This window comes from Erpetoichthys calabaricus, chromosome 17 (genome assembly GCF_900747795.2).
Source record: "Erpetoichthys calabaricus chromosome 17, fErpCal1.3, whole genome shotgun sequence".
Lineage (NCBI taxonomy): Eukaryota > Metazoa > Chordata > Cladistia > Polypteriformes > Polypteridae > Erpetoichthys > Erpetoichthys calabaricus.
This window is the reverse complement of record NC_041410.2, coordinates 78,323,105-78,437,020: the sequence shown is the minus strand read 5'-3', so window position 1 is coordinate 78,437,020 and position 113,916 is coordinate 78,323,105. Positions and strand designations below refer to the sequence as shown.

Genomic DNA, 113,916 nt, shown 5'->3' with positions numbered 1-113,916 from the left:
CAGAGGTCCACATGACCATCATTGTCTAATTCTTTCACGTGAAGCCTAAAAACCATGAAGATCATTTATGTTAGGTAAAATGCCCAGTAGGGGCCCGGTGGTCTCGGAACTCCTACAGATTTTGTTTCTTGTTTTTCTCCAGCCTTCTGGAGTTTTTGTTTTGTTTTTTTCTCTCCTCCTGGCCATCAGACCTTACTTTATTCTTTGTTACTTAGTATTGCCTTTTCTTTTTTCTTTCTTCATCTTGTAAAGCTACATTATTTATATGAAAACCTGCTATATAAATAAATGTTGCTATTGTTGTTTTCATCTCCTTTTCTCCTTTTGATGGGATGTGACACATTATTTACTTTGAATGCACATTTTGTACTTCATGTTTTTACAAACATAGCTGTCAATTCCTTCAACCTTAACATTTACTCCGACAGTATCGTAACTGAACAACAGAGAGCACACACAGCACCTGCACGTTTACCACTAGTCCATTGATGTCTTTGAAGGCCAATGTGTAATCTGATTTCACAGAAAGGTTTTTTGCTTGCAACAGGTTCTGTTTATTTTTAAAATACAATGTGCTTTCCACATAAGTGACACACATTTATATGTTTAATAGCAATTTCTTGAGGAGATTTTTCAGGTATAGACAGTTAACCATCATCCAAAACTTTCTGTCTGTTAGATCTAGTATCTATCTTACAAACAGACCTCAGTATGTGCGTCTTGGGAACTGCAGGTCTGACATTGTGGTCAGTAACACAGGAGCGCCGCAGGGGACTGTACTTTCTCCGGTCCTATTCAGCCTATATACATCAGACTTCCAATACAACTCGGAGTCCTGCCACGTGCAACAGTTCGCTGACGACACTGCTATCGTGGGCTGCATCAGGAGTGGGCAGGAGGAGGAGTATAGGAACCTCATCAAGGACTTTGTTAAATGGTGCGACTCAAACCACCCTAACCTGAACACCAGCAAAACCAAGGAGCTGGTGGTGGATTTTAGGAGGCCCAGACCCCTCATGGACCCCGTGATCATCAGAGGTGACTGTGTGCAGAGGGTGCAGACCTATAAATACCTGGGAGTGCAGCTGGATGATAAACTGGACTGAACTGCCAATACTGATGCTCTGTGCAAGAAAGGACAGAGCCGACTATACTTCCTTAGAAGGCTGGTGTCCTTCAACATCTGCAATAAGATGCTGCAGATGTTCTATCAGACGATTGTGGTGAGTGCCCTCTTCTACACAGTGGTGTGTTGGGGAGGCAGCATAAAGAAGAAAGACGCCTCACGCCTGGACAAACTGGTGAGGAAGACAGGCTCTATTGTAGGCATGGAGCTGGACAGTTTGACATCTGTGGCAGAGTGACGGGCGCTGAGCAGGCTCCTGTCAATTATGGAGAATCCACTGCATCCAATGAACAGTATCATCTCCAGACAGAGGAGCAGCTTCAGCAACAGACTGTTGTCACTGTCCTGCTCCACTGACAGACTGAGGAGATCGTTCCTCCCCCACACTATTAATTAATTTAATATTGTTCTTTATCATTATGCTGCTGCTGGAGTATGTGAATTTCCCATTAATAAAGGGATTAATAAAGTATCTATCTATCTATCTATCTATCTATCTATCTATCTATCTATCTATCTATCTATCTATCTATCTATCTATCTATCTATCTATCTATCTATCTATCTATCTATCTATCTATCTATCTAGTTAATGAGAGCACATTTGCTCATTGCAGTTCAAAGTCTCCACCTCTACTTTGAGTGCCACCTCATAATGCGTTGGTTTGGTTCACAAATGAGACACTCAGTGAGCCGTCTATTTGTTACCACCCAGTTGTAAGGAAAATTCACTCATCGTTGTCTCCAGGGATATGTAGTATACATCTGGCTTAACAAGACTAGGGGACAGTGCACAGAGAGTCAGAAGTGACAAAACCACAATGTAAACCAAAGCACGAAAGAGAGTTGGCAGTATCAAAATCACGGGTAAACAGTGAAATGTTCTGACATTATTTAAACCATCACAGTAGTGACTTCAGTTTTCGCAAACATACACGACCATGCCCTCTGGTAACTCAAAATGGCTATGGAGTCCACTAAATGATGGTACCCATGAAAAAAACAATGGCAACATGAACAAAAATTAAATTTTCTCTACAAAAATAGGAAACTTGCCTAGAATTGTTTTAGCAGCCACCAAACCAATGTTTTCATGTCAAAACAATTAAACAGGACTAGGATAATTAAATTATAAAGTTGATAAATAAATTCTAAAGGTAGAAATTCATAACAGAGACAGCAGTTAGACAAAGCAGCTGATAGACACCTACCGTTAAGAGACAAGCAGACGAGTGCCTGGAGAATGAGAGAATTGTTGGGCCGAATGGCACTGCTGGTTCAGCGTGACTTCAACAGCCTTAGTACGGTATATCTATATGTTACATATTAAATGTCAGGGGTTGTGTCCATCTGTCACACGATTACTTGTGAACCACCGGGGCTACAACCTTCATCTTGGTCTTAGTTACAAGCTAAGGTGTGATAGGCGCTGATGAAGCCAAAAATTTGGGTAGCGCCAACCTCTGCAAAGTTATTGGGGTTTATATCTTTCTTAAGGCAAACTGCTAAAAAGGGTGACAGGCCCGAAAGGTGTCATAATCTGGTTTATGCATTTTCCCCCAACGTTTCCTTGGAAAAATAAATCTAGTGGTTGTATTCATCTTTTTCTTTAGTGTGTTTTGAATGTTGTTAAAAGCTTTCTTCTGCAGTGTTGTCTTGTTTTCCCTATTGATGCCATCATGATAGAGAGTGGTGGGTAGGACACGAGGCTGCCGTGCTGAGAGATGGTTATTAAAGGTCACACAGCCGTCACTAACACAACTTTTAAAAAGCCAGTGCTACATGTACCTATTCATCCAAGGTTGGATTCCTGAAAGAACAAACTTTGCGCCATTTTGAATTGTTAGTCTTTGATTTTACTGGTTACGACATTATTTTCTGCCCTTTGACTACGGCTTACATCTCATGTTTTGTGGCTCTGGTTACTTGTACCCTTTTTGGCATACTGTATAAATTACCACACTGTTTTTTGACTATGGCTCTGGTTGCGCATACTGAGCTTTGTTATTTAATAGTAGTATTTCTGGTTACAACTCCTGTGCTCATTCTACCTTTTTCATGCTATCTCCCAATTCTGCTTTCTCGCTAAAAAGGAGAAGAAGAGCAGCACCATCTTCTGATTGTCAACAATAACACAAAAGATACTGAAGCACATAGCAAAGCAAGAGGTAAGCCTGAATGCAGTATAGAGCCATTAAGCAGTTGGCAGACATACCCCACACCACAGAATGCAAGAATAATGACAGAGAAATGTATGCTGTGTGATGGATGGCTGGGGATTGTGCCCAAATCGGGTGACCTGGAGGAGCAGAGAACTGGGAGGAGGGCAATTTATACCCCAGGACATGAGAGAGCAGCCCCACTGGGCTCTGAAGCTCAAACCTGTTGTGGTCTGTGGCCACCACCAGGGGGTGCCTGGACAGCTCCGGAAGCAAGATCTGCAGCCCTTCCGGGTGCACTATAAAAGGGGCCGCCTCACTCCATTAGTCGAGCCGGAGTCGGGAGGGAGAAGACAGAGCTTGTGAGAGGAGGAGTGAGGGCAACAGAAGAGTAGAAGAAGGGAGAAAGAAGGATCTGAGTGTTTGTCTAATTCGGACATTTTGAGGTGCTGTACAAAGCAAAAGAAATATTAAACGTGTGTGTTTTGGACATGGGGTGTCTGTCTGTCTATGTAAGGGGCTGGAGTCTCCACAGCTAACAAATGACATTAAATACGCACAGCTTCTGCTCATATGCAAACGTCTACAAAGTGACATGGCAGAAAGAGAACTGGTGCCATTCAGTAAGTGTCTTAATGGTGCGCAGAAAAATTTAACTCGATTCCCTGTAAATAATTCCTCAGGACACTCTACATACATCTTCCAAATTCATAATCAGGTGTAAGCACCACGTTAATTAATCTTCAACCATGACAAAGAACTCCATAATTAGAAAAAGGAAAAAATGTCTGGCGCATCACAGAATACACTTACATTTTGTTATGTTACAGCCTTATTCCAAAATGGATTAAATTCATTTTTTTCCTCAGAATTCTACACACAACACCCCGTAATGACAACGTGAAAAAAAGTTTACTTGAGATTTTTGCAAATTTATTAAAAATAAAAAAATCGAGAAAGCACATGTACATAAGTATTCACAGCCTTTGCCATGAAGCTCAAAATTGAGCTCGGGTGCATCCTGTTTCCCCTGATCATCCTGGAGATGTTTCTGCAGCTTCATTGGAGTCCACCTGTGGTAAATTCAGTTGACTGGACATGATTTGGAAAGGCACACACCTGTCTATAGAAGGTCCCACAGTTTACAGTTCATGTCAGAGCACAAACCAAGCATGAAGTCAAAGGAATTGTCTGTAGACCTCCGAGACAGGATTGTCTCGAGGCACAAATCTGGGGAAGGTTACAAAAAAATTTCTGCTGCTTTGAAGGTCCCAATGAGCACAGTGGCCTCCATCATCCGTAAGTGGAAGAAGTTCGAAACCACCAGGACTCTTCCTAGAGCTGGCCGGCCATCTAAACTGAGCGATTGGGGAAGAAGGGCCTTAGTCAGGGAGGTGACCAAGAACCCCGATGGTCACTCTGTCAGAGCTCCAAAGGTCCTCTGTGGAGAGAGAGAGAACCTTCCAGAAGGACAACCATCTCTGCAGCAATCCACCAATCAGGCCTGTTATGGTAGAGTGGCCAGACGGAAGCCACTCCTTAGTAAAAGGCACATGGCAGCCCACCTGGAGTTTGCCAAAAGGCATCTGAAAGACTCTCAGACCATGAGAAAGAAAATTCTCTGCTCTGATGAGACAAAGATTGAACTCTTTGAGTGTGAATGCCAGGCATCACTTTGGAGGAAAACCCAGGCACTGCTCATCACCAGGCCAATACCATCCTACAGTGAAGCATGGGTGGTGGCAGCATCATGCTGTGGGGATGTTTTTCAGAGGCAGGGACTGGGAGACTAGTCAGGATAAAGGGAAAGATGACTGCAGCAATGTACAGAGACATCCTGGATGAAAACCTGCTGCAGAGCGCTCTTGACCTCAGACTGGAGCGACGATTCATCTTTCAGCAGGACAACGACCCTAAGCACACAGCCAAGATATCAAAGGAGTGGCTTCAGGACAACTCTGTGAATGTCCTTGAGTGGCCCAGCCAGAGCCCAGACTTGAATCCGATTGAACATCTCTGTAGAGATCTTAAAATGGCTGTGCACCGACGCTTCCCATCCAACCTGATGGAGCTTGAGAGGTGCTGCAAAGAGGAATGGGCGAAACTGGCCAAGGATAGGTGTGCCAAGCTTGTGGCATCATATTCAAAAAGGCTGTAATTGCTGCCAAAGGTGCAGTGACAAAGTATTGAGCAAAGGCTGTGAATACTTATGTAGGCCTACATGTGATTTCTCAGTTTTTTTATTTTTAATAAATTTGCAAAAACCTCAAGTAAATTTTTTTCACATTGTCATTCTGGGGTGTTGTGTGCAGAATTCTGAGGAAAAAAAAATGAATTTAATCCATTTTGGAATAAGGCTGTAACATAACAAAATGTGGAAAAAGTGATGCGCTGTGAATACTTTCTGGATGCACTGTATAATACAGGATACAGAAATCACAAACGAGAACAAGAAAGAAATGTGTGCCAAAAAATGAGCACTACTTGAGAAGGATACATGAAGAATCTCATCACTGGGAAACTTTGAGTGCTGAAAATAAAACACTGTCTTGCCAAAATGTCAAAGTTCAGATTGCTCTATATGAGCCACTTTTATGTGAAGACCAAAGGTCCGAGTGTTTCCTAGTCTTAATCTAAATGGCCTTAGTATAGTGTAGTGAAGCCTCAGATTGGACAGAAAACTCTAATAAAAAGTACACCCAGATACCCAAGTGTTGGGACTGCTTTGAACCGTCCACCCCAACCTGAATCGTAGTAATGTCCTGGCTTAAGAGCAAAGAGAGAGCTAAGTTATTACCCATAACTAGTTAGAATAATGAGTGTAAAGCCAATTGGATGAGATTAAAAACAATTTGTAAACAGTCGTTTTCTTGGTACAACTTTTCATCCTCCTTCATGGATGGAGCTGTTAGTCAAGCTCTAGGTTGCTCATACTAGCATACTGAAACTCAACCAGGACGGTCTGAAGATCAGGAGCACACAGTTACATCATGTCTGACACAAGATCATTTTCTTCCGCTGAGCTGGCACAATATCATGTTAGAAGCCTTAGCAAGAATATTTTTAAAAGTAGAGTAGAGAAAAGGCACAGTCATAAATAAAAAAAGAGTCTAAAGCTGGCAGATCTACTGCAATGTTACCAAAGCCAAATCAAAAATCAAGATCAAAATGTCAAGCACGTGTTGAAACCAGGAAAAGGCCATTAGAAAAAAAAAATTAGAAACTGAGAAACGATCTGCAAAAGTTGTGTTTTGAAGAAGCAAATTCAGATGAAGAAATTGCTGAAACGGCAACAGTCTAACCCGTCGCATCGTTACCAGTGGCTCATGACCTCTGAGGGCACCTGACAATGTGGAGCTGTCCTAATGAAGAGATGGCAACACTGACCTCAACGTTAAAATGGCTCAGCTAATTAACAACACCAAAAATCATCCTCTGGTTTAAAAACTGATGTCAGATTCAGAATCAGGAGCTGGAGAAAATGAGTGCTCAGAATCATGAAAAGATGAAGAGAAACACAGAAAAAAATTAAACAGATACCCTTTTCATAACACACAGGATGACTTTGGATTGCTAGGATTATTGCTGCATTGTCATGAGCTTCCTTCAGTTGTTGATACTTGGAAGTGAAAGCCTTTCTCAGGAAAGTAACCTGCTCAGTATCCCTTTTTGTCATAACTTTTCTTAATTTCTATTAGTGTTGGGTACGGATTGCTCATTAAAAATGGTAATTCCTCTATAAAATAGCAAGAAACACCTCAGAATAAGAGACAGGAAGGGACATCCTTGAATGAGGGAGAGGTGGAGAACATGCAACTAAAACAAGAGACATTCTTCATCAAGAGACTGGAGTTTAAGCTGATAGGAAGGCAGGCATACATTTTTAGGTGGAAGTAATTCTGATCGTTGAGTGACAACAAGAAAGAGGGTGTGGTGAGCGGCTGAGGGTGGTACCCAGCCGGGACGCCCGGAAGGACCGGAGGAGGGATTACGCCTCCTCCAGACCACGAGGGGGGCGACTGCCCTGGTGGCTATGGGGACCACGGGGAAGGAGCATAGAAGCTCAACCCTATAGGGGCCTGTGGTCACCTCCATGGGGCGCCCCAATACCAGAGGAGCCCTGGCCCTCAGCACTTCCGCCACACCTGGAAGTGCTGGGGGAAAGAAGACCAGGGACACCCGGAGTGCTTCCGGGTGCACAGCCGGCACCTCCGCCACACCAGGGAGTGCCGGCAGGCACTCATTGGGAGGCATCTGGAGCACGTTCGGGTGGGTTTAAAAGGGGCCGCCTCCCTCTATTCGATGGCTGGAGTCGGGAGGAAGAAGGCAAGAGCTCGGGAGGAGAGGAGTGGAGGCAGACCTGAGGAAAGGCATTGTGATTGAGAGGCCTGGACTTGGGTTGTGTGCTGTGTGTCACATATATAAATGTATAATGAACGTGTGTTGGGTGTTCAACCTACGGTGTCCACCTGTCTGTGTCTGGGCTGTTCTCCACAGAGGGATAATACTATTTCGCATACTGACTGTAGACAGTAAGATATAACTATTTACAGACAAGAAAAACGCAAACATTTAGATGGAAAGATGGCCTTACCATATAGACAGTGCTGGATGCCTCTTCTTTTGCTGTCATTTTTCTATAGAGACAATTTCAAATTATTGCAAGTTGTTTTCAAATTGTTTCAGTTAACACACTCTGGATAGCAATTAAATGGCACAAGTTGTTGAGTGCCAAACTAAATTTTAACTTCAAATGATCTGTAAGTTTGTGTTTTACATATCAGTAGTCTTGTCAAAAATATTGAATCAGTGTTGGAGACTCAATTGCTGCAGTTTAAACACCGACCCCATTTTTTGAAGGTGATGTGTCTGATATGAAAGTCGTGGTTGTCATGAACTTGGGGTTCCTCAGCACAATAAGTCCAAAAATGTCCGGGGAACCATCAAACCCTGGCTTGTCACAAAAAAAAGGCAATCTTTAGAAATAAAAAGGTTTATTATTAGAAAAATTGGTCTGTGGCACAAAATAACATCTGAGGACCACAAAGGAACATAAGGAACAATGCCTGCAAAATAGGCAATCGCAAAAGCAAACTCAGTGTCAATATGAAATCCCAAGAATGGTCAAAAGACAAGGCACAGAGGCCAAAAAAATCTAGTAAATCACAAGTTACTGAAACTCAGCATATTCAATGAACCCGCAAGGGACTGAGGGCAACTCCTTGTCAACAATAGACAAGTGGCCCCGCCTCTTAAGGAACCACCCACAACATAGACACATAGAAAGTAAATGATCAACAATATTTGCATAAATAAAAGAATCAAAAAATCAACAAACTGACATAAAAGAGACATTTGAACTCCAGCCAAATGTCGTGAAAGTGCATGAATTCCAAAAGCACAGCTGCCAAGGATGCTTACGGGGGGGGGGGGGGGGGAGGAGAGGGACACCGTCAAAATACCCCGACTAGAACCAAAAAGGCTTGAGACGAATCTTGATAAAATAAAAAGGTTTTGTTTTCACAAAGGCTGTGCAAGCCCCAAAGCTCCGAAGACCACAAGGAAAAGCCTGAAAAGGTAAGGCGGAACACCAGTAACCAAAGTCCCAATACAGAATCCAAAATTCGAGGTCAAAAGCAGAGCAGAGGTTTAAAAAAATATCAATCCACACAGTCCCAATATAAAATCCAAAAAACGAAATAAAAACAGAGCAGGGGGTTCAAAATACAGTACCAGAAAATTGAAAAGCAATAATAAAGCACAGCAAAATGACCATAACACCTTCACTCCTGGCGTATTCAATGAACTGCAAGGAGGTCCTCCCTTAAATAGGGTGGAGGGCCGTTCCTGGCGGTGAAGGGCAGGTGACCACCCCACAAAGCACAAGGGACATAACTAAAGCCTTCTCCTTTTCCTTCATACAATTAGAAAGATGTGCATAATAAATGAAATAAACATTAACACAAATACATTGTATAAAATAATGAAAAACCAACAAGAAATGACACTTTGAGCCCCAGACAGGGGATACATTCTGGCTGAAACGTGACACCAGAGGGGGAAACCCAGGCTCAAACAAAAGGCATCCCTGGATTGGATAGCAGTCTACTGCAGGCCAGCATCCACATGAGTCAGCCCACAATGAACATCTCTGTGAAAGAGCAACAAACTCCAAATAGACATTGGGAGAACGTGCAACTCTGATAGTCCACTGAAGCACTGCTGAGTCAAAGGAGTCAATTTGCTTACTGTATTATCATTGAATAAGTGGAACTCACCAGGTTTATTATTGCGTTGGTCTACTCTTACACCCTAAAGTTCATATGCAGACCCTCTCCATACAAGTTCTGATTATGAGTGATGCTTGCACATGACCTCATATTAGACTCAAAGCATCTCACAAACTATCAAAAAAACGGACAAATCCAAGAACATTTGGTGGCAATGAAAAAAATAAACATCAAATCCATTAAAGTCCATAGTCTTTTGCCATTCAAATCCAGCAGACCTCAGGTGAATGTTCACCCAGTCACATGGTGGACAGCTCAATACAATGTAGGGCTAGGCAGCTACACAGTATGAAGTAGTAACGAATGCACTGGACTTCAAATTTCAAGGTCTCCACTTCAAGTCCTGCCTGCAACTCAGTGAGGGTCACTTAACCTGCCTGTGTTCCTAAAGCTGTAATGTATCGTGATGTTGTAAACCACCTTGGATAACAGTATCAGCCAAATATATAATAACATGTAACTAAATTGTTCAGGCAAGTAACACAAATTAGCCCCCTCAAAGCACTTTGGTTAATGAGAAGAATTTACCTGCATTACATCCTCTATGGTTTCATAAATGCTGTCACCATTAGGACTACTGGTGACAGATCTACCACGTCTGAATCCTGTAAGATCGAAAAGAGAGATCAGTGATGTAACCCCAAAGAAAGACCCAGCACATGAAACTGTAACTTACTCTGAGATGAAAAGCAAACTCCATATCTCCAGGTGATCCAGATAGACACACATCCCAGGAGTAGCAGGCCTCCCAGGGCTCCCCAGGGAGATGGGAACAGTGCTGAGCATTTCTGGAAATTAATTTTGTTTTTATTAATTACATAATAGTTGACTGTAATAGGAGCTCAAACAACACTACAAGAGAGATGTTGCAGCACTCAAAGCAACTGTTGTGAAACTCAGGAGTCCCACAAGTCCGAAAGCACTTTCAAAAATTGCTCACTAGAGAAGGTGAAACACGGTTAAAAACCCTGACTAGAAATCCAAAGGGCCAAGAAAACTCTTATAAAATGACAGGTTTATTTCCACAAAAACATTCTGCAGTAACACCAAGTTGCAAAGAGTACGAAGGAATTGCCTGAACTGACAAAGCAATCCACAGCCAACAAAGTCCCAATACAGAATCCAATGTTTGTAGTCAAAAACAGGGTACAAGTTCAAAAAATCTGGAAAACACAAAGGCAATCGCAAAGGGACAGTAATACAAGAAATTCCCCAATCCTTTGTGTGTTTGAAATCAACCACCAGAAACTATGGAAGGCCCTCCCATAAACAGGGTGGAGGGCTGTTCCTGGCGGTGATTGGCAAGTGCACCCCCCCCCCCCCCCCCCCCCCCCCCTTGAGAACCACCCACAAATCACATGGGACATAACCTAGATCATTTCCCTTCGCCAACCCGCACATAGAAAAATAAACATAATAAACAATTAATACAAATGAATACAAATAAACGGCATAAAATTAAACAAAACAAACAAGAAACACAACTTTGAACACCAGTCTGGGGAAAATGCTGAAACATGACGGCAACCAAGTGCAGCCCAGGACTTAAGCACATGTAACACTCTGACAAAATCAAAGCATTAAAGCTGTTTAGTCTCATGCAGAGGAGACTGCATGGGACCTAATGCAGGTTCTCAAAATTCCCAGAGATACTGATGAATTAAGTCCAGCAGAATTCTTTCAACTACACAGCAAATCATGAACTGGAGGACAACAGTGGGAATTAAGTGAAAGTGCATTTAGTCCTGAAGCCAGGAAGTTCTCCTTTACTCAAAAAGTTGTGAGAATCTGGAAGAAATTACCAAGACATGGAGTTGAAGCAGAAACTTTGATAACCTTTAAGAAGTGTCTGGATGAGCTATTGGGACAGTTTAGTTATGCCTGATGGACTGAATGATCTTCTCTCATTTGTCAAATTTCTTATGTTTAATAAAGCCTTCTGTAAAAGTATGAGCTTTACCTGCAGTTACTGGCTGGAGGGTGTAGTTGGCAGAATATTTCTTCCCATTCTTTAGCAAAACTACACAACTGTAAGTTCCCTGCCACTTGCTAGGAGGACGTTCACCGACTAGGATCTCCGTAGAGAGGGAGCCGGGCCCAGCGGACATGACATCTAAACTGTAGTTCTGAAACATCCAGTCCACAGATTTGACCAGCAAGCGCTCCTTATACAGGCAGTCCAGCTTCCAGCCACTCTGGGACTCTCGAGCAAACACTTTAAAAAAGGCAAAAAATAAGGTCACCATTGTCATCTGCAGATGGCACTGTGCACTTTCTGAGGCTGATCAAGTGGTTACATTAGCTAAGGTGGAGACATTTGGGTTAACTGTAATTATCTCTGAACGATTTTGTGGAGCAGTTACACATTCCTGTTTCGAGGTTAGTGACAGTGCTGTAATGCCTTCCTGCCACAGTGCCCATTGGCAGCCCAGCTTCATCTGTACCTCTAAATTTTGTTTCATATTTGAATTGCCGGTGTAGCGTAGTGGAAGTAAGAATAGCTGTCTGGCCTTGTTTGCATCACATAAAGCTTGGTTACATAAGAGACGCAGGAGGCAAACGCAGTTCAACAGAGTGCAGGACCAAAGAGGTGATTTGAGGATACTCTTGTTTACCTGATGGACTGAATAAAGATGGAGTTGACCAGAACATCTGTGAGATTCTCAGAACACAAGCTACAGATATGGAAAAGGAACAATGTCAAAACACCAAGCAGAGAAGAATATAATGGATTGACCATTGGGGCTATTGATGTTAGATCTGCATTTTGACCAATAATAATTAACGGAAATAAGTATGATATGGAAATTGGAAGCTATTTGTTAGGTGTGTGCATGGGCCTCCTATGCAGAGAGATTCAGAGAGCATCATTATGGTTTACCTACAGCCTCCAAGACTGTGAGGTACCCAATGAAGATCCAGGATGGTGAGAGAGGGGGGGAATGGGCTATGCCACTGGGTCATCCTGAGTGCCTGCTCCTCCCTTGGTTGCTGTATATCCTTATGGAAAGTGCCCTCAGACACTAAAATTCTTTGTAATAATGCCTTTGGTTTGATGAAACTCTGTTGGTGAAGTCAGATGATTTGTATCAAAGTCAAAGTAAGGCTACTGTTAGACGGATTCTGAAGTAAATGTTTTGTCAATACTAATTGTACTAATAATAATCAAATGCAGTGCGTAAATGCTATACAAGCCCATCTAGTACATCATAATATAGTGCTTAAGTGTTAAAGAGATACCTGACTCAAGGCTCTTCTCTTTTTATTTCTTTATTTTTCATTCTTCGCATTCTCCTTTGTACTTTGGGCTTTTGAAAGTGTTTATATACTTCTTCTTTTTGTAGTCGATTATTCTTTAAGACTAGCGGGCTTTGCCATCCTGCTCACTTTGCTCACCAACCCCTGTCCGGGCGCTACACGCTAGCCACTTTGCGGTTCTGCCGCTCACATATGGGGATGCGGATGTACAATTTAAACAGATTTTTATTTTCATAGGAATTGTTACATATGCATAATAGAACTATTTTACATTACAGCGAGTAACTAACCATATTAAAAAATAGTAAAACGTAGTAATTTGAAAGTAAATTATGTTTCATGATGCGTTAGAGTTATTCATTGAGTAATACGATTTCATTTTGAAATTAACACGCAAATACTTTTTAAACTTACACTTTTACTGTAAAACTTCAGTTAAAACAAATTTTTTAATTACATTTTCGTCAGTATCACATTGAATTTTAATTCTGTGTTTGGGCTTTCATTGTGACAGTGCAATGTATAAATTTCGTTTCTTTCCCCTCTATTAAATCAAACAACTTTCGAATGTTTGGCTCTGAGATTTGTTAATTGTCTTTGCAATAGTTATTGTAACGGGAAACTGTTAACGTTTTAATACGAATGGCATATCAAGATCTCCTTTGCTGTCTAATGTTATCCGTGGAAGATTTACTACATTACCTTTCTTTGATACATCCTTCTTTCTACAGTAATTCATACGGTGGACGACCGGATGGTGTTAACGTTTGTAGATATTCTTGAGGATATTGTAAGTTGATGTTTTCATCTTCCGGACGATCACCACCAACTGTTTCAACATAGTCTATTGATACGCATTTAACCAATCTGCCGTGCAACCGATCAACATTTTTGGCGTCAATTCATTTGACTTCATCATTTCTCGGTGCTAGGATTGCCCGTGTACTGTACTCATATTTACTGTTGATAACCCTTTGTGATGAAATTTTTCAATATGATTTGATTGAATACGATATGACAAAAGCATTCACAAGAATGAGAGGTGAAAGAACCGTATGCGTGGTTGAATATGGTTGAGAGGAGGGCGTAACTTGAAAAAATCTCATGGCCAAAGTCTCGTCTCGTGGGACTTGAAAAAATCTCTTGAAAAAAGTCTTGTCTCATTGCAGGATTTTTTATACAACAGAGAGAATTATTTTGTGTATTTATGTTATGTGCTTATTATTATAGTGAATGTAAAAAAAGGCATACATTTAAAAAAACTTTAGAGCATCAGGGGGAAAGAATGGAGACAAAGATAAAGCAAAGTTCAAGACCAGAAAAGAAAACGAGAGAGACAAACCAAAAATTAAAGTCAAAGCGCAGAGCTTGTTTCTAGAATTAGTAACCAAATATCAAAAGAAGTGCAAGTTTTGTTCAATCTTGGATACAAAATGGCTATCAAGAAGAACTTTTAACTCTTCATCAATTGACCCTAGATGTCATAACCCTAAAGGCCACATCCCTGGCAACCAGAACCGGCATCATGATGACCAAATCCACAGAATAATGGCACCCATCATCAAAACAAAATGACATGTGAAGAGATGTTAAATAAAAGTAAACTTCTAAACAAAGTTATTTTGTTATTATCAAGATTACCAAGAAAATGAGCACAGAACTGAATTCCTTAAGTATTATGGTGGCCAGCCAGGGTGCCGTCTGAATGGAAGGATGGGAAAGAATGCATACTCAGGGCATTATCTCCCCCAGATGGCTAAATGGCCACCCACCTGGGATGTTGCGTAACCACAAATTCCTACAGGGCACGCTGGAAGTTGTTTGGTGGCTCAGCCCTGTTGGGTTCTGGGGTGTGCTGCAGGTACTGCTTATCCCTACTTTGGACCAGGCTTACCGGACACCAGAAGTATACCCGGGTGCAGTATAAAAGAAGTTGGCTGCCGCCACTTCAGGAGCCAGAGTCAGGAGGTGGAGGACAACGCTTGCTCTGGGGAGTGGAGGAGGCAGAGAGAGAGAGAGAGAAAGAAGATGAAGTATTGGTATGTGCTGTGCTTATTGTGTTTATCCTTGTGGCTGGGTGAGAAATGCTTACTGAAGAATTTCCCACAATTAAACTCTCTAGTGCTTTTATACTGGTGTCTTAGGCTGTGTCGGGTTTGGGGAGCTGGAGTACCCCCTTCAGGCTACAGTATAAAAACCTCAGAAATGGCACCTTGATGATTTTTATAGCTCAAGAAAAGCGTGGAAAAAAAGTAAAATAAACACAATTCAAAGCAATTCTTTTAATATTTGTTCTTTGAGTTATGCTTCTTATACTACGTATGTTCAACCATGTGTGAGTGGGACCCTGTAATGTGGCAGTAGAAGAGTACCTCATCATACGTCATCAAAAGGTCACCATTTTGGTCTCATCTTTATTTGAGATTGCATTTACAGTAACTACACTTCTCTAGCTGTTTTATTATTTTATAATACTGTTTTTCCTTGACTTCTTGTTGACACATTTTTGGTACAGCCTTCTGACTTGTATTTTTGATTCTTACTGAAACATTTTCAGACTTACTGTATATTATAGTCTGCTGGTTACAATCCTTTCTTACGTCTCGACTATGTCTTATCTCCTGATTCTTAACTTCTTATTTGTGCTATTTTTTCCACCTTTTCCAAACTTTGATGTTTTGTGACAGTTGTTATTCTGAGTCTTTTGAGTGGTTAGATCCACCTCGGTATAACATAAATCCATCCAACCCGCTGAATCTGAACACAGGGTCACGGGGGTCTGCTGGAGCCCATCCCAGCCAACACAGGGCAGGAACCAATCCCGGGCAGGGTGCCAACCCACCGTAGGACACACACAAACACACCCACACACCAAGCACACACTAGGGCCAATTTAGAATCGCAAATCCACCTAACCTGCATGTCTTTGGACTGTGGGAGGAAACCGGAGTGCCCGGAGGAAACCCATGCAGACACGGGGAGAACCTGGGAAGCGAACCCGGGTCTTCTAACTGCAAGGCAGCAGCACTACCCACTGCACCACCGTGCCGCCGTATAACATAAATGCCTTTTACAATTTTGCATTTGTGATTTGTGTATTTACAGGCAAGTGGACTGTCACAGAATTAACTGAAAGTCTCTAATATGAAGGTAATTCAAACTGAGCCTACTGTACTTTGCATGTAGGGTACATGTAGATATTTTGACCTCCCATTCCACTAAGTAGGAGTGATCCCAGTGACGATCCTCACCTCTGTTCCAGGATTCATTTTATAGCAGACGACAGATCGAGTCAAGAGATCTGGGGGTGCTCAGCATGGCTTTTTATAACGTTTTCTACCTCATAGACATTGAAAAGATTTACCTTGGACTACAGTTAGTCGGTAATTGATGATGGAAACTTCATTTCCTGTGAACACTTCGCAGTTGTAGATGCCGCTGTCCTCAAGTGCTGGAGTCAACAGGAAGGAGTAATTACCTGACTGGGTTGGGTCAGCATAAGCCATTCGTAGATTAGAACCTTTCCTGTTGTTTAGTGTCTCCCTCCAGAGGTCCACCTCGAAGATGAGTTCTATAGCCGTTGAATCAGGTGTTTCCCAATACAGAAAGATATAGTCCATATCTCCTGAAGTGTGACATGGAATGATCACGTCTGAACCGGCAGTGACAGCATGATGTTGTGGATTTCCTAAGGAATAAGAAGGGGAAGTCATGAACCTTTAGACTGCCTGAATGTGACAGCTAGAGGAGGAGAATAAAATTTGAAGCAGGCTGATGCTAGCATGCAGAATCTGATCTTTCCAAAACTGTCAAAAAGTAGAGCATTTTAGATGACTGTTGTATCAGAAATAACGGTTCACACACCAACAACCAATACTTCCGTTTTTCCTTCTAGAACCCCCCACATCAGCTTCTGCACAGACATCACAATGACTTTCTGTTTTTAGTGTAAGGTCAGATCCTTTAAATAAGTACAATTCATATGTTTTATTATTATTATGTTCGTTTTACATTCCATTATTTTATTTATTTGTGCACAGTACATGTATGCATGCATTCGTAGCTAAGCATCAGAGTACACATTTAATTTTTTATATACTGTACACTCACTGAACATATTATTAGGAACACCTGTACACCTGCTTATGCATGCAGTTATCTAATCAGCCAATCATGTGGCAGCAGTGCAGTGTATAAAATCATGCAGATACAGATCAAGAGCTCCACTTAATGTTCACATTAAATGCCTGAGTGGGAAAAATGTGGTCCTGGTGATTTTGACAGTGGCATGATTGGTGGTGCAAGATGGAATGGTTTGAGTGTTTCTGTAATCGTTGATCTCCTGGGATGTCTACACACAGTACTCTGTAGAGTGCACTCAGAACAAAAAGCATCTAGTGAAAGACAGCTCTGTGGACAGAAGCGCCAGTTCAGAGGAGAATGGCTACACTGGCTGGAGCTGACAGAAAGGCTCAAGCAACTCAGATGACAACTCTGTACAACTATGGTGAGCAGAAAAGCCTCTGAGAATGCACAGCATGTTGAACCTTGAATCAGGTGGGCTACAACAGCCAAGAGCAGAAAGATGAGACTGCAGTGGACACAGGCTCTCCAAAACTGGACAGCTGAAGACACAAAAAACATTGCCTAGTCTGATGAATCTTGATTTCTGCTGAGGCACACAGATGGCAGGGTCAGAATTTGGCTCCAATAGCATGAATCCATGCAGCCAGCCTCCCTTGTGTTAGCCATGGCACATTGTTTAACAATGGTGCAATCTGCAGCGGATCCTCCATTTTCATTTGACCATGGCTTCAGCTAGACTAACAACATTATATGTGTGTGTTCACACTACCCATAAACCATTGTGAACGTGTTGTATCATGTCAGCTTCTATCCATTGCAGTTACCTTGTAATGTACTAATTGCCTTTACTTTTTGATTTACCCTCATATTTTGAAGGATATTTAAAACATTTTGAACTTTATAAAGCCAGGGATCCATTTTAGTGTAGTTTGGGTGCTGACTACCTGGGGTGAGGCCATATCAGAGCTGGCCAAGGAAGGCACCGGCATGGTTTATGGGTCTTTTTTGAGGCCTATTACCCTTTTTCTCATATTTCCATCATCATTTCACAACAATGTGCTTTTCCCTGACCCCACTGGTTTTCTTTTCCTGCTCTAAAACATGTGTGTGCATGTCCATAAATGGGACCAATGATAAATATAGAGTTGGTTACTGCCTTAAACCAAGTGGTGATGGTATAGTCCTCGGCCCCCTCCAGTGCTAAAAATAGATTAAGCAGGTGAGAAATTGTCATGTGTTATGTAATAATCTGTAGCTGGGGTGGGGTGAATGCCCTCTTACCCCGTTAACAGAGCACCACACAACCCACAAGACGACTTCACTCTCATCTGAAGCACAATGGCCTTTTGATTCATCCAGATCTGCCACTAGAGGGGATTCAAGATAGTATTGGGGGCTGTAGCTATGGAACACATAGTGGAGTCTAACCAAAGTATGAATACACCCACCTTTCCAAAAGTATACTAAGAGGAAGCCCCCATTGAATGCAATAAACCACAGGAGTTCATTTAAACAGTATACCAATTTTACTGCTTAAGTATAAAGAATGATTGTCTCAGTGGTGAATATAGAACAACTTTCAAGATGGCAGTTTGCAGACTGGGTGATGTGGAGTTCCAGATGCTCCCTTACACCCAGTTCCACAACTTGCACATGTTTGATCCCACGTCCACTCCAACAGTGAAATCTTACAATGACAGAAGGCCTTGTATGTAGCTTTTGATGGGAAGGAGTTACACAGTTGATTGTTCTTCCCTCCAGTTTTCTTCAGCTTTTGTGATTGGCATATAGAAGGACAGACATTTCTTAGGTTTTAAAGGAAGTGGCACACACACATCAGTTCGTAAGCTATTTTCCGAAGGTATGGAAAAGCATGTGGCGTTAGGTCATTGTCTCTTCTCAAGAATTCACTCAGGACGATGCCTACAGTAGTAGGCATCTGTAGGACTCGGCCTTTGGAATACACAACAGCTCTCTCAGCCAGTGAAGCTATAGGAGAACTTCTTTATTAACAGTGGCCAATCGGACATCTAACTGCAAGGGCACCTCTTCCACAGCAGCAGGCTCACCACTCGCCCTTTGAGTGAACGAATCCTGGTCATGTTACCATTTTTCTCTATAAATTACAGAAGATAAACTATGTCCATTGTGATCTGCAGGACAAAGAAGTTAAATATTACAATGTTCATTGTGGACCGACAGGGAAGCCACCATGAGACGTTCCTTCAGTATTGCTCACAAGTCTCATCTGCAGAGGAGCATTATTGTTTTGAAGCGTCACTGCACTGCACAGCATTTATCGCTGCAGATAAAATGACACTCCCACAATGAAATGAAAATTGCTGGGTAAGAAACCAGTATTATCATACACTATGGGAGCAGAAACGACACAACCACAATTAAGTTTAAAGCAGTGAGGGGGATGGCTGCTTCTAAACTGGATACCAATGGAGTGCTATGATAAGAAATTTGTTGAAAAATGCAAGTCTGTTTAAAGTGCTCACATCCAGCAGTACTTCACTTTGATCAAATGGCTATGCAATGACTGAAAGGCAGTTTCAAAATTTCTGAATCAAAGCAAACTGCAAAACAAAATCAGCATTTAACAGTTAAGCGTTAAAATGTGTTCTTTAAACCAAACAAGGGCATTTTCTACCTGCAAATGATTCTGTATAACAGTTGACAAATGATGTTAATAGCTAATGCATAGAATACTTCACTGATAAGGTTCATTTCAAGAAATAAATCCACCCTAATAAAAGGAAAGGGGTCTGGTTGCTATGTCTCTGCTATCCAACAGATGGCACATCACAATCACTAACAATGCTTTTAAGAATCCTGCAACCAAATAGATAGATAGATAGATAGATAGATAGATAGATAGATAGATAGATAGATAGATAGATAGATAGATAGATAGATAGATAGATAGATAGATAGACCTGAAGAACACTATATAATAGATAGATAGATAGATAGATAGATAGATAGATAGATAGATAGATAGATAGATAGATAGATAGATAGATAGATAGATAGATAGATAGATAGACCTGAAGAACACTATATAATAGATAGATAGATAGATAGATAGATAGATAGATAGATAGATAGATAGATAGATAGATAGATAGATAGATAGACCTGAAGAACACTATATAATAGATAGATAGATAGATAGATAGATAGATAGATAGATAGATAGATAGATAGATAGATAGATAGATAGATAGATAGATAGATAGATAGATAGATAGATAGATACTTTATTAATCCCAAGGGGAAAATCACATACTCCAGCAGCACCTTACTGATACAAAAAAAAAAAAAACAATATTAAAGAGTAATAAAAATGCAGGTAAAAAACAGACAATAACTTTGAATAATGTTAACGTTTACCCCCCCCCAGGTGGAATTGAAGAGTCGCATAGTGTGGTGGAGGAACGATCTCCTCAGTCTGTCAGTGGAGCAGGAGAGTGACAGCAGTCTGTCGCTGAAGCTGCTCGTCTGTCTGGAGATGATACTGTTCAGTGGATGCAGTGGATTCTCCATAATTGATAGGAGCCTGCTCAGTGCCCGTCGCTCTGCCACAGATGTCAAACTGTCCAGCTCCATGCCAACAATAGAGCCTGCCTTCCTTACCAGTTTGTCCAGGCGTGAGGCGTCCCTCTTCTTTATGCTGCCTCCCCAGCACACCACTGTGTAGAAGAGGGCACTCGCCACAACCATCTGATAGAACATCTGCAGCATCTTATTGCAGATGTCGAAGGACGCCAGCCTTCTAGTGAAGTATAGTCGGCTCTGTCCTCTCTTGCACAGAGCATCAGTATTGGCAGTCCAGTCCAATTTATCATCCAGCTGCACTCCCAGGTATTTATAGGTCTGTACCCTCTACACACAGTCACCTCTGATGATCACGGGGTCCATGAGGGGCCTGGGCCTCCTAAAATCCACCACCAGCTCCTTGGTTTTGCTGGTGTTCAGTTGTAGGTGGCACCATTTAACAAAGTCCTTGATGAGATTGCTATACTCCTCCTCCTGCCCACTCCTGATGCAGCCCACGATGCAGTGTTGTCAGCGAACTTTTGCACGTGGCAGAACTCCGAGTTGTATTGGAAGTCTGATGTATATAGGCATGTAGCAGAGATGCAGTAACTGGATGGACACACTGAACGTTAATGCAGAGGTCTGAGCTGATTACTTACATTTCAGCTCTTTTTAGACAGGTAGCACAACTAGAAAATAAATAAATAAAACAAAACTGAAAACTGTTCATTTTTGTTCCTTGTTGACATGTGATTATCTGTAAGTAGGTACCTCAAGGTTCAGTGTGTCTCTTATTTGCAATGTATAGAGAAAGGGTAATTCTAAAGTAAATTTTGGAAAGCCCCCTCAGAGATGCTCATAAGAGGTACATTTCAGAATGGTAAATCCCTGGAGAGAAGTCCCTGACTTGCCTTTACTACGATTACCTTTAATTCTAATTGAAACACCAGCTTCAGCATCACCTTTGAGATGGACACCTCAGGTTTGGACTCCGGGAGGTAGACCACTGAAGTGAGTTTGAACTTTGGGCCCACCTGCTAAATTTAACATTTGAGGAAGCTCCAAATTAAGAACAGCACAGTATGGATGAGACAATTCAGACAAACACTTAACAACAAAAAGACATGCAAATGATAATCTGAGTTCAAAAGAAAATTTGGCAATAACAAGAGAATTGGACATGAGGAGAGGCCTACCATAGGTGATCGTCATGGAGCTGAGTTCTCTGGTACCTTGAGACAGGAGAAAAAAATAAAATAAAATGTCAGTAAATGCAGTATTCATCGTTTCATTTTCCCTAATCATTTTTTTCCTTTTATTCGTCACAATAGTTTCAGATACATGACAGTAAGCAACCCAAGATGGAGCACCAGTCTGTCATAGGGCACACCTACACTCAAACAGTCTTAATTACCCATTTTGAAACCCCACAGAAAAGCACAGAAACTGGACCTGGAATTGAAACAGATTCCCTCAAGCTGTGAGGCAATGGTGCTGACTACTGCATTATTGCGCCATGCACCATTGTGCCATTGTCCTGGGTATGACGTTAATCTGCATCCATCCCTGCAAGCAGGTCCTCCAACTTACAGGGAAAACTTGGGGCTCGGTGGCAGGATTGGCACTCCAGCCACCTTAAAAAAAAAAAAACCTCTCACTGTTCCAGGGTGGTGCTGAGGTGTCACCCGCTTCACTCGGGTCCCAATCCAGGTGGTTCGTCGTGTGGTGGGTGTGGCAACGCGCTGTCAGAGCATACTCCCAACCTCTCTCTCACCAAGTGCAGAGTGGAAAATCTCACTTTAACCATAATAAACAAAGCCCAGATCTGAGTCTTCACCAAAACTTACCTCTGTTACTGATGTCACATTACTACCACCAAGCTTCACTGTGGAAATTCTGTTCTCTGGGAGATGGCAAGTGTTGGGTTTGTGCTACACATGGCGTTACCCACAATGGCCAAGAAGTTCAATTTTAGTTTAGTCTTTTTTTGATCAGAGAACCTTCTTCTGTTTAGGGAGTCCGCCACATGTTGTTAGGCAAACTCCAAATGTATTTTCTTATTGAATTTCTTCTGGCCAGTCTTCAATAAAGCCATGTTCTGTGGAGTGCTTAGCTTAAAGAGGTCATATGGACAAATTTTCCCATCTCACATATGGATCTTAGCAGCTGATTCAGTTATCCTTATTGCATCACTTAGTAATACCCATCCTGCCTGCTGTGTGAGTTTTGGTGGGTGGCCTACTCTTGTCAGGTTTGTAGTGGTGCCATATTCTTTCCATTTTGTTATAATGGATTTAATGGTGCTCCATGGGGTATTCAAAGCATACCCTGATCTATACTTGTCCACAACTTTGCCTCTGACCTATTTGGAGTGCTCCTTGGTCTTCATGTTGCTGGCTTAGTGGTGTTTCAGAGTCAAGGGCCTATTGGAACAGGTCAGCTTATGCAGACACTTTGACTGAACACAGATAGACCTTAATCAACCAATTATGAGACTTCTGAAGTTAATTGGCTGGACTAGATATTATTTAAGAGTTCCATAGCAAAGGGGATGAATACATATGCACTCAGAACTTTTCAGTTTTTACTTGTTTATATACTGTATATATGCTACCGGCAATGTATGAAAGGCAGGCATCATATGGAATGCCTGGCGTTTTTGGGCAAAGTATGAAATATCTGAATTATTTTAATATTATATACTGTACATATCTAAATTTGGAATTAATAGAAAATTAATAAAAAAACTCCACAGTGGGTTAATAAACAGTTAAAAAAGAAGCTGTAAAGAAACAATCAGCTGTATAAGGCGTATAAGACTAATAACTCCAATGTGAATCGTAGGGCGTAGGAGAACACGAGGGCAACAATTAAGGAGGATATTAGGGGGACTAAAGTGCAGTTAGAGAAAAATATAGCAGATGAGGTGAAAGACAACCCAATGAGATTCATGCAGTATTTTAGTAGTAAAGGAACAGTCAAGGAGGAGGTGAAGTGCATCAGAAAGAGTAAAGGGGAATTAAAAGATACACACAGTGAAATAGCAGATGCTCTAAACTTGCATTTTTCTGAGGTCTTCACAAGTGAGGAGGTGGATAACCTCCCAGCGGTAAACGGGACTACTAAGGAGGTACTGAAGGATTTGGAAATTGTAGAGGCACAGATCCACTGTGGAGTTTTTTTATTAATTTTCTATTAATTCCAAATTTAGATATGTACAGTATATAATATTAAAATAATTCGGATGTGGGCGGCACGGTGGCGCAGTGGGTAGCGCTGCTGCCTCGCAGTTGGAAGACCTGGGGACCTGGGTTCGCTTCCCAGGTCCTCCCTGTGTGGAGTTTGCATGTTCTCCCCGTGTCTGCGTGGGTTTCCTCCGGGTGCTCCGGTTTCCTCCCACAGTCCAAAGACATGCAGGTTAGGTGAATTGGCGATTCTAAATTGGCCCTAGTTTGTGCTTGGTGTGTTTGTGTGTGTCCTGCGGTGGGTTGGCACCCTGCCCAGGATTGTTTCCTGCCTTGTGCCCTGTGTTGGCTGGGATTGGCTCCAGCAGACACCCGTGACCCTGTGTTCGGATTCAGCGGGTTGGAAAATGGATGGATGGATGGATGGATATTTCATACTTTGCCCAAAAACGCCAGACAGTTGTGGCGAGCGCCCTCTTCTACGCGGTAGTGTGCTGGGGAGGCAGCATTAAGAGGAAAGATGCCTCACGCCTGGACAAACTGGTGAAGAAGGCAGGCTCTATTGTTGGCATGGAGCTGGACAGTTTGACATCTGTGGCAGAGCGAAGGGCGCTCAGCAGGCTCCTATCAATTATGGAGAATCCACTGCATCCACTAAATGGTATCATCTCCAGACAGAAGAGCAGCTTCAGCGACAGACTGCTGTCACTGTCCTGCTCCACTGACAGACTGAGGAGATTGTTCCTCCCCCAAACTATGCGACTCTTCAATTCCACCCGGGGGGGGGGGGGGGGGGGGGGGGTAAACGTTAACATTTAACATTGTACAAAGTTATTGTCTTTTTTTTCACCTGCATTATTATCATTGTTTAATTTAATATTATTTATTGTATCAGTATGCTGCTGCTGGAAAATGTGAATTTCCCATTGGGATTAATAAAGTATCTATCTATCTATCTATCTATCTATCTATCTATCTATCTATCTATCTATCTATCTATCTATCTATCTATCTATCTATCTATCTATCTGTCTGTCTGTCTGTCTGTCTGTCTGTCTGTCTGTCTGTCTGTCTGTCTGTCTATCTATGTATCATATTGTGCCTTTCATATCTATCTATCTATCTATCTATCTATCTATCTATCTATCTATCTATCTATCTATCTATCTATCTATCTATCTATCTATCTATCTATCTATCTATCTATCTATCATATTGTGCCTTTCATATCTATCTATCTATCTATCTATCTATCTATCTATCTATCTATCTATCTATCTATCTATCTATCTATCTATCTATCTATCTATCTATCTATCTATCAAACAGGCTGAAATCAAACAAATCATCAGGACCAGATAATATTTACCCTCGAGTTCTTAAGGAGGTTAGCGAGTACATATATAAACCCTTGTGGCATATTTTCAGGTAGTCACTGCAAACTGGGGAGATTCTGAAGGACTGGAAAATGGCAAATATTATCTTGTTATATAAAAAGGGTGACGGGCAGATCCAAGCAACTAATGGCCAGTAAGCTTAACATGCAGCACAAGAAAATGAATGGAAAGAATGATTAAGGATAAGATTGAGCAGCACATGGCAAGTACAGGAGTTTCACTGAACAGTCAGCATGGGCTCAGAAAGGAGTTTTACTAACATGCTGGAATTCTATGAGGAAGCAACAAAAGGATAGGATAAAAGTGGAGCATATGATATTATCTGGACTTTCAGAACACATTTGATAAGGTGCCACATGAGAGGTTGGGCATCAAACTAAAAGAAGTGAGAGTTCATGGTGATGTTTTTAGATGGGCGCAGAATTGGCTCAGACACAGGAAGCAGAGGGTGATGGTGCGAGAAACCTCATCGGAACTGACGATGTTAAGAGTGGTGTTCCACAGGGGTCAGTGCTAGGGCTGCTGCTATTTTTAATTTATATAAATCATTCAGATAGGAATATAAATAACAAGCTGGTTAAGTTTGCAGATGATAACAAAATAGGTGGACTGTCAGATAATCTGGAATCTGTTGAATCATCACAAAGAGACTTGGACAGCATACAGGTTTGGGCAGATTTGTGGCAGATGAAATTTAATGTCACTAAATGTAAAATATTACACATAGGAATTTAAAATGTTAGGTTTGAATACTCAATGGGAGGTCTGAAAATCGATAGCACACCTTATGAGAAGGATTTAGGAGTCATAGTGGACTCGACATTATCAACTGCCAGACAGTGTTGAGAAGCCATTAAGAAGGCCAACAGAGTGACAGGTTATATAGCGCCTTGATCTGTGGAGTACAAGTCACAGGAGGTTCTGCTCAACCTTTATAACACACTGGTGAGGCCTCATCTGGAGTACTGTGTGCAGTTTTGGTCTCCAGGCTACAAAAGGACATAGCAGCGCTAGAAAAGGTCCAGAGAAGAGCGACTAGGCTGAATCCAGGGCTACAGGGGATGAATTATAAAGAAAGATTCAAAGAGCTGAGCATTTTCAGGACATGTGTTTAAAATTAGGAAAGAAATTAGTCCAGTGGATCGAGAATGTTACGTTTAAATGAGTTCATCAACAACAAGTGGACACAGCTGACACTTCCATCCATCCATTTTCCAACTCATTGAATCCGAACACAGGGTCACAGGGGTCTGCTGGAGCCAATCCCAGCCAACAAGGCAGGAACCAATCCCGGGCAGGGTGCCAACCCACTGCAGGACACACACAAAGCACACACTAGGGTCAATTTAGAATCGCCAATCCACCTAACCAGTATGCCTTTGGACTGTGGGAGGAAACCGGAGCACCCAGAGGAAACCCACGCAGACACGGGGAGAACATGCAAACTCCACACAGGGAGGACCCAGGAAGCGAACCCATGTCTCCAGGGCTCACAACTGCGAGGCAGCAGCGCTACCACTGCGCCACCATGCCACCCCAGCTGACACTTGTTAGGGGTAAATTTCACACAATCATTAGGAAGTTTTTCTTTACACAGAGAACCATACAGTAGACACATGGAATAAGTGACCAAGTTGTGTCGTAGACATTAGGACTTTATGGAATTTCAAAACTAGACTTGATGTTATTTTAGAACATTTAAGTGGATAAGGTTGGTGAGCTTTGTTGGTCTGAAAGGTCCGTTCTTTTCTAGATTGTTCTGATGTTCTAATATTCTAAAAAAAGTGCCGTCATTGTGTGGACCTCGGGTGGGGAAAAGTCCTGGGTCATGTGCTGCCTGAGATATATAAACGCAACACATTCAACATTACTCGTGACCCTGTGTTAGGATATAGCGGGTTGGAGGATGACTGACTGACTGCATTCAGCATTATTAAAGTATGAGGAAGGTGGAGGCCCGTTTGTTGTGCACCAATTGAGTTATCAAGATGACAGCACCTAGTTGTCCATAGTGTGGCAGTGGGGATGTTTCCACCCCATAACTTTCAGAAACTGAGCACCTTGGATGACGGCGCCCTAGGTGTCCCCTAATGTACTGACCAGCTCTGCCTTTTCACCCCAAAGCCATTCAGTTCTAAACCCGAGCTGTTGCTGTTTCAATGTATGCACTTCCTTGCCAAATGTTTCTCCTGAGCAGTTGGTGGTTATGAGGAGGAGGAAGAGAAGGAGGAGGAGGTTGGGAGTATGTGCTGATGAAGTGCGTTGACGCACCTTATTGCTGTCATTTTTCAGATGATGACAATGTCAGAGGGCTTCACGATGATCTGAGGATAATTGAAACAAACCAAGCAGCAACATCCAATTGTGTCATGCAAATGGTGCATGAATGTGCACGTCTCGCTAGTCACAGGAAAATAATAACACATATTAATAGTTAGGTAAGTTAATGTTAAGGTTAAGGAATTCACCACCACATAAAAGAAAATTCTAACATGGTCCTTCCAAATTTATTTATGCCAAAGATACCACTGTACCAACTAATGTCAGTCAGGCTTTGGATGCAGCCTTCTAATGTAATCGTTATTGAGATGGTCCAAAAATGAAAGGACAAAATGATAAAACAGACAACTTCTGAAATCAGTCCAAAGAGAAATAGACAAGACCTGTTGTTATGAGATGCTCACTTTGAGAATTCATTTAATTGCTCTAAACAATCTATTATTCCCATTACCGATACACTGCTCCTAGTTTCCAAGTAATGTGGCTTTGGACAACACAGCGTCTTACAGAGTTTCAATCAGTGCGACCCTGCAGATACTGACATGATGATTCATTCATATTCATGATTTGGATACAAAGCTTAAACGAACATTATGCAAATCTCTCTTTTGTTTCCGGTTTTCTCTCTGACTTTGATTCTGGATTAGTGATTAGGCTTTGGTGCAAAAGATTTCATCTTCACTGTTTTGACTTATTTCTAGTTTTGACCACGCTTCATCTCCTGCTCCTCTTCGTGTAGAATGCACATAAGCAGGATGTTTTGTTGGTAACAAGAAATTTGAATGTGAAGTCACTAGAAGAAGGTATTTGGACCACAAGACCTCTGCCGGAAGAATGAGACTGGAGAGTGGCTTATTGATTTCTGTGAGCAAATAATGTCTTTATAGCAAATGCGTACTTTAAATAACTAAATGAGGGCTATACACGTGGAGCTCACCATTCAGCCTTTACAGGCGCCAGATCAATTACAGCATTGGTCATGTTAGGTCAGAATATGTTTTGCTTTTTTTTTCCTTAAGAAGACATTGCCAGGAGCAAACTGCATTTCTTCTAGAATTGATTCCCACATGGACTTTTATAATTTATCCACTCTTGAAGAATTGGTCTTATAACACTGGACTCAATGGTATTCTTAATTTTCTCGCTCTGTTAAAAACCAGATCGGTTTCTTTTTCTTTTTCTGCCCCCTGGTTTATGCCTGAACTTTGGCTTCTGAAAGCCAAGAGCAGGCAACTTGAATGATTATATAAACTGTTTGTCCACAAAGGTCAGGAGCAGGTGCTGATATAATATGAGGGCTGATATGAGGGTAACTGTTGACTGTAATCTAAATTTTAAATCGCATAGTAATCAGATCACTAGGACAGCATTTTTTCACTTAAGAAACATAGCAAAAGTTAGACCTCTTATATCATTGAAAGATGCTGAGAAATTAGTTCATGCGTATGTTTTCAGTCGTCTCTAGATTACTGTAACGCACTCCTCTCAGGACTACCCAAAAAAGAAATAAATCATTTGCAACTAGTGCAGAATGCAGCTGCTAGAATCCTAACTAGGAAAAGAAAATCCGAGCACATCTGTCCAGTTTTGATGTCACTACACTGGTTACCTGTGTCATTCAAGATTGACTTTAAAATTTTGCTTATGGTTTATAAAGCCTTAAATAATCTCGCCCCATCCTATATATCGGAATGTCTGACACCTTATATTCCAAATCGCAACCTCAGATCCTCAACTGAGTGTCTCCTTAGAATTCCAAGAGCAAAACTTAAAAGAAGTGGTGAGGCGGCCTTCTGCTGTTATGCACCTAAGATCTGGAATAGCCTGCCAGTAGGAATTCGCCAGGCTAATACAGTGGAGCACTTTAAAAAACTACTGAAAACACATTATTTTAACATGGCTTTCTCATAACTTCACTGTAATTTAATCCTGATACTCTGTATATCTAATTCATTATAATAACTATTCATGGTGGCTCTGAAATCTGTACTAACCCCTACTCTCTCTTCTATTTCCTTTTCCGGTGTCCTTTTGGTGGTGGCGCTACTCTAAGTACCATCCATCCATTTTCCAACCCGCTGAATCCGAACACAGGGTCACGGGGGTCTGCTGGAGCCAATCTCAGCCAACACAGGGCACAAGGCAGGGAACCAATCCTGGGCAGGGTGCCAACCCACCGCAGGACACACACAAACACACCAAGCACACACTAGGGCCAATTTAAAATCCATCTAACCTGCATGTCTTTGGACTGTGGGAGGAAACCCACGCAGACACCGGGAGAACATGCAAACTCCACACAGGGAGGACCCGGGAAGCGAACCCGGGTCTCCTAACTGCGAGGCACCAGAGCTACCCACTGCACCACCGTTCCGCCTCTAAGTACCACGATGTTCCAAAAATGATGGATGCATTAAAAGCCAGAAGTCTGTATGACAATCAGCATCAAGTGACTCCATGAGAACCCTAACTACAAAGAGGACTATTTCATTTATGTTAGGTAGAATGCCCAGAGGGGACTGGGCGGTCTCGTGACCTGGAACCCCTGCAGATTTTATTTTTTTTCTCCAGCTTTCTGGAGTTTATTTTTTTGTTTTTTCTGTCCACCCTGGCCATCAGACCTTACTCCTTTTCTATGTTAATTAATGTTGCCTTTTTTTATTTTCTTATTTTGTCTTTTATTTTTCTTTTCTTCATTATGTAAAGCACTTTGAGCTACCTTTTGTAGGAAAATGTACTATATAAATAAATGTTGTTGTTGTTGATATAGCACACTGCCGCACCCACCACATGACAAACCAACTCAGGATCCCAGATTAGGACCCGAGTGCAGCCATGCAACGGGTGACACCTCAGCACCACACTAGTTCAGATGGAGTGGAACCAGTGGGAGGTTTGTTTATGGTGGCTGGAGAGCCAATTCTGGCACCAACCCCTAAGTTTTTCACTGCAGGTTGGAGGGCCTGCTTGCAGGGCTGGTTGCAGATTAAAATCCTACCCAGGACGGAGCAATTGCAGGTTAAGGGCCCAACGAAGCAGAGTCACTTTTGGCATTTACGGGATTCGAACCAGCAACCTTCTGAATTCTTTTAAAAAACAACTTAAAACTCATCTTATAGCTCTACCTGACTTTATTACCCTTCTCTCAGTTTACCTCTATGTCAAGATGCTCATGTAACCTGTTTGTGCGTGTGCTAGGCCATCAATTATGTTGTCTGTTAGGCTTTTTCTCTGAATTTACTGTCTTATTCTTCTTTATTTATTTATTTAGTTTAGTACAATGCTATGTTCTGTATACCCTGCCATTCTTTCTTAAACTCTGTGAAGTGCCTTGAGCATGGGAAAGGTGCTATAGAAATAAAATGTATTATTATTATTATTATTATTATTATTATTATTATGACAAATCACCATCTTCTTAGATGCACAAAAAGTGAAAGAAAAACTAATATGCCCCAAATTTTGATCTGGAAGATATCATTACTATTTTTAAAGATTGTGTGAAGAACTGTTTTGAGGCACTGAAACTCATCTATAGGGTACTGGATAAAATGAGTCAGGAAGCTAAAAAGGTCATCAAAGATGAGTGTGGAAAGTCACAGAGAAGAAAGCTAAAGTGGCCATCAGCTGACACAGAGGAAATAGCAATCAGGAGAAGGGAGGCAAAATGCCAGTAGAACAGAAAGCACATGAGAGAATTAAATAGAGGATTTCAAATGGGTGTTAGAAACAATAAGGAGAAAAGCAAGATCCGCTTTTGAAAAAAAATGAGAGAGTTAAAGAGACAATTTCAACCTTGAATCAGAAGCATGAACGATGTGGCTGGACAGACGGTAAACTAGGCTACCAAACATATACATACAGAAGAGTTACATAAAAAAGAGACGGCAATGTACAAGACACTCTGAATGATGCTGGTTATGTGCATGAGCCAGTGGGCTTGGAATCTGCAGTTAGATTAGCGTTGAATGGTCTTGATTGGCAAAATTCGCAGCAAACTTCCTGGGTTCACCGGTGACCTAATTCATCATTTTTTTTGTTCTACAAATTTACAATGCAGCTGGCTTTTGAAACTTTATTTTCCCACCACCCCATGAAGCTTTGTGAGACCAGCATAACAACAGAGAGCTATAACAGCCAATGTTGGATGGGAATGTCACTACCTGATCTGCACTAGCTGCCTGATTTGTGTCACACATGCATCCACCTTGCACTTTACAGGTTCTGTCCAATCTGCTTTACGCATGCATGAGTAATTTACAGCAGCGGCTCCCATATTGTGCTACTGGCCTACAGGGGCGCCACGAAATATTCCAATAATAGACATCTTTTGCAACTTTAACAAATACAAAAATAATTCAAAATATATAGAAATAATAATAATACCACCATTATAATAACAATATCCAACCCTTTTTCTAAGTTAAGTGTTTCTCCGGTGCCATGATCAGTTTATTCATATCTAGCCGTGCCCCGTGGCCCTGCCCGCATATTAGTGAAACAGGACAGTGAGGAGGGTCCTGCCCGGCTCCCCTCTCCTGACGTCAAGCTCCTCTCTCCCCTCAGCCCACAGCCTCTGTCTCAGATTAGCGCGAATACATCGCTCCAGCAAGCGAACTATGATACTAAGCTCGATTGTAGAAGTCGCAAAATCAACCGGAATGTTCAAGCAAATTATAGAAAAAAACCCGATGTAAATCCTTTAAGTAGTTTTCTTGTTCGCTAGCTAAGAGGAGGTAATGTACACTCCCCAAGCCTGGTGCGTGAGTGAGGAGGGACCCGATCTAAATCCATTAAGTAGTTCTGTCATTAAAAGTGGACAGACATACAGACGTTGGATTTTATACATAGAGAGATAAATGACGCGCCACTGACGAGACTGAACAGTATTGTTTTGAGAACCGAATGAACTCATCCAGACGTTAGGGAACAAGCGTAGATGTGTATGAATCATGTGAATATAATAGGCTTGTTCCATTGGTGATGCACAAACTAGTCAGGGCCAATACAACATACGTAAAAGAAGTCACAAGGCCGAAATTTGTGTTTTCTGGTTGGTGTTTGTCATCACAGTCAACTAATTTGGAAAACTGGCCTTTTTATCAACCATATGGTGCACTACAGAGAAGAACTAATTAAATTCTTTTCTAAATATTTGTGATAATTCATGTTTAATTTTTTTATAACTAATTGCATCAAGCCACCAACTGCACACTGCAACTGTATTATACTGTATTATAGAACTATAGACTATACTATGGTTTAATTTGGGGTGCCATGGGAAAATCTTCCAACATTAAGTGTGCCATGAACAGAAAAAGGTTGGGAACAACTGAGTTACAGGGTACAGTATACAATCATGAGTGATGTCACTACATGATTAGAGCTGCGTTTTATGAAAACAATAAATCTTTGTGATTAACTAGCAATTTTACAGAGTGCCTATGTAACATACAGCTACTTTTTCCCAAAAACCCTCTTAAGCGTTCAGTTTACAAGTGTACATAAAGTACTACTTTGTTAACATCACCTACAAAAAAAGCTTCACAAGTCCATTGAAAAGCAATCGATTGACAATAAAATGTTTTTATTATTGGTACCTCAGTAAAATCAAACAAGCTTATGAAAAGCAAAATGAAGCAAACATCCACCTTAATAAAAGGACAAGGGTCTGTGTGTCTGTATATCTGTGTGTCAATCTGATTGTTTTGTCTTTGTCATTCCAACAGATGGCACATCACAAACATTAAAATTTCTTTTATGAATCCCATACCAAATGTCTAATTTTCTCTTCATTCTGTACATCTCGGATTATAAACATAATAGCAGGTCATGTCACTTGCAGAAATTCTCTGATAATTCTGCACTTAAGGGATGCATCAATAAGGGGGTTGCAGAAAGAATTGCCTGCAACACCAACAAAACAAAGGAACTGGTTATTCACTTTCGCCATAGCAAAGATCCTCTATATCCGATCACTATTCAAGGATTGGATGTAGAGGTGGTCCACTTCTACAAGTACTTAAGGGTCCACACCAATGACTGGTTGGACTGCTCTCAGAACACAGAGGAACTATATAAGAATAAGCAGAGCAGGCTGTTCTTCCTTAGAAAACTGCTTTCCTTAATTGTGGGAAGTGACGTCCTTCACATCTACAACTCTGTGATGGCCAGTGTGATTTTCTACATTTTGGTGTGCTGGGTTGGTAACATCACTTCAAGAGAAGCCCAACTGAGTCAACAAGCTAATTAAAAGGGGCAAGCTCAAGCTCTAAATGGCATATAACAGAGACATATGCGTTGGGGACAACTGAAGTTCTCTCTCTCTCTCTCTCTCTCTCTCTCTCTCTCTCTCTCTCTCTCTCTCTCTCTCTATCTATCTATCTATCTATCTATCTATCTATCTATCTATCTATCTGTCTCTCTGTCTGTCTATTTAAATGGCATATAATAAATAGCACATCACAAACATTTGTAGTAATAAAACACATTGCATTTGTGATTCCAACACATGGCACATCACAAAGATTAACGCTGCTTTTACGAAACTCATACCAAAAGGAATATAACAGAGACATATGCATTGCATTTGCCTTCCAACGGATGGCACATCAAAAACATTTGTAGTAATAAAATACTTTGCATTTGTCATTCCAACAGATAGTGCATCACAAACATTAGCACTGTTTTTAGAATCCCATACCAAATAGCATAAAACAGAGTCATATGCATTGCATTTGTCATTCCAACAGATAGCACATCACAAACATTTGTAGTAATAGATAGATAGATAGATAGATAGATAGATAGATAGATAGATAGATAGATAGATAGATAGATAGATAGATAGATAGATAGATAGATAGATAGATAGATAGATAGATAGATAGATAGATAGATAGATACTTTATTAATCCATCCATCCATTATCCAACCCGCTGAATCCGAACACAGGGTCATGGGGGTCTGCTGGAGCCAATCCCAGCCAACACAGGGCACAAGGCAGAAACCAATCCCAGGCAGGGTGCCAACCCACCGCAGGACACACACAAACACACCCACACATCAAGCAAACACTAGGGCCAATTTAGAATCGCCAATCCACCTAACCTGCATGTCTTTGGACTGTGGGAGGAAACTGGAGCGCCCGGAGGAAACCCACGCAGACACGGGGAGAACATGCAAACTCCACGCAGGGAGGACCTGGAAAGTGAACCCAGGTCCCCAGGTCTCCCAACTGCGAGGCAGCAGTGCTACCCACTGCGCCACCGTGCCACCCTACTTTATTAATCCCAAGGGGAAATTCACAAATGCATTAATTACTAATAATGCACTAATGCATTTTATTACTACAAATGTATGTGAAGCACCATCTGTTGGAAAGCCAAATACAATGCATTTTATTACTACATGCATTATAAAATACACTCCAATAGATGGTGCACTGCAAATGTTAACAATGAGGTCCACGTTGAGTACTTAGATTTCAACCTGTCTTAGACTGGCAGCAGAGCTAATGATGTTCCATTTTTATATCGAAATAGAACAAAGCATATCAATGAGCACAAAATTGGACACACTTCTATGACAAATGTAAAAGAAATGATGGGCACATGCCATAAAGAACATCACAGTTTTCTAAAGAGCAGCCTGTTCTTCTTGCAGATGCCGCCAGCAGAGTGTTGTTGTTTACTGAGACACGCAGCGGCCTTTCCAACAGCGAGAAAAACAAAAGTGGGATGAGACAATGAAGACAATAAGCCTGAACATCACAGCCTATACTCTTTTTCAGACACACAATCACCACCTGGACAGCCTGGTGGCAATTTGTGAATTCATTATTTACACTCCATGTTTAATTTATATAATTTGAAAGTAAGTTTAATTATGCATTAAAATTCCCACACTCCATCAGAAGGTGTGCAGTGTATCTATTTCTCAAATATACAGAAAATAATTCAGGTATAATGTAATGCAAAAAAAAACAGCTACCTGTGAAGATGGCAGAAGCACATTTTCCACACACATTAGCTGTGCCTATGCCTGGCATTTCAAGATGTTGCAGGTTTGTTGATGCGTTGCATCTCATTGTTCTTCGGCACTCGTCTTAATCAATCACTCTGTGCTAATATGTGGCATTATAAAATCAGTCTGATTCTTTATTTAATTAATTGACATTTCAAGGTGGATTTGGACTTTTTCAGCATGTACCTTCCTTAAGCAATTCACTGTATTCAGTAACAGAGGCAGCAGCAGGCCATGGGAGGGGGGTGGGGTGCACCCCAATGAGGGGGTCCAAAAATGTGGCATAAAAAAAAAATTGAGTCTACAAATGTCTTTCTCTCTGTCCACCAGCATAGACAGCTTTTATGGATCATACACTAAAACCTTGGAATTTGTGTGCGTTGTGCGGTGGGGCGGGTGCTTGAGGAAGGGGCCTGCTAGCGAGCTTCCACCCTCCCAGTTCAAATCTCTTGCTTCTGCCACTGGAATAACCTGAGGTGTAGTGGAGGAAGCACCTGATGCACAGACACAAGCAATAGTTAATGACTCTTGGCGGGGTTATCTTTCTGACAGTCACCCTAACTAACTCCCAGGAGACACCCTGTGAAGTGCTTAAACCCCCTCAGGGTATTTGCTGTCTTCATGAGCTCTCCTCGCCGTGCTGTCAGTCTCGTCTTTCTTTTCCAGTATGACTTCCGCTTTTGTTTGGGTTTTGTTTTGGCTCTGATACTTTCATTGTTAGACTTTCTGATTGCACATTTTACCCGTTTTTCACTGTGCTTCATCTTTTGGTCCCGTACTAAAAATCACTGCTGCTCCTTCCATCATCTAAGACTGATCAGACCCCAGCGTTTGTGCAGCTGACTGACTAGCTACTTACTCCCATTGCTTTACTCTACTAATCCACAGCCACCTTGGGCCTCTCTCCTCCACACTGGTGGTGTTGCGAGTGGCTCTCTTATTCCTTTCTCCATCTATAAACAAATCGATGAGGGCTTTAGCCACTGACCGAGCTTCAGACTGCCCACTTTCACTGGGAGACACCTTGCTCTCCATCCAGCTTGCTGACAGGTTCTGATTAGCATCTCATACTTGGCAGGCTTCCTTTCAAAGACCTCTTCCAAGCATTCTTCCCAAAGGACTGTTAGCGCCAATGGTCCAGCCTGTTGCCAGGATGTGGACCAAAGAACAATATCTGGACTCAAGGACATGGATACTATTTGCTTGGGGAACTTCAGTTGTCACTTAAGATCCACCAACAGCTGCCATTTCTTTGTGGAGGTGAGGTTGTCTGCTGAAGGCTTCCTGCCAATCTTCAGGCTTGACGAAGTGGATTGCCTGAGATTGGTCTGGCTGCAGACCTCCATAGCTCCGCGATTCAGTTATTCTGCTGGACAGCCAGATGGATTGCAGGTTTTTGTCACTTGGATGACTTGACTTGAGTCATATAACCCTTCCCTCACTCTTATCTCAACCAGGTTTATGGCTGATGTATAATAAAAAGCAACAACCTCCTCAATGATGTGGAGCTCTGGAGGTCTGCAGATGGAGCCATTCCACTTCTTCACTGATGGCTGCAGCAATTGCCTTTAGACCCACGTCATGCCCCTATCTGTGTCGTCCCACATCCAGAGTCTTCGGGAAGCAGCTCAGAATGTGCTTCAGAGTTCTTTGCTTTAAGCACATAAGGCAACCCGGTGTCTCTGGCTTGTCCTGCCTTTGTAGGTTAGATGGACTGTGTAGCAGATTGTGCACCACCTGGATGAGAAACTTAATGCAGCTCTGTCCATCTTAGCCCAGGTCACCTTCCTCCTTATCGCATTCTCCCATCTTGACCCAGCACCCTGCTGCCTCATTCCCTTCGCCCTTTATGGTCTCTCCTCTTCAACTGCTGTTCTCACCTCCTCTTGGACCAGGCAACATTTTCCCTTCCCTTTATCAGCATTAAGGTGAGCAGTGGAGAAGGACCCTAGTGCAGCTCGGCCTTGTCTCACTATCCCCGCCAACCTTATGTGACACAGCTGTGCCTCAGCTTCCTTTGCTTGTATTTTTTTACCTCTGATTTTGGTTTGGTTGCTGGTTCAGCTTAATCTCCCACTTCCTACCCCTCTTTCTGTATGTTTGACTATACCTTTTCTCCAGGTCTCACTCTCTTCATTTCTAGCTTGCTAGAATAACAAAAGCTTAAAAAAATGAAATAGAGCAGCTGATCATAACACAGACCTGTACGCCTACATTGATCTGAACACAAAGGGTGGGCTTCACCTGCCTGACCCCCAAAACTGAGCAGCTGGCTTTGACATCTGCACAAGTCACAAGGGATCAAGCCATAATTATTAACTGAAGAGAGAGGGGAAACACATACAACCCTGGCCCCAAATAACAAAACAATGTTCCTTAATATACTTAACGGTTTAATAAAAATGCAAACAGAAAAGCAATAACAACAGGACTCCAAACGCATTGACTAAAAGACAAGTGAAAGGTTAATAAAATCCAGTGTGTAATCCAATAAGTAGAATGCAAAATCAATAGCAGAGTTCATCTTCCAGAAAACCTTAAAGAGCCTTACAAACAGACACAAGAGGAAGAAACAGAAGTGAGAACGACTAGGCACTGAAGCGTCTCTGTCCATGAGAAAGGCTGAGTGCAGTCCCTTAGCTGCCATATTATACACATTTATATTGCAAGGAGCATAAACAGAAGAACAAATAAATGCAAACTCAACATAATACAATAATAACAAGTAACAAATGAACAATCCACCTTGATAAAATGGTAAGTATCTGTGCGTCCATCTGGTTGCTATGTCTCTGTCATTCCAATAGATAGTGCATCAAAAACAAGTGTAGCAATAAAATGCATTGCATTTTAATTATACACCACAAACATTACCACTGCTTTGATGAATCCCATAGCAACATGAACTTAACAGAGACATATGCATTGCTTTTTTTCATTCCAGCAGATGGAAGATCACAAACATTTGTAGCAATAAAATGCTTTGCATTTGTCATTCCAACAGAGGGCACATCACAAGCATTTGTAGTAATAAAATGCAATGCATTTGGCATTCCAACAGTTGGCGCATCACAAACATTAACACTGATTTTATGAATAACATACTAAATGGCATATAACAGAGACATATGCATTGCATTTGTCATTCCAACAAATGGCGCATCACAAGCATTTGCAGTAATAAAATGCATTGCATTTGTCATTCCAACAGATGGCACATCAGAAAGATTAACACTGCTTTTATGAATTCTTAACTAAACAGAATATAACAGAGACATATGCATTACATTTGTCATTCCAACAGATGGCGCATCACAAACATTAACATTGCTTTTATTAATCCCATACCAAATGGCATATAACACAGACATATGCTTTGCATTTGTCTTTCTGACAGATGCCACATCACATCAAATTTCACTACTGCATACATTACAAAATACATTCCAATAGATGATGCACTGCAAACAATAATGCTAAGGTCTACGTTGATTATTTATATTTCAACCAGTCTAAGACAAGTAACTAACACGGTTTGTACAATATAAACAGAGAAGTAAGCAATAAAAAAAAAGAAATTGCAAACCTATAAAAATTCAGTTGTTACAATATAATATTCCAATGAAAACGTAAAAGAATAAACAGAAAGAAAATTGAAACACACAACAGAGTTGGTATGAATCCAGCTCAGTTTATTTTTGTATAGCACTCTTCACTAAGGGCAACCTCAGTGCATGGTAACAAGTTCTCTGGTAAAATGTAAGTATAATTTTTACAAATTCCTTATTCAATAATGAGTACAAATAAAGACACAGATTTGTTTAAACACCCAGGAAAACAAAGTAGTTTAAAAATGATGAACATAAATGGAAATCAATAATATCTATTACTGGTAATTAATGGTGGAACTGGACAGATTGAATTGAATTGAATTGGACAGATCAGTGCTGATAATGTGCTGCATTAACATGGCACAAGTTCAGCAAGTGAAAATATTTAAAACTTCCCTACTAAAACTGATGGGCCGGCTGTCACAAATGAGAGTATTTTGGTGTTATTTTGTTGTAATTGTTTTAATTCAGTCCTAATCATTTTTTTTATGGTCATTTGAATCATGAGGTCCCTGCGTGGAGTTTGTATGTTCTCCCTGTGTCTGTGTGGATTTCCTCCGGGTGCTCCGGTCTCTTCCCACAGTCCAAGACATGCAGGTTAGGTGCATTGGCAATTCTAAATTGTCCCTAGTGCATGTGTGTGTGTCCTGTGGTGGGCTGGCACCCTGCCCGGGATTTGTTCCAGCCTTGTGCCCTGTGTTGGCTGGGATTGGCTCCAGCAGACCCCCGTGACCCTGTGTTAGGATATAGCGGGTTGGATAATGGATGGATGGATAGATGAATCATGAGGATTTTTGTCTTGTGCTCATTTTGTGCAATTATTTTGTCATTGAAGTGGTTTTTGTAGCTTGTCATTTTCTTTGAATATTCCTGTGATGTGTTTTTGAATCACCGTTGCTATGATACAAAGTGTCGTTGTTAGGGGGTGTGTCCTGAACGTCCCACTGTTTGCCCTCATCATCATAATGGCGTTTAAAGTGGCCTCACACTTCAGATTCTGGAAAAAGAAAAACAGCTAAAACCTAACATTTCCGTTTAGTTATATAAGTAAAACATTTTAAGGTAGGTAGTCAAGAACTTTTTATAAGGCTTTATAGACTTTGTGCTTTGTTTAGCAGTTTGTGATTTAACTATTGGTTCTCTGTTTTCGTGGTTTTGACCCAGTCAGTATTTTTTGACTGTTTTTGCCCTTCTGATTTTTTATTCCTATATTCTTTCCTCCGGGGTGAGCACAGTCCACTGGAGAGGATGTCGCTGCTTTTACTGGGTCCTTCCTGTGTGTCGCTAATTTATAATTCCAGCTATAGGCTCTTTAGTTGTACTTTGTATTTTGTTAATGCTTTGTTTTCTGGAATTTTGTCTTTTTTTCTTGAATTCTTGTTTTAGCACTTATTTAAATTCATTTGTTTCTTGAGCTGTTTATTTGCTTTAATTCATAAATTAAGTAACAAATAGTTTTTAATAATGCTATAGTAATAATAATGCTGCAGCTGGAGTATGTGAATTTCCCCTTGGGAATAATACAGTATCTATCTATCTATCTATCTATCTATCTATCTATCTATCTATCTATCTATCTATCTATCTATCTATCTATCTATCTATCTATCTATCTATCTATCTATCTATCTATCTATCTATCTATCTATCTATCTATCTATCATATTGTGCCTTTCATATCTATCTATCTATCTATCTATCTATCTATCTATCTATCTATCTATCTATCTATCTATCTATCCATCCATTATCCAAACCGCTGAATCCGAACACAGGGTCACGGGGGTCTGCTGGAGCCAATCCCAACCAACACAGGGCACAAGGCAGGAACCAATCCCGGGCAGGGTGCCAACCCACCACACTATCTATCTATCTATCTATCTATCTATCTATCTATCTATCTATCTATCTATCTATCTATCTATCTATCTATCTATCTATCTATCTATCTATCTATCTATCTATCTATCTATCTATCTATCTATCTTTTATTTGTATGGCCAGGTTTTTTCGTCAGTTTCCCTTCTCCATGTGTGCCTATTCACAGCCCTGAAGCTGTAGGAGTTGATGAAATTGCAATAGAAGTCCAACAGATAGCAGAGGAAGAATCATTTAAGGGGCTAACGAGAATTTGACAGTGAATTTAGAGAACTATTTAGTGGATAACAGCTTGGAAGCTACCAGTTTATGTACTGATACCCAAGGATGGGAAACTGACAAATTGTTCCAATTACAGTGCAATTTCTTTTCTCTCAAATGTTAGTAAGGTCATGTTGAAGACCATTCAAAGTAGATTGCCGACTTAAAAAGATAGAGTTTACAGACGTACAAGCGGATTTAAGAGAGAGAAACTAGAGATATTGTTAGTGATTTAAGAATATCAGAAGGAAGTTGCTGTGTACTGCTCAGCCACATTATTAAAACCAGCTGCCTAACATTGTGTAGGTCACCCTTGTGGCACCAAAACAGCTCTGGCCCGTCAAAGTATGGACTCCAATAGGCTTCTGAAGATGTCCTGTGGTATCTGGCACCAACATGGTAGCAGCAGATCCTGTAAGTCCTGTAGGCTACGGGTTGGGGCCTCTATGATCAGACTTGTTTTTTCAGCACATCACAGAGATGCGCAATTGGATTGAGATTTGGGGAATTTAGAGGCAAAGCCAACCCCTTGAACTCTTTGTTATGTTCCTCAAACCATTCCTGAACAATTTTTGCAATGTGGCAGGCCACATTATCCTGCTGGAAGAGGCCACTGCCATCAAGGCATACCATTGCCTCGAACTGGTGTACGTGGCATGCCACAATTTTTAGGTGGGTGGTACATGTTAAAGTAGTACCCACATGAATGCCAGAACCCAAGGTTCCACAGCAGAACAGTGCCCAGAACATCACACTTCCTCCACCAGCTTGCCTCCTTCCCATAGTGGATCCTGCTGCCATCTCTTCCCCCGGTAAATGACACACATGCACCTCACTGTCCACATGATCTAGAAGAAAACGTGATTCATCAGACCATGCAACCTTCCTCCATTGCTCCATGGTCCAGTTCTGACACTCACATGCCCACTGTAGGCACTTTTAGTGGTAGATAGGGGTCAACATGGGCACTTTGACTGGTCTGCAGCTCTGCACCTCCATGCAAGCTGCAATGCACTGTGTATTCTGACACCTTTCTCTCATGGCCAGCCTAAAGTTTTGCAGCAATTTGTGCTCCAGTAGCTCTTCTGTGGGGTTGGACCAGACAGGACCAGACAGGCTAACCTTCGCTCCCCACAAACATCAATGAGCCATGTCGTCATCAAAAATCAATTAAATCACATATTAATCAGACTACTAGGACATCATTTTTTCACTTAAGAAATATAGCAAAAGTTAGATCCCTTATAACTTTGCAAGATGCTGAAAAATTAGTTCACACTTTTGTTTTCAGTCAGCTAGATTACTGCAACGCACTCCTCTCAGGACTACCTAAAAAAGACATCAATCAATTGAAACGAGTGCAGAATGCAGCTGCCAGAATCTTAACTAGGAAAAGAAAATCCAAGCACATCACCCCAGTCTTGATGTCACTACACTGGTTACCCCTGTCATTTAGAATTGACTTTAAAATACTGCTTATGGTTTACAAAGCCTTAAATAATCTGCTCCATCCTATATCTCAGAATGCCTTTCACCGTACACTCCAAATCGTGACCTTAGATCTTCAAATGAGTGTCTGCTTAGAATTCCAAGAGCTAAACTTAAAAGAAGTGGTGAGGTGGCCTTCTGCTGTTATTCACTTAAAATCTGGAATAGCTTACCGATAGAAATTCACGAGGCTAATACAGTGGCGCACTTTACAAAACTGCTAAAAACACATTATTTTAACATGGATTTCTCACAGCTTCATTTTAGTGTAACTCTGATATTCTGTATAAGCATTTAATTATCATTATCATTCCTGGTGGCTCCATAATCGGTACTAACCCCTACTTTCCCTGCTGCTCTTTTTCCAGTTTTCTGTGGTGGCGATTTGTGCCCCCCTGACCACCCTGATCAAAGCACCGTGCAGTCCTTACATTGATGGATTGAAGGCTGGAGGTCCACATGACCATCATCATCTAATTCTTCCATGTGAAGCCTGAAAACTATGAGGACTGATTAAGATGTTAGGTAGAATGCCCAGTGGGGACTGGGTGGTCTCGTGGCCTGGAACCCCTGCAGATTTTGTTTTTTTTTTCTCCAGCCTTCTGGAGTTTTTTTTTTTTGTTTTTTTGTCTATCCTCCCTCTGCAGTGGGCTGGCGCCCTGCCTGGGGTTTGTCTCCTGCCTTGCACCCTGTGTTGGATGGGATTGGCTCTAGCAGACCCCCATGACCCTGTAGTTAGGATATAGCGGGTTGGATAATGGATGGATGGATGGCTGGTCTATCCTCACTGGCCATCTGACCTTACTTTATTTTTTTGTTAATTAGTCAGTCAGTCAGTCATTTTCCAACCTGCTATATCCTAACTACAGGGTCACGGGAGTCTGCTGGAGCCAATCCCAGCCAACACAGGGCACAAGGTAGGAACAAACCCCGGGCAGGGCGCCAGCCCACTGCAGGGTGCACACACACACCAAGCACACACTAGGGACAATTTAGAATCACCAATGCACCTAACCTGCATGTCTTTGGACTGTGGGAGGAAACCGGAGCAGACCCGGGAAGTGAACCCAAGTCTCCATACTGTGAGGCAACAGAGCTACCACTGCACCACCATGTTGCCGTTTTGTTAATTAGTATTGCCTAATTTTATTTTTATATTTTTTCTTTTTTCTTTCTTAATTTTGCAAAGCACTTTGTATGAAAATGTGCTATATAAATAAATGTTGTTCTTGTTGTTGTTGTCATTTTACCGGTTGTCCTTCCATGGACCTCTTTTGGTAGGCCCTAACCACTGCATACCTGGAACACCCCACAAGACCTGCCGTTTTGGACATGCTCTGACCCAGTCGTCCAGCCATCACAATTTGGTTCCTGTCAAAGTCCCTGAGATCCTTACACTTGCTCATTTCACATGTGCTTCCAACACGTCACCTGCAAGAACTGACTGCTCACTTGCCGCCTACCCTTTGACAGGTGCCATTGGAACGCGATAATCAATGTCATTTACGTCACCCGTCAGTGCTTTTAATGATGTGGCTGATTTCTTGCGTTGATCATGTTAAACTGTGCAAACACCTGAATGTGCTGATGTGGAATTTGTATTCTGGCCAAGAAGCAGCAGTTAGAGCAGTGCATGGAGAAACAGACTCATTCCCAAGGGAGTTACGACAAAGAGTTTAATTTATATGCTGAATACTCAATAAGAAAAACTGACCTAGAGGAAGATAAGTGTGGCTTTAAGGTAGGTGCAAGGAATATTAACAATCCTAGATACGCAGATGAAACCACGGTTAGCAGAAAAGAAAGAAAATTTAAGAGCTTTATTAGTCGAGTGGAAATAGAGAGTGACAAGTTGGGTTCAGTTTAACTATTAAGACCATCAGGTGAACCTGACCAAGCAGATTATGAAGATTTTTGACTTACAAAAGTGGATGTTGTTACAAAAGCAATTTCATTGTGTTATGCAATGACAGTAAAGTGCTTGCTTGCTTGATTGAATGACTTTTGTTAATCACTCTTTGATCAGTTAGCAATAATAATGGCTACAACACTCAGGGAATAAGTGGAATGTTGGCATTTAGAAGAGCAGCAATGAAAGATGTAAGTGTTGTGAAAGGTCAGGTCAGGATGGTTAAGTGTTGTATTGTGCAAATGTGAAAGATGGACAATGAAGAAGTAAGACAGGAAAAGTTAAAAGTCTTTTGAACTTTGGGGTTGGAGCAAAGTTCTCAGTGTAACCTGGAGAGCTAAAAAAAACCATTATGATGATTTCAAACCAAATTAAATCTCAATATCCGTGAGAAGCCCATATAAGGAAGCTTAAATTGTCATTCTTTGGGTATATAGTGAGAAGACTGGACTTTTTACAAAAAAGGAAAAAGGGGCAACCAGGTATGACATAAACAGACTCAATTACAACGATTATGGAAACCTTCATGGTAGAACGCAAAAGACTGTTGAAGACCAGAAAATCTGAAATGATCTATCTTCTATGTCCTGACCTGTATGGGATGGAATTGTGATGCCCTGTGCTTATGAACCCCTGCATGGATTAAACCCCGGGCATCTTGTAGTTCATCACCGACTAGAAACTATCCATCACTTTTTGCAGCAAGTGCCGGTAAAACAATTATCAGAAACCAGTAAGTCTTGTAATGTATCAAACATAGTCAATTAGCACTAACACACGAAAAGGAAAATGCAAAAAAGAAAATTAAAGACTGAATACACCAATTGTTAAAAAAAAAAATAATGGAAAGGAATCCAATAAGCACAGAGCTCCCTGCCTCCATCCCCAGAGATCCCCCCCATTCCTCCTGTTAACTCGGAGGCCTAATCTGAAGCTCCCATTACACTTTTCCTCACTGCTACTTGATTGATCAGCAAAACACAACAATCAAATGGTGACCCCTGGCATCATCTCATTCATTTTATTCTACCTCCAGGTTTTCTCTCTTAATTTCCAGGGATGTTCTTGGGAGTCTTCCAGTTATCACACATGTTGTGACGCTGGCTATGCGGTATGCCGTGTTCTGGTAGGAAATCACTAGAACTATTCAAACCTTCTCACGTGTGTGTGCTTGCCAACATGTGTGTGAGATTTCTCTTTCGTTTATGCCTCACTGCTCCTTAGTGGCAGACCACCATTGCCATGATGGGCTCGTTTTTACCTGAAGGCATGCGCGTGTGTGTAGGCCTCTGTGCTACACAGACACTCCAGGCCAGTCACCTCCAAAGCTCGCCTGTATGCCATTATTGGAGTTGCTATTACCAGAGTGTGACTCGTTTCTAAAGGTAAGTGCACCTTCAACTATTTACAAAAGTGGCACTTATGCTATAAATTGTTAAACTTAATAAAATCATTATCACTGTGATGCAAGCCACCACAGGAATCAATGACCTTTGTATTTCTGTTCATGAAGTCTTCTTCTGGAGACAGTCATCTCACAAACACATCGGACTCCTGAAGACTGTCTCTAATCTAATCTGTTGAACAGGAGCTGGAGCTTTTTCTTTACCATAGTGATGATCTGTATGCTCTCAGCAGTGGAGGTCTTCCTTGGCCTACCAGTCCCTTTGTGATTACTGAGCTCATCAGTATATTCTTTCTTCTTAATGATATTCCAGACAGTTGGTTTCGGTAATTCTAAGGTTTTACAGATGTCTCTAATAGTTTTATTCTTGTTTTTCAGCCTCATAATGGTTTCTTTGACTTTCATTGACACAGCTCTTGTCCTCATGTTGAAGAATGGCAACAACAGACCCCAAAGGGAAGACGCAAGCAGAGGTATCTTATGAAGCAATGAAACACACCTGAGGAATCACAAACACCTGCGACACTGATTGTCCCAAACATTATGGGGCCCTGATATGGGGGGACCGTGTAGAGAAAGTTTTGTCATTTCAACATGGTATGACCGAATTGTATGATAATACCCTTAAATGAAAGTCTGCAATGTGCACTTTAATCACATCTCAATTGTTTGATTTGTAATTTTAAACTGTGGAACAGAGGGGGAAATCAAGGAAAAACGAGTCTTTATCCCAAACATTACAGAGGACACTGTACATAAAACTACAGGGCGCTATATGGTAGACAGACAGACAGACAGACAGACAGACAGACAGACAGACAGACAGACAGACAGACAGACAGACAGACAGACAGACAGATAGATAGATAGATAGATAGATAGATAGATAGATAGATAGATAGATAGATAGATAGATAGATAGATAGATAGATAGATAGATAGAAAAATTAAAACAGATTAGAAAAAAGAATAAAAATTAGGATACTAATAAGTATAAGAAATGTCTTCTTACCGCTAACTGAGATATGGTGGCTAAAAGCCAGGGGGGTGGCAGTGGTCTTGAGAAGAATCTGGCATACATAGTACCCAGCCTCTTGCTGGCTTATGCGGGTCAGCCGAGTGTAGGAGGTGATGCCGAGTTCATTCTTCACATGGAGAGCATTTCCAGAAGGAGAAATCCACCGTGTGTGTGCCACCACATTGGGCTGTGACACGGTGGCATTCAGCTGCAGCGTACTGTCTATCGGGACGGGGTTTGGTGGACTGCTGGTGACTGCAAGGGAAAGCAAAAAGCCCAATAACCTTAACTTTATATGGAACCATTCTGGGACCCTTTACAAGTGCAGACATAATATAAAATTATTTACATTAATTTTTACATTTAGAGCACCAACAGGTTTAGTGACTTGTTCAAAGTCACCCAGTAAGTCATAGGTGGGGACTGAACTAGCAGCCTTTGGAATTCTGGCTTAATTCTTTAGTCATCAGAGATAACTAGGACAAGTTTAAATTTTTATGTGTAAAATTCGGCCATTCTAAAAGGTTCCATGGTAATCTGGCAGTCTACTTGCTGTGCACCCAGCCTGAGCTCATGATCAGTGAGTCACCTATAAGATGCTTTGTCTGAGCCTGTGTCTGTAACTGTGACTATGATGAACAAGGACAAAGGTGGACATCACTGGAATCTATGCAATGTGGCGCGTGGCATCTAGAAGCCAAGTGACGAGAGAGCTCTTGTACAGGATACTTCCCGAGAATGCAAGACTCCCAATATCCTTTCTGCTAAGGGTCATTACTAGCTTGGTTGTTGTGAAGTTTTTGTCACCCACAGAGGCAGTGAAAAGCCTGTCAGAAGCCCCCATGGCTATCATTCTCTTAATGGCAATTGGGCCATTCTTGTTATTTTTATTATGGAATAGGTTGGCATTTTGTGGCTCCTAGGAAGGGTTCAAATGACACTGCAGCCACTCCTTGTGTCTTTTCTGCAGGTACTCCTGTTTCCTCCCACATTCCCAATGGCGACCTGTCTGGATCAATTGTTTTAGCCTGGAGTTAGAGCAGGTGTAAGAGAATGTGCCATTGTGGACTGATACCCAATGAGGATTAGCTACAGTTCCCAACTCTCCATAGCTTCCATCCATCCATCCATTTTCCAACCCGCTGAATCCGAACACAGGGTCACGGGGGACTCTCCATAGCTTTATATAGGAAAAAGAAAAAATAAACGAATGACTGCCTGGCTGTCTTGTGTAATTACTGGCTGGTCAGCAGGCTGTCAATGCTAATATAAAGTTACATCTTTGCTAAGGTCATACTGTGAACTCACAAGGCTGCTGTCACATTTTCATTCTAGACCCCTGAAAAGTAGCGACCTGTCTCATGTCTACTATGTGATCACTGATGGCACTGAGCTGCTCAAACAGTGACTCAATTTATAATCTCATTAATCACTCTCACTAACAGAATTTAAATTGTTCTGCATTTGTATTATACAATCATCATGGAAAAGACTTTGAGTAACATGTGACATGTATAACAATCTGAAAGAAGAGGTCTTAAAGGTGTTAATATTTAAGTGTTCTAAGTGGAGAAACTCATATTCCTCCTTGTCATGTTTCATCCAGGTGTTCACAGTGTGTTTTTTGTTTGTTTACTGTCTAATTTTATGCCATTTATTTGTATTTATGTTTCTTTTATTTATTATGTACATTTTACTTTGTGTTCAGTTATAAATAGTAATGACCTAGGTTATGTTCCTTGTGTTTTGTGGGTGGTTCCCCAATGGGCGGGGCCACCTGCCAATCACCACCACCCAGTATTTATGGGAGGGATTTCCATACTTCCTGGCGGTTAATTTTGAATGCGCTAAGGAGTGGAGAGTCCCCTGTATTACTGTGCCTTTGTGATTGCCTTTGTGCTTTCTGGATTTTTTGAACCTGTATTCTATTTTCGACTACAATTTCAGATTCTGCACTGGGACTTTGTTTACTGTGGCTTGCCTTGCCTACTGTGAATTTCCCCTTGGGATTAATAAAGTATCTATCTATCTATCTATCTATCTATCTATCTATCTATCTATCTATCTATCTATCTATCTATCTATCTATCTATCTATCTATCTATCTATCTATCTATCTATCTATCTATCTATCTATCTATCTATCTATCTATCTATCTATCTATCTATCTATCTATCTATCTATCTATTCAGGCAATTCCTTTGTGCTCTTCAGAACGTTGTGTATTGCAAAGCCTTTTGTGGAAATAAACCTTTTATTTTATAAAGATTTTTCTCGCCCTTTGGGTTTCTAATTAGGGTTTTAGACTGTGTTTTTGTAGTGGGTGATTTTTGAAAGTGTTTTAGAACTACCCATTCATGACACTCCTTGTGGTGGTTGTGTCTTTGGGGTTGTGACATCCATTCACTGAATCTGCAAGGGGAATCTGCTCATCCTAAATGGACACGTTTATCAGTTTACTTGCCATTGTCAAGTGGTCTGCGTTCCTGCCTCACAAATCCAGAGTCCTCAGCTCGTGTCCCGGCCCAGACGTGGCCTATGTGGAGTTTGCATATTCTCCCTGGCTCTGAGTGGGTTTTTCCTCTGCGCTGTATGTGCATGTTAGGCTCATTCACAACACTAAATTGGATTATAATGGTGGCCCTTTCACATCCAGCAAGGAGGTTTGGGTAACCACTGCTGTCTTCTTTTAATGGGTTTGTTCTACAACAGATCACCACAGATTTTTTTTTAAAAATGTAACCACTCCAGGTAGGGGCTTTAAAAATCCCTTCTCATACAGCAGACACCCAGCATTTTTAAGCGATGTGGACTAAAGTCGCTTCTGGTGGCCCCTCCAGGATTAGGGGTCCTGAAGCTTCAGTTTCACTGGTTTCATAATCGATCCGCTCCTGCTGGTATGGTATGGCCTTGTGCAGGGATGTGCCTAGTTAGCTGGTTCCTGGATGGTTCTAGAACTCATCCACTGGGTAATAACGTTTATAAGGTGGGTGGATGGATTTATTGCCATCATCACAATAATCTCAAACTCTGCAAACATGCAGGCTGTGAGGTGAAGGGGTGCCAGCTGATAAACACAAAGAAATAGTAGAGTCCTGTGTTTCCTGGTTACATTGTGGAATTAGAACACTTTGCCAAATACTCTTCTGTTCCTTTTCCATACAGCTGCCATCGACCACAAAGCTTTCTGTCGAGATGGGTGGTATAAGCACTGGTATTGAGTTACAGTAGCTGGCATCTTTTGCTATTTAAGATTTGCTGTTCTTATTTTTCATCATGAAAGGTGTTCAAAAGTGGTTCAAATTCCTTTTTATGACCTTTATTCGCCCGCACGGTGGCGCAGTGGTAGCGCTGGTGCCTCGTAGTTAGGAGTCCTGGGTTCGCTTCCGAGGTCATCCCTGCATGGAGTTTGTATGTTCTCCCCGTGTCTGTGTGGGTTTCCTCCCAAAGACATGCAGGTTAGGTGCATTGCCAGTCCTAAATTGTCCACAGTGTGTGTGCCCTGCCTGGGGTTTGTTTCCTTCCTTGTGCGCTGGGATTGGCTCCAGCAGACCTTCGTGACCCTGTGTTACAATATAGTGGGTTGGATGATGGATGTCCTTTATTCTTCACTTTTGATTCTTTTGTTTAGGTTAATTTTGTTGTTCATGTTTAATAATTATATAATTATGTATTCTTTGTCATTTAGTTTCTGTGTGTCTAGGTATCTTCTACTACATTAAATGTGTTTTGTGAGTAGTTCCCCAAGAGATGGGACCACCTGCCCATTACTGTTGAGGGAACTGAGGAAACCCATAGTGCCTTGTATTGCATGCGCTGGTGTTGGTGAGTTTTTGTGATTACTGTTATTCTTGTGCATGTCAATTTTTTAGAATATTAGAATAATGTAGACAGGAACAAGCCATTCAGCCCAACAAAGCTCGCCAGTCCTATCCACTTAATTCTTCTAAAAAAACCATCAAGTCGAGTTTTAAAAGTCCCTAAAGCTCTACTGTCTACCAGACTTCTTGTTCACTTATTCCATGCATCTGTGGTTCTCTGTGTAAAGAAAAACTTCCTAATGTTTGTGTGAAATTTCCCCTTAACAAGTTTCCAGCTGTCTCCTCGTGTTCTTGATGAACTCATTTTAAAATAACAGTCTTGATCCACTGGACTAATTCCTTTCATAATTTTAAACACTTCAGTTATTTCACCTCTTAATCTCACTTTGGTTAAACTGTATAGGCTCAGCTCTTTTAATCTTTCTTTATAATTCATCCCCTGTAGCCCTGGACTCAGCCTAATCGCTCTTCTCTGGACCTTTTCTAGTGTTGCTATGTCCTTTTTGTAGCCTGGAGACCAAAACTGCACACAGTACTCCAGATGAGGCCTCACCAGTGTGTTATAAAGCTTGAGCAGAACCTCCTGTGACTTGTAAAACCACACATCAAGGCGCTATATAACCTGCCACTCTGTTAGCCTTCTTAATGGCTTCTGAACATTGTCTGACAGTTGACAGCGTAGAGTCCACTATGACTCCTAACTCCTTCTCATAAGGTGTACTATTTTCTGATCTCCCATTCTGTATTGTAGATGCCACTTGGGCTGGACGGGCATCCCAGCCAGAAGAGGGGATGGTTCTTTACCCAGACAGGAGACTCCTAACAGGCATATAGGCATCCCGACTGGGGAGGAAGAAGGGATCAAACCTGGAAGGAAGCATGGAAAAGCGTGGATGGACAGCCCAATAAAAAGAAATGTCACTTGGGGATTTTTATTCCACCAAGCATGCTAGATGACAGCAGCCCTGGATATTGATGCCCAGTGGGAAACCAGCAGGGCATGCCAGGAGATATAGTCAAGTAGAGCAGCCCTGCTAGGTTACTGGGTGCCGTAATAGGGCGTTGTAGGGAGACAAGCTCCCTGTTATAATGGACTTCCGTGTGACCCAGAAGTACTTCCATCAGGATTTGCCCTGCCACTGTAATAAAACGGACCGCACTCCCTTATTTAGGTGAGTCGGATCTGGGAGGAAGAAGGGCAACACTTGACTGGAGGAGAGCAGTGCAGTGGTGAAAAGAATTGTGGCAAAAGAGAAGAATTTTGGAAAGAGAAACCTGTGTTTGTGCTTGTTGTGACATATTTGAGGCGATTTGGTTAATAAACCAACCTTTATCTAAACCCGGGACTGTGCTTGTGTGTTCATGTTGCGGTTTGGGTCGTTGATGCCCTGGTTTCCATCACAGTATTCAAACCTAACATTTTTACATCCTATGTGTAATACTTTACATTTACTGACATTAAATTTCATCTGCCACAAATCTGACCAAGCCTGTATATATAGGGCGGAGTGGTGGCTCTGAGGCTAAGGATCTGCGCTGGCATCCTGAAGGTTGCTGGTTCGAGTCACTGCCAAAAGAGATCCTACTCTGCTGGGCCCTTGAGCAGAGCCCTTAACTTTCAATTGCTCCAGGGGCGCTGTACAATGGCTGAACCTGCACTCTGACCACAAGGGGTATGTGAAAACTAACAAATTCCTAATACAAGAAATTGTATAAGGCGAAATAAAGAACAAAAAAAAAAAAAGTCCCTCTGTGATGATTCAATGGATTCTCAATTATCTGCCAGTCCACCTGGGTATCATCTGCAGATTTAACCAGCTTATTATTTACATTCCTATCCAAATCATTCATATATTTTAAATAAAGCAGCGACCCTAACACTGACCTCCGAGGGACATCACTCTTAACATTGGCCAGTTCTGATGAGGTTCCTCACACCATCACCCCTCCGCTTCCTGCGTCTGAGCCAATTCTGCACCCATCTAAAAACATCACCCTGAACTTCCACTTGTTTTAGTTTGATGCCCTAGATGTTCGTGTGGCACCTTATCAGATGCTTTCTGAACACTTTAGTGGATTTTTTGTCCTTTTGGTTTGTTTTTCGACCTTCTCAGATTCATGTTTTGCGACTGGTTTGTCACTGCATGGCTGTTTGTCTTGAAGCCAATTCCTCCTGTGCTTTTTGTGCTCATCCAAGCTTCATTGTGCTACAGAGCATTTCTGGATAATAAATATTTTTATTTATAATGATTCTTCAGCTACCCTTTATGTTTTTATGCTTTCACAGTTGAAGGTTGGCGGATCTTTTCACTTGTTTAGTCGTTTTGCTGCCGCTTTTGAGACTTTATCATAAAGTACTCCCAAGATTATAACAATTGGTTCTACATAAATATTATCTAACATGTTTGAAGTTCTGTAAGATTTACTGTTTAAAGTTAATACAGTTATCTTTATTTTTCTTTCAGTTCAGTGATAAAGATTCCTAATGTGCTATGTTGTGTTGTATTATGTTGTACAGTTTGGGACAATGCTCAGTGTGAAAGGTGCTATATTAAAGGTATCTGAGAAATGCACATAAGCACATAAGTCCCAGTAAGTGCAAAAGAGATCCCAAAAACATACCACTAAATCGGGATAGCTCTGCAGAGCACAAGAAGCAAAGCAATCGCTCAAAAACATTAAGGCACTCCAATGCAAAAACTCCAATTACAGTAATCCAGAAAAACAGTAAAACACGCATCATGAAGATCAAAATTCCAAAGGCAAAAGCACAACACAAAGCACAAGTAAACTCATCACTCTGAGGCACGCTCGAAATGAACCACCAACACCTGTGGAAGACCCTCCGGATTTATAATTTGTGGTGGTGATTGGCAGGTGGTCCATCCTCTTGGGTGAACACACACAAACACACAGAACATAGTGTAGCAGTTAAGGCGTGGAGCCACCTCTCGAACCCTCAGGTACCACTCTGATGACCAGGTGAACGTATAAATATTCTTTATTTTAATATTACACGGTGCACAAAGCACTCTCCACACCACTCGCATATAAATCACAATAAACTCAATAAACAATACTCTCTCCTCCTTGCCCAGACACTTGCTACCCTACCTCCCAGCTCAGCTCAGTGTTCTGGGCTTTCCATAGTCCTTTTATAGCTCCTGACCCGGAAGTGGTTCCAAGCACAACCCACAAGTCCATTTCCTTCCGGGTCAGGGCAAACAGTCCTTTTCATCCCGGGAGCACGTCGCTTCCTCCAGTCACGTGACTGTGACGCACTCCCGGGTTATAGGGCATGCAAGAGCCCACTAGCCCCCCTACAGCGACTCCCAGTGGCCCCCAAGGTATCCAGCAGGGCTGTGTGTACAAACTACAGAGTCCATGAGGCCCTGCTGGAAGTCGGGGCACCATCATGCTGTCCGGAGGGCTCCTCCTAGCGGCCTGGGGGTGGCGACCGGAGTCCATAGCCGGTCGTCCATCACAATAGCAAAAGGCGACTGATAGACACTACTGGTCAAATGTCTTAGAACACCTCTGTTTTGTTTCAGTTTTTATGGAAATGTCCTCAGTTTAATGTCTTATTGTTTCATGAAATCAAAGCATACAACAAACAAACAATAGCAAATTAAAAAATAAGTCATGGAATCATCAAGTGTGTAAAATTTTATTCAAATTTTTCATTCATCAAAGTAGCCTCCTTTTGCCGATCTAACAGGCAAACTGTGGTAACCCTTTTGATTCAGAATGCCAGTCACCAACTCTGCCTCCAGCAAAACAACCCCAGGCCATCACACTTCCTCCTCCATGTTGGACTGTTGGTGTCACACACCGAGGATCCATCCTTTCACCAACTGGATGGCATACAAACACCTGTGTGATGAACCAAAGATTTCAAATTTTGATTCATCAGTCCATAAATAAGGCCCTATTTTGTCCTTTGGCTTTCTTACTGCCACTTGCCCTGTCTAACCGGTTGCACAAAGTCTCCCCTTTACAGAGGAAACTGACATTTGCATCTTTCGACCTGCATAGTTGAGCTGTGCTTCAAGCTGATGTGCTGTGAGGTGCCCATCAATCAACCTGGTGACCCTCAGAAACTTGTCTTCTAATTGGGTTGTGACTTTGGGTCTTCCAGATCCCTTCTTATCAGCGTTTTGTGGTATAGTGGGTCCACAGCTCCCATCAAAGGCCAGTTTTAAATAAATTATCACCGCGCTCGCAGCTTGGTGAGGGGGCGTGGAGGTTGTGTGGCTGAAGCGGTTCTCAGGGCGATTCGCGATGTGGGCATTTCTCACCTAAGTGCACAGGTGAGAAACCGTCCGCATCCGTGATTGTTCCTGGGGCTGCTGATTTGCCACAGCTGCCATGCCCTCTTGATATATAGAAGCGCGAGTCGCCTATAAGGAAAAAGAAGGATGAAAAGAAAGAGACTGAAAGAAACGGAGGTTGCAGGAGAAGGCAGGAAGCCATGGAGAGAGAGAGAGACAAAGCCGGTGCGGGAGAGCGAGCGAGCGAGTGCAGGCTCACATGCAGCTGAACTGTGAGCCTGGGTGTTGGGCCGACACCTGGGGAGTAGTAGTAGTGGTCGCTCCCACTGAGCGATCAAGGAGCAGGAGTGACCAGTGATGAAGGGCGGATGACTCTATACGTAATGCCGCGGAAGGCAGTGGGAGTCGGGACTTGGGACGTGGATTTCTCCAGTGTGAGAGCCCTGGTCGTTGGGGAATCCCAAGTCACTGTTTGGTGGGGCCTACCGGAACCAGGGTTCGGTAAGGCGAACCAAACAGTAGGACAGTGGAGAGAAGGCCAGCTGCAGGTAGGGTGACTCCCCTATTGAGAAGCCCAAACGGGAAGCAGGGAAGCCGCCAGGTAAAAAGTCAGTTGTTTTTAAAAGACTGCTTACTGCATGGTTTTAATCTCGTTGTTTTTAGAAGACTTTTTTCTATATTTTTAACCTCCACAATTTTTATGGATTATTTATTTGAAGACTTTGAAGCACTGCACTTTATTTAATTTGAACACTGTTTTGTTCTGTTTTAATAAAAGCACTTGACACTTTTTGTACACCATCCTCTTGTTCTATTGTCTATTATCTTTTTCCGTAACAAAATTAAAGATCTAAATAATTCAACTAACATAAATATATCATCTGTTTATATCTCTCCCTGTTTTCCCACTCCATCCAGCTCCTTCTCTAAGTTCTCACTAGTCACATCTGCGTTTGTTAATAACCTGCTTTGTAAGATGAGGCCGACTACTTGTGTACTGGACCCCATCCCCACCACACTACTTAAATCCTGCCTTCATGCCATAATCCCGACTGTTACAACAATAATAAACTCATCCCTTGACACTGGCTCTGTGCCGCTCACTTTTAAAACCGCTTCTGTAACCCCAATGTTAAAAAAGTCTGGCCTTGATGCTGACAATCTTAACAATTTCCGGCCTATTTCCCACTTACCTTTCCTGTCAAAAGTTCTTGAGCGTGTTGTAGCTTCCCAACTCACCAATTACCTAACCTCTAATAATTTGATGGAACCCTTTCAGTCTGGTTTCAGGGCGCGGCACAGCTGTGAAACTGCTCTGCTATGGGTAACCAATGATTTGCTTATGGCAGCAGACTCTGGACATACCAGCATATTAATTCTGTTAGACCTCAGTGTAGCATTTGACACTAAGGTCAGACATGACATCCTACTGTCCAGAATGGAGAACATGCTGGGTATCTCTGGCACTGCCCTCCAGTGGTTCAAGTCCTATCTGACTGATAGGCAAGAGTTTGTTAGTCTTGGCAACAGCAGATCCAACTCCGTGCCAGTCACACAAGGAGTCCCTCAGGGCTCTGTCCTCAGTCCTCTGCTTTTCTGTATTTATATGCTTCCCCTTGGCCATATTATCCGTAGTTATGGATTGGGTTATCATTTTTATGCAGATGATACCCAGCTCTACTTCAATGTTAAAAGTGGAACTTCTTCAGAGCTTTCTCAGCTCACAACCTGCCTTAGTGAAATTAAAACCTGGATGGAGCAGAACTCTTTAAAATTAAATTGCAATAAAACTGAACTCCTGCAAATTGGGACTAAAATGCAACTTAATAAAATGAGCTCCTTCCCAGTCTATCTTGGCGGTGATCTCATCAGACCTGCCTCTACTGCAAAAAATCTTGGTGTCATTTTTGATTCCTCCCTCTCTTATTCCGCCCACATAAATCACATTAAGAAACTTTCTTACTTTCACCTCCGTAACATATCCCGTGTTCGCTCCTTCCTCTCCTTCTCTAATGCTGAGAAACTTGTCCACGCTTTTATCACATCCCGCATCGATTATTGTAATTCCCTACTGGCAGGTGCCCCTTCTAATCTTATATCACAGCTCCAGCTTATTCAAAACTCAGCTGCAAGAGTCATTACTCGAACCAGCAGCAGCGAGCACATCACACCCATCCTGCTCCGTCTTCACTGGCTCCCTGTGTCTTACAGAATCGATTATAAAATCCTACTAATAACCTACAAAGCTTTAAATAACCTCGCACCAAACTACATCAGTGACCTTCTCCATCACTATGTGCCTGCCCGCCCACTAAGGTCCTCTGATTCTGGTAATCTTGTTGTGCCCCTCACTAATCTACACTCCATGGGTGACAGGGCCTTCAGCTGTATAGCGCCCAGACTCTGGAATGACCTACCGAAATTAATCAGGTCAGCTGACTCCATGAATTCTTTTAAAAAACAACTCAAAACTCATCTGTTCAGGAAGGCTTTTAGCTCTACTTGACTTTATTACCCTTCTCTCAGTTTACTTCTCTGTTAAGATGCTCATGTAACCTGTATGTGTGTGCGAGACCATCAGTTATGTTGTCTGTTTTTTTTTTCAGAATTTACTGTCTTAATCTTCTTTATTTATTTATCTGGTTTGTACAATGCTATATACTGTATATTCTGCCATTCTTTATTATATTCTGTAAGTGCCTTGAGCATGGGAAAGGCGCTATATAAATAAAATGTATTATTATTTATTATTATTGTTGTGCCTCACTGCGAGCTCATCGGTGACATTACCGACGGTGTTGGGTTCAAGGGCTCCCGGACAGAAGATGGGAGCATGTACAAACCTGTATCGTCACAGATTTTTTCCAGCTTCAAATTGCCTGTGGATTGTGTAGGACACCACTGTACTTGCTGACACTTTAATTTTTTTGTCAATTTCTCTAAATGAAAGGCCTTAACTTCTAAGAGTAATAATGTTCTGTCTCCTTTCATTTGTTAATTACAGTTTTCTTGCCATTATCACTGGAATTGCCAACTTTCTACAGTGTAATATTGTCCAAGTAGTACTTCAGAGGATGTAGTAACACAGTCTGTTTCAACTAGAGGGTTTTTAAGTAATCAACAGTAGTTGGGACACTTGTGCAAATTGTTTGCTTCTACTTGCAAGGCTCAATTTACTTGAATTACTGCAGAACATCTGTAGGTTGTAACCTATTAGTTGATCACTTCAGACAGAAGGGCCATTTGTAAAATTCTGAAATGTCCTTTCTTTTCAGTTAAATTGAAACCTCTGGCAGTATACTGCTTACCTTTTTGCCATTTTAGGTCATTCATTGTGTTTCATCTGATTAAATTTGAACAAAAACTGGAAAAACTGAGGTGTTCTGAAACTTTTGACCAAGTGAGTATGTATATGCAAAAACAAAAATAAAGAATGATGTACATAATCAACATAAATAAAAGAAGCAAAAATAAACAGAAGAGTAACAGAACATGAATTCGAACCCCAGCCAGCGGAAGAACCCTGGTCAAGACAAGACATACTGCTTCTGTTTTAGGTTTTACCTTGTAAACCATAACGGTTTTAAAGTTGCTCGGTGTGCACATAACAAGGGACCTCACATGGACTACCAGTACCATTTCCTTAACTAAAAAGGCCCAACAGAGGCTGCACTTTCTGAGGTGGCTGAAGTGGACGCATTTCCCATTCTCTCTGTTTGACAGAAGCACCATCAAGAGAGTCCTGACCAGCAGCATTACAGTCTAGTATGGCAATTGCAGCATGTCAACTATTAGAGACTACAAAGAATAGTGAGGTTAGTGGAGAGTATGATCGGGGTTCGTCTCTTTTCTCTGGGAGACACGTTCTCCAAGATCTGCTGCATTGTGCAGGAACATTCTTATGCCATCAGGAAAGTTTGATCTATTCTTTGTTGTGTGATAGCCTTTTCCCTCAGGCTGTCATACTACTCAAGAGCTTCCATCTTACCCTAACATCCTAGCACTCAATCTCTCCCTCTAGCTTATGCACAGGTCACTTTATCTATAATGTCAAGCAGTCAGTAACTGCATTGATCTGTGGACCTTGCATTTAATGGGACTCGGAGGAATTGTGGCAGTTAATTTTATTGGCATACTGCCTGTTTAAACTGTATAATGCATGTCTTGTCTTATTTGCACTATGTGTACACTGTGAGCCCTGATCTTTGACATATCGTCTTTCTTTATACTTGTATATGGTTCAGATGACAATAAAGTTTACTTTTAATTTGACTTTGGATTTCTTTAATCTGTTTTAATTTTTTCAATATAGTAAAACATCAGGAAGGACCCTACATGACCCTAAGAAATAGATTTATGCATATGAACCTAAGAGGCAGATTTTAACCTGACTTTGGTTAACATGTTCTCTAAAGTGCTTTAGGGTTGTGTGCTGACCGTGAAGGACACTGAGACACTATAAAAGGCACTATATACATATTGATATGATATTTATAGAATTTTGTATTCTTCACTAGTTCACTGAAGTGCCCTAATATGTATGGTGCGCACCCTGAATAGCAGTGTATAAACTGAAGCCGAGGTTTTTGAATTCTGATTAGCAGTATGGATGATTTAGAGTGCTTTTGGAATGCTGTTCACTATGGAATATTCTAGAAAAACTGAAGTGAGATCTTGAAATATACTTTTAAGTGATGGGTGGCAGGGTAGTGCTATAGTGAGCTGCCTCACAGTGCCAGAGTCCTGGGTCAATTGCTGTCTCTCCGTGTGCCTATGTGGGATTTCCACTGGGCATCTCTAAAGTAGCCTGGCATGAGAATGCAGTAATAATAATAATAATAATAATAACTAGGGGGCTTTGCCCCCTGCTTGCTTTGCTCGCCCACCCCCTAACCGAGGCGTGCTACGCACCAGCCACTTCACATATCTGCTGCTCGTGTTGTGAAGAGGGGGAGTTGAATGCACGCTAAGGGGATGCGGTCGGATCAGCTGCTGACTTGCTGTTGCTGCTGCCGTGCTCCGTGATCTGCATGTAGCGCAGCGTTTCGAACATTTAAAAGCCTGTACAGCAGCTCTGCTTTTGTCTTACTGCCTTGTCTCGCAGGACGTTAAAGTGTCTCCTAGAAAATCATGACTCGTCTCCTTCCAAGCCTTCCAAGACTTTTTTTTATGATAGAGATAATAATAAATGATATTGACATAGTGCTTTTATAACTACTCAACATGCTTTACGTAGACAGTGGGGAGCCAACCTAACCACCACCAATGTGTAGTATCCACCTGGGTCATCATTCTTGTGCCAATAGGCTCAGCACACATTAGGTGGTGAAGGGATGAGAGAGATATTTAGCCAGTTAGAGACTGGAGATGATTAGGGGCCAAAATGACAAGGCCATGATGGACAAATAAGCCAGTACATTTGGGGACACCCGACTGTTTAGGAAAAATGCCCAGGGATATTCTACGACTACAGATAGTCAGGACCTTGGTTTTACGCCTCATCTGGAAGATGGTGACCATTTCTATAGCACAGTGTCCCCATGTCTGCACTGGGGCATTAGGATCCACACACAGTGTCGTCAGGTAACCATAAGCTTCCCCCAGTGGTCTCACCAACACCACTTTAAGCCACAACCCAAGCTTTACTTAGCTGCCCTCCCATTCAAAAACCTCCAGGTCCAAACATGCTTAGCTTTAAGTGGATTACCTGTCCTGAAGTGCAGGTGGTCCGATTGTCACCAATGTGTGAAATACCCCATGGTGTTTGGGGTTCCTGTTGGGTGAACACTGAAATCTTACTCTGGTACTATGCAATATGCAATAAATCAGATACAGATGATGTTATCATTTTGGAAATGCATATCTTAATTAGATAAATTGTATTATGCATGGACTAGCAGTGTGCCCCCCTGGCTGCCTATGGTGGCCCATCCCCCCACTGATATCTTGCTTCACTTGCTATCAGTGCATGGTGGAATTTTTTGCTAAATTAAAAAGAAAAATAACACTTTTTACAATATTTTACACAGGGAAGACCCATACTCACAATCTCCTTACTGCGACCTGCATGGCTTGTCAACTGGTAACACACAACTCAACCACTACTGTCTTTAGCGGAGCAGATGTATGTAATTTATTTTTCTTTTGATGTATTTACATTAAATTGGTTGTATTGACATGAGAGTATTGTATGTTTTATTCTCCTAATGAAGACGAGAAAATGATATATAGATGTATGCTATATGACGTACGGTTTTGAAGAAAAATGAGCGTTGCATGAAAACATTGCATGATTTAGTTAATCTTTATATATACTGTATATAGAATAGATACACAGTCTGTAAACAAAAACCACACCAGCAACATATGGATATGACATTCTTCATGAGATATAAGCATTTAGACTCTGCCAAAGATCACAGCAGCTCCTCTCCAACTGTTTCCCTCCGAATGTCAACTCCTTTGTCAGTTGGCCCGTTTGCTAACTGCTGGGAATTGAAGTCCTCTTGTGACGATGCGGGTTCAGCTCCGTGCTCCCCTCGTTGGTCTGGGAGCCCTTGAACCCAGCACCGTCGGTGGAGTTAGACAGTGAGGCAATAACAATGAGCAAGGGGATGGTGTAATAAAGTGCTAAGTGCTTTTATTAAAAGACAAATCAAAAACAGTCAGAGTTCAAATAAAGTGCAGTAGTGCAAAGTTCAATAAATCAAAAGTCAATAAATAATCCATATAAGAAAGTGGAGGTTAAAAACCCAATAAATAGAAAAATCCTCTAAAAACAATAAGGTAAAATGTCACAGGAAGCAATCCTTTAAAAACACTAAGCCCAGCGTCTTCTGTTACCCTGGCGGCTCCCCTGCTACTCCTGTATGGGCTACTCAACAGGAGAGTCGCCTACCTGCAGGAACAGCTGCCTTTCACTCGGGTCCGGTAGCCCTCTGATCCTTGGCTACGTCGGGCCCCCAACCGGGCCGAGACTTTGGTCAATTCCCCAGCAGCCAAGGCGCTCACGCTGAGACTAAACCAGTCCAAAGCCTCCTCGACTCCTGCTCCTATCAACGGCCAAGTCGATTCCTCAACTGGTCACTCCAGCTCCTAAATCGCTCAGTTGGAGCCACTGCTTTCTCAACCTCACTGAGTGTCGGCCAAACACTCCCCTCGTGGGCTCTCTTCCCAGCTGCCTGCTTTCTCCCATGTGAGCCTGCTCTTGCTTGCCCGTTCGCTTGCACCGGCACACTCTCACTCTCTCGCTCGCTCGCTTGCTTGTGCCACCTCCCGTTCTCCTCCCGTTCTCTTCCCTTTCTTTTCTTTTCTTTTCCTTTTACTCTTTTCTCTTCTAACCATCTCGGGCTTCTCTATATATGCAGAGAGGACATGGCAGCTGCAGCGCATTAGCCCCAGGAGTAATCACGGATGTGGGCAGTCTCTCACCTGTGCACTTAGGTGAGAAACGCCCACATTGCAGATCGCCCTGAGACGCTACAGTCACCACGCCCCCTTGCTAAGATGCAAGTACGGTGATTATTTATTTAAAACAAAACGGCCTTTGCAGGAAGAGTTGTGGACCCATATCACCACATTCCACCCTCCATAAGACTCCAGTTGCATAGGGTTGGCGGTGGCGTGAAGCCTTCCCATGCAACTGGAGTTATATAGGGTGTGGAATGTGGTGATATGGGTCCACAGCTCTCCCAACAAAGGCCAGTTTGTTTTTAAATGAATAATCACCGCGCTCGCGGCTTAGCGAGGGGGTGTGGTGGCTGTAGCGAGCCACAGGGCGATCTGCGGTGTGGGCGTTTCTCACCTAAGTGCACAGGTGAGAGACTGCCCACATCCGTGATTATTCCTGGGGCTAATGTGCTGCAGCTGCCATGTCCTCTCTGCATATATAGAGAAGCCCAAGATGGTTAGGAAGAGGAAACGAAAAGAAAGGAAAGAGAACGGGAGGTGGCGCAAGCAAGCAAGCAAGCAAGCAAGCGAGAGAGAGAGCGCACCAGTGCAAGCAAGAGCAGGCTCGCATGGGAGAACGCAGGCAGCTGGGAAGAGAGCCCACGAGGGGAGTGTTTGGCCGACACTCAGTGGGGTTGAGAAAGCGGTCACTTCAACTGAACAATTTAGGAGCTGGAGTGACCAGTGGAAGAATCGACTTGGCCGTTGATAGGAGTAGGAGTCGAGGAGGCTTTGGACTGGTTTAGTCTCAGCGTGAGCGCCTTGGCTGCTGGGGAATTAACCGAAGTCTCGGTCCGGTTGGGAGCCCGATGTAGCCAAGGATCGGATGTCTACCGGACCTGAGTGAAAGGCAGCTGTTCCTGCAGGTAGGCGACTCTCCTGTTGAGTAGCCCAGACTGGAATAGCAGGGGAGCTGCCAGGGTAACGAAGGACGCCGGGCTTAGTGGTTTTAACAGATTGCTTCCTGTGCTATTTTACCTCATGGTTTATAGAAGAGTTTTTCTATGGTATTTTAACCTCAACATTTCTTATATGGATTATTTATTGAGTTTTGATTTATTGAACTTTGACTGCACTTTGAACACCTGTTTTGATTGTTCTTGTAAATAAAAGCATTTTGCACATTTATGTACCATCCCCTTGCTATTGTTGCCTCACTGTCTAGCTCATCTCGGTAACATTATCGACTGTGTAGGGTTCAAGGGCTCCCTAACAGAAGATGGGAGCATGCAGCTGAACCCGCATCATCACACCTCTCAGAAGTGCTGTCTTAGGTTCTCCTCAATAACGGGCTTGTGTATTGAACAGCAGCACTCTGTGAGTCTAACTAGACAGGCGATTTCTCTTTCACATTTTTACGGGTCACGGGAAATGCCTCCAGAACCGACAGGACCTGGGAAAAATATGTGACTGGTTTATTCTGTTCCCAGTCTGAACACTGTTGGTTTCACGGTATCTCCCATTACACTCTTTAACTTAACTGAGATGACACTCCGTACAGATGGACACTAATGCCTGCATGGGGTTCTGATTTATTTGTTTCTCCACCTTCTTTCTCAAACCCCCCTGATTTAAGGGATGTGCTGTTCTTTCTTGCGGGGAGCTTCTAGGGCTTTAGCCCCTAATCTTTGAGTGCAATCCCCCAACCTGTTCAATCCACATATTCCTATAGCCATTGATTTCCTATAGACTAGCCCTGGTTTCCCCCATTTACTGTTTTGATAATGGTGCAAAAACTCCAAAGGTGGTCTCAGGGAGCTGAGGCTAAGCCCCCAAATCAGCACTGAAGCTAGCAATGCCCCCGCTACTGCCACCAAAACATCTTGACCTACAAAGCCAGCGGCCAAACACTCATCTCTCTCCTTACCTGTGAAGAGCTCTCTGCTTCAATATTTTCTGGCAAGCTCAGTAATGAGCACTGAGTAATTTGTGACACTATCACAATTTGTTTTGACTTTATTTTCATTGGACCCCCCCCCCCCCCTTACAACCTACAATTTTGATTTGTTGGCTTTCAGGGGGACCAACAGTTTTTATTAGGGGAACCAAGACCCCTGCAAGGAGCCTCACATTTCACCCCTTGTCCAGATCTTACTTGGAGTGTGGTTGTGTGTGCAAAAGTGGGCCTCACCACATCCTGAGTTTGTTCCTGCCTTGCGCCCAATGTTGCTGGTATGGGTTATGGCCACCTGGGACATAGAACTGGATGAAGAGTATTTGGAAATAGAAATGGGGGAAAATTAATTTTAGCAAGTTATGGCATGGGCGGCACGGTGGCGCAGTGGTAGCGCTGCTGCCTTGCAGTTAGGAGACCCAGGTTCGCTTCCCGGGTCCACCCTGCGTGGAGTTTGCATGTTCTCCCCGTGTCTGCGTGGGTTTCCTCCGGGCGCTCTGGTTTCCTCCCACAGTCCAAAGACATGCAGGTTAGGTGGATTGGCGATTCTAAATTGGCCCTACTGTGTGCTTGGTGTGTGGGTGTGTTTGTGTGTGTCCTGCGGTGGGCTGGCACCCTGCCCGGGATTGGTTCCTGCCCTGTGTTGGCTGGGATTGGCTCCAGCAGACCCCCGTGACCCTGTGTTCGGATTCAGCGGGTTGGAAAATGGATGGATGGATGGAAGTTATGGCATTCATATAAAATGCTATGTGATGATATTTATTTTACGTGCAAGGCACCATATTACCTAAACTACAGCATTTGACATCCTTTCTGTCATAATGCATACGTACAATGTTTTGGGGTTTTCAGATTGATATTAGCACTAAATAATTTCAATGGTTTTAAGACTCTGCTCACCATGGATAGCACTATATAAATGTAACATTTATGGACTAATTAATTTAAAAAGCAAGCACTGTTTATGTGCCTTATTATTGCTATTCTATGAATTTAGCACCACAGGACAAATCCTCCTAACCTTGACAACATCTACATTATACTTATTTGGCTGACACCTTTACCCAACCTAGAACATTTGAGATATGATCCGTTCCATTTCTTTTGTTTGTCCAATTTAAGCACAGGCAGATGAAGAGACTTGCTCATGGTCACACGGTGTCAGGATTTGAACCCACAAGAGTCCAGAGCCTTAATCACTATGCCATACTGCCTGCCTGCCATATTTGCTTAAATAATCCCCAAAGTTATGAACCTACAAGACTCTCACCTTGAAGTGTAACAAGAAGGACTAAGTGTTTGAGTTGTACGGCCTTACTCTCAAGTGATTGGACTTGGCAGGAGTACAGACCAGAGTCCTCAAACCGAGCATTGAAGACCAGAGACAAATTTCCTGACTTCAGGGGCTCTTTGTGCACAAAGTCCAGGCTGGGTTTCCCTCCTCCCCCTCTGTAGATCTTCTCATCCACTGCTGAGATGACCAATGACCAGCTGTCCCGTGTGGAGGACTTCCAGAGCCACTTAACCCGGTGGGTTCCAACTGCTGACAGGTCTTCACATGGCAGTGTGACAGGAGAGGACACAAGACCTACAATGATTGTGTCCCACTTCAGGCCTGAAAGAATGAAAGGTGGAAATGACCATCAGATAATCTGAATGCTGTGAAAACCAAAGAGTTTGTGCAGTGTAGTGCATGAACAAAAAGGGAAAAGAGGAAAATGTGAGTGAAGCAAAGAGCAAATTAATGTATGCAGCATATTAAAATATGTTGAGTAAAGAGAAACAGCCTTACCTTTGGAGGATGAGGAAGGACATGAAACTAAAAGGCATAAAACAATTACAATCTTGGTGGACGAAATTAAGCACACAGGTCCTCGCCCAAAGAAGATCATTGCGGCTCCTATGAATCTCTTGGGATATATGACAGATCTTCTCCTGTGTTCTTCTTCTGGCTGCAGTGACAATGCAGAGGCATCATGCCCAGCAGGAAGTGCAAGTCACTTGGTCTCGCTTTCTTAGCAGCATTGTCTACTTAAGATAAACAAAGCAATACCAAGAAGCTGAGGTCATGCCAGGCAAAATGCTGTTAGCGGCTACTGCTGGGATTCCAAGATATTGCTTCCATTACATGACTATAAGAATCCTAAGGAAACAATAGTCATGGAATTTGTTACCCAAGTTTTAAGCCACCTCACTCATTTACAAAACAAAGTGTTTGGCCATGTGATGGACGGCCGGGGACCTTGAAGGTCGGGACACCCTTTTGAGGAGAGGACCGGGGGAATGGGCATATTACTAGCAATACCTCCCCCGGGATATCGGGGCCATGGGATTGGAGCTTAGAAGCTCAACCCTACGGGGGCCCGCGGCCACCACCAGGGGGCACGTGGACAGTTCCGGAGCCATGGTCTGCAGCACTTCTGCCACACCCAAAAGTGCTGCCGGAACTTGATCGAGGAGCACCTGAAACACTTCCGGGTGTGGTATAAAAGAGTCCTCCTCACTCCCCTTGGGGAGCCGGAGTTGGGTGGAAGAGGACGGAGCTTGCAAGAGAGGAGTGGAGGGGCAGAAGAAAAGGACAAGAAAAAGAGATAAGGACGGAGCATTTTTGGGGTTTGTGCACTGTGTACATTGTAGTGGGGCAAAATGTTAATAAACGTTTGTGTTTTGGGACATTCTGCATCAGTACCTGTCTGTGTCCGGGCTAAAGTTCACACTCATCACTAAGAAGTGGCCCAATTAGACTTCCACAGTTTTTGCTGCTTCTCTTTAAAGCTTCATTTCTTGGGGTATGTCTCATTGCATTTCAAGGCTGAAAAGAGCATAAAAGACTTTGAGTCTCCTTCCGTTGGGCCATAAGTGTTACTTAAACATTGTGGAAAACACAGGGGCTTCTTTGCTAGGTACCCAAAACTCTTCATCCAGCTCCTCTTAATGTAAAGTCTGTTGCAGTTAACGTGACTTCACATTGAAGGGAAACTTATCGACTGCAGTTGCTGATCTTGTCTCCTGAGGATATCAAATTACAAAACTGCCTGATTGGGCCAGTGCTGTATGAAGGCTCTGTCATGGCACGTAAAACATATGGCATCAGACAAGCAAGTCTCTCCCCTGTTCACGAGATCCAAAACATGCAAATCTTTTGTTTCCATGTGCCTGAATTGCAAGCATTGTACTTCCGGATGAGCGTTCATTGGTTGTTACCTCTCACATGCACACTGAGCCCACCCCTACAACTTAAGACAAAATCAAACTTGTCAAGGTGAGTCGCAACCTGGTGAGACTGAGTCTGTGGAGGTGTCGAACTACACGATTGCCTGTCCCTGACTCACTAGGGTGATGTAAATGAAGTCTGAAATCGCTGGAAAACTCGTCTAGTGTGACTGGGCCATAATGCATCAGTCTTGATTGTTGTCTTCCTGCTGCCATGAAGAAGAGATTTGGTCGGCTTGTACCTGTTATTATGTAATCATGGGTAAGGATGGGGAAGTAAATTATCCAACAAATCAACCATGTTATGAAAGGACACCACAACCATGATAACTCCTGCTCTCTTGTTGTCACTGTTGGTCAATCTAAGGTCCCCTTCCCTTCAACAAAGACCCCAAGGTATTTGGAGAAGCTGTTACCCACTTATCGGTACAAACAAAGCTACTATTTGTTTGAAAGGACCATGAACTTTGATTAGAATTTCCTGATTTTCACCTCAATTTCTTCACAATGAACCCCTCCAGTGGATTCTGGTGACTGCAGTCAGCAGAGGCCAGAACGACAACATTGTTCTCAAAGAGCTTTAGAAACAAGTCTTTAATCTCAAACGGGATGCTCACCGATCCTCATCTGCCCATGAAGATCAGAGAAAAGTGAAGCCAAGATGAATTCTCAAGTCCTAAGGCCACTTTATATTGGAATAAATGTAACACAAAATACAGGAACAGCTCTCACTCCATGGATTCGGAAACCAAATGACACATGGCAGTGAGCCCAGTGTGCACTTGCAACACCTGCCACTTCTGAATAGATGGGCATAAGACTTCTTAGCCATGTCACCTGCATTTCAGGACAGGTAATCCACCAGAAGCAAAGTATGCTTGGATAGGAGACCATCTAGGAATGGCTTGGGTTGCTGCAGGATGAGGTGTTGGTGAGGCCATGAGGGGTCCTTATCCTGTGGTCTGTGTCTGGATCCCAAAGGCCCACTGCAGTGACGGGGACAATGTGTTATAAAAATGTCCTTCAGATGAGACATAAAAGTCCTGAGGTTCTGACCCCCTGTGGTCATCAAAGATCTCTTCCTTCGTTTAGAGCTAGGTATATCCCAATGTGCTGGGTAAATTGGCCACCATGGCCTGTTCATTCTGGCCCCCTAATCATCCCCTGTTGTTAATTGGCTAAGTAGCTCTTATGGCAGGGGTCTCCAACTCCAGTCCTGGAAAGCTACTGTGGCTGCAAGTTTTCATTCTCTTTTCTTAATTAGTGATCAGTTTTTGCAGCTAATTAACTATTTTCCTTTATTTTAATTGGCTTTTCTTGAGACTCTGACCACTGAATTGATTCTTTTTTCCTTAAATGGCACCTAAACAGAAATTTGATGTGAAATGAGCCAACAGAAGACCAACTAAGTTGGGGCCTCAAACTCCAATAAACTTCATTTTATTCAGTTTCTTAATTTGAAGCCAATTCTCATTGCTAATTAAACCCATTATTTAATTCCATGGCGCTCATTCTGCCATGGCGGACATTTCCAAAACTGTTGATTTTCTTTTTTAAGAGCGCTGTCAAAATGTTTTGTGGGCCTGAGCAGATCAACATTACTGAGGCCTTCACCTTTCTTTATTTTCAGTTATGGTGTGATGGACACAGGATGTTGTTTATGCGTTGGTACATTTTGTGTCTTAATATTGTTTGGTTGCTAATTAAGGAAAAAAGAAATGATTAAGGGGCCTGAGTCTTAAGATGGGAATCAATTAAAATTAAGGCAAAGAGTTAACTAGCAGCAAACTCTGGTCACTAATTAAGAAAAGGGTTAGAATGAAAACCTGCAGCCACAGTAGCTTTCCAGGACTGGAGTTGGAGACCCCTGTTTTATGGAAATATATATATATATATGGAAGAGAAGGTCTGTAATACGGTTTGCATATTTGCAGCTGGAGACACACAAAGGGAGAAAAAAATGAATCACGTATCATAAAGTAGTTTTTATTCCTGAGCTTTCAACCCCTGCCAGGGGTCTTCATCAGAGGATAATGCTTAGACTTACAAGAATCAAAGGCAATATATAGCAAAACATTACGTGGGGGGTGGGGGGTATTGGGTGTACAGTTTATTTATTATGAACATGTTCTTCTTAAGTTTGCATATGCTGGACTTATGTCCAAGTGTCTGTTGATGGCGTTCTCATTTGATAGCCAAGATTTGGCCAGCTCTCTGGCACTTTTAGTACTGGCCTTAAATTTTACTTGTACATTGTCCTAGTAAAATGTATGTCCAGTTGATTTAGTAAAGCCAGAACAAATGTAAAAAAAGAACAAAATTGAAACTAAGCCATATTTGCATCAACTCCCCAGTAAAAAATTAATAAGTGCAAAGAAAAAATATTAAACAATGGAAAAATTTACCAAGCGCTGATATTTGTCATGCAAAAAAATATTTGTGTCCCTCTGACATCATATGCGTGAGTCCATTGCTGGGCTGTTGAAAAAAATGTAAATTTCTGTTAGGGTTAGTTACAGGTAATCAACCCAAAGTACTTATTGGATTTTCTAGCTTTATTTTTATTTTTTAATTACAATTCTGTCTCTTGTTCTTGATTGGGTCAATCATTTTGCTGTCCTACTGATTTATAAAGTCTGACTCCTTTTTAACTACGCCTTTCCCTAACAGTGCACTCCATTGTTATGAAAACCTTCAGGATTTCAATAAAAAAGAAAAAAAAAATCTCAAGATGAGACCTCTGCTTCCACGCTGGAGCGTCGGCCTTTCCTGCCTGAAGGCCTCTTAAATTATAATAGTCAGATGAGACCTCGCGTTCTAAATCTGAGCCCTTGAATAAAAATGAGGCCTTACTTTAAAACAAATATAAACTCATCAATAACAATATTATGACAGCTTCACAAAAGCATTAGAAGGAAGGAGAAGGAACCGGTAAAAGCCTCAGTTTCCATAATAATCAAACAGTACATTCTTTAAAAAATGAAGATTTATTTGCAAAACATAAATATTAAAAAAAAAAACACTTGAAAAGCAAAAAGAATCAAAGGATGTGCCCAATGGCAACCAGGAATAAACAATGCCAGTCTGAAATCCAGACACTGAGACAAGACACAGAGCTACAGAAATCACAAAACAGACAACTTGGTACTTACTGACATCTTTACCACAGTGCCACAGTTAAGCACCCCACTCTCTGTTGCACTTCTCTGCAGTGGACTCGGGAAGTATTAAGACCCCCTCACTTTCTGCACACTCTATTGTGTAGTAGATTTAATTTTAAATGGATACATGTGCCATTTTTGCCCATCAATCTATGATCAGTAACCCATAATGACAAAGTGACAACATGTTTTCAGAAAGGTTTGCCCATTTATTAAAAATTAAACACTGAAATCTTTTTTTCATATAGTAAGAGACAAGGGGGGCTCTGCCCCCTGCTCGCTTCGTTCGCCTACCCCCGGCGTTGGGTATCCTGAAATACATTAATCGAGCTCGTTCGTCTTGGAGCCGTGCCCGCTTTGCTTGCGGCATTTCAAGACGCGCGTTGTAGGCGCCTGCGTTCATTGATTTTATCCAGCCGGGCTCGTGTTTGTATATCCGTCAGTTGAGCTCGTTCATTTTGAACCCGTGCCTGCTTTGCTTCCGCAGTTTCAGATGCGCGTTGTAGGTGCCTGCGTTCATTGATGTTATCTAGGTGGGCTCGTGTTTGTATCGTTGAGCTGTATTGTGTTTGAATTCGGTGTAAAGTGTTCAGTGGTCTGTACAATCCCAAGTAGCACATTATTCCTAACTTCACTCCGCAGTAGTGCCACTCACAATATGGCGGTGACGCCTGTGCCTTCACTCCACAGTAGTGCCACTCACAATATGGCGGTGACGCCTGCGCCTTCCGTACTTTATGGACCCTTGTGGCCTCCGTAGCCTCTTCCGTTTGAATCTGGGCTGCAGCGCAGAGTCCTCTTTTTTGTGTGGCTGTGTCGGTAGTCGTTAGCCATGGGCGCGTTGTTGCTTCATTTCTCATTCATGTCAGTTGAGCTCTTTCGTTTTTGGGCCGTGACTCCTTTGTGCGCGGTGGATACGACTTCGTGTGCGGTTTATGAGACGCGCGCTGTACGTGCCTGCGCAGTGCGTCTCATGGTCCCATCGCCGTGTACCTGCGTTCATGCCATCCGGTTTACTATTCTCGGTTAGTAATATGGATCAGACCCTTTACTGTGTCCAAGTGCATCCTGCTTGCTTTAATTTTCCTTGAGATGTTTCTAGAGCTTGATTGGAGTCCACCCATGGCCAACTGAATTGTTTGGACATCAGTTAGAAAGGCCCACGGCTGTGTATGTAAGGACCTACAATTCACTGACTGCATGTCAGGACAAAAACCGACACAAGAAGTCCAAGGGCTGCTCTGTAGACCTCTGTGATACAACTGTGGTGAGGCATAAATCGGGACTGGGGCATAAAACCCTTTCTAATGCTCTTAGTGTTCACAGGAGCACAGTGGTCTCGATAATTGTAAAATGGAAGACGTTTGGAACCACTACGACTCTTCCTAGAGTTGACCGTCCATCCAAACTGAGTAACTGGGCAAGAAGGACCTTGTTCAGGGAGGTGACCAAAATCCCAATGGCTACTCTAATACAGCTTCAGATGTCCTCTGTTGAAATGAGAGAACTTGTCGGAAGGACGACCATCTCAGCATCAATCAGGTCTTTATGGTGGAGTGACTAGACAGAAGCCTTGGACTGATGAGACAAAAATGTAAATCTTTGTGCAGAACTTCAAGCACTATTTTTGGCGAAGACCAGGCACTGCTCATCACCTGCCTGATACCATCCCTAAGGTGAAACATGGTGTAGTGGCAGCATCATGTTGTCGGGGTGCTTCTCAGCAGCAGGGACAGGGAGACTGGTCAGAATTGAGGGAAGGATGAATGCAGCCAAATACAGGAAGGTCCTTGAAAAAAAAGCTGCTCCAGTGGACATGTTACCTTAGGCTGAGCCAATGGTTCACTCGTCAGCACAACAACGACCTGAAGCATATAGCCAAGACAATGCTGGAGTGGCTTTAGGACAAGTCTCTGACTGTCCTTGAGTGGTCCAGCCAAAGCCCACACTTAAACCTTGTAGAATATGTGCGGAGAGATCAGAAGATGGCAGTTTACAGACTCTTCATATCCAATCTAACAGAGCTTGAGAGGATTTGCCAGGAAGGAATGCAATAAACTGCTCAAATCCAGGTTTGCGAAGCTTGTAGAGACTTACTCAAAAGCTGGAGTTGCTGCCAAAGGAAATTCTGCAAAGTCCTGAATGAAGGGTCTGAATGCAGTATGTATATGAGTGAGAGATTTCAGTTTTCGATTGTTAATAAATCGGCAAACCTTTCTGAAAACATGTTTTCACTTTGCCTTTATGGGTTATTGAGTGTAAACAGATGGGCAAAAATAGTAAATTTATCATTTAAAATTAAAACTTCAACACAGTAAAGTGTGAAGTGCAGAAAGTGAAGGGGTCTGAATAGTTTCTGAATTCACTGTAGGCAGAGGTTGATGTTTCCAACAATGCCCTAATGGTGGTCCCAACTCCTGCAGAACCACCCACAAGACACAGAGAATGGACATTCAAATACATTATCTTTACATATAATACGTTACCGTGGCTGTCCGTTTGTCTGTCCAGGATTTTAAATCACCTGTAGCTCAGGGCGTGCAGTCAGGGTGGCTGATGGAACAGTCCTTACGGATGACACTGCAGTTGTGACCCGCTGGGCTGGCTACTTTGAGCAGTTGTTCAAAGCTGATTCTCCAGCTAGGACGTTGGATATCTCTGGGTCCACAGTTCTTGAGGCTGATCCTCCAATTAGCTGTGAACCACCCAATCTCATTGAGATTGCACTGGTGGTGAACCAGCTGAGGGGAGGAAAGGCTGCAGGGATCTGTGATATCCGGGGTAAACTTCTCCAGGCTGGTGGTAAGGCTGTCCTTCTGGCATTGCAATCAATCTTTGCCTCCATTTGGGAGACTGGTATCATCCCAACTGACTGGAAAACAGGACTTGTTGTCCCTATCTGGAAAGGGAAGGGTGATCGCCTGGATTGCAGCAACTACAGGGGGATAACACTGCTGTCGGTGCCAGGTAAGGTCCTTGATAGGGTCATCCTCAATAGGATCCGTGATCACTTGCTCACCTACCAGCGATCAGAACAGTCTGGTTTTACGCCTAAGAAGTCTACCATCAACTGCATCTGAGGGTTCTCATGGAGTGCAAACGCGAATATTGGCAGAGTTTCTTTGCAACTTTTGTCAATTTTCATAAAGCGTTCGACTCAGTTTATTCAGCTGCCCTGTGGGACATCCTGAAGGTTTGCGGGATTCCCTCAAGGTTGCTGGATATCATGGCTGGCCTGTACACTGGTACTGTGAGTGCTGAGCAGAGTGGAGGCAGAACCTCTGGAGGCATCTGTTGGTGAAAAGAGATTCAGTGATCTTGACTTTGCTGACAATGCTGTGATCTTCGTGGAGTCAATGGAGGCTCTGATCGGGGGGCTCGAGAGACTGAGCGAGGAGTCTGAGTGTCTGGGCTTGCGAGTGTCCTGGATAAAAACCAAGAGCCAGGGTGCACAGCCTCTTGGGCACAGCCATCAGCAGTGTGTCTGTCTGCAGAGATAGTGTTGACCTTGTTGAAAGGTTTACTTACCTCGGCAGTGACATTCATGTCTCTGGTGACTCTTCCTATGAAGTCAGTAGACGGATTGGGAGAGCATGGGGGGTCATGATGTTGCTGGAAGGGGTTGGTGTGGCGCTCCAAATGCCTATGTAAAAGGACGAAGGTCCAAGTCTTTAGAGTCCCGGTGCTTCCTGTCTTGCTATATGGTTGTGAGACATGGATGCTATCCAGTGACCTGAGATGAAGACTGGACTTCTTTGGTACTGTGTCTCTCTGGAAAATCCTTGGGTACCGTTGGTTTGACTTTGTGTTGAATGAGCGGTTGCTCATGGAGTCCTGAATGAGGCACATTACTTGCATTGAGAGGGAGCGTCAGTTACAGCACTACGCCCATGTGGCGTGTTTCCCCGAGGGTGAGCCAGCTTGTAAGATCCTCATTGTTGGGGACACGAGTGGCTGGACCAGGCCAAGGGGTCACCCATGTAACATCTGGCTGCTGCAGATAGAGGGTCATTTCCGGAGGGTGGGACTGGACCGCGTGTCTGCCTAGGGGGTTGCCAACTGGGATCCCAAGTTGTTTCGTCGTGTAGTGGGTGCAGCAACACACTGTACCAGTGCATGCTCCCCAACTTGACTTTACTTGACTTGTAGCTCACAAACCGTTTGACCTATTGACCTGAAATTTGGTACACATATACTATGTGACGTCTACTATCCGCTTTCTGGGTGATGATTGACCTCCAAGGTTATTCCTCTTTTTATTTTTATTTTATTTTATTGTAGAATCAACTCTCGGCAGTGGCCAAGAGGGTGGCTGTGCGGCACATGCGTATGGACGCCGTTCTCATCCCTACCACCTTTGCCGTCACGCCCCCTACCTCTTCATATCTTAAATCATTCTTGAGGTAGATTGAGTGAAAAATTAAGGAAAACGTACTAAGTAATTGCAACATAAACACTGACTTAATCAGTTTTAATGCGAAAAGATGCCGACATAAGAAGAGAAGAAGCAGGCTGCTAGGGTGGAGAAAAGACGAGCTGCTCAGGAAGCAGCAAGTGCATCAACCTCTGAGCAAATGAATGGTAAATGTACAGAAAAAGAGGATGAAAACTATGAAAGCTATAAATCAAGTGCATTCACTGCATGTTTTCATTGCAAACATAATGCAAAACTACTAAAGATTATTGAACAAAGCAATACTCACAACATAAAATGTAAAAGAATCAAAAACATAATGCATAACAAAATAATTCAAAAAGAAGAAAAAAGTCCAACAAAAAGAAAACATACTGAAGCTAGGGTTGAGACCCTTGCTAAATTATATAGTGCCCAACCATAATGTTTGGGATAAGGACACACTCTTCCTTGATTTCCCCCTCTGCTCCGCAGTTTAAAATCACAAATCAAACAATTCAGATGTGATTAAAGTGCACATTGTAGACTTTCATTTAAGTGGATTTGCATACATTTTGTTCAAACTGTGTGGAAATGGCAGCACTTTTTATACATGGACCCCCCATTTCAGGGCACCATAATGTTTGGGACAATCAGCATCAGTGTGTTTGTGATTCCTCAGGTGTGTTTCATTACTTCATTAGTGCAGGCATAAGATACCTCGACTTGCTTCTACCTGCAGACTATGTTTGCAGTTTGTAGTTGCCATTGTTCGACATGTAATTTTCAACTGTGGAGCAGATGGGTAAATCAAAGAAAAACGTGTCTCTGTCCCAAACATTATGGAGGGCACCATAACATCCGTTCCTTGGGATATTTGTTGCTGTGTAAAATTTCTTCCAAACACTCGCTTCTCCCTTATCAGGTCTCACTGACTGAGTGTCTGCCAGCTCTGTAGTCACATCAATGGAAGTTCAGCCAGATGCTCCTCTCTCGGCCAGTTGTGACTTCCCCACAGCTGCAGCTTGTGCTGCGCTGATTCTGTTTAACCGATCCCCTCCTGTCTTAAGATGCTTAGCCCACTCCGTCAGAGGAAGTCATTCAGCTGGTGCTTAAAACAGATAGGAGTTTCACCGTGAGAAAGGAGGAGATAAAAGCCTTGAGACCTGTTTTGTCTCATCTTACTCATGAGAGGTAGGAAAAAGAAACTTTTAAAGTTACTGCCAAAATAGTTAAGGATGATGAGATGGTTTATATAAGGCTTTTGCTTTTATTGTTCAGGAACAAAACGTTTTAAGAAAGTACTTAAAAACAAAAGGGAAATTGGATGAGACTAGTAAGTGGGACATGTAGAACCTTAGACACCTCAGACTATAAATATAAAAGCAGGTCATGCTACTTGCTGAAATTCTCAGATGATTCTGCACTTATGGGGTGTATTGATAAGGAGGATGAGACAGAGGAGAGAAGCCAGGGGGAGAACTTTGTTTCTTGGTGCAGAAAGAATTGTCTGCAACTTAACATGAGGAAAACCGGGGAAATGGTTATTGACTTTCACCACACCAAAGAGCCTCCTTGTCTGGTCTCTATTCAAGGCATGGATGCAGAGGTGGTCCACTCCTATAAGTACCTGGGGGTCCACATTAATGAGCTTGACTGGTCTCAGAACACAGAGTAACTACATAAGAGCGGGTAGGGCAGGCTCTTCTTCCTTAGCAGACTGTGTTCTTTTAATGTGGGAAGTGACATCACCTTCATGTCTTCTATTCTGTGATGCCCAGTGTGATTTTCTATGCTATGCTGGTAGCATCACTTCAAGAGAGGCCCACCAGATCAACAAGCTAATTAAAAGGGCAAGCTCAGTTATAAGATGCACTCTGGACCCCCTGGAGGACGTAGCATAGGAGAGGATTAAAACAAAACTGAGTGCCATTATGAACAATGCTGCAAATCCTATCTCTGACACACTAATACTGAGGACCTTCAGCAAGCAAATTATTCAGGAGAAGTATGTCAGGAAACGCTATGGGGGCTCCTTTATACCAACAAAAATACACCTGTATAATGTCTCACTGGGACCATGAAAGCCAAATCAGAACTGTTCTTTCTTTTGAATTTTCATGCTTTATAGTCATTCTGCTGAATGTTCAGGCCAAAGTGTGAGTGAGTATATTGTCACACATGTCCGACTGGGAGACAGTTTACGGGCTCAAAAAAGTGTACGTTCCCACTGGAGCAGGAGCTGGCGCTGCCCTCTAAGTCTTTCTCCTCTCTTCCTGCAGAACAACCGATGACCCTTTAAACTAAAGATCACTTCCGACCCTCAGAAGACACCCACAACGTCACTTCCGGTCTCAAGCCTCAAGATCCCACCTCCTACGGATGTCACTTCCGATCCCAAAATGCCACTTTCCATGACCTCATTTGACCGCCATTTTGTTGTTTTGCAGTTCTGTTTTGGACTCAAATCTGTAAAGACCTCAACCATTTATGACCATTTTCCAACCCGCTGAATCCGAACACAGGGTCACGGGGGTCTGCTGGAGCCAATCCCAGCCAACACAGGGCACAAGGCAGGAACCAATCCCGGGCAGGGTGCCAACCCACCACAGGACACACACAAACACATCCACACACCAAGCACACACTAGGGCCAATTTAGAATCGCCAATCCACCTAACCTGCATGTCTTTGGACTGTGGGAGGAAACCGGAGCCCCCGGAGGAAACCCACGCAGACACGGGGAGAACATGCAAACTCCACGCAGGGAGGACCCGGGAATCGAACCCAGGTCCCCAGGTGTCCCAACTGCGAGGCAGCAGCGCTACCCACTGCGCCACCATGGGGGTGTATTCCCAAACCTTTAATGTGTTCTTGTGCTTTATTTACAATATTTATTTATTTACTTACCTATCTATTTATTGATTTATTTAAAGAGCTTCTGTAAAAAGACAAATTTCCCCCTAGGAACACATAATGTTCTATCTATCTATCTATCTATCTATCTATCTATCTATCTATCTATCTATCTATCTATCTATCTATCTATCTGTCTGTCTGTCTGTCTGTCTGTCTGTCTGTCTGTCTGTCTGTCTGTCTGTCTGTCTGTCTGTCTGTCTGTCTGCAGTAATTCTTTGTGGTTGTGGAGACTTTCATCGACCCTGTCATGGCAGAACACCAGACACACACGCACACACACACACAGAGTAGAGTTTTATTATGTAGTGTTTTTTTTTTGTAAATGGTAAGTAGTGAGTAGTGCTGTTGCCTTACATTTTTCAGATTCCTTGATCCAAAATGTAGCCTGTTTTTTCTCAGCGTTGTAGTTTGTATGCTCTCCTCATGTGTGTGTAAGGATTCTCCTGTGACTCCTAGCAAATCAGAAATATCCCTGCAGACCTGAGAGCATCTGGTAATGGGCCTGTGCCCCATTCAGAGTTAGATCTTGCCTTCTACATATTTTTAGGAGATGGGTGGAGTTTTTCCTTAGTGGACGTAAAAGATAAAGTACAGCATTGAGTTTTTGATGCATCAATTGTAACAATAAAAATAAAGACAGAGAGAATGGCAAATGATTGGGAGTCCCAGCCATGAAAAACTGTGCTTAATTGTTGTATGTAAATGAGTTGGAAAAAATAAAAGAGGGAATAAAGTTGTCCTTAAAATTGCAGCCACTTCTTGTCATGATGCCAGATGAGGCAGAGTGGGTTTGGGGGGGGGTGCATAGCATAATTAATAACATGGGTCTCCTTCTCTACTCTAACGATGGAAGCGGAAGCCATGTAAGTGACTGTGTCCCTCTTTTCGTCCATTTTTTCCCTTTAAGACGCTCATCATTTTCATGTGTTAGATATCGTTTTATAATGTGATATTACATATTCGCTATTTTTTTTCTTTTACTTATTGGTTATGGTTAGTAGTTATGGGGCTTTTTTTTCCAGATTGTTTAGGCCAGAGTATACTGCCTAAGTTTAGTATGAAACGATATCTTTAACATAGATTTCTATTTCAATTCAAATTCAATGTGTTATTGTGCTTTATTTACAATATTTATTTATTTACTTACCTATCTATTTATGTATTTATTTAAAGAGCTTCTGTAAAAAGCCAAATTTCCCCCTAGGAACACATAATGTTCTATCATAGATAGATCTATCTATCTATCTATCTATCTATCTATCTATCTATCTATCTATCTATCTATCTATCTATCTATCTATCTATCTATCTATCTATCTATCTATCTATCTATCTATCTATCTATCTATTGTGGAAAGCATACCCCCGGACACAGACAGACAGACACCAGAATGTCCAAAACACTTCTTTATTTCTTTAAAGCACCACAATGCCTTCCTCCAACACTCTTTCTTCTTTCTCTTTCTTTTCTTTCTCTTTCTCTTTTCCTTTTTGACTTTCTCTCCCCTCCTCACAAGCTTCATCTCCTTCCTCCCAACTCTGGCTCAGCTTCTGGAGGGAGGCACCACTTCCTGGTGTGGCGGAAGTGTCAAGAGAGCCCCTGGAAGCACTCCGGGTGCCCCTGGGTATTCCTCCAGCAACACTTCCTGGTGTGGCGGAAGTGCTGTCATCCAGGACTTCTCAACCGTCTGGGCGCCCCCTGGCGGTGGCCACATCCTCCGGTAGGGATAAGCATCTCAGCTCCGGTCCAGTGGCCCATAAGCAGACCCAGGCTGCTGTTCCCTTGTGGCCCAGGGAAGGTATTGTCCATCACGGGGACCATCCATGCGTCCCGGCTGGGTAGGGTCCCCATCCATCTGGGACACTATCTATCTATCTATCTATCTATCTATCTATCTATCTATCTATCTATCTATCTATCTATCTATCTATCTATCTATCTATCTATCTATCTATCTATCTATCTATCTATCTATCTATCTACTACTGAAGTCTGTGAGGAATTCCTCCACTTTTTCCGTAACAAAATTAAAGATCTAAATAATTCAACTAACATAAATACATCATCTGTTTATATCTTTCCCTGTTTTCCCACTCCATCCAGCTCCTTCTCTAAGTTCTCACCAGTCACTTCTGCGTTTGTTAATAACCTGCTTTGTAAGATGAGGCCAACTACTTGTGTACTGGACCCCATCCCCACCACACTACTTAAATCCTGCCTTCATGCCATAATCCCGACTGTTACAACAATAATAAACTCATCCCTTGACACTGGCTCTGTGCCGCTCACTTTTAAAATTGCTTCTGTAACCCCAATGTTAAAAAAGTCTGGCCTTGATTCAGACAGTCTTAACAATTTCTGGACTATTTCCCACTTACTTTTCCTGTCAAAAGTTCTTGAGCGTGTTGTAGCTTCCCAACTCAGCAATTACCTAACCTCTAATAATTTGATGGAACCCTTTCAGTCTGGTTTCAGGGCGCGGCACAGCTGTGAAACTGCTCTGCTACGGGTAACCAATGATTTGCTTATGGCAGCAGACTCTGGACAAACCAGGATATTAATTCTGTTAGACCTCAGTGCAGCATTTCACACTGTTAGACATGACATTCTACTGTCCAGAATGGAGAACATGCTGGATATCTCTGGCACTGCCCTCCAGTGGTTCAAGTCCTATCTGACTGATAGGCAAGAGTTTGTTAGTCTTGGCAACAGCAGATCCAACTCCGTGCCAGTCACACAAGGAGTCCCTCAGGGCTCTGTCCTCGGTCCTCTGCTTTTCTGTATTTATATGCTTCCCCTTGACCACATTATCCGTAGCTATGGACTGGGTTATCATTTTTATGCAGATGATACTCAACTCTACTTCAATGTTAAAAGTGGAACTTCATCAGATCTTTCTCAGCTCACAACCTGCCTTAGTGAAATTAAAACCTGGATGGAGCAGAACTCTTTAAAATTAAATTGTAATAAAACTGAACTCCTGCAAATTGGGACTAAAATGCAACTTAATAAAATGAGCTCCTTCTCAGTCCATCTTGGCAGTGATCTCATCAGACCTGCCTCTACTGTAAAAAATCTTGGTGTCATTTTTGATTCCTCCCTCACTTATTCCGCCCACATAAATCACATTAAGAAACTTTCTTACTTTCACCTCCATAACATATCCCGTGTTCGCTCCTTCCTCTCCTTCTCTAATGCTGAGAAACTTGTCCATGCTTTTATCACATCCCGCATCGATTATTGTAATTCCCTACTGGCAGGTGCCCCTTCTAATCTTATATCTCAGCTCCAGCTTATTCAAAACTCAGCTGCAAGAGTCCTTACTCGAACCAGCAGCAGCGAGCACATCACACCCATCCTGCTCCGTCTTCACTGGCTCCCTGTGTCCTACAGAATCGAATATAAAATCCTACTAATAACCTACAAAGCTTTAAATAACCTTGCACCAAACTACATCAGTGACCTTCTCCATCACTATGTGCCTGCCCGCCCACTAAGGTCCTCTGATTCTGGTAATCTTGTTGTGCCCCTCACTAATCTACACTCCATGGGTGACAGGGCCTTCAGCTGTATAGCACCCAGACTCTGGAACGACCTACCGAAATTATGAGATCAGCTGACTCCATGAAATCTTTTAAAAAACAACTCAAAACTCATCTGTTCAGGAAGGCTTTTAGCTCTACTTGACTTTATTACCCTTCTCTCAGTTTACTTCTCTGTCAAGATGATCATGTAACCTGTGTGTGTGTGCGAGACCATCAATTATGTGGTCTGTTTTTTTCAGAATTCACTGTCTTAATCTTCTTTATTTATTTATCTGGTTTGTACAATGCTATATACTGTATATTCTGCCATTCTTTATTATATTCTGTAAGTGCCTTGAGCATGGGAAAGGCGCTATATAAATAAAATGTATTATTATCTATCTATCTATCTATCTATCTATCTATCTATCTATCTATCTATCTATCTATCTATCTATCTATCTATCTATCTATCTATTATATAGTGTTCTTCAGGTCTATCTATCTATCTATCTATCTATCTATCTATCTATCTATCTATCTATCTATCTATCTATTATATAGTGTTCTTCAGGCCTATCTATCTATCTATCTATCTATCTATCTATCTATCTATCTATCTATCTATCTATCTATCTATCTATCTATCTATCTATCTATCTATTATATAGTGTTCTTCAGGTCTATCTATCTATCTATCTATCTATCTATCTATCTATCTATCTATCTATCTATCTATCTATCTATCTATCTATCTATCTATCTATCTATCTATCTATCTATCTATCTATCTATCTATCTATCTATCAAAAAGCAGAATTTCTTTGTGGTTGTGGAGACCTTCATTGACCCTGTCATGGCAGAAGGTTTTGTCAGCTTTCTATTGAACTGGATTATTGAGAACTAAACCAGATAATCATGAGAAACAACTTCCTTGTCCATAGATTTTCACCATTTCTTGATGTCATGCAGCATGTGAGTCTATGGAGTACATCACCATAGATCTGCGTGGTGCTTATAATCTGATCCAAAAAGGATTGAATTGAAAACAATGCCTAATTGGAATATCTAAGCATGTCCTATATATTGGCAGATGGCATGCCAGTCATTTGAGAATCACATTTTTTTTTTGATCCTCTGGGAGTTTTATATAACAGTTTACATAAATGACATCCTCTGTTAGTACCTTGGCCTTGTAGCTTTGTGAAATGCTTAGATAAAACAATCTGTACACAAAGCAGCAGAAGCGTTAAGTTCTTAGCACTGTTCTTGGGTTTTGAATTCTCTAGCTGAAGACTTGTAGTGGACTCATCCAACACTGAAGCTGTTGTGAATGCCGAAGTTTGTTAATGTTTGCCTGTCTTTAGAAATTTTTGTGCATGTATAGTCAGATCTATACTTTTGAATTTGAGGAATCAGAATGTATGATTATTGTTGTTATTAATTGTTTCTGTGATGATTATATGAGGTCTGTCCACAAAGAAACCAAACCTCTTAAATAGGGCGCCAACAAGCCAGTATAGCAGACTTGTGATAGTGGTGGTGTGTAGGGGTGACATTGACCGTTAAAATCCCTACTTGTTCAATCAGGCTGCATCACTAAGTCATTGAGTACATGCAGTAGTGAAGTTGTCTGCTTTGCAATTTGTGATTGTTCGCTAATTAAAATGTGAAGAAGGCGGCATGGTGGTGCAGTGGTAGCACTGTTGCCTCTCAGTAAGGAGAACAGGGTTCATGTTCCTGGTCCTCTCTGTGTCAAGTTTGCCTGTTCTCCCCGTATCTGTGTGGATTTTCTGCCGGTACTCAAGTTTCCCTCCAATTGTCCAAAGACATGCAGCTTAGATGGATTGGCGATGGTAAACTGGCACTAGTGTGTGTTTTGTTCCTGCTTTGCACCCTATGCTAGCTGAGTTAGGCTCCAGCACCCCCACGACCCTTTGGGTTAAGGGAGTTAGAGAATGACATGAAATATGAAGGGTCTCTCTATGAAATTTTGTGTGAAATTGGCAAAAAAACCATTGCAGAGACTTCAGATGTTGCTCGATTAAAGACAGGATTGTTTTAGCCAGTAGCGTAGCGTGGGTGTCAGCCGCCTGGGGCGGAGGAAAATTCCACCGCCCCCTTATTTAGGTATGGTTCAAATTTTTACAAGATATTATTATTATTTATTGGGAAATTTTGTCACCCCCTAGAAGTGCCGCCCGGGGCGGGCCGCCCCTGCCGCCCCCACTACACTACGCCACTGGTTTTAGCCACACGCAATGTTACAAATGGCACCAAATTTCAAATTGGGCAGACAAACCCAAAATTGGATGGTGGTCATTTTGAGAAAGTGCATGCTTTGATCTGCGAAAATCGTCACCCAAATGTTTGTGAAGCTGCTGAAGAAGTAGACATCAGTAGAAGATCGTGCCACACAATTTTGAATGAAAAACTGCAGAGATATCGTGTTGCTGCAAAATATGTGCTGCCTCTCTTGGCAGATGAGCATTGTAAAAAGCGAACTGTGTCCCAGTCAGGCAGGGGTTGACTGAACATTCAAATGCTGATGTAAACCTTCTGAAACATGTCGTAACAGGTGATAAAACATGGGCGGGCAGCCCCTGGGGGCTTTTTTTTTCTATTTTCACACATTTCAAATGATAGAAAATTCGGCACGCAACCTATGCGATTTTTCACATAAAGAGATCCAGGGTGCTTTCTAGAAATGAAAAAGACACTGGGAGTACTGCATGAATAGAGGAGAGGAAAACTTTGAAGGAGACAAGTCTGAATAAGTTCTATGCATATTAATATTTTTTTCTTGAAAGTTTTTTTTTTTTTTTTGGACAGACTTCATACAGTTAAGGAATTACTAGATACTATTTTATTTTTTTGTTAAGACCGCCACTATTTTGTGCTCACATTCCCATAATGCATTCAGGGCTGGATTAAGGTGGGTGCTATTGATGCTGCAGCATTAGGCCCATTCCTGAAATAGGCCCAGATGAAAACACACGAGTTTGTGCTGCAGCATCAGTGGTGTAGCTATGGGGGGGGGGGGGGATAAGGGGGGACATCTATCCACGGGTGCAGCATCCAGGGGGTACCATTTCCCTTCCCCATTGCATTTTGGCAAACAGGAGGGGGGCAAAATCTTCAATTGTCCCCGGGCGCTGAAAACCCTAGCTAGGCATCTGTGCAGCATCAGGCCCAATTTCTTCTTAATCCGGCCCTGGATGCATTGCATGGTTGCTAGGGGCGTGGTTAACAGAGGTCATGTCAGGTGACATCACTGGTGCTACGGTGGCATGTGGGTCGCCATTCAGTTCCCAACATGTGTGCAGAGTACATCTGCACTCTTACATATGCTGGTTCTTTAATGGCACTTTGTAGTTCTTCACTGGGTTGAGTGGTACTTCGTCGCTCCATTGCTTCACAAAGCACCACTTCTTTCTGGGAAGAGTTTTATGCATATGAAGTTGGTTCTTTCTGCTTTGAAAACCTTCCTAATATGTAGAAAAAAAATGAAATATTTAATGTGTGTGGAGCTACCTAGCAGGACACTAACAGATTAAGAAACCCTGGGCCCTTAGTGTGTGTTATTGTAAGCAAGAGTCCTTTTGAAGTCATGACTCATTGCTATTTCACAAATCTGTTACCATCTATTCATGGTTATTTATTGTATGGAGCCTGTTACAGATCTAAATAAATAAATGGTTCTTTCAGGAACCTTCATTTGGGGAACCAAATAATGGTCCACTATGTCATTCCTCTGAAGAAGCAAGGTGACATCTTCATTGTTAAGAGTGTAGGCACATGTCTGCTTATACTCTACAGTCAGTGTTTTACATGGACGTCATTCAAGTACCGTAAAAGGCTGTAGGCTACTGCAGAAGCGCTGCGGGCAAAGCAGGAACCCACCTTGGGTGTGGCACCAGTTCATAACAGGACCCATTCATGCTTCTCACACACATTCCTAAAAGGTCAATTTAATGTCATCAGCTATCCTAAGCAACAGGTTTTTGGAATGGGTCTGTGGAACCCAGCAAACTCAGATGTCTAAAAGAAGAATAAGAACTGGATGGTTGAACAGATTACAGAGGTACTAAGACCCCTTCACTGGCTACATCCACTTGTTTTTTTTTCCTTCATTTTAAATGCACGCAGTCTCTGAAGGAGGTTATGCTAGACAGACTGAGAGTGAGCTCACTCAAGCTGAGATCCTTCCAGGTGGAATATGTGTCCTCAAAGGGGACAAGCTGCTGTTTGTAACTACTGCTCCATGATGAAGGCCATGATGGATGGTTGGTAAATGGCACTTCAGAGATGAAGATAAGGTACAAGGTCTGTTCAGTCTTAAAGCTGCATCTGCCTTTCTAGAGTGAACCAAATATGTTTGAGGAGGCAATAATAAAAATCAGACTATGGCAATGTGTGAGACTGACATGGACCAGTACTGCCAGCAGCAGAGGTCCTCTATTAATAAACACTACGTCAGAGTATGGAACAGAGAGGAGACACTGTCTTATCAGATCCTGTCTTGTTTTCTTGTCAGAGTGTGGTAATAGGAAGACCAGTGTGGCTAGACAGTTATAAATATTAGTCTGTCTCTGTAAAAAAATCCTTTTCTGATATTTTTTCCTTTTTTCTTCTCAGGGAACAGAAACAGGGCAGCTGTATGTCATTGACTGTCTAGGCTACATTTTTATCATCCTACAGACTTTGACATGTTCCTTCCCTGCAGTCAATTCATCCATCCATTCATTTTTTGAATCCATAGGTGTCTAGGTTGATAAGGTCATTATTGTCACGTGTACAGAGTAATCAACATACAAGATGTCACGACTCTCTGGCGCCATGATTAATGATTATAACTAACCCACCTTGAAACTCCTGCCGTCCTTACCTGGAGAATCTCAGAACATATTTGTCATAAATAGACAGTCAACCAGTAAATTCTATGCATAACACGTATATGGAGCAATATTTCTTCAGTCTCATCTTTAGCATGGTAAGTGATTCACTCAGCATCATGTAGGAATACAAAAACTGAAATAGAAAACTCTGGTGGCTTTCTATAATATGATCCATTACAGAACTTTACAGGCACTGCAGAACACATTCTGTATCACAATGATATAAACCTTAGTGGAATAAGTCATTTGTTCAAGTTTATAGAGGAACTCAGAAGTGGAGATTTTAAAAAATTACCTTAAAGTTTTTTATAGCACTTTAATGTAGTGAACACTATCCATATATCTACAACAAGAAAGACATAGCAGCACTTGAAGCTGCACAGAGCAACCAGGTGCATCCCAGGACTGAAGGACATGTCATACTGTGACAGACTCAGAGAATTAAACCTGTTTAGTCTCGAGCAGAGGAGACTGAGTGGGGACCTAATCCTCAAAATCTTCAAAATTCTCAAAGGATCTGATAAAGGAAATCCTGCAGAATTCTTTCATCTTAAGGGTGAGTCAGGTACTCCAGTGGAAAGTAAGGGGAAGTGCATTGAGGACTGAAGTCAGGAAGTTCTTCTTTATGCAAAGAGTTGTAGGGATCTGGAACAAACTACTGAGACATGGAGTTGATGCAGAAAGCTTGACAACTTTTAAGGCATATCTGGAGAGCTTAGCTATTAGCTAAACAAACTTGATAGATAGTCTATCATAGACTTAAAGTCTATCAGCTTGATGGACTGAATGGTCTCCTCATTTGTCAAATGTCCTATGTTGTTGTGTCCCTTAGCTGGTTATGTCATTCAGGCTCCTCCCACAATACTACATTTTTCTTTAAAAAAACACAGACATTTATCTCTGATTTCACCTTTCATCTACACTACACCAATGTTTTCAGCTCACAAAAACCAATAATTCTGGAAACGTTCTCCAGAACCAAGACTTTTAACAATGGCAGCAGGGCATTTCAGTATGACTGGGTGAAAACAAAGATTTTTGAAAAGACTAACCCCATCGCACTCTCTTGATTAGTGCTTATTATGTGGCTCTTCCCTGATTGGACCCTGTTCATTATAATATCCCCTTCCCTGATTGGTCACCCTTCATGGAAGAAAAATATATTCTGATGTGGCACGCATAAAAGAGTTGCTTTTAATGGTGCTTGTTGTGTTGCTTACCTGTATGCATCTACACTCACTGTCCACTTTATTAGGTACACATTGCTAGTGTTGGGTTGGACCCCCTTCTGCCTTCAGAACTTTTGCAGTTCTTCATGGCATAGATTCAACAAGGTGCTGGAAACATTCCTTAGGGATTTTAACCCATAGTGATATTATGGCATCATGTAGTTACTGCAGATTTGTCAGGTGGACATCCATGATGCTAGTCTCCCATTCCACCTCATCCCAATGGTGCTCTGTTGAATTGAGATCTGGTGACTGTGGAGGCCATTTGAGTACAGTGAACTCATTGTCATGTTCAAGAAACTAGTGTGAGATGATTTGACTTTGTGACATGGCATGTTATCCTACTGGAAGTAGCCATCAGAAGATGGGTACACTGATGTCATAAAGGGATAGACGTCAGCAACAATATTCAGATGCTCAATACTCAATTGGTAGTATGGGGCCCAAAGTGTGCCAAAAAAATATCCCCCACACCATTGCACCACCAGCAGCAGCCTGAACCATTGATACAACGCAGGATGGATCCATGATTTGATGGTATTTATGCCAAATTCTGACCCTACCAATCCGAATGTTGCAGCAGAAATCGAGACTCGTCAGACCAGGCAACGTTTTTCCAATCTTCTATTGTCCAATTTTGGTGAACCTGTGTGAATTTTTGCCTCAGTTGCCTGTTCTTAGCTGACAGGAGTGGCAACCGGTGTGGTCCCCTGCTGCTGTAGCCCAACTGCCAATTGGCGTGTTGTGCATTCAGAGATGCTCTACTGCATACTTTGGTTGTAATGAGTGGTTATTTGAGTTACTGTTGTCTTTCTATTATCTCAGACCAGTCTGGCCATTCTCTTCTGACCTCTGCCATCAACAAGGCGTTTTCATCCACAGAACTGCCACTCTTTGCTGACCATTTTTTGTAAACCCTAGAGATGATTGTGTGTGAAAATCCCAGTAGATAAGCAGTTTCTGAAATGCTCAGACCAGCCCATCTGCCACCAACAATAATTCCATATTCAAAGGCACTTCAGTCCCCTTTCTTCCCCATTCTGATGCTCTGTTAGAAGTTCAGCAGGTTGTCTTGACAATGTCTACATACCTAAATGCGTTGAGTTAGATAGATAAGTTGCTGCCATGTGATTGGCTGATTGGATATTTGCGTTAACAAGCAGTTGAACGGGTGTACCTAATAAAGTGGCCATTAAGTGCAATTTGAATTTTGTGCGATTTTTACAAATCATGGTCAAGCCACTGGTCATACTGCATGATAGAGTTGGCTGTCATATACAGTATGTGTTCACACTGCACAAGCACGTTCAGTCTGATTGAGATGCCACAACATGGGTGCTCAGACTATATATGTATAATACACCCTAACTGCAGTCAGTGCTCAATGGATTTTGGGAATTTTGATGGCGATGTCAAAAAACTGGCTCATGCGACTACTCACACTACAAGGCAGCTGACTAAGATTTCTGAAAGGACATAAAAATCATTCAAAAAGATGCCGCTTGGCATCGCAATAAATCTCTTACTGCATGTGAAACGATGGCCAGTGAAACTGAAATTCAGGCTGACTCAGAAACTCGGTCGGTGGCTGTAAAATGGGCTTAAAATCGTGTCATAATTGTGCAGCATATACTAAGTTAACAATGTCTACGCTGTGCGCATGCCCAGTGCAGGTGGATGACTAGGTCATATGTGTTTTTGGTTGCTTTAATATGGACAAAAACACTTTTGTAAACAATGTGAAAATGCTAGTGTGGGTGGAGGTTGTTTTCATCATTTTTAAATGAAAATGTAGTAGTGTGAACATACTCTTTGTGGCCACTAGGGCGCCACACCTCAGAGCCCAGAACACCATACGCAGTTCCAGGTTAAAATAAAGCTAATTTATTACATAATGATACCTTAACAGGCTCAACAGTCACTTTAGCACAGTATTGTAAGTAACCCTGTTCTGTCTTCCTCCATAGTGAGAAGTACGGTGTGAACCCTCCTTTTATGTGAGACCTGAGAGTGCTGCCGGTGCCATGGCACACAGAAGCTGCACATACTAGATAGATAGATAGATAGATAGATAGATAGATAGATAGATAGATAGATAGATAGATAGATAGATAGATAGATAGATAGATAGATAGATAGATAGATAGATAGATAGATAGATAGATAGATAGATAGATAGATAGATACTTTATTAATCCCAAGGGGGAATTCACATACTCCAGCAGCAGCATACTGATACAAAAAACAATATTAAATTAAAGATTGATAACAATGCAGGTAAAAATAGACAATAACTTTGAATAATGTTAACGTTTATTCCCCCCGGGTGGAATTGAAGAGTCGCATAGTTTGGGAGAGGAACGATCTCCTCAGTCTGTCAGTGGAGCAGGACAGTGACAGCAGTCTGTCGCTGAAGCTGCTCTTCTGTCTGGAGATGATACTGTTCAGTGTATGCAGTGGATTCTCCATAATTGATAGGAGCCTGCTGAGCGCCCATCACTCTGCCACAGATGTCAAACTGTCCAGCTCCATGCCAACAATAGAGTCTGCCTTCCTCACCAGTTTGTCCAGGCGTGAGGCGTCCTTCTTCTTAATGCTGCCTCCCCAGCACACCACCGCGTAGAAGAAAGCGCTTGCCACAACCATCTGATAGAACATCTGCAGCATCTTATTGCAGATGTTGAAGGACGCCAGCCTTCTAAGGAAGTATAACCGGAAGTATATACTAGGGTGGTACTTTCTCAACAGCATCCTCTGGCAGGACCCAAGAATCCCAACAGAGCTGCCCATCTGAGTCACTAGTCCCAAGCAACCCTGCACATGTCCACACTGAAAGGACACCCAAGGAACACTGCCACCTCTCGTACTGGGAGCTGAACTGTTTTGATTCTGTGCTTCCCCTACTGCATCGATTTTCTTTTCACCCCAACTAGGATAAGAAATGAAATTCATCCTGAGCTGAGTTGCACCTCCATCCAAGTTGACCTTCCATTATGGCTGCCTTGTTGGGCAAGACCTTGCCCTCTATTCCGTTCGGTGTGCCAGTCCACCCACTCCTCACACATGTCTTAAAGCCAGTCAGTGTGGAGACTAAAGGGCAACCATATCAGAGATGGATGAATGAATGGATGGATTTCTTCTCAATGAGATTATACTGAAAGTAATGGGTACAAATCTGAAACCTTGATATAAGTCTCTCACATGGCATTGTCACACACGATGGGGCATTTTAGGGTCTCTGGACCACATTTGAATATACCTCTAACCTCTATACTGTGTGAGGAAACTTATGAATGTGCAGACTCTCCCATCCACTGGGTTAAAATGATGCTACTTATCTTATCCTGTAATGTCAAATATTTTTTAAAACTACTAATAAAGGTTTCCTGATGGAAGTCACTATATTAATAAAGACTGAACATTCAGAACATGGGTTTTGTGTGCCAGTGGTACCTTGGCCCGCACCTACATGTTAGCCAAATAAAAAGTCATCTCCAATTCTGATGATGTCCAGACACCCCGGAGCAGAAGATATTGGAATTTACCAGGCACAGGCCCCTGGATTCCTTAACTTAACCCTTTCATCCTTTACTTCTGTAAAGAGATGGTCATGCAATCTGCCAGCTGTGGACAATAGGGCAGTGACTTCATAAAAGCAGCAAGTAAAAGTACACTCCCATTAAAAGCTAGAGGCGACAGAAGAACCTGGGCCAAGTAGGATAATCAGAAACAGGAATGACTGCAGAGTTCTCTAATGAATAACAGACAATGCAATGTCAGCTTTTGTAATGAATGTCGATCTTTTAGTGAAAGACACCACTGGACTTTATTGGTCTGGGGCCCCTGCAAAAGAATACCAAAGAACGAGAAGAGCCAGGGCGCACACAGAGATAATGAGCTACTTACTCATTACTGGAACCAAGGGAGGAAGAGAATATATTTTATAGCCCTTCAACAGGGCATTAGTCCAATTCAGACATGAGCTTACAAGTGATTTATTGCGGAAAGATCTGTGGCACTGGTTAAGAGAAAAAGAATGTGGGAGGGCAAGGAATTGTCTGCCATACTTGATTCCAGCTGTTCGACCAACAGTGGTCAGAGCGCCTTATAATTATGTTTGGCCGACTCCTCTACTCAAGGCGATTTAGGAGATTGGGATACAATACAATTTTTTCCATGTATAGTTTCTTTAAATGGGACACAGGCTGCTGAAGTGACCTGCTCAATGTCACCAGGTCAGGCAGAAGAAGGGCATTGAACCACAAACTTTACAATTTAAACTTCCTTAGCCACTACGCCACACTTCCTGTGATGTTTAGCTCTAACATGTTATTTTACATTTCTTAGTCATGTCACTTTTTGTTTTCATTAATCTGACTGACATTTCTCCATTACAATTGGCTGGATTGGCTCCTACTTTGCATACAAATCTGCCATCAGAGCCTCCACTCACCCTGACCCTGAATTAGATTAAATGAGGTCAGAAATGAATGGCTCATATGAGTAAAGGTAGGCACTCCAGAGTTCCAGACTCCAGACACAAATGCACCCACATAGTCAAGGATTCAAATCAAGTGAGATTTACTACATAACAGTACCTTTTATGGCCTCCTCAAAGTACAAAATGACCTCTACCATGAACTCAGTAATCTCCCTCCACACTTCTCCTGGCAAGTATTGTCTTCTGGCACCTGACTCCAACTCGGCTGAATGAGCTCAAGTGGCTTCTTTAACAGTATGTTGGACCCGGGAATACTTCTGGTGCCATTAGCATGGAATTGTGGAATTACTTTCGGGTCACATGGAAGCCCCACAAAACAGGGAGCTCTTCTCCCAGCAGCACCCTTGGACCCCGACGGGGTTGTCCTTCATGACTTTGAATCCTATAGATCTCTGCGGGTGACCATACTGGGACATTGCTAGAGTAGTAATGCCATCTATCATACTGAGGAAGAAAATATTCTTGACAGACAATCTTCCCCAAGTCCATCCATTAATGATCGAGAAATATCCCAGCCAGGTTACACCTCCATGGATAGTGTCCATCAATTATGGCCTCCCATACGGGCCAGGAAGCACCCTCATCCTAGTCAGAGTGCCAGTCCATTCCTTAGGGGCACTGGATAATATTGTACTTTTACAATGGACTGACATCCCTTCTGGGATTTGTTCCTGCTTTGGGCTTGATGCTTTGAGAGTAGGCTGTGGTCACCCAGTAGTCTGAATTGCACTAATCGACTCTGAAAATGGATGGATGTATATTATGAGTGGGCACCCCATCTGGCTTGATGTCTCCCTTGCACTCAATGCTGCTAAATCAAACTCTATACCCTCAGCACCACTGAGTTGGATTATAAAGGTAATTCCCCATTTTATTATAAGATAGGGGCATAATTCCACTTATAGTGCATCCATTCTCAAAGTATGCAGACCCCTTTACTTTTTTTCACATTTTGCTAATTGCAGCCTTATGATGAAATCATTTTAATATTTTTTTCCTCATCAAACCACTCTTATTATCCCAAAATGGCAAAGCCAAACTAGGATTTTAGACATTTCTGAAAAATGTATTAAAAACAGAAAACTGGAATCTTCCATTGACACAAATATTCAGTGATTTCCTCAGTACATAGTTGAAACCCCTTTGGCAGCGATTACAGCTGGTAGTGTTCTTGGGTTTGACGTGACAAGCTTTGTACTCCTGGATTTCTGCTCAGAAATCTCTCAGGCTCTGTCAGATTGGATGAAGATCGTCAGTGGACGGCTCTTTTCAGATCTCTCCAGAGAGGTGCGATTAGGTTCAAGTTCGGATTCTGGCTGGGCCACTCAAGAACATTCCCAGAGTTGTTTCTAAGCCACTCTTCTGCTGCCTTTACTTTGTGCGGAGGGTCACTGTCCTGTTAGAAGGTGAATCTTCAGCCCACTCTGAGGTCCAGGGCACTCTGGTGCAGGTTTCCGTTAGGATATCTCTGTACTTTGTTCTGTTCAGCTTTCTCTTGACCCTAACTACTGTCCCAGTCGCTGCTACTGAAAAACATCCCTACAGTATGATGCTGCCACCACTATACTTCACCATTGGAACACAGTACGATGCAGATGATGCATGGTGCCTCATTTTCTTCTGGCATGACACTTAGAATTGAGGCCAAACTGTCAATCTTGTTTTTATCAGACCAGAGAATCTTGTTTCTCATAGTCTGAGAGTCCTTTAGGTGCCTTCTTGAAAACTCCAAGTGGGCTTTCGTGTGTTGTCCGGCCACTCTGCCATAAAGCCTGGACTAGTGGGGTGTTGAAGTGGTGGCTGTCCTTCTGGACGTTTCCCTCATGTTCACACAGGTTCCTCTGGAGCGCAGTCAGAGGTCAGAATGATCATCAGGTTCTTGGTCACCTCTCTTACCAAGGGCCTTCTCCCACAATTACTCAGTTTAGCTGGGCAGCCAGCTCTAGAAAGAGTTGTGGATGTTCCAAGCTTCTTCCATTGAAGAATTATGGAGTCCACTGTACTCTTGGGAACATCTGATGCTGCTAAGCTTTTTTGTAGCTTTCCCCAGATCTGTGACTCAACACAATCCAGTCTCTAAGCTCTGTAGTCAACTCTTTCAACCTCATGGCTTGAGTTTTACTCTGATACGCATTGTCAGCTGTGAGACCTTCTATAGATGGAGTATGGGGAGGTTGGCTGTGTCTTTCCTGATTGTGTCCTATCAATTGAATTGACCACAGGTGATCTCCAAACCAGGTTTAGAAACATCACAATGGTGATCAATAGAATGGGATGCACCCATTCATAGAAAAGTGTCTGAAAACTTGTGTCAGTGTTAGATTTCATTTTTGTGTTTTTTATTGAATTATCAAAATTACCTAAAATACTGTTTTTTAGTTTGTCATCCTGGGATGTTTGATGTGAGGAAAAAAATACATTTAAATGATTTTAGCACAAGGCTGAGACATAACAAAATGTGAAAAACGTGTCAGGGTCCGAATACTTTCTGAAGGCACTGTATATTTCAACATTAAGATAAAGGAAATTGAGATTAAGATTTGGAAACTGATGACTAGATACTTGTCTAGACTCTGCTGACACCCCATTGATTTCCTGGTTGCTTTTTTTACTCAGATGTGTTGAAAGCATTGTTAGTAAAAGATACCAGCAATTGGAAGTGCATTGTCTCTAAATGAGCAAATAATGAGATCAGCTAAGTTAAATAAGAGCTTCATCAGAGACAAAGAAAACATGTCAACACTCGGACCCATCAAGAGGTTTAACAAACAGACCCTGTTTAACAGAGAAGTGACGAGAATGGGGAGGAGGCGCGACCTGCAAGAACATCTCCAATCACAAGATCCGGAATGATTTGTCTTCCTCCTATTCTTGATAAGGCTGTGAAAAAACCTTACGAGGGGAATTCTCGTGCGAGTGGATTAAGTCAGTCACCTGCTTGGTGGTCTTCCCACAAGACATGACAGCAGGCCTCAGCTGGTTCCAGCTCTGCCTGCCAGAGCATTGGTATGCGCCAGGGGTGTCATGTCTGTGGTGCCTTCATGTTGTTTGCACAATCGCTCTTCTAACACCCCAGTACATCTCGCTTCAGTCATTATGCTCTATGAAGCTGCTGTGATGGTCTTGTCACCATACTAAAGCCTCCCTGCATCACATCCCCACTTCTTCAGTCCCAGCATGTGCATCCAGCCTAAGGACCTTCTCTGAAGGGGTGCCTTCCAAAAAAATGGGTAGGCACTTTAACAGAGAATGTCCAAAACAGTCCACAAAATGTTAACTGACAGAACAGAATGTGATGGAATAGTTTGCTGTCCACGTCTTGTACCTTTGGAATGAGGCAAGGTGTCCTTTGAGTTGCTGAATAGATGGAAGGATGGACAGATAAGTTCAAAGTGAAAGCAAAATGAACGCTCTCTGTCACTAGTGGGACACTACTTCTGTGCACACCTCCATTACTCCAGCTAACTCTGCTCAGGTAACGGAATACACTGCAAACGGATGTTTCGTTACTAACATCTGTAAATAGCCATTACATATTATGGATGAAGGTGCCTTGGTGGTGCAGGCATTGGTGTTACTTTCTCATAGATCCAGCATCTCGTGTTCAGTTCCCACATCCAGTTGCTGTCATTCTTTCCATATCTGTGTGGGTTTTTCTCTAAATACTCCAAGGGTTAGTGGAACCTGCAATGGATTGTGTCCTACCAAGGGTTGGTTCCTATCTTGTGCCCAATACTACTAGGATACACCACAGTGTCCCATGACCCAGAAACTGATGAATTAGATTTACAAATATTATATTATAGTTCGGAGTGACATGGTGGTAGCTCTGCTGCCTTGGTTCACATCAGGGGTCCTCCCTTTGTGGAGTTTACATGTTCTCCCCAAGTCCGCATGAGTTTCCTCCTGGTGCTCCAGTGTCTTCCCGCTGTCCAGAGACACACAGGATAGTGGCTTGGCGATACCGATTTGGCCCGTGTATGCGATTGTGTTTTTGCGTCTGTGTATTCGCCCTGCAATTGATTGGTGTCCACTCCAGGAATTGTTCCTGCCTTGCACACCATGCCTGCTCTGATAGGCTCCATCTTCCCCACCATCTTGCTCAGGATAAAGCGGGTTTAGAAAATGGGTGCATGCTCAAATTCAGATAAAAAAAGCACTTTTGCTTTTTTTTTAACTTCTCTTCATATTTACTGTGGCATTTTGAATTTGAGTTGTTGCATTTTTTCTTCCCTTTTCAGTGTCCCATCCTGCTGCTTTTCATATTTCTATTGGTTTGTTCCATTGTTCATTACACTTTGTAATTTTTTTTATTGTGGAAGCCACGCTGTTATATGGCTCAATAGGAAAAACACAAATGTTTAAGTGCCTGCTATGTGGAGTTTGCGTGTTCTCCCTGTGCTTTCCACCCACACACAAGGCTGACTGTCATCTCCCGACTTGTCCGATGTGATGTGTGTGTGTGTTTGGGATGGGGGTGGGTTGGGTCCTGGAAAGCCTTTTTCTGCTTGCTTGTCTAAAACAGGAAGTAGTCATAAAATTACACAGGAAGGCAGTGATGTCGTAGATAATAAGGGAGCACCACTTACAAGATGGCTGGAGTTGGGGCTGCCTTTGCCATAATTTGTACTGGTTTCATTTTTGGTTTTGTCTATGCAAAGCATGGAGAAACAGATAACTGTTATATGATGCTCTTCAAAGAATTCTGCTTTTGTTTTCTCTTAACCAAATTACCATAGCAAAATATTTACATCTCACGTAATTACGCACACATAAAGGTTTTAAAAAATCTTTTATCATCGTACACGCGTGGTTTATATAACTAGTAAAAGAATCTTTACAAAACTAAACAAAAACAAATATGGAAGACATCAAAACAGCACTTAGCGCAATCTTCCCGGCTTGGCTCATACCGTGCTTGCATGTCCCTGTTGACTGGAAAAAGGCGAGCAAAGCAAATGAATGGATGGATGGATGGATGGATGGATGGCATTCGTTAAATTTGCCCGTTTGGGTGTCACTTCGTTCAGACGGACGGACAGACTTTGCAGTTCACAGCGAACCCGGCAGAGGCCGCTGTTGCACACGACAACTTGGCAGGCTGATTAACGAGACAGCTGCTGGTTATCATAGCCGGTTAATGACAATACGTTCGGTAAGTGGGGCGCTTGGCGGCGTGTCGATGCCGGGCTTCTGCTGTAATCCCTCTGCTGGCAGCCCCATGTAAATCGGCTAAGCACACAGCAGGTCCTGCTTCACTGCCGAGCACTAAGGAGGCGGTTACTTTTGGACTGCGTGATCATAGCTGTAGGATATGGAAAACGTTTCATTCAAGAATGACTACCGAACAACGCTAAATAAAGCAGATACATATAGATGTAGTGTATTTATGGGTATATTTACAAATTAGTCATACATAATTTCTAAATAGCTCAAACATTTTTTTAATTTCCTTTCTGTTTTGTGTTCTCTGCTCGGGCGTCACTGATTTTAAATGAGGCTATGGCAAAGGCATTTCCCTTATAAATCTTACGCAATAGGCTATTCCCTGTGCTTAGATATAACATCATTCCTCCCGCGATCCCGAATTGGACTGAGTATGAGAATGTCACACGAAACTTTGTATAAGGTTACTTAGTTTCGATACCGCCAGGAAAAAATGGGATGAGTTCATACAGGCTATCCCTGTTCCCGGAATACTTGAAGACACATCTAGACACATTAACACGTTCTCAAATAGAACAGATGCAATCCAAACATGCTTTATGCATATTTTGATAGACAAATCAGCATTACGATTGCGGGTTAGCAGTTTATGGCGTCAACCATAACTTTGGTTATAAAATGTGAACTCACTTAAAAGTAAATCGGCAGGCTGCTACCTAGGGGATTACATTTACACGTGATCGTTGTGGGTTAAGGGGGTCGGCGGTGGTTCAGACCACTGTCGGTAAAAGTGAATGCTTGGGAAAATTCGGTTTCGTAAAGGAGTCTCCCTGGTTCGGGAAGCCCCAAACTCTCCTTCCTGTTCAATGACGTCACTCCTTAGCCCGTCAGTCAGGCGCTAGACACGCCCATAGCGCGCTGAAGTGAAATTACCTGCGGCAGAGCGCTGGGAGAACAGAGTGTGTAAGCGGCGAGCTGTCTCTTCTACAGGGGCGTCTGGATTTTACATCGCGCACATTTCTTTCTTGCGCTGTTTACTTGATATTTTGTGACTGTGTTATTTATTTTCTGACCTCTGTAGCTCCTGACTGTGTTTAGATCACACCGTATTGTTTAACCGATCTCTTCAAAATCCGTTTTTTTTTACTGACGAAGAGGCGATGGTGATGGCTAGGCGAGCTAGCCCGAGTTTACCGGCAGCAGCGCTACTACTCCTGTTGATGCAAGGTAAGCAAAATGGGGGCGGCGGCTCTTTTTCTTTTCAAACTTCGCTAAGGTATCTGTGAGCTTCTGTCCGATCATCGCGTTCCAGACGCCTACAAATCCCCAGTAAACATGGCGGAAACCCCAGCTGCATCTTGCCCTACCTGCCTGGAATATTTCCCACCCCATGACCGCAGTTTCGCTTCGCCATGTTGACTAAGGTGTGGCAGTTTCTGCTTCAGGTAATTGCAGCTCTTTTGTTACACCGAGTGAACCGATTCTCTTGGGGGATTTTTGGCGATTAGAAAGGCGCTTCGCTTCATCTCGAGTGCCTTGCGAAGCGTTGTGGTCAGCCTGGTCCCAAGGGGTCCACCTGCTGCCCCGATTCCTTTGAACGCGAGTGCAGTTGCGTATTAAATGTAGCCCTCCACACGAATCGATCATATCTTAAATTGACAGGTAGTTGTGTTTTAGTACTATTGATTCACACCCCTCATTAAAATGAAGAATTCAGACAAACTGCCAGGTTTACAATGCCCACTGAATTGTTTCAGAAAGCTGTCCCGACGAAGATCTCCTTAATCCAGAATCTTTTTCCCGAGCTGGACAGCTCATGCGCAGCGCCGACTTGCTCGTTTATATTGAGGGTTTAATCCGCAAGCGGCTCGTTAGAAGCAGGTGCGGTGCCCGTGGTTAGCGACAGGAGGACAACGCTGACGAGTTCAGAAGAGGGGCTTTCAGTCTCCCAGCGCCACCGGAGGATGGAATTCATTTGGCTAACGCCTTGAGGGCATACTGACTTGATTGTAATACAGGAAAAAGGAAACGAGCTTTAAAATCTGAAAAAGGAGATCGGATTACTCCGATAAGAGAAGAGTTTCTTAGACTGCCTGTTATGATGTGAATTTGTGAGGCGTGAGCAGTTTCAGTGTTTTCTTTGCTTCCTGTTACGATCCCTATCGTTTTAACTTTTTTTTTGTTAATAAATGATAATGTAACTGCGTGTCCAACCAAAGGCGGGATTTGATGGTCCACACCGGCGAACCGCCTAAGTTATGCAGATGCTATTCATACGTACTCCTTTGTTAGTCCGCGCGTTTATTAGCCATTTTTCTTTTCTGTCTCTCTCTCTCTTTTTGCCCCTATGTGGGTCAAGTCGCTTGAAATGAGTCTCCATAGCAACGCAATCGAAACTGGCCTGGGCCGGGCTCCTTTCGGTGGTAATCCGATCTGTTATTGTTCCTCGGCCTGCTTAACCTCACCGAGACGACTCCCCCGATTCCACATGAACCCTGGGTGTGGAGTGGGGGACCGTGATAGCCTTGCTAATACTAGTAACCCCCCACCACCTCCACAACTGGTTTTGCCTTTTTATTGCAGTCACTGACAGGCCCTTTACCAAAAAAAAAAATGTTCCATGGCTCCTCCTTCAGAGTCTCAGGAATGCAGGATGAGTTTAGATGGGCCTTTCATGTATTTTTACTAATCAGTCTTCCAGGTCTGTCGCTTGATAACTTTTCCAAGGCTCTGGTGATTGTCTCTCACCGCCATGAGAATGCTTTCTGCTTTGCGTTTTAAAGCTCCCTGCCTTTGGGGGAGGCCACGCATTGCATTTCCATTCATTTGTTTATCCTCTGAGTTCCTTTAGTCAGGGTGATGTGATGGGTGAGTCAATTCAAACTCTGAAATGAGAGCTGCTCCCAGAAGCATTTTTTACAATATTGACAAGCACTTCACTTTGTGATGAAGAAAAGAGTTGTGAAAGTGTTCAGTTAAAATAATGAATGATTTGCGTGAAATAAGCCAATTGGGGAAAGGGCAAGGCTCCCAAAAGGAACTGGAAAGAAATGTTGAGAACGTGGATTTGGAACGCGTGACTGTGATGGTGTTGCACTGCCTAAACGCAGTGATCGTCTCCCTACATCCATGGCTGTACGGCTTGGAAGAGGTCTCACATCATTGTGACATCTGTGGATGACACAACACTGAGGGGGGTGTCCTGTATCCACTGGTCATGACCCTGCATACAGAGAGAGATTAGATAAACTTTATTAATACCAAGAGAAGCTTTAAATGCATACAGAAGCAGGAAAAAAATACAAATTCAGACTGCCGGGACAAACAATGCATTGATTGATTGTTACCTAATAATATTGTGTGGAAGCAGCATAATGAATAGAAGCAAATTTAGAGTAAGAATTTAATCTGGGACGTCGGAAGGAAGCATTTGCCTGATAGCAGCAAGCAGAAAAGACCCCCGGAGGCTCTTCTTAGCACACCATGGTGAATGAGCCTGTAGCTAAAAGTGCACCTCCGGGACTGGATGTTTTTTAATATGATGGCATCCAATTTTTGCCACCATCCTCTTTTTTCAATAACACCTGCCATTGTGTCTGTGGTTAGCCCAGTGATAAGTTTGTTCAGGCATTGCGTGTCTTTTGAACTCCGGTTGCTTCCCCAGGGAACCACAGTGTAGAACAATACCCCGGCCACGACAGACTAGTAGAATATGTCCAGCAGCTTGCTGCTAACATTAGAAGACCTCGATCTCCTCAGGAAGTAGTCTGCTCTGGTCCTTCTTGTACAGCACCACTGTGGTGCAGTAGGACCATTGCAGTTTGCTGTCTTATCTCCAACTAGTGAATTGGAAAGTAAATGCTCACCAAACTTGGAATTCCTCAACCCTGGTGTCTCAAGTCTGAGTTTATTCATTTTCAGGTTATGATGTTAATCCAAAGTGGTGACGTACACCATGATCAGGAAGTGCATGTAACACTTTATAGGGTTTAATTTATTAGAATAATTTACTTTAAATGAATCTCCTCAATCCATAATACAGAACAGAGCAAGTAATTTATATGTGCTGCTGTTCGGACATTGCGATCAATGGTTGCTTTGTGCAATTTTTGTTTGAACCTTCCGAGTAGAAAAAGTACTGTTTATCAGGGTCAAGAGGATAAGAATGTTTTGTTTTAGACATGACGACATACTTTTTGTGTCTTTCTTGCTCATCGGTTTCTTTCTGATCTGGACTTCGGAACCATTAGTGTTTTATGCTGAGACACCTGGTTTCGGGGGTCTATATTTACTTTCCCATTTGGGTAGTGAGAACGAATGGAGGTCACAGACAATGCAACTGTGATTTCTGACTTCCCAGCTCCATTGTATGATGGATGTCGCATAAAACCCCTGATCTCTGGCATCCAGTCCTTGATCTTTGAAAGGTCCCCAACATGTCCCACCCCAGCCTTCGATCTGACATTCATGTAAGACTCGCACTATATTCAGAGTGGGGGGCTAGGCCTATAACCTCTGCTTAAGCTAACATCTTGCCTGTCTCCTGGTACATGTAGCTCTTTCCCACTTGTAAGTAGTGTCCGAGGCTCTTTGGCATGGCAGAGGTCCACTACAAACTCTTACTAAAGTTGAGCTGTGGTGCCACGAGACAAAGTTCTCCACAAGCGTCTTTGTACTAATTCATCTCCATTTTTAATTCAGCATTTGATGGAGCAGTCCTCTGAGAGTGTTGCCGTTTTATAATGGAAGTATGTTGTGTTAGTGGGTAAACTGGAAGGGAGACAGGAAAATTACCTCTCAACCGATGTGGCCAAGACCAAAAAGATAAGGGTGGACTTCAAGAAGCAAGGAAGCGTACACTTCCTTGTTGCCTTCGATGGGAGTCCTGTGGAGAGGGTGAGCAGTTTTAAGTCCCTCGGTGTGCAGATCACCAGAATCAGAATATCTTTGTCATTGTAATAAATACAACAAAATTGGGTGCAGTCCCTGTGGTGTCAAAATATGAATAAATATAATTACGAAAGGATAAGAAGAAATAAGGTAGAACACAAACATTCAACATAAGACCTTAACTGCACATGGACACTATTGGACAAGATGTCATCTATTGCACGGCTGCATTGGAGGTGATGAGGTGGCATGGCATTCAGTGCCCTAATAGCAACAGGGTAGAAACTGTTATTCAGTCTATTAGTCCTTGTTTTGATGCTCCTATATCTTTTGCCTGATGGCAACAGTTGGAACATGTCATGAGTGGGGTGTGAGGAATCTTTTAAGATATTTTCTGCTTTCCTCAGGCAGCGAGAGCTGTGCAGTTCATTCAGAGACGGTAAAGAACAGCCGATGGAATATTGTGTGGAATATTCAAAAAAGTAGTAAAGGCAAAACGAAGCCTTTTTTTAATCTCTAGTAGCTCAAGATGTTTGGCGTGAGTCCTCACACCCTTGGATCATTTTACATATCTACCATCGAAAGCAACCTAACTGGTTGTGCCACTGCATGGTATGGGAACTGCACTGTCCTAATTTGCAAAGTATTGCAGATGGGAGTGCGTTCTGCCCAAGACAACAAGACGTCTATGTTAAGCGGTGTGTAAGGACAGTCGTCCGTGACCCCATCAACTCTTCACATCGTTGTCTTCAGGTGGACGTTGCAATAGCGTCACGTCCTGGACCAGCAGGCTCTGGTGCAAAGCCTTATCAACGCCCACCTGTCCCCCACATGCTTGCTGCTGTTCCTATCGCCCTACGTTCCTTTGCACTACAGCTGCTTTTGTGTTATTTGTATGCATTGCATACTGAGCAAATCGTTGGAATGTCCAAGCGTTTATTTTGTACAATGTGTGACTGTTGAATTGGTATTTAAAAGTATATATTATGTGTACACTCTATTGTGTAAAGTTGCACTCGAGTTAATGTTCTACTGCTGAGCCCCCTGACTTGACTAGACTGCAGATAGCAGAATTGCTGGGCTTGACTGGAGTACTCGGAAGATCTGCTAGGCTGCCTCAAAATTGCATCCGTGCAGCTCTGACTTGCCTCCTCCATCGCCTTTTGTTGAAGGTTTGCAGTCGGATCCTTTGACCGCTGGAATTCCGAGGGGGGTGGCGATGGAGGGAATGTTGGCTTGGCTCTCGCACTCTGCTCGTCGGTCGGGTAGAATGCAGAGCCTCTTTAATATGAGGCTTCAGTCAGCATGTCTCCCATGGTGCTCACTGCAGTTGTACTTATTAGGCAATGCCTTACGTTTTTTTTTTTTTTTTGTATATTTTTTAATAAGAGCATTGGTCTCTTTACGTAATCGTTTAGTACACTTCACTTTTTTTTTTTTTCTTTTTTTAAATTGCCTCAACTGATCATGAATCACACTTCCCAGCTCCCACAAAGGATGGACTGCTTGAATGCCTTTCTCCCCTAAGAAATGTTTTTAATGACTAACTTGCCACCACAGACGACATGACACATGGTGGTGTTCTTGTTATTGCTGCTTCCTCACTATTCCAGAGACCAGAGTTCAACTCCCAACCTGGTCACTGTGGAGTTTGACCTTGCACAGCATAACCCAAAGAAATACTTGTTGCATTTTATTGGTTGGCTGGCAGCCCTAAAATGACCCTTTTAGTTGAGTTCAATGAACCAACATATTTTCTAGGGCCAGCTCCTCCTGCTTTGTGGTGGTGGGATATACTCTGCTGCCTGTGGTACTCAAAAATTAAAATGCTGATCCTGAAAGTTGTCATCACTGCTTAAGGCAGTAGGTGCGCACCACCGGGAGCCGCCCTTGGCAGTTTGACTTTACATATCATGTGTTGACATGGTGCTTAATGTTACCCGCCCCTCCGCTCTGAAGACCTAGGTGCCAATTATCTGTCTGATTGTTGTCTGTGGAGAGCTGGCATGTTTACGTTCATAGAAGATTTAAGATTTAGAGGTTTTGGCCCACCAAGACCATGTTAATTCTGGCCCCCTAATAATCCCCTGTCTCTTATTGGCTAACTAACTCTCACACTTTTAAAACCTGGGTTAAATGTACTGGTGCAAAATGGCAGCCGCCACATCATCCAGGTGGATGCTAAACATTGGTGGTGGCTGAAATAGTTTCCCACTGTCTGTTACCCACTTTGAGTAGGTTAGAAAAGCGGTATATGAATGTAATTATTATCCTGTTCGTGCAGCATTTGTCTATTTTTCTTAGTACCACCACTTTAATTCTACATTGCAAACCCTTTAGATGTTGTTGGCTTGTAGCTTCACAACAGCCCTGTGTGTGCGCGCGCAATATAGAGAACCGCCATCCTCTGTGGCCACTCAGTTCTTGCCTAGTATAACGCTAGAAACTCCTCATTCCTGTGATTCTTTGAGATAAAGTATGGCATCTGAAAATTTGTGCATGGATGGAAGCAAACTTCAAGAGTTTTATCTAATCTACTCTGTTTAAAGTTCTTGATGGACACCTTTAGGCCTCTTCTGTTGGTCTCCCTTCATGGCATATTCACTCTACTATTAACATTGCCGCCACTCAGTTCCTGGAGAGCAGCATCAAATCCCAGGCCTGGGTGCTTCTTGTGTAAAGTTTGCACATTGTCTCCATGTCTGTGTGGACCTTCCTCCTTCATCCTCGGTGATATGTAGACAGCCTTATACTAGCCCTACAGGAGTGAGTGTGACCTGTGGTGGGCTGGCATCCCACTCTCATCAGGAGTTTGTTTCTACCTTGCAACAGTGTGGAGTTTGCACATTTGTCTCCACGTCTGTGTGGATTTGCTCCTTTCATCCTTAAAGACACGTAGGCAACTTTATATTGGCCTATTAGCAGTGAGTGTGACCAGTGGTGGACTGGCATCTGTCTCATTAAGGGCTTGTTCCTACCTAGTTCCTGATTTTTGTCGAGATGGACATTTCACCAACCCAGCCTGGATGTTTTTTTCCTCAAGGCCTTGTTTTCTTTTCTATCATGCATTTGAAGAGCTCATATTTCATTGTTAACAACCGTGAATAAGGCGAGCCTACGTGAAGAACCTTAAGGTGGCCTTTGAGATGAAACTAACTGTAGTAGTGCTATTTTCATACCAACAGAGTTCATTGAAAGCATCCTAACTGGTTGTACCACTGCATGGTATGGGAACAGCACTGCCCTAAATTGCACAGTATTCAGAGGGAAGTGCACTCTGCCTAACAAAACGTTGGGGGTGACGTTCCTAATCCACAAGACGTCTATGTTAGGTGGTGTGTAAGGAAAGCCAGGAAAATCGTTGGTGACCCCAGTCATCTGAGTCCAGAACTCTTCACGTCGTTGCCTTCAGGCAGAAGTTACAAAGACATTGGGTCCTGAACCAGCAGGTTCTAACACAGCTTCTTCCATCAAGCCACTAAGATGTGGTGCTCTGCACAGTGTCTGGTGCAAAGCCTTATCAACACCCACCTCTCCCCCACATGCATGCTGCTGTTTCCCCCTAAATTCCTTTGCACTACAGCTGTTTTTGTTTTATTCATATTTATTGCATTGTATTCTGAACAAAACGTTGGAATGTCCAAGAATTTGTTTAGTACAATGTCTGACTGTTGATACTTAAATGTGTTATGTGTACACTCTATTGTGTAAAGGTTCACCAATGTGCAAGACGTTTCACCAACCCTAGTGCCTAGTGGCATTTCTCCTAGTGCCGTTTTTATTTATTTATTTTATCTATTTTCTATCTTGCCCTTGAACTCTCCTATTTCATTGTTAAGCAAGAGTGAATAAGGTGAGACTGAAAGAAGAACCGGAGGGTGGCAGTTGAGCCGAAACCAACTGTAGCAGTGCTGTTTTCATACCTCGAGAGTTCAATGAAGCTCCTCACCTGGATGTCTGACCAGCATGTAACATGTTGCAGAGCTCCAGGGCCAATGATAAGCAAGAATGTTTTTTAAAATCCAGAACTTAAATTTATTTAATACAAAGCAAAAATCAACATGCCTCTTGGTCTCCTCGCTCCTGCTTTTAGCTCCAGCTGACCTGAAACCTTGTTTGGGGGGGGGGGGGACTCTGTGGGAAAAACCCTCAGTAGACCTGCAGAAGAAAGAACGTGATGAGTGGATAAAACAAAATATGGTACCAAATTATTAGTTTGCTAGACAAGAGCGGAGGTTGCTCATTTGTTCTGCCATACCACAGACACAGAAGACAGGAGGATGTCCATATATGATGTCCTATGCTTACAAGTTCACCCATGGCTTGATTTCTTGTGTATCTCCATGTGGCTGATGAGCTCTGAACCCACTGAAAGGTTTGCAGCTAATCCACCCTACTATTAAGTTTCATTTGATATAGTGACTTTTTTCAGTGAATGCCATGCTAATGAGTGTTTCAGGTACAAAGTGCCATTGTATTTTTGAATACAAACATTTGCGTTCTTTTACTTATCTGGCTGACACCTTTATCCAGCGTGACTTACGATACGTTTGGTTTCATTTGTTTTGTTTTTCTAGGTGGAGCACAGGCAGGTGAAGTGACTTGCTCATGGCCACATAGTGTCAATTGTGGGATTTGAGCCCATAACCTCCGAGTTTGTTGTCCAAAGCCTTAACTGCTACACCACACTGCCCGCCTACCGCTAATTAAGTGTTGCCCAGTTGATGACGACTTGGGACTTGCCATGGCAGTCTTAGCCACTCGCAGCACTGGACTCCATAGGACGTGCTAATCAAGGCCATGTGTATCATAGCTGGAGATAGTGGCTTGTGGATGAAGAGATACCAGTGGCCGAGCTCCTCCTATGTGGTATTTAAAAATGCATTACCTCGTAGTGCTGTAACTAATGGGAATTAAAATCTAGAGGCTTGTGAGCGCTTAGCATTAGTGTCATCTGCCTGGCTTTACATCACCTCCATTATGACAGCAGCTACAGGAATAGAAGAGCACAGGGACCTCTTCAAAAGTGCCAGCGCCGCTTTCGGTGAACAAATAATAATTCAAAAGACGCTTAGCATTTAATGTGTTCAAATTGCTCTCTCCTTTGGGTTTTTTCATCAGGCTCGCGGTAAAATCTAGTTTTAAAAAAAAAATAGCTTAATAGCTTTAGAACAAAAAAGGCTGCAGTTTTAAAATGAATTTCTGCAGGGCTTGGAGTCGGTGAGCATCATATGGGGGGTGGGGGTCAGTGGTGGCACCAGTGGTGTTGCTCACACATGATGGAAGCAGGACGTGCCTGCCAGTTCATTATAGAGTCCCCGCTCCTGGTAACTAATTTGTCGATTGTGGTGGGGGGTCCGCGTGTAGCCGTCTGAGAGCCTTCAGCGTCTGGGATCAGCCCGCGGCATTGCATTGTCTGCCCATCCCCCCCCATGTTTAATTAGTGGGTTTAAATCCCACATCTCCGCCAGAGCAGTTCTGAACAAATTCTCAGGCCACTGGAAATGCTGCTGAAGTTTGTCTAACAGTTTTCGTTGACCTTTCTGGGGCAGCATGGCTGGATGACCTGGGATTGTTGAAGTAAAAGTGAGCACCAAACTGGGGTGCTGGCCTGAAATGTGATCAGGTCACCCCGGCCCATTTGTCCCCTGCACCTTAAGCTGCTGTCAGTCTGGTTGGGGCTGATCAGGCTTGGAAGAGATAGCAGGCACATCCTGGTTAAATTGGAAGCCTAGTCCTCTTAGTCTGGTAATTTGCCGCCTGCTGTTAATTCTTAGCAGCAGGAATGTTTTGGGTTTGACATATTGTCATCAGTATGTGAACGCTTCTGCTCTGGGTGGAATCGCTGCCACTGAAGGACTTCAAATTGGCTTCATTGCACTGGCATAGCCTTGGCAATATGCATCCACACTACCCCTTTCCCCAGTAGAAAACACTAAAGATGGTAGTGGGAGCTCCCATCGCTGCTGCCCAGGTGATGGCATGCCTGCTGGAAGGCATTTTAGAATTGGCGCTGCATTGCCTTGGATTAAATTATTAAAACCCATTGTGTCTTCTGCAAGCATAACTTGGAACCTCTTCCTCATTTTAAAATTTTCATCTGCCCTGTGCTGGCCAGGAAGTGGAGGCGTTGTACATAATTTATACTGGAACTTACTTATTTATTGTTCTGCCAGAGTCCTGCTGCTGGTTATTAATGGGCCACAGTGGCTCGTGCTTGCAAATTGGTTGCAGGGGAGATCGATGATCACAGAGTCGTCATTCTGCTAGGCTCTGGCGTGATCAGGATGCTCAAGAGGTTTGACTGAACACATTTATGAGCATTTATACTGGCAGCCTGGGCTGCTGTTGTTTTACTACTGCGCTCGGAGAGAAACGATGCTCGCTTTGAACCATTTGGCTGTAATCCGTGGTTGGTGTGGGTCCTTCATGTGATGGTGCAGCCTTGAATTTACTTTTCTAGCTTTCTTTCTCTCGCTGGTACAATTGGCATGTGCCAGTGTCTTTCAAGGCTGGAGGGAACACTCTGCTCGGTCATCCTTTAGATTCTCTTTTGCATGGTGCCCACTGGCAGCAATTCACCTTGATGATGCTGTCCATCCAGCTTGTCTAAGATGTGCACAATTAAAGTCGCTCTCTTTCTAAGGGTAGCTTTATGATAACTGAAAGGGCTGACATTTCACTTTTATCAAATTTCCAACTAGTATTTTTTTTTTATTTCAAATATCAAATGAGCAAATGTATATGCGAGTCCTGAAGCCAAAGGAAAACCTTCGATTCATTCATCACTGCTTATTCCAGTCAAGCATCCGAATTGGGCATTAAAGCTTATCCCAGTAGGAGCAGGCAAAAGGCAGGAACAAAATCCAGAATGGGGTGCCAGTGGTGGCATGGAGACTAAGGATCGGTGCTGGTATCTGGAAGGTTGCCAGTTCAAATCTTTTTACTGCCTCAAGAGATCTTACTCTATTAGGCCCTTGAGAAAGGCCCTTAACCTGAAAATTATTTCATGGGCGCAGTACAATAGCTGAACCTGCGCTCTGACCTGCAAAGGTCATGCTAACAGACCGTTTCCCCTCTGGGATTAATAAATTTTCTCCATGCAAAGCTGTTCAATGTGTGTATTTGAGGCAGCTCCTAGATGGACACCACACTGGCAGTGTGGCGTGACAGTTGAGGCTTTGAACGTCAAACTCCTGAGGTGTTGTGGGTTTCCATATCCCACTACTGACGCTATGTGACCCTGAGCACGTCGCTTTGCCTACATGTGCTCCTGTTGGGGAAAACCAAAAGAAATGTAACCAATTGTATCTCATATGTTGGTGTCTGCCAAATTAAATATAAATGACAGCGCCTCAGCAGATGAACTCGTGACTTCTTCTTGCATGCATTCCACGGGGAGTTATTTTTCTGTCTTTCAGAGAGCATATAGCGTTAAAGCTCCGTCCATTATCAAAGCCGGTTAATCTACTTCTGGAAGTTTTTTGAAAGACGTCATATAAAATGATTAACAAGGGAAGAAGTGAACTTTTTGGTACTCCCTTCTCTTTCTCTCTACTTCTTCATGCCATTCCAGTTCTTCAGTCCTATTTCTAGAAACATCAATATGCCATTTTTTTTTTAACATTTAATGTTTTTTTTATTAACCGTTCTGTCCGCCTGACTTCAAATCCTTTCCTTTTTGTGACACTTGCACATTCTATGTTTGGGGTTTTTTCTTCTGTGGGTACCTTGAGATTCCCCTCAAATCCCAAAAATGTGTTAACTGTAAGATCTAAACTGGGCTGGTGTGGGTGTACTCTGTGATATGCTGGTAAGCTTACAGGAAATGCCTGGACTTCCCAAACCTGGTAGCTTTTAAAAACAAAGAGCTGGCTGACTGACTGATAAGGGCATTTGCTCAATGTTTATGCTGTCTAGCAGGCAGTGTGGTGTAGTGGTTAAGACTAAGGACTTCATACCCACAGGTTGTGGGTTCAAATGCTGCTACTGCCACTGTGTGACCATGAGCAAGTCATTTGACCTCCCTGGGCTCCAATTGGAAAACCAAAAGAAATGTAACCAATTGTATCATAAATGTCGTAAGTCACCTTTCAGCCAAATAAGTACATGTGCAGTAAATGTCCGTTTTGACTGACTCCTATGCTTTTGCGTGTGCTTGTCGGGGTCCCGTCTGGCAGGCCCAGCCTTGACAACATGCATTCCCAGTAGGCGTATTGAGGGGGAGCAGAATTACAGCAGACCTTGCGCCAGTTCAAGGTGCATTGTTCTGCTGTCTGGAGGTGTTTACTTTGCCTGGGCGCCAGCCTTGTACACACAGTCTCGCATAGCCTGCGTACCTGAATACCAGATGACCCACAGCTTGCGTAACTTTTGATAAACAAGGCAGAGCAGGAGGAGTAAGGGTTCCGGTAGTCGGAAGGCTTTCTCGTGGACTTTGATCTTCTTCCTCGATTCCTGGAGTGAATACCGTGCAGCCACTATGCTGATCATACTCTCGCTTATACGCCTCACTGGGCGGACCTGCACCTCAGTCGTGTGCCTTTCCGCATTTCTTCCCTCACGTTCCAAGCGGAGACTCAAAGTGCTTGTGATTATGTTCCGTAATGCTTAACGCACCATATGCTGTGCTGAAATCTATGATCGGAGAGTCGGGCTATTACTCATGGCAGGGCACGAGCACTCCAGCTCAGTCACATTAGTTACTGACTCACACATTCAAGTGGCTTTCACTTACATCTTGCTTCAGAAGGGAAACTGGTTTGGGCAGACAGTGTGGCCTTGAGGATAGTAAACCACAAAGTTGCCAAACAAGTCCCCAGTACTGATCACCTGTGACCTTGAGTGAGTCGCTTAACCTGCCTGAGCTGAGTAATTAATTGTACTGAAACTCTACGCCTGAATGGGGTTGTGGTGTTCACATCCTGACAAGTGCAATATAACAAGGGTTATCTGTGTAGTGGGGACTGCTGCTCTCTCTTGATTTATAATCTGGAATCCTAGCAGCAGAGTTGCGACTGTCTGGCTGGGGTTGTATGCCATGTTTTATTCTTTTTTTGTTGCTCATCATCAGTATCCTGGACATCAGTATGACGCACAATAGGCTGTCTGTGGGAAGCTGAATGAGGGTATTGTTGAGCAGGGCTGCCTTGTGAATGTAGGGACAGCTCCAGTTTGTCATGCTTTTATCTCTGTTTTACAATCTGCATTTCTTTGTTTTTCGGTTCCTCTTTGCTACTATCATCAAAGTTTCTATTGACCAGCAAGGTGCCACAGCCTGTTTCAGTTTCTAGTCACGTGAGGGACCTCGGGTTTGGATTATGGTAGCAAACATCTGGAAGTGTAAAAGCAGATTTTTTCGCTTGAGGACATAAAGCAATATTTGTTGGTGTCATTTGGGGCTTCAGATTTTTATTATTTTTAAAGAGAAGGGGGGGGGGGGGCAACCAGATCAGAACAGTTCAATATATCAAAAACAGAATAAAGTCCCATCGATGCTGAGTGACTGGAGGAGTCCAAATATGGCCCTCATGTTATTGTGGTGGGGTGTATGAATGGCACGGGCAAGGCCACCCAAAAAAAAAAAAAAAATCATGAGCGAGTCGTCTCGGATAGCTTAGGGTTTTTTTTAATTGAGTTGTCAATGGCTTGCGAACTCCATCCTGCTGTAGACAGTGGTCCAAAGCTGATGTCTGACTTTATATGGCTCCTATCAAAAGGGTGATCAGGATGGGTGCACTTGCCCTCATTAGGTGTCGTCTTGGAGCTTTGGAGGTAAGAGGCCATTTAGTTTTTAACAGCGTCCCCTTGTGTCCCGTGGTGGTATTACATATCTGAGTTGAGCATGTAAGGTCCTCCTCAGATGCCATCCCATCACCACCCTGCCACTAGGAGGGGGTGGAATGGGAAGGTGGTATGTATCCCAATTACAACAAAATAAGCTGTTTCTAAAGATGATATAGTAGGGAAGAGAAATTAATCTGAGCTGCTGAAAGTTCCAAAAGAAGTATGTTCCCCCAGGAATCAACTAGACATTGGTCTTGCCTTTTCCATCCAGACTCCTGGATGATCTTCGCAGCTAAAGAACTCGAGGAAATCGATTTCTTATTAGAGGATGAAAAGGAACATGATGAAAAAATCATGATACACTAGTAAAGCCAAATCTGGGCTATTATGTGCAGTTCTGGTCGCCACACTACAAGAAAACCATAGCAGCACTTGAAGCTGTCCAGAGGAGAGCAACCAGGTGCATCCCAGGACTTAAATCGGTTTAACCTCAAGCAGAAGAAACCATGTTGGGACCTCATCAAAATCCTCTAAGGCATTGATAAAGTAAGTCCAGCCAATTTCTTTAGCATAACCGTGAATCACGTACTCAAGGACATCAGTCGAAGGGGAAGTACTGAAGCCTGGAAGCACTTCCACAGCTCTTTGAGCAAAGGATTCTGGAAGAAACTACCAAACGTGTAGTTGTAGATAAGAGTTTGGGCTGGCTTAGCCAGTTGCTAAACAAATAAGCTGGATGGACTGAATGGTCTCCACTCGTTTGTCAAATTTCTTATGTTCTAAGAATGTGCAGGTTTAACAAGGGAGGTTGGCTGAGCTGGAACTTGAGGCTGTGATATATTTCTGTTTCCAAGCTCGGTCAGGATTGTAGACGCTGAAGCCTTTGCCAGCAACATTATGGATCAACCCTAGACATGGGTGACAGTTCATCACATGGCCCACTCATTCATCAGGGGTCATTCTGGAGTCCTTTCAAACAAATCACTTCATCTATTTTATATCCCAGTTGTGTTTGGGTGTGTGAGCGAGCAGAAGTGATCTCGGTGATGGAGCCCTGACTGGGCAGTGCTTTGATGTTATGTAACTAGTGAGCTGTGAAGACTTTTGTGCTGACAGCTTTTTTTTTTTTTTTTGCTTTTTACCCAGCGCACGGGTGGTGGCCTCTTTTGACCAGCACTCCTAGCAGCATACATGCCTTAGATATCTGACATTGTGAGAAAGATCTGAAAAGAAACTCCCATCCTGCTTGGCTTTGCAATGCATGTGGCACCTCCCTTGTTCCTCCGAGTTGCTGCCCTTAAGCCAAGTTGTCTTGGGCCTGGCGAAGTCCTGGAATGCAGTGAGCTTGTCTTGTTATGAGCTGAGCCAGCCGTCTGCTTGGGGCTGTGTGTGTGAATGAGGGTTAGATGTTCTGACATACAGCGTCTGTCTGGCAGGCCCCTGTTCAACTTTGTCCACAAATTGATCCCAGGCCAAATGGGTTTGGGGAAGGCTGGCGGCCACTCTCATTCCACATTGCCCTGACCCTGGTTGGCACTCCTGTTTTAATTTTCCATGTTGGGCTGGCTCCTTTTTAAGGTTTTTGAGCTGCTCAATGTTCTCTGTCCTGGCTGGACTCATGAGCCAAAGCCCTAATTGCGATCTCTTTCTTGCCACTGACACCACAACAGCTTTGCTCTTGCAATGCGGCCAAAAATCGTCTAATCCTGCTCTTGCGAGGTTGAACTCAATCCCCTGGTCACCATCCTCGAAATGAAGAGGCTTAATCTTTAATCTTGTCCTCTGACCTCTGTAGCCCTCGGCAGACAAAGATGTGAATGGGTTCTGCAGCAGGCACGCCGCTGGTAGTGCACACAGGCCCAGCTGCTTCCGCCTAT

General features: G+C 42.7%; 2 protein-coding genes across 3 annotated transcripts in view; one reads left to right on the top strand and one right to left on the bottom strand.

Moving 5' to 3' along the window:
- Nucleotides 1-10,103: 10,103 nt before the first annotated feature.
- g6fl (g6f-like) lies at nt 10,104-66,298 on the bottom strand. Its single transcript, XM_028823515.2, has 8 exons — nt 66,151-66,298; nt 65,629-65,973; nt 46,917-47,177; nt 21,662-21,697; nt 16,198-16,521; nt 11,536-11,790; nt 10,252-10,363; nt 10,104-10,180 (listed from the first exon to the last, which is right to left on the bottom strand). Exons 1-8 carry the CDS (start codon nt 66,248-66,250, stop codon nt 10,165-10,167), a joined length of 1,449 nt encoding a protein of 482 aa, XP_028679348.2. The 5' UTR covers nt 66,251-66,298; the 3' UTR covers nt 10,104-10,164.
- Nucleotides 66,299-98,165: 31,867 nt separating this feature from the next.
- si:ch73-22o12.1 (nectin-2) overlaps nt 98,166-113,916 on the top strand; it is a 61,315-nt gene continuing 45,564 nt past the window's right edge. The window contains exon 1 of one of the 2 annotated variants that reach the window (XM_051920902.1): nt 98,166-98,590. In XM_051920902.1, coding sequence (XP_051776862.1) covers nt 98,524-98,590 — 67 coding nt within the window. In that variant the 5' untranslated portion in view covers nt 98,166-98,523. The remainder of the gene's footprint in view (nt 98,591-113,916) is intronic. The other variant, XM_028823606.2, reaches the window with a different exon arrangement.

What these genes read in the sequence shown, in the direction of transcription:
- g6fl (XM_028823515.2), bottom strand. Translation starts at nt 66,250, where the DNA reads ATGATCTTCTTTGGGCGAGGACCTGTGTGCTTAATTTCGTCCACCAAG. An exon ending in TCCTTCCTCATCCTCCAAAG is followed by an intron (nt 65,974 to 66,150) that starts GTAAGGCTGTTT and finishes TCATTCTTTCAG; the next exon opens with GCCTGAAGTGGGACACAATC. An exon ending in CTCCATGACGATCACCTATG is followed by an intron (nt 16,522 to 21,661) that starts GTAGGCCTCTCC and finishes CTTATTCCTTAG; the next exon opens with GAAATCCACAACATCATGCT.